General features: G+C 39.2%; 1 protein-coding gene across 6 annotated transcripts; it reads left to right on the forward strand.

The window, feature by feature from the left end:
- Positions 1-26834: 26834 nt before the first annotated feature.
- Positions 26835-99726, forward strand: TPPP (tubulin polymerization promoting protein). Of its 6 annotated transcripts, XR_014849924.1 has the most exons (6): positions 26836-26992; positions 39956-40207; positions 69470-69623; positions 81821-82011; positions 95302-95403; positions 99596-99726. XR_014849924.1 is itself a non-coding variant. In XM_085051771.1 (5 exons), the coding sequence occupies exons 2-5, from the start codon at positions 39960-39962 to the stop codon at positions 99609-99611; spliced, it is 624 nt and encodes a 207-aa protein (XP_084907897.1). In that variant the 5' UTR covers positions 26835-26992; positions 39956-39959; the 3' UTR covers positions 99612-99726. The 6 variants fall into 6 exon arrangements, 5 of the variants coding, with proteins under 5 accessions (XP_084907897.1, XP_084907896.1, XP_084907898.1 ...); XM_085051771.1 differs by lacking the exons at positions 69470-69623; positions 95302-95403 and adding an exon at positions 94468-94636 and having other exon boundaries at positions 26835-26992; XM_085051770.1 differs by lacking the exon at positions 69470-69623 and having other exon boundaries at positions 26835-26992.
- The last annotated feature ends 44453 nt before the right edge of the window (positions 99727-144179 follow it).

The raw sequence follows: 144179 nt of genomic DNA on the forward strand, positions 1-144179 counted from the left end.
TTGAGTGCTGACAGAGCTGAAGGACATCATCATCACCACATTTTAATGTTGATTTTGAGGTACAGGAGCACTGGAGGCTCTTTAAGGCTTCCTTGCAGAACTGCTAACTGTACCTGGGGCTGGTAAAGACAAATTCTCAGGAAAATATTCAGCTGCAGCATGGCAAAACACTAAAACTCACCACTCGAAATTGATAGAAGTCAAGATGTAAACTAAGAATTCCATATAAATGTGTGGTGGAAATAGCATGCAAATGTGTGTTTTAAAATAGAATTTTTTAATGAAAAGAGGTATAACTAGTAATATATTAACAATGGATTCTTTTTTAACTTATTAGTGTTTCATTAATCCATAGAAGAAGGAGAGCTTTTGAAATTTCAAACTGAAAAGGAATGAGTTTTAGGGAGTTTTTATTTTAATTTTTACTTTATTTTGGTTTTTTGTAATGGAAAGTGGAAAAACCAAGATCTTAGATTAACTGCAAATTGGCCTTGCTATGTTATTTGATATAAACAAAAAATATTTCGTTTTAATTTAGATATCATTAAGGTTTGAAGCTGATATTTAAATAGAAACCTAAATTTACAGCTATGTTCAGATTCTATTATTGATATTCTAGTATTGATCTGGTACTCTCTTTTCCATTAAACAGAATGAATGAAATTCCACTCTTGAAAGTAAATATACTCCCTTACATCCCTTTCAATTTTCAATTTTTCAAAGGTTTAACTTCAATACAACCTGAAGCCAGAGATGGGGAAAATATTGCTTTTCCTGGTAGGGCAGTAGAATTTTTTTGTATGTTGTGCTTTTTATAATTTCTAGAGTTTAGCACTCTGTTTTTGTAAATAAGGTTTACAGTAGGCCTGAGGAAGAAAACAACTATTTTCAACACTTGACAAAAGTTATGAAGCTTAGCTTTTTTTTGGTTGGTTGGTTTTGGTTTTTATTTGTTTTTGTGGGAGGGGTTTTTTTTTGTATTCTATTTTTGTTGGGGTTTTTTTGTTTGTTTTAAGTTATGAAAAAGTTACATAGCATTGAGAAATAACCAAGTTGTATTTTCGTTCCTTAAACTGATGCAGCATTTTCAAATCAAACTAGTAGGAAACATGTGCATGATCTTGTTATAACTTTGTGATCATTGCACAAAACAGTAAAGCAATGAATATTTTTAATAAGAGCATAAACCTTAATTGCTTTAAGATTTTTTTCCTGTTACTATAGTGATTCTGAGAAAACTCTAATGCAACAACTGAAGCAACTTCCTGCCATGGAAGCAATCCAAAAGCCTCCTACAGACTGGACATGACGTCCTGGATTGTTATCATTCAGCATACATGTCTTAGTAAATTAGCAACCTTCCCTAGTTGTAGTCCTAGAATGCTGCAGCTTCTTGTCTAGAGGGAAGAGCCAGGTAAGTGTATTTTGGCGGGAAAGTGTCCAGATCTTTCTTTGAAACTTCCAATTTTACAACAGATTTAGTGGGCAACTGTTTTTGACGTGTTAAAAAGGTATGAGACAATTACACTCTTCTTCAACAGTTTAATCTTGGAGAAATATACAGCATGTCTCTCTGAATATCTTCTCCTAATGAACATTACTGACCTCATTTTCATTCCTTCTCTCTTCTGGTCTGTGTGGAAGACCTTTCTCTCCTTTTGCCTGCTGCTGAGAGAACAGCTGAGATCAGAGGCACAGGAGTACAACAGGGCAAGGAAAGGATAAGGGAAAAGCAAATTGTTGCCACCTATTCTAGTTTCCTTGTCTCCCAAACAGCAGCAGAAAAACTAAGCCAAGCCTTCCAGGTCTTTGTGTCATGTCTGCCTCATATTAGGCCATCTCATTTTGCTGTTGCGGGAGCAATCGAGAGCCTTCTGCTCATCCTTAGAAGAGCTGCCCTCAATCTCCCCTGTGCCATTGAGAAATCCCTAGCCAGTTTGGAGGCAATTTAATGAGGACACAGTAATAGGACTAAGATCACAGACAGGCAGTTTCTTATGTTACTGGTTCTCTGATAAACTGAGAATTATTTTATTTTTATGAGAGACCAACCTATATTTTGGTGAAAAGAACAGATATGCTTTTCAAAGGGTTAGGTGTTGCTTGAGGAATAATTCCTAGAAGTCTGCAGCTACAAAAGAAACTGCAGACATAATGTGTAGCCATTTTCTGTGTTAAAAAATCTGCTTTGGAACTGTCAAACTATACTCATATCTTTAATTAAGGGTAAGAGAAACATGAAAAATCATCTGGGTATTAGCAGAAATGTTAGAAAGGTGTTAAATCCATCTCCAGAGAACTTGAAGCTAAACATATCAGTCACAAAATTAAGTGACACTAGTCTGCTAGGGCTTTTTTGGCCCTGTACCTACAGAACCAAAATGGTTTGACACAAACATAAATATTCTTCTTGGCTGCCTTGATGCAGAGCACTGGACTTTTGGGTGGCAGTGCTTAGAAAGATGCTTATCTGCAAGGCAGGAGGAAGAGGGCAAAATGTGAAAGCTATACAAAAGCACTCTTGTACTGTGGCAAAAGAGAGTGGGAACAAAATTCAGAAAGTGTGTTCGAAGTTTAGATTAAGTTTCATGTTATTCTTACTAGAAAAAACAGTAGCAGCACTGCAGAGAAAATCAAAGGTGTATTTTGTGGTTTTACAGGAAAGATTTAGACAATCCTTGAGTTCAGAACTTTTTCAGCCTATGCAAGAGATTTCAGTGGGCCTCTCAGCCTAAAGAAATCACTTTATACCACAGAAAATGAAAGGTGTTGATGAGCTATGGCAAGGAATTTAATTACAGAGATGTTTTCCAAAACACTGTTCTTAGCATCTGTAGTGACTGTTTCATGACAAAGGTATTCCAACAAAACAAAACCTTTCTAGTCTCAGAAAACCCATTTTGTTTGTTAGTTCTTTATTCTGCTCCTGGTTATTGGCAAGTGTCTGAAATTTCCTTTTTTAAATTGATGGAATGTTTCACTTTTTTTTTATATTTCACTTTTTTTTACTTCAAAGAGAAGTAGTGTTTCACATAAATTTTTTCCTACCTTGCCTAGTCCGAGACATACAGAATTGAACAATTGCTTTAAACAACCACAAAGAAGTTTTCCATACAAAGAGTGTCAAAACACTGGCATATGAGAACCTGAGTTCTCTACTTTCATGTTAGTATTTAAAAAATATATATTTTTAATATTCTTTCTACAAAGCAAAAAGTGTACTTTCTTCTCTCCAGATCTTTGATTCAAGATTAAAATCTTCTAGTCTTCATTTCAGAGACCCCAAGCATAAGTTTTTGTAAAGGCCCTTTCAATCCAGACCATGTTATTTTAACTTTGAAGTTGCAGTGAGTGCTTGCATAAGTATTTTCTGCAGTGCAAACAAAATTCTGAGAGGAAAAGGTTCCTTTTGTAAGCTGCATTATGTTTCAGCATTGTTTTGTTCACCTATAAATTCCATGTGGCTTGTGAGGAGTAGGGCATTGCTCCCCCAGGATATTACCAATTTCTGTGTAAAGAAGTGCCCAAACATGTTTTTTGCAACCTGGGTTGCTGTAAAAGATAAGAATTGTCTTGGCCATCTCCAGTTTTGGCTGAAGAGTGTTGAGATACACTGTGGATGTGTTTGTGCAAATTCACCTAAACTGAATGTATTTTAGCCCATGCTGAAATGAAAGTACACTTTGATCTTTGATATTGCTAATAAGTAAGAGCTTTGAGCAGGTACAAATGCCCTTTTAAATGAATGCATTTCATCAACTGACAATTTGAATAGTAGGAAGGCCTCACTGGCCAGGGAGCAACTGGTCCACTTCACTGAGCTGATTCTGGCTGCAACATCCTGTTCTGCTGATGAACAAGAACCATATACTTAATGATGTTTAGATCACAGTCTTGAGTATATATTAAGAGATAATCGGAGTAAGTGTAACTACTTTAGAAGAGTTTTTGTTAAAGTACTGAAAGTTTGCAATTACAAAATTCTTATGGAGGCATCAGGCACCTTTGAGAGTGTCCTGTAGTTCAGTCTGGCTTTTTTCCTGCTACATTTTATACTCACATATGTATGGTGATGGAACCAAGGACATCAATTTTCTATGTTATGAGCATACACACTGGGTTTCTCTGCTTGACTTTAAGTATCAGAAGAGCCATTTCAGTCTCTCCTGAGCCTGATTAAAACCTCACGTAAAACAGAGGGAGTTATCATGCAGCCACAGAATCTTCGTTGCCTTAATAAGAGTAAGAAGTGAGACATTGTTTCCATGATGAATAATTAGGGGGACCAGAAGTATACATTTTTGTTAGCTTGTTTTTAACAGGGACCCATGTGTGATTTGTTCCAGTATTTTTAACTTCGGAAGTAACTGCTGTGGGAATGAAGGAATGGATTTGTACCTCTGTCTCCCACAGTAAAGGCTGTTGTCTACAGCCAAACCACCACCAAGTGGATAGCAGAATTTGTTGTGTTAAATATCCCTAAAATATTGGGAGTTCTTAGTGGTCACTGGATTGAGGAGTACATTTAGTGCTGTGTATGGAGCACAGCTCTGGGTGCAGCTGCAGCTGGAGCTGTAGGTTGGGCTCTGGGTGTGTGAACTCAAGCCCCAGGCAAGAAGTCATGACCTGCCCAGGGACCTGTGGCCCAGCCAGGTGACTGAACACTCAGAGTCACTTCAGGAGCCTATGACTTCAGACTTTCCCCTGCTTAGACTGTGAGCGTATAAAAGCCCAGGGGTTTCTTTGTTTGGGGTCCCTCCTTGGAGGAAACCAGCTCAAGCTGGCGTTTTGATATTTCACCAAGATTAAATTATTTTAAGGATCGGGATGTCTGAGACTCTGCTAAGGAAAACCTGGGGTTGAGTCCACAAGGAAACCTGGTCTGACTTTGAGTATGGGGGGTGTAGCTGCAAAAGGGCTTGGTCCCAGCTTAGGTGATGCCAGAGTGGCTCCTGGATCGGACAGGGAAGTCCCCTTAACAATTGTCCTCCTTTGACCATCCAACGGTTGAATGAAATTATCTTGTAGCATTAAAAGTTTTAGAGTGTTCTCAAACACTTTACCTGTTATCAGTGACTTCTGTCACATACGTGGGCATCAACTGCTGGCTGAGTAGAATGCAGTGCAGCAAGTGGATATTTCAGTGACAAAGACCTGGAGGTACTGAACTAAGAAAAAGGTATTAACAGGTTACTTGAAGGGTCTTTTCTTTACATTTCATTCCTTGATGTTCAACTGCCTTTCCAAAGCTGATAAGAACTGCAGCGGGCTGTAAGTCCTGGTTAACCCCAGTTAAATGGTATTTTGAGGAACCAACAGTGCAGAAATCACTTGCACATTCTGTGTGCTGGGAAGTGCACAGAATTTGTCAGCAGTTTACAGATTGCTTTGAGTAGTCTCAGTTCAAGCTACTTTGATTGGATAAGGGCCCGGAGTTTAATTAATTTTATCACCATTTTGATGTCTATTTGGGTATTTACACCATACTACATGACTAATGTCATGTAACAGCCATAGGAGTGTAGGCAAAAAATGTACTTTCTGTGTTGCCCTACTTTGTATCTGCTTTGACAGGGCTGTCTGCCAAGCTCTAAGTGGCTGGAATATTCACTGAACTGAAAATTGCTGTCAATGTTTGTTAAAGTATGCGATTGTTTATTGTAAACACCTGTGATTATTGGTTAACTACAGCACTTCATGCAGGATCTGCTGAGATTAAGGACACAGTTTACACCGGAAAGAACTTTCTAGAAAAAAATTAACAACAACAACAAAAGAACAAAGAAGTGTAAGTTTGTTTTCTAATGTCTTTTCCCTTTGATTACTTTTATAGAAATTACCAATGTCTTTGTTTTCAATGTTGGACATAGAATGAAGTTTTATTTGATTTTTTTTTTCATACATTCATTTTTTTTGTTTGACTTTTTTCCCCCAAGTACTGTGTGAGTCAGATCTGTTACAGCAAGGTGTGGATTTCTGGCAGTATCTCAAGTAAATATATCATGTAATCATCTGTTTGTTGTTCAACTGATAGCACTCATGTTTTCCACTACCCAAGAAGTAAATGAACGCCTTTAAAATTTTTGGTGAAAAATCCTGAGACAGATACTGATTTTAAAGGCTGTTTTTGGTTTTAGCTGGTTCTCAGAATTCTTGTCATAGCATACTTACTTATGTTTCAGAAATATTGCCTGAAAAGTAGATAAAAGCAGAATGGCTTGTAAAAAAACATGGAGGCACTGAAGTGTAGATTTTATCATTCTAGACGTAGTTAGAGAAGTTTAAACGACAGCCACCCAACAAACGCCTGAATTAAGGTGTGTTCAGGTGTTTGAAGGTATGTATCATGCAGATGTCAAAAAATCTTTGTGTGGCAACTGTTAGAGGTCATTTCTTCTTGATAGGGAAAGGCACCTGGCAAGTGCAGTACTGTACAATATAATTAACAAAGCCCTTAATGAAGACAGAATTTAATTTGAAAATCGAAATGTGTTCTTTTCAGTTGTGACATTTATTGATGCTTGTTTAAATAGAGGCTCATCCAGCTGTTTGGTATGAATAGTTCTGATAGCCTTCGGATGCAGTCTGTAATGCAGAGCAATTATGAGGAGCCTTGACATTTTTCTTAGCATTGTTCTAAAAAGTAGCCTTTGCCCTGTACCCTCTGGGAACATAGGTACTCTCATTTTGCATAGAAGGAAGAATTATTTGTCAAGAGTATGAAGTAAAATTTGAGAGCCAACAAATTTTTTCACAAATTTTCCAACGGGGATCTGAAAACAAACAAATATTGCTTGCAGTTTTGTTGGATTTTTTAATGAACTGTTTATTGGTGCACTGTATTATGACCTATTTAAGTTGTGGTGTGTTTCTACATAGCTGCCCTTCTTTACTGGTGTCTTGGATTGATGATATGATAATCCTTTATCCCCTATCGTTGGCTTATATGCCCAAGAAAGAAAAAAAAATGTGTGGTCCTGTCTCTTTAACTGCACCCAGCCGCAGAGAGAAACGCGGGTTTTTTTGAAAACATTTTCCCCAAGCCTCGCTCCGGGGGAGGATTCGTCGCTCGGCAGAGACTGCGTGCTGGACGGGGGTCGGAGTGAGCTTTGTTCCCGTTTTTTCCATTCTTCTTCTTTTTTTCCTCGTTTGGACCCCTTCTCTTCGATCTGCTTTGCCACCCGGAGACCCAGGAGGGCCAGAGGACAGCAGAGCTCTCCAGGGAGCTCCACCCGGCCCCGGGTGGGGGGCGAGGAGGAGAGGGACTGCGTCTGAGAAAAGGACTTTTTATTCAGGTTGAATAACTGCCTTTCACCTTGTTTTTCCCCTTCCCCTGTGCCTTGTAGGGCACTCTGCGTGGTTTTGTTAAATAAATAGTTTTTTCTTCACTTTCATCTGAGAGGTTCTGTTGTGGGTGGGGGAGGGGGTGTCGGGGCCCTTCGCTCTCGGAGGAGAGAGTCTTATCATTAACCCGGGACAACTGGTTCTGTGGAAATGCAAATTTTCTCTTGTGTATGCACATACTGTCTCTCACAAAATGCTGCTGGGGATATTATATTTCCCAGAGACCAGTTTGACAGCCTTTTCAACTGAATGTTTGAGGTTTTCTACTGAGCAGTATCTGAAAGAGGATTGCTGTGGAATGTATGCAGAGACAATGAAGGTTTCTCTATAATAATTAATAAAAAGAGTCCAGCTGTCTGTCCCTGATTTGTGTGTTCCCAATACAAAGAAACAAGGAATTTTTTTTCAAAGACCTTGTAAAAGCACTGGCCTCTCTTCTGCACCAGCCCCTTATGGCTTACCCCTCACTTACTCAATTGTTTGGGTTATGTTTGCTAGTCATTATTGACCTCTTTGTTAACATAGCTACTGTTGACATCACTCCCTATCCAAGAGAGATAAGGCCTTGTGTTCTGTTGCATCGTTACAGGGCAGCTCTCCAAGTGCAAATTGTTCATCTATATTTGAAGTGTTTGTCTTTAGAGCTTTGTAATGAGAGTTGTTTACATGGGGGAGGGGAGGAGAAAAATCCCTCCAGATGAATGCAGTAGTCTCAGTATAAAAGCCCACGATAATTCAGCGAAATAGCAAGGAGAATGTGTTTTCCAGCTGCTGTTTGTAGATCTCTGTTGCTAGGGTGCTTGATATCAGAGTATACCCTGTCCCATGGTTACGGTCTGCCTATCTTTGCTTTTCTTGACAACGAGGTTAAAGACTATACTCTCATTACTTGTCTGATTAGAACCAGCTCAGAAAATTAATGCTAAGAGAAAAAAATCTTAGGCAGCTTATGTAATCATCAAGATGTTGGATTTCATTAACGGACTGCTAAACCCGTGAATGACTCATTGGAGGGGTGGACATGACCACCTGCCTTGCTTGTACTCATTTTATTGACTTTAATTAGAGGAAACATGTCCTTCAGTGTGATAACTTCCTGCTGTAAGAACAATGTCTTTGCAGAAAAGGGAAGTTTTGCTTCTTAGAGCAGGACTGGCTGCTTACTCCTTGTGTTAAAAGAATGAGCCATTTGACCATGCAGTCAGTGGACAACTGGATCATACCTCTCATCACCTTTATTTGTGCTAGTAGGTTGTAGAGGACTGCTTCTTCTCAGTTCATGCAAACATCTCTTATGTACTGATTAGCCAGTGTCAAAATGTGTCCCAGGAACTGCAGACAGCAAGCAAGCAAGATTTTTTTTCTGGAGAAATCCCTATGATCTGTGCTTGAATAAAACAAAACAAAACCAAAACCTCAACAAAAAGGAAGAAAGTAACACATTAACCCAGGTGTCTGGAGGAAAAGAAAGCAGAGGTCAGGGAAAATGTCACAAGTTTATTTACAAGTTACCAAAATACTCCTTTGGGCTTCTTTTTTTTCTCTACTTGGTAATTACATCTCATCTCTTCAATGGTACACCTTGTTTACCATTTATGAGCAGAATCAATCCTCCACTGACCTCATTAGTCCAGCTGTTGGCTGTATTCTAGGCTATGTGGCTGCTTAGTTGCATCTGACATGCTGTCCTTTCTTTTTCTACCAGCAGTCAGGACCAGAACAGCTCACAGGGCTTAAAACTCTCGAAGAAATCCAACTGCCATTAGTCTGGGCTGCAAATCCCTGGTTTGTTATAATCCCTCAGTGTGGTGACATGCACAGTACTTGAAACTTGGAAGTGCCAAGACTGTAGCTGTTATAAAGCAGAGAAATACACATTTTTAGTGAGTTTCTCAATTTTTCATTGCATTGATGCCTTGCCATAAAGAATTTTCATCAATAAATTTATCTTCTTTGAAAGATACTCTGTCTTAAAGGGGATTCTGAGCAACATCTTCTAGTTACCTTGCAAAGGCTCCTCTGTTCTGGGAGCATGTTGGCCCCAAATTCATGGTTCATGATAAAGCAGTCTCAGGGTTATTCTTGTGTTTTTACATGAGTAGTAAGTGTTCTAGAAACGGCTGTTAAGAATTATTTCTTTGTTATGTCTCTTTATTTGTGCTTTCTCTTTTTTCTGCTTATGTCCAAGCATGGGGACAAGAATGAAAAACTAAGATGCAGCTGGTCATCTGCTGGTTACATTCCAAGATGTGACTTTCTTCACTTGAGTTAAGGCGGTCAATCGGCTCCATATGATTGGTATAAAGGAAAGATAGTATCAAAATACTAATAAGGTTTGTAGCTGTGCATCTGCCACACTGAGCACATTTCGGTTAGAGGGCACCATTGATCCTTTTGATTTTCCATTTGTTTGGGCAACTAAAACCTATTTGAAGGGATGAATAACAGGCTACAGTCATAATGTGACCTACATATGAATGACCAAACAGCATGGTCTCAATTGCAGTGGATGGATAAGTACAGGGTCTGACTTCCACCACTACCAGTAACTTATCAATCTCCTGTTTTAGATAAACATAAAATGCCTGTAAATGAGCTTCAAACATTCTCTTAGCTATATGTGAATTGTAAACATGTTGCAATATGAAGGTAAAGGAAAAAATTAAATGGCCAGTGCTGAGGAGGCAGAGTATTAGTCCAGGAGGATAATTCTCTGGTTTGATAGGAATTACTTGAAGAGTATCAAGGAACACCAAACTGATTATTTCACCAGAGGGATGCTCTAACCACTACTAATGTTCCAGTATTCATGGCCTTTTAAAAATTCTCCTCTGAAAAAGTAGAGTTGAAAGAAACACCATCAAAAACAAAGCAGTTCTGCAAGAGGCCTACTGAAGTTTTAAGTTCCTATAATTTCCTTAAAATTCTTAGCTTTAAAATGGTCCAGTTTCTTACAACCAGTCCTATGTCAAATCATATGGTAACAGAGGGGTTAAATTACCAAATTCAATTCCAAAAGAGTTACTGTCTGTACCGATGTGGCTGAAAATAGCCGATATTACCAGTTCTTAGTCTTATCAGGAATTGTTTGCCAAACTAAATCCTAGACGTGAGAGCATTCATATATGTTCCTGTATGCTCATGGTGCCAACATGACAGTTTTGTGAAATTCCCTGGTTTGTCAGTTGAATTTTCTCTTCCCATGCCTATACCGTAATTTTCTTCCTTGTTTAACTGCTGCTTGTAACATTCTGTTTGCAAAAGGCCATAAATACACCAGATCTCTGGATGATCCAGTATATTTACCACCTTGGTCAGCTGCAGCTTTGCCTAGGTGAGTCTTGAAAATATCCAATGCTGGAGATATCAAACATCTGTGGCAATCCAGATATACAACCCCTCCTATGGCAAACTTGTTCTGATATGTTTCCTAACTTCCAGTATGAAAATGATAAAGCAGGGCCTGTGTATTTCATCTTGGAACAAGTTCACATCTCTAAAATAGCACTTCAAAAGATGTTTAAAGCTTTAGCTATCCATGTTTTAAAGGGGAAGAAGTGGGTCTTATTTCACACCAACATTTATCCAACTAAACAAGGTGAGAATTTGTACCAGATTGAAAAGTGAGCATATCACATTATTCTTGCTAATTTCTTGTGATGAAAATCCAGCAATCGTGAAAATGGTAATTTACTTTCTTTTCTCCTACCCTCCACACCTGCTGCCTTTTTTTTCAAGATTTTCCAGACACATTCATGGCCAACCCTCTAGGAATGATTGGAAAGAGCATGCAGACTTCCATAAGAACATTATTAATGTCCTCTGATAAAGGGTTGCTCTATAAAGAACTGTATAAATCATGTTCAAGAGTCCAAAGCCCTTAAGTGGGTTTAACTGAAGAGATATGGTGGTAAAGCACACTTCATTTTTTTCCGTGTGAGATACTTCCTGACTTCCCAGCTCCACTTTTAACTTAAAATTCTTGCTCACACTGCATTTGACAGAAGTATCATGATTTGTGCCACGCTACATGTTCTTTGTTCTTAGAAATGACGGAAAAACTTTGTCAAGCTCTGTCAACCCCCTTCAAACCACTGTGTGAGAGAAAAATGTTGCCTTCTATTTGCACTCAATGTTGTCTTTGTGGGTTTAGTGGGTGTTTTTTCATTAGTTCTGTGGGGAAGTAATAAACATGGTTTGTATGTTTATTTTATTACTGGACATTAGTATGCTGAGGGCATGATGAAGCAGATGATATATTGCTTTGTTGCCATTGGGAAGGACTCAGACTGTCACAGACTGGTAGCCAGTTTGTTGGAACAGCAGCTTTAGAGTATGACATAATGTGCTTTCAAATAACTTCTGAGTTGGGTCAAAAGAAAAAAAAGTCGAAGGATTGAACACAAAGAGAGGATTTGCCTGCTATCAGGTTGCTGAGGGGCTCTGGCCTAGGTGTAAGTGGGACTGTGGCTTTTTCTTTCCAGTAATACAAAAACATTGGAAGAGAGGATTCCACTTCCAATTTGAAGTGCACTTTGGTACTGGTTCTAGAACAGGCTCCATAACCCTGTCTGTTCTCACCTAAAACTTCATTTTACATTATTTGTAAGCTTAGTCTTATGATTTTAGTGTGGGTGAGCAACTGAGAAACTGTACTAGAAACTACTTAATTCCTCTGCAAATAATGCAGCAACTACTAACACAGTGTCTGTAAATTAATTCCTTGTGACCTTAAAATAGTAAAACAGTTATGGAAATAAAGCTCCTATAAGAAATGCCGAGGTGGTGTTTTGCATTTTGCTGATTCTTCCGTAAAACAGCTTTCAACTTTATTGTTAAGCTTTGACTGTATATTATAACTTTTCATTAGCATAATTATGCTAAATAATTAGCTCAATTAGGCAAATTAGCTAAATATCCCAGGAGTTGGACCCCATAATCCTTGTGTGTCCCTTCCAACTCAGCATATTCTCTGATACAGCCTCCTAGGAGAAAGTAGCATAGATTTTTCTAATGAGAGATAATATGGCGCTGGAAGGCACAGTTCTCAAAACTAGAGCTTTTAGCCATCCTGTGCTCTCACATGACGCTAAAAAGCTCTTGGAAATGTACTAATTTCCATGGCATTTTTCATTCTCATTTCAGGCCAGGATTTCTGGTACTCCATTGCCTTGGTGTGCTGATTGCAGCTTTGCTTTCCCTCTGAAGTTCAAATCAGAGCTCTGACACTCCTTTGTACCCTAATGTATTCCCACTTGATCCATAGGAGGGAACAGCTGGGAGGTGATGGCGTGATGGCGAAGCTGACCAGTATACTAGGAATGAAATTCAGTAGTAAATTAAATGAGAGAGTGAATTTGGTCATACACACCAGGCAGACTCTGGACTCTTGTAAATGCAGCTTTCCCTTCTAGCTATCAAGGTTTTTTTATGTATTTAAAATAGAAGTAAATTTGAAATGGCTCGAGTTATTTATATTCCTTGTTCAAGCAGAACTGTGAAGGCACTGTGGGAAGTATCGTGCAAGAATTGCCTGGAATTCCAATCTATTCCTGTTCACTAGAATTGCCAGACATAGTCCTGGCCAGGAGAGAATGGTGTAGCCATTATTGCTGTATTTTCATCCATGACTTGAAACCGGTTTGGCTTTTTTTGATTGTGTGACTCCCTCATATACAGCATAGTTAGACCTGTTCTCCTATCCTGTCTCTGTGGCTGGAGATATGTGCTAGTTTTTTATTATATCCTCTTGTGTCTAAATTGGCAAATTTCAGTGGAGAGCCAATTAATGTGGCATATAATGTAAGAAAACTCTGTGTGAGACAATACAGAAAGGGATTGTGATTTTTATTCTAAAGGTCATCTTACTTACGTCACTCACTTATATTTCACCCATTCTGTCAGAAGGACCAAGGTGTGTATATTCAAGTGGTGTGGCCAGGACTACTGGCAACATGTCCTGGTTTCTGCTGTAATAGAGTTAATTCTTTTCCTAGTAGCTGGTTGTGGTGGTTTTGATTGGCCCAAAACATCAGTGAAGTGTTTTTAACATCTAGGAGAAATTTGGACCCCTCAGAAGCTGTTGTAGTAGGCCTGGGGAGGTGTCTGAGGGGTGGGGTGTGGCACAAAGATGGTTCCTCTCTGTCCTGAGTGTAAATTCTGGAAGTTTTTACATCAAGTCCAGCAGAGCCAATCTCTGATGGCTCTGAAGGTGATGGACATGCTGCCGGCCAAGTTTGGGCCAATTGGAGGTGCTGGTTACGCCTCTGTGAAAACATATTTAAGAAAAATTCAAAACAAAGCAGGCACACACTTCTTTCACTTCTTTGTAGTTGGAGGAGGAGGAGGAGGAGGAGGAGTGAAAATATGTGAGGGAGAACAGCATGGAGACGCAAAGGTCAGTGAAGAAGGTGGGGGAGGAGGTGCTCCAGGCACTGGAGCTGAAAACTCTCTGCTAGCCACGGGGAAGGCCATGGTGGGGGGGGGGGGCAGGAGGTCCCCTGCAGCCCATGGAGTCCACAGGAGTGCAGAAATCCACCCACAGTCCACGCCAGAGGAGCAGGTGGATGCCTGGAAAAGACTGTGAACCAGTGAGAGTCTCATCTAAGAGTTAAAACTGCAAAGGCCTTGCAAAGGAGAGAAAGGCCTTGCTCCTGGCATGGAAGCAGCCTGGCCTTGGCTCGGGAGAGTCTGCACAGCACCCTATGGACAAAGAGACTCATGTTGCAGCAGAATTGTGTGGGATGTTGCTCGTGAGATTGGACCCACACCAAAGAAGTTCTCAAAGGACTGTCTCTCGTGGGAAGGACCCCTGGCTAAGTAGAGAACCTCTTTTCGTGATTGGACTGACCAGAGGACCCCTCTCACCCTGCCCCCTGTCTGTGTTGCTAGTTTGGAAAGAGGGAAGGGGGGGGGTGAGTGCAGAGACTGCTTCTTAAGAGGGTGGGGGTGAGAGCAGAAAATAACTTTCTGAAGAGAGAGAGAAACAAGTAGAGATAAAGAGTATTTGTAGTAGAAGAATTGTGGTGATGAGTAAATTTGAGACTCTGCTCTGTGGACTGAAAAGAGACCCCACACCCTGCCCCCCACCTGGCTTGTGGATTGTAAAGGAGGAAAGGGGGTGAATACTATAGGTTCATAAGAAGGAGGGGGGAGTGAACAAAAACTGTATGAAAAGTTTATTTTTGCCTGCATTTATCCTCCAACTCTGTTAGGTAATTAAAACTCTTTTTTTGCAACTTTCAGCTTGGAGCCTGGTTGCCCTCTTTTCGTGCATCCTCCTGGCAATGCCCTGTCTAAAACCCATGACACTGGTGCAGTGTTGTGTTTTGGATTCAGTATGAGACTGATGTTGATAACACACTGATGGCTCAATTGTTGCTCAGCAGTGCTTACCCTGGGCCAGGGGCTTTTCAGGTTCCTGTGTTCTGCCAGTGAGGAGCTGCACAAGGAGCTGGGAGGGAGCATGGCCAGGACAGCTGGCCCAAACTGACCAAAGGGACATTCCAGACCATAGAACATCATGTCCTGTGTATAAACCAGGGGGAGTTGGCTGGGAGGGGCTGATCACTGCTGGGAGATGGGCTAGGCAACAGTCAGTGGGTGGAGAACAATGGTACTGGGCATCACTTGTTTCTATTGGATTTTCTTCTCTTTTTGTTATCTTGCTTTTCATTATCATTATTATTTACTACTACATTTAAATTTTTTTGATTATTAAATTGTTCTTATCTCAGCCCATAGGTTTTACCTTTTTTTTTATTCTCCTCCCCATCATAATGTGGGGGTAAGGGGAGGGGGAGTGAGTGAGTGGCTGCTTGGTGCTCAGTTGCCAGATGGGGCTAAACCATGATGTACCAGAACAAGGGGCACTCATTACTAAGTCCTCAGCACATGTCCTAGATTATTCATGATCAGTAACTACATCCTGGTTCTTCTGAACATACTTTTTGTGCCTTTCTAAGTTCACAGGGATTGTTGTCTTTTGTTTTTTCATCATGTCCTACCTCTGAATGTTATTAGACAGCATCACTGTTTTATTAATTATCCTTTCGCCTCTTTTTCTGAAAATAGTCTGTTTGCCTAACTAGATATCTTGATAAGCTGCATGTTTTTGTGCTGAGACTGTGACGACCTGCTGTTCTGCACCAAGGTCTGGAGAGTGGCTGAGGTGAGAAGGTGCAGGGCACTTTCTGCAGCTCAGCAAGAAAAACCTGACAACAAATGGCTTAATAAAATAGCTGCTTTAAGAAGACAGAATAAATAAGACAGAATAAAAAGAGGAATTACAGCGAGTAAACCTTTCGTCCCTTCAGATGCTGAGAAGCATACAGGTATGCAGCATCAGGTGGACCCTGGCTGGACTTTGGCACAGTATGCCTTGCAGAAATTATCTGTGGAGAGAAGTTCCTCCTCTTTGGTCCTTCAAGATAATAAATAATGTTCCTTTAAGTAAGAGACTCTACTCCTGAATGTTGTTGGGGTGAGAACTTCTGGTTGCCCTGTTGGACATGGGCAGGGATGTGCAGGTGGAGCAGGAGCTGCCTGTGGGCTCCTCTGCTGCAGCCAGCTGCTGAGGTGACGCTGCAGCCACGGGACACTCACAGTACAGCCTGAGTGCCACGCTGGGTGTGCAGCACAGCACAGTGCAGATCTGTGCCTGCTTATGCAAGCTGCAATGTGGATCACCAGCTCCTCCGCCTAAAGCAAATGATCAACACACCCACTGATCTAGGTGTTACCAGCACTTGTTGTTTGGTTTTTTTCCCCCCTGCATTCACTCACGTATTCACATTCATACTTGATTCGTACCAGTCCCAGTATTTCTGTTTCTCTGCAATGCCACATTTGTATGCTCCTCCAGGATCTATAGTGGAAAATTCTGCCTCTTTCACTCAGTGCTTTTTTCCCTCTTTGACTCAAAAAAGGTAAGAGATCATGAGTTTATCCCCTGAACTCTTTTACTTGAAAAAATATCTATTTATGAAACTAGTTGTACTGTAAATTAAAACTCGCTGCAATCCAAAATACGGAGCTGCATCAATCAGCATACTCATTTTTCCTTCTTGGTATCAGAGGAATAGCAAGATAACCCATGAGACTGGGTAATCAGACTGGTGGCCATGAAACACAGTGCTCTGATTTATAATACAAAATGCTATTTTGGACATGAACTGACAGAGGTGCTCTGAGACAGTCATTATGTAACCTGAATTTTTTTTAGTTGCTTCTGGGTATAGTTGGGAAGAATGGCAGGAAAAAATTCAGTGGCTTTATTGCTGACTTACTTTGTTGGGAAAAAGGTAGACCATGTAACATACTGTAAAACATTGCCAAATAATTTTCACAGAGATTTCTCTCTAACATGTATGATGCTTTTTTTTAACCCTTATATTTAATTTTGGTTTTTTGCTTAGCACTTTTCTGTTTTACCCAACTGGTAGGCCAATAGTGGTTTTAAAAAATATTTTCCATCTGTGCTTAATAAACCAAATTAATATTATTTTAAGCCAATTACTTATGAATCATTGTCTTACAGGGGAATGTAACAATTCACAGAACCAGAGCTTTGGAAACTGAGCCATAGAGCTCAGCTGAGCTGGTAGCTGCTAAGTCACAGCTCTGAGTATGTTGCAGTCAACTGCCTTAGGGACTTGGATGTCCTTTGAAACCTGAAGAAGTTGCCCCATTGATTCCAGTAATTTTCATATCTCTCTGCCTTATGAGACAAATTAATTTTTCTGGCTCATATTAGAAGTTCTTCTGCTGTAACAAGAGTGTAGGAGCATATTAAACAATTTTCCAAAGTTGAAACTTTTTTTCTTTGTTAATTTAGTACTAATGGATGGGGTTTTGTTGATGTTTGTGGGGCTTTTTCCTCTGTGGCACATCTATTTTCCGTTTTCATCTCGGCCATGCAGAGGACTAGTTATTGTTCTTCTCCTAAATAGGATATACATCCAATATAAAAGTACAAAGCTGACAAAATATATCATGTTTGCTCTGAGTAACTCAACTGACATGATTTTAGTAATCATTTAACCATGAGCATTTAAATGTGATCTGAGACTATTGTAGGAGAAGCCTGATCCCCAGTGTAGCTTTGTTTTTTGGCTGACATGACTTGTATGGCTGCTCCATGTGCACACACACACAAAACACAAACAAAACTAAAGCAGCTCCACCCCCCACCCCCCGCCCAAAAAAAGCAAGGACACATTATACCTCAAGAATTGAGGCTTTGAATGTCCTCTAGCAATTCATGCCTGATTTAGCCACATTTTCATGCCTGAGTTCTTTTCCTCCTTATACTTCCTTGCTCCTGTTCACTGCAAGAGTTTTACATTCTTAGAGCAAAAGTAGCAGAGTATGTTTTCCTATCTCAGGTGCTCCCATCCATAGCCTGACATAAAATAATCTGCTTGTAGCAGTACTTTGACACATCTGAGTGTAAAATTCCCTGTTTGACATGTGGACAAATATTCTACTCAGACATCCTGTTACAGTGGTGATAAAAGTGGGAGAAGTCTAATCTAAACACCTGAATATCTTGATCAGCTTCAGCAAAATTTGACAGAGCGTGCACCAGTGCCTTTTAGTGTGGAAAGAACATTCTCCAACTCCATTGATTAACAGAAAATGTTGTGTTAATTTTAATTATTGACCAGAAAATACTCTGATTTTACTCTAGTTTACTCTTTACTTTGTATTTTGTAGTTCCTTGGCTTTCATTTGCAATAGATGAAGACCTAAATTAAGAGTGGAACTCAGCCCTTCAAATGCTTCTAAGGAACAAGCACTACGTGGCCAAATATAACATTAGACCCAAATCAAAACCAGCACAGAATTTGAGAACCTATTTTGTATTTGACCCTTTGCTTCATGTTGAACCACATGCCTCCTAAGCAGTAAGGAACAGATTATGTTTTGATGTTGTTTGGTTTGATTTATTCAGATTTTAATCTGAGTTTTCTATGGTTTTATTTAGTAACAGTAACTGAGAAAGTAAGGGAATTGCCAATGAACTGCTACATCCTTTTATGTTAACGATAAAGGTCTTAAATTTAGTGGAGCTAGAACTTCAAGTGTTTATTTTAGGCTGAACTGCAGTAAATCCATGTATGGTGCCCGTATATATTCACACTGACCAGATGAGCTCTGACAAAGATCTGTTTGTCTTAACACCACTAGAAAAAATAAAGTATCACAACTAAGTCTGTTGGATAGGCTCATGTTATTGTCTTTAGACAAGAAATAAGATTATGTGGTAGCTGCTTGGATAACAATCACTTAGTTTTAACACAAATCTATGTCTCTTATCAATTCATTTCCTAATCAATGAACACTTGTTAACAGCTGTCTGTCAAAAAATGTCACAGTAAAAGAATTTTTACTTTCACACAAAGAAAATAGTTGTGGAATTTAGTTCCAGGGGCAGTCACCAACATTTGAGATGAACAAATAGGTGGCTTTGAGCAATGCTTCACATATTTTGTTATTTGCTGACACACAGTAATAAAATCTAAACTGAACAAAAAAATACCCAGTGTCTCAGATTCCAGCAGCTAATTGCTGTGAGCACCTCTTCAGGTAGTTTGTATTCTATGGTCAGTCTTGCTACATTTTTCCTCTTTCATTTTGACTTTCCCAGCTCTCCTTGAAGCATATGAGAATGTAGGTCACCTAAGGCAAACAGTGCTGAAAAAGCCTAGCACTAAGGAAACAGCATGGCATGTACATTTCCATATAAATTCCATCAACCTTTTTTACTGTTTTAACTGCAATGCTGGATCTTAGGTGTTAAACTTCACTGATGCTTTCCCTCTCTGCAGTTCTGAGGTACACCTCCTGGCCATTTTCCCTCCTGTAAAAAAGAGAAATGTGATTTATATCTCCTCCTGAGAGTATTTTAGGGCTCTGAAAAAAATGCTGATCTAACAAAGATAGAGTGAAATTGGTACTATACATGATAAATTGAATAAACTACCAAAAAGGGACAACAAAATGTTTTTCAGTGATTAACTGAGGAAGAAAGAAATCAGAGAATTACTAAGGCTGCAGCAACTACTGTAGTCTTTGTCAATTATATGAAATAATGTGGAATATAGGTATTTACAAATGGCTAAGTGCTATGGGCTTTTGAATGTGCTGTCTTTAACTACAAAATCAATGACTTTAACTACAGTTACTTTACATAGAGCTAAGATATTCAGTGGATGAAGGACCTGTCTCTTGTTATAACCTTCATATGCCTGAATGGTTTCCTAATAAAGAATTTTTTCCTTTTAAGTAATGACTTTGTGCTACAATATTTCTATGTCATTCAGATTCCTTACTGCAAAATGGACAATCCCCAATTTATGTGTACAAAACAGGCATGGGGGGAAACTGAGAATTGATAGCTTCTCCATGGAAAGCCTGTACAAAATAAACTACTGGAATCCATGTTTCTTGAATCTTGGTCCATAGCATTGGATGAACTTCAAAGTTTATCCTTTTCTACAGCTGCTCTGCATTGTCCTACTTTTTATTAGTTTTCACTTTTTGGAAGTGCATTGGGGAAGAGAATATAATAGAAGTTGGAACAGCATTCCATCTGAGAAAAAGATCATATGATGAGTTACTCCCAAAAAGGGTTTGTGTGCAACAGAGAAGACTAAGTGAGAAAGGGCATTTTAACCTTTACAACTTCTGAAGCTCTGACTGAAGCTTAAATTTTCCTTATAGTTTTTGATGGAGCATTTGGCATATGAAAATTTTATCATGGTCAGTTGTTTGCAGGACTATGCTCTGTCCTGTTAGAGTGATCAAGTTACTTTACTGCTACATGTGCATATCTCCTGAAGTCTGGCTTCTCTATCTGCATGATTTTATCAATAATTTATATTTCAGCAAAATCAATGAGCAGTCCTGATTCCATAAATATAATCAGACTAGATTCTTTACAAAATTACAGTACTGCATATTGCAAAATATAGAATGTCCTAAGTCAAACTTTCTGTGCATGAGAATGGCTGTTTATGCTTGGCTACCAGTTTGAATTTCTGCCACACTGTTAATGCATTTAAATATTCCTTGCAATTTCATATATTTAGAAATACATTTGTACTGCTAGTGGGTATCTGGCAGGTAGCTAGTTTTGCCCTCCTGTAAGTGGCTGAGATTATACACATAGCTGTACATAAATTGACTGTGTATAACACAGTATGACATAGAGACAATATGTATGTTGCACCTAGATATACAAATGACAATATTTAGACTATTGGTATAACTTGGAAAGCTGTACTTAATTTTCACGAGATGACAGACTGGAGTAGGCTTGATTGATTTTTAATTTCTGTAACTATTCCAAGAAGTGGTTAAAACAAGGAAAAAACAGAACCCCCCTATTTTTCTAAATGAAGCAGCTACTAGGTATTTAAGAATTATTACATAATTTTGATGGAAGTTTCCACCAAATTAATGCTCTTTGATTCACACAAATTTCTGGTTAAAACTTATCATATTTGAAATTTACAAGTGAACTAAAATGACCTTTCATAATAATTATGTGGTCTTGGTGACACATTTCCCTACCTGGGCCTGATGGCTCAAGAAATCCTTTTATTTACTCTTTACTAGTTCTGGCTCAAGACAGGATGTGTCTTTGATTCACTGAGTAACATAAGATTTATGTAATCTACCACTTTGTCAGTGCTACATCTCATGTCTCTCAGTCTGGGAACTAATGTTGGCCACAATGTTTTCCAGCTTTGGTGGAACTGGCTTCATGTATTAGCTGTCTAAGGAGCTGTCTAAACAGGAAAGAATTCTCTCTCTTGTAGAGAACCAGGGAAGAAAGGAAGAAATAGGAAAAGAAAAAAAATTAAAATAACAAAACATTTGAACAGAATTTATATGAGGATAGACCTAGAAATAACAGAAATGGGCAGTAATTATAGAAGCTTGAAAAGAAGCTGTGCCAAATGCAGGAAAGAGATCTGCAGCCCTCCCAGAAGACTTTGTCTTGAAGCAGAAGAAGTGGCATGTTAGTTGATGGAGAGAATGAAGTAGGGAAATATGTACCATTTTATTTTGAATAGATTTGTGTACTTCTTGTAGTGTTAATTAAAATCAATAATATTTTTGAATTCAAAATTAAATTTGGTTGTGTTTGTCTTATTGTGTAGCTCTGGAAAGGGAAAATGTAGAGCAAATTTTCTACTTTCTGTAGAAAGATGTCTGTTGCCACAAGACCAGAGGCAAGAAAGTTCATCCTTAAATTGCAGCTTGTAGGAATTTTGCATTCTGGAAGTCCCAGTCCCACTCTGCTCCATTCCTGAGTTCTAAGGATATGTACTCCTGCTGCAATAGCTTGCGAGTGTTTAATAGGAGTGTGTCTTAGGCAATGACATTTGATCAATCATTTAGTCTGTTTAGAAGAGCAAAAGAGAATTAAAAATGCTAGGTCACACTGAAAAATCATCAGGTCAGGTCTCATGGGAACTCACTCAATTGGCCTGTGCCTAGAAGAAAAGATGGTATCCTTCATCCACAGCAACAGCCTACAAACACAGCTGTACTAACCTCCTGGGGAAATGCAGCTAATCTTAGGATAAGATAGTGAGATCTCAAGGTTGTGGTCAAGGGTCTTTTCTCTTGTGAGAGAATAGACTTCCAGAGGAGACTGAGATAATCAAGGGTTGGACTACTCTCTGAATTTTCTGTGAGGCCCTGTTCTGTGGCAGAGCACTACTGTCTCATCAGTGTACAACTGAATAGATTCTTTTCTGGACTGAGAAAAATAATTCTTTGTGCAAGGATGAGAGAGGGCTTCTGGGAACTCTCAGGAATTAATCATAACAGTGCAATTGTATTGTGTAACATAGGTGTACTGAGTGCTGTAGAAATCCAATCCACGGCATACATGTTGGCATTCACATTATTTCATTTTTTGAAAACAGGTCCAAGGCACACATTGGACCCAATGACAGCATTCTTGAGCTAAAAATGAAAATCAATTCAGACAAAGAGCTGCCAAATTTGCTTTAAAATATGGAAGAAGTTAATTTCCATACAGGATTAGGATGAATCCAAAGTTACATTACTTTATTAAGAGAGTGTGATAATATGGTAGGTTGACCTTGACCAGTCTGCAAGGTCAATCCCACTATCACCTCCCAGCCTCAACAGGAGATGTGACAAAATGCTCATGAGTCAAGACAAGGGCAGGGACAAGACACAGTAAAAACCACCATGGGCAAGACAGACTCAATGTGGGGAAATTGATTTATTTCCAATCAAAAGTAGGATAATATGAAATAAAAACAAATCTTAAAACACATTCCTCCCACTGGTTCTTCCTTCCAAGGCTCAGCTTCACTCTTGTCTTCTTTATCTTCTCTTCCTGAAAAGTACAGGGGGATGAGCAATAGGGGTTCAGGTCAATCCATAATGCTTTCTCTCTGCCACTCCTTCCACCTCATACTCTTCCCCCAGCATGGGTGTCTCCCATGGGAGACAGTCTTTCACAAAGTTATACAACACAGGTCCTTCCCATGGGCTGCAGTTCTTCATGAACTGCTCCAATGTGGGTTTTTCCATGGGGTGCAGTTCTTCAGGAACAGACTGCTCCAGTGTGGGTTCCCAGATGGGATCACAGGTCCAGCCAAAGAACATGATTCATCATGGGCTCCTCTCCATGGGGTCACATGTCCTGTCAGAGGCCAGCTCCTGCATGGGCTTTTTCATCTTCGGTTCACAGGTTCTGTCAGGGACCATCCACCTGCTTGGACATAGGATCCTCCACAGGCTGCAGGGTGGATGTCTGCTCCATGGGCTGCAGGGGCACAGCTGCCTCACCATGAGCTGCACCACAGGCTGCAGGAAATCCCTCCTCTGGTGCCTGGAGCACCTCCTCCCCCTCCTTCTTCCCCTCCAGACCCTGGGGTCTGAATAGTTGTCTGTACCGTTCTCTCACCCACCTGCTGCTGTTGTGCAGCATTTTTTCCTCTTGTTAAATATGCTATCACTGTGTGCTGCCACCAGGCTCAGCTTTGGCCAGCAGCGGATCCATCAGAGCCAGCTGGAGCTGACTCTTTGTGACATGAGGGCAGCTTCTGGTATCTTCTCATGGAAGCCATTCCTGTAGCCTGATTGCTACCAAAACCTTGTCATATAACACAAATACAGATAGTCCAAAAATTGGCTTTTGTGATTTTATACTAGACCTTTTTAAATTTGGTTGGGAGGTGTTAAAGACAAGCATCTTGAACAACAAACACCAGTTGGAAGAATGGAATAAGGGAACAAACATTTTATCTTATCCCTATCCTGGCCACTGGAGAGGGAGGTATCTGGTAGATTGTGAACTGAAGGGTTGAAAGGAGACCAATGTGGATTAGACTGGCAGCACATACATGCCCTGTGGTAACACTGATTTATTTTTGTGACTCATTTGCCTTTGCCAGAACTTCATGATGCCACATTTTCAATAGGATGACTTCAGGACTAGGAACTAAATTACTAAATTCAGTTAAATTAAACTGCTAAATTAAACCTCTAGAACCCTCTCCATTTGAGAACACAGGATCTTTAAAATGCATCCAGAAATTAAGTGTCAGATTATTTGATAAAAAGCTTGTTGCCATGCTCTAAATGTAGCACAGAACAACAATATCGAGCAGGGGAACCTTCATCCTTATGGAGAACTCAGCAAAAAAGATTCCCTGCCCCAGTCTCAGGACTGTCACAAAAGAGAACTGATGCTCATCATCCAGGTCTGAAACACACCAGACAAGTCTGGAAAGGCTCTCCATACAAACTTGGGGGTTGAAGTCGGGGCTACTGTCTAGAGGGTATAACACGTACTGTGGAACACAGGGGAATAGGACAGGAATAGAATAGAATAGAATAGAATAGAATAGAATGTTCATCAAGTCCAACTGCCTGATCACTACAGGGCTGATCAAAAGTTCAAGCATGTTATTAAGGGCCTTGTCCAAATGACTCACACACTGACAGGCATGGGGCATCGACAGCCTCTACAGAAGACCTGTGCCAGGGTATGACCATCCTCTTGGTAAAGAAATATTTCCAGATATCAAGTCTGAACCCCCCCTGACATTCAGGGACTCTTGGGATTGCACAAGACTTATTTTGGCAGGTGTAGGGAACAAAACCAAAGGCAAAGGAAGGGAGGGCTCAAAAGAAGGGAAAGGAAGAGAAGCTTGGAGAGGAGTAAGTGTGGGTCATAGAGGGCTAAGAGGACAAAAGCAGCTGCCCACGTGTAAACTTTGGTTGCTGGGCAGTATGCTTGTCTGGCCATGACCCGCACCCGATCACCGCCTGCTATCCTGCCTTCTTCCCAAATTCCATTTCTAACTGTTTTCCTGAAGGAGTGGACTCCGTTCTGTGTGGATGTGATTGTACGGATATCTAAGTGTCAGCAACTGAAATCAGACAAGTGATTATAGGGATTGCAAATCAGCAGAGTCATCAACTCAAGAGACTGGAGTGAGTAAAAACAAGTATCAACAACTGCAGTGCATATCAGGTGTTGTATGTGCCTGTGGTGCAAGCAATTGGACCAAGTGAGAGTGCAAATGTCAAGCTAAACTAGGTGGAAAAGAGATTAAGAGGCTTGGGAAGGAACTAAGGCAATTGAAGAAGCTGAGTTCCAAAGGGACCAAGAAATCTATGCCAACTGATGTAAAATCTGAAGATCAGTTGAGAGACAGCATATGTGTGTTGTCTAGAAGGCTTGTCTAAGATATTGGGTGTTGTGTGCCCAGGCGAGATCCACAGTGTGCATATTTATGTGCTGCTGTGTGCAAGGAAATCTGTACCAGCAGCTGGAGTGGGACTGTGGGGTCTGGGGAATAGTGTGTCCAGATGCCAGCAGCTGGGGAGACCTGGTATCCCCAGCCAGTTACTGGATGGACTGCATGCCTAAGCCCAATTACTGAGAGAATCCTGGTGCATGTGAGTGAAGAGGTCTGTACCAGCCCTTGGAGCAGGGCTCATTTGTAGTTGCTGTACAGCAATGAATGTGCTACATTCATTCTTGTACAGCAGCTGAGAAGATCTGGGATCCAGGTATCAGTGGATTCATGGTGCGTGTCTGTGGGTGAAGTCTGAAAAGCAACTACTGTGAGATTGCAAGTCTTAGGAGCTCATATGTCCAGGGTACAGCAGTGGGGCACATGATGGATCCAGGGACAGATTGAGTATCTAAGGTCAGCTACTGGAGGAATCCACTATACATATGCATATATTTCCTACTAATGGTCTTCCATACTGATCAGCCAAAGGGCAACCAGATGAGGCCATTGGTGCTGTTTGTGCTTTTGTGAGTGCTGAGTGTTTCTGGCTGTATTGATCTGTGTAGCTGTCCCCGTGTGTATATGCATGTATGCATTGCAGAAATGAGTTTGTACGTCTGCGCCTATCTAGAACATGTTTAGTTTCACTACTGGGTACCAATACAGTCTAGAAAATTAAGGGATTTTGAGCAGCCCTGTGGAGAAGGATGTGGAGGTGTTTGCAGATGACTTTGATTTGCACTCTTATGAGAGATCACAACTGCATCTGCCCTACACTACCACAAAACCTTCATTCGTGGTATGGCCAAACTCAACCCTAATGTCAAGTGTCCTTTAAAGCCCCTTTATGAAATTCTGGGTCATTTCAGTAATTGCCTTAAATTACTGGAATCAGAGTTTACAAGCCAATTTCTTAATAGTTTGTGAACTATTGTGCATCCTGAGGCAAGTATAGGTATATGACCAATTAAAAAATTAGCCATAAATATCTCCTGCACTTGAAAAACTGAGACTCCATTGCACATTAACATTTTGCTCTCCTCCCTCACATCTGCAGGCAGATTGTTTTAACTTCATTCCAGCACAGCGGCAATAAAGTTACAGCCCACCAAGCTCTGTGGGGTCATTGGACTCAGTTATAAATTCACAAATGAGGGTGCACAACTGCTCATTAGATTCCTGCTGCTTCCTGAACTGTGTCTGTGCTCCAGGATTTTGCATGGGATTGCTCCAGAATATGTTGGCGGCTGCGCCTCTCCGCTGTGCCGGCTTCAGGCTGCTCCCAGGCGAGAGGCAAGCTGAGGCTTTTACGGAATGCGCACGGCACCACGTAGCCCAGTCTTTACATGGTTTTCTTTTACGCAGACAACCCAAGCTTCAAGCGCAGACGAGCGGCCATCTGGACCCAAACCTGCCCGAGCGCGACGGGGCACAGACGACATTGGTACGCCTCGCTGTATGAGGAAGGGGAGGCACAGGATGCGCGGGCCTAGCGAGGCTCCACCTGCCGCCGCGCACCTGCCGCCGCGCGCCGGGCGGAAGGGGAAAGGGGGATAACGGGGACGGCGGAGCGCGGCCGCCCCGGCGCCCAATGTAAGGCAGCGGCGGCAGCCCCGCGGCCCCTCAGCCCGCGCGCGGGGGGCGGGCGCGGCCGGGGCCGGACGGCGCGCGCCGCCTATGGGCGCTCGCGGCGGGCGGGCGGCACCGCGCGCCCGCCAATGCCCGCGCAGGGGGGCGGCAGCGCTGCAACGGCCGCGCCGGCTGCGGACACCATCGGCTGCTCCCGAGCGCGCCGGACGGACCCGGCCAGCGCCAGCCAGACCTGCCGCCCTCCACCGTCGGCGGTGAGTGCGCGGGCACCGCTCCCGGGCCGGGCCGGGCGAGCACCGCTCCGCCGGGGGTGGGTGGGGTGCGTGTCGCGTGCCGTGCCTGCTCCCTCCTTCCCATCGAGCTGTTAATCGATCGCCGTTTGGTTATCGAAGGCGCGAGGGGAGGGGGCGCTGGCGGGGGTCTGGCGATCCCGGTACCCCGCACCACCGGAGGGGCGCCCGAGCCCAGCCCGGCGCGGCCGCCGCCGTTATGTAACGCCCGCGGGGGGCTGCGGGCGCGGCTCCTCGTCCCTCCTTGGGGTCCTCCGTGCTGCCCCCCCTATCTTCTGCGCGTCTCGTGCTCCCCTCCGCGAACCGTGGACAAGGGGCCGTCGGGGAACGCGGCTCGGCGCGAATCTGCGCGTCTTCGCCTGCCGTGGGGATGGATTCCGCAGCCGCATCCCCCGGTCGCCATCGGGGAGGGACGCGCGGCCACAGCCCGCGTGGGACCCGGGGTGGCTTCCCGGCTCCCGGCGGCAGCAGGTCCATGGCTGAGCGATGCGGCAGGGAGGCTGCCCCCGCGAGCGTTTCCGAGAGGAGCCGGGAAGGAGCCACCTTGCGCGCAGTCAGCACCAAATGCTCCGCAGTCAACAACAAAGCCTTGGCCGCCGCAGCTGCTGCTTCAAGCGCTCGTATAGAGGCAGCAGTCCCCTTTTATGGAGACCGATGGGAAGAGGCGATTTGCCTTTTCTTTTTCTTTTTCTTTTTCTTTTTCTTTTTCTTTTTCTTTAAATGCGCAAGCGGTAGCTGGAGGGGCTTCGTCTTCGAGAGCTGCTCCTGTAGAGCGTCCTCCACAAAACGAGCATCAGGTGTGGGGAGACTGTTAAGCAGCTGCGGGGTAACAACCCGTGGGTACACAGCCAAGTGCTCCGGGGCGGAAAACAAGGACGAGACAAAAATCTTGTGAATTAATCTGTAACCCCGGCTAGCTCTTTAGAAAGTAAATACGCCCCCTGCCTGCGCGCCCCCCGCCATTCCTCCGCCGGATTACCAGTGATTGCAAATATTTCTCCAGTCCTGGGTAAAAGCTTTTGTACCTTGGTCAAATTATTCCAGGGGGAAGTTGGTTGTATGCTGCAAGGTGCTGAACACACATGTGTGTGAAAAGCGTCTTAAACGCTAACAGCTTCGAGTCATGCAGGAGATGCTGCTGACAACCAGTTTCCCTGTTTATGTTTTGCAGGCTCTACATAGGCAGGTTTGAGAGGGGCCAGATTTTTTCAGATTTTACAGAGGGTTGCATAACTGCTCATGTTTATTTGAAAAGAAAAGGAGGAGCAAACCTAAGCCCCAGCCTGAAATGAAACACGTGATGGGAGACTGTCTTTTCCTGAGCCTTCCCACTGTTTTCTCAGCTAGCATCATTAAATAGCATGCTTTAGAGGGTTGGAAAGTGTTAGCATGATAATAATACATTAAGGTTTGGGTTTTTTTTTTTCTCTAGTACTGTGAAAACTTTGGGGAAAACCAAAGAGATACCTATATGCTTTCATAGTCTAAGGCTTAAAATAGCATAACTGTTTATCAAACCTATACAATGTATTTTTAAAATGGCAGTGGCCATTTTTTTAATCCTGTAGTGATGAGCCACTTTTTTATGTTTTTAGAGATCCTATCCCAACTCATCATTTCATGTCCCCAATCAAAAATAAAATGGTGTTCCGAATGCTTTTGTACATCTCTGGGTCACAGTTATATGCTTTTAAATAGTCCATCATTTGTAGCTGCTGAAGTGTATGTTCAGTATTATAGTACAGTGTAATGCTTAGACAGCATGCCATGCAAGGATTAAATTGCAGATAAAGTTCACGTAGGAATCTCATGCAGTGCTTGCACTTGACCCATGTAAATCTAAGAAAAGATACTTGTAAATGGAAATATACATCCAGCAACTAGTTGTTTCTGTGTCAAATTTAATCTGTGGCTTGACTGTGGTGAAAAATGTCGTTTTATTTAATTTTTATAGTCGATAATGTTCATTCCAGTTACTTTCTGGAGGCAGCTGTGTGATAGAAGCTATTTTTGCTTCTCATATCTTGAGCTTAATTTGAAAAAAAAAAAAAATAAGATACCTTTAAGGAGGGAGGCAGTCAGTTAAGTCAATTTATGTTAAGTGTATTCTCATTATAGGTAGGAGCAATTAATTGTACTCAGTATATCATGCTTCAGAGAATAAATCATACAATGTTTAACCTTGATAATTTGCTCTCAGATGATAAGCTGAAATACAAAATAATACCACATCTTTTTCTTGCTTTACACACTTTGATTGTGTAGGTCTCCAGTGGTGTGTGTCCCCATACTCACAAGCCTCTTTCTCTGTGTATTTATATATTATTATATATATTTCATATATCACAACAAGAACAGTCATTCTGTGGCATAGTCAGTCACTCAGTGATGTCATGTCCTTTTTATTTGCATGTGCATGCAGCTTGCAGGCTTGCATAAATGGAATGGAGTCTCTTCAGCAAGGAGCAAAGTTTGTTTTTGTCTCCGCTGGAAAGACATTTTTATGCTGCATGTAACTAAAATTAAATGCAGGTATATAATTTCCACACCTACTGTTTCTCTGCCATACTGGCATGACTACTGTGGACATAAGTGCTTCTCGAAGCTTCTTCCAGTTAGTTGAAAGGAAATATTTTGCATACTGTTTGTATTGCCATAGTGTCTGGGAGCTGTGGTCAGGGACTTTAACTAACATGTTATATCCAGTATAATGGAACAAAAACTTGGGCATGGCCCCCTAAATATTATGATTCAACATACAGAGCAAGATACTGTGAGTGGTGCAAAAGAGGAATTAAGCTGATATTAAGAAGGGTAATGCACACACATTGGTGTATGTGTGCATTATCCAGCTGTGTACTTCCTCATTCTCATGTGTAAGGGCAAAGGGAGTTGTAGAACTTAATGTAAGACTCCCACTGTTCTCTGAGGGGTATTCCTGGGACATGAGAATGGCCTGGGTTTGGGGGATTTTTGAAATGTATCTAACTTGACTAAACGCTGAAATTTAGGGTAAAAAAACCCCTCAACCCAATATGAAAAATTTCTCTTCAGACTACCTAATTTTTCCAGTTTTTTAGCTTTAAGGTAATTTAAAATTTTGAGATGGAGTTTTTGTTTCAAATTCCTGTTATACAGAAAAAAAAAAAAAAGTCACATTGTTTTTCCTCTTCCTCAGTGTTTTTATAAGGTGTTCTAGCTCTTTCTTCATCTCATCCTCCTCATGTGCCTAAACCCCCCCGAAATGCATAATAGCAAATACACCTTCAGCTGAAAGAAATTTCTGAGTGACTGCATCACTCCGCCCATCCCAAATTGTCCATCCATAGAAGTATTGCAAGAATTTTGCCTTTCACTGTAGACAGGTTATTGGGATACTTTGGAATAGTAATGAACAGAACTGTACATTGAAAGGATGTGACTGGTAAAATACTCCTACATAAATATGGTCTTTAAGTAGCCAGGGACTGTGCATGTGTTACAGGACAAGTATATGTATCCTGCTCAGATTTCAGGACACTCTTCCTGAGTGGGTGTTTATCTCAAGTGCTGACAGAGCAGAACAGACTTGATTTTGTGCTGCTCAGTTTTTTTGGCTCACAGTGGTACGTCCGTCAAAACAGATGGGAAGTTTTTCTTTATTGTTAGTTGTTACGTGTGGTGGGTGGGCAATTCACTTTGCTGCTGCTAAGAGGGATTCTTAATTCAGTCAGGACTCTGAGGCAGCTATGAAGAAGCTTAGGCTCTTACTCTTGCTATTTGTCTTAAGGTTCCCACTTTCTTTTCCTCCTTACCCTTCTTCTGCCTTATAGTGTCCTGAGTTTGTGGTATGAGTTTACCTTGTCCTGTGTAGAAACCCAAGATCTGGCAACTAAGAGTATACAGACCAAAGCTTCAACGCATTATGTGGCCGATGAAATGATAAAAATGAATCTGCAGTGTAACTGTTTTAAATAATCACATGAAGTTAATTTTTGCTCTGTTTGGCTAATCTCGGGAATATGCTTGTGTGTTAGTGTTCATATATTGGGAGCATTTGATGAAACCAGCGCAGAGAATCTTGAAATTAAAAAAATCAACCACATTACAGTTTTTGCTTGAATCTCTGAGGGTTGCAGTCCTAGTTCAGGTTCTTAAATGGTGTTTTATTGGATCAATCCTAAGAAAATTCTTGCAATAGAAGTGAAAATGCTAAGATGTCTTGCTCACAAAATTATTTTTTTCATTGTTGGTGACACTGTTTATTTTTAATTTAAAAACAAACCTGTTTTTGCCTGTCTCTTCTGATTTGAGTGTTGGAAGGAGTAGTACCCGAGTATTTCATCTTAGAGGAGCTTATAGACATGGAAGAACTTACTGATTTAGCAAAAGAAGTATTTCCCTCCTTATTTTGTACAAGGCTGTGGGTGTTTGAGAAAAATCTGTGCTTAAATGTTGGTTTATTTCCATGGATTCAGACAAAACTGAAGTAGCAGACTTTAGGAAAACAGGGGATCATTGGACAATCTAACCTGATTAATGTATTAGTTATACTGAGTTAGTTATCTGAGAGTAATAACCTACATTTGGTAAAAGTCTGTCCTTCAGAGATACTTGACTAAATGTATCTTCTGTATTAAAGGCAGTCTAATGTGCAGACATGAGGATGTGAAGTATTTGCAGTTATTCTTGGAAGTTACCTTTAGTATCTGGTATGGTTGATTGTCTCTTTGTAAGGAAGTCATATTTCTAATTTGCACTGGCATAGTCTGAATTTTCAGCTGTTGAGTTTTTTGATATTTTTGACAGTAAAGAGCCATTTAGTAGGTGATTCAGTTTCTCTACAGAGGTATTTGGATCTCTCAAGAATTCCACCAGTGTAATTTGTAAAGTGTCTATGGTAAAACATCTTGTCTCATGATTTTTCATCTCTTATGTAATTTCTTTGATCAGAGGTGGTGCTTTGTGACTACTAAATCTTACAGTGCTTTGAAGTCTCTGTTAGCTCAATTTTTCTTAGATTTAATTCTGTCCTTGTCAGCAGCATCTGTTTGATTCTCTAGATACTTTTACTTATCTAGTACTATTTAGTACTTATCTAGTACTACTACTCAAAGTACCCCATCTTACTAGAGTTTGAAGTGCTCTTTCTGTACAATGTTTGATTCCCTTTCATGGAGAGGATCTTCATTACTCAGTGCTTTTCCAGAGATATTTTGAAAGGGTTCCATGGAAGTTCTGGGTAGAGTTTGGTCTGGGTGGGGGTGGTGAGAGGATACAATGTACAGTGTATGAAGAAATGAGGCTAAGTAATCTCTACAATTGTAGTGGAACCTCTACTCAACTAATTCTAAAGTGATGACAGGCTCAGCATATTATTTGGAGCTGTAAATTAATTGTATGACTAACTACTGTGGAGAGCAGCTGTTGTCTTCCACTCTTTTTGGACTGTGAGTCCCAAGTCTTTTTTTGATACACCATGAAAAAATACCTCATTTAAACAGTTGAGTCTCCTCTCTTGTTGTGCCTAGGGCAGTGTCATATTCACTTTCTCCTGTGAAGGTGGTTCAAGACACCGGGTTGCATCCTTGCCTGTGTGTGAAACTGTAGAATGTTTGTGTCCTGACTATTCATCTACCAATGACAGCAGTCCGGCAGAGCTTAGGATGAGTACTTATAAAGTGGAATTCTCAAATGGAGTAATGAAAAACAAAAGCATAATAGGAGTTCACCAGTACATGTATGTGTTGTGGATGCCTGCATTTATGCTTTTACTTTCATAAAAAGTAAAAAACACAAGTTAAAATCTTGTGTAAGTGACGTGGTGGGTAGTACAGGATATTGTAGAGCTAGTTAAGAATTAGCAAGATAGAGAATTTTTGTGTGCTTTTAAGTGTTGTCAGGTAAACATGTTTTTTAAAAGAAATAAGTTGTATTAGAGCTATTACTGATAAAGGTTTGTGTGTCTGTGTACAAGTGCTTTGTTTGTATGAAGAGCTGATATTTATGAAGTGGTTCTTTGAAATAGAGGAATGTAATTTACTGAGAGCTAAACTTAGTCTTGTGTGTAAGTGATATTGTAGAAGTAACTAGCTGAATAGCAATAACTTTTAGAAATACAACAGTAGCAATAATTTGTCAATGGTCAAAGTAATCTCTATGCTTGGTAATGTGTTTTCTAAGTTAGATCCTTTAGTGGCATATGTGATGTCATATGTTCACAGTCTGAAATACTGTTTTGCTGAGGAGAAACATTGGACAGTTTAAGTAGGCACCTTTTCTTTTACTCTGTGTGTGTCCTGCTGAAGGTCTAAATGTATTTGCATGATCTGACCAGCCTTGCCCTTTTCCTTAGTGCTAAATTTACATATATTGTTAAGAGCAGTCGAGGTTCAGCCGTGCAGTTGCTCATAAAGCCTGTGAAAGAATTTAATTTTCTTTAGGTAAAGATGGGTTTAACTGTAGATAGAGTTGTTAGCTTTGCTTGTTTTGCAGTGGTCCCTTGTCATTTGCCTACTCTATTATATGCTAGGGAAAATGGATGGCTGGCATTTACTTCAGCATCACATGTGCAGAAATATACCCCAAGCAGATCTCTGAAGATAATTGCCTTGGCTCTGGATCCTACAGATAGCTGTGCAGGAATCTTAAGGGGAGCTTTAAGAACTGTCTAAAGCATTGCATTTTATTAGGAGGATGTTTCATTTCTCTGTCTGTTTATCTTTCCCTAAGCTTGAATATTTGTGCAAAAATGTGGGAAAGATTCCATCTGCTGTACTTTGTCTGTGCTGTTTTTTATTTTTTATTTGGCATAAATAATTACAGACAGAAAACAAATGAGAATTTCCTTTCTTTGCAATTTTGTAGAAGTTTTATAACAAGGGGAAGGTGGATCAAGTACTAAAATAAACCAAATGCAGTCAGACAAATTCAAATGCCTTGCACAGTTTCATAATTCATTATGAATTCAATTAACTCATAAAAATGATATTTCCCGTGCTAATTGAAAAGTTGCTTTCTTTTTTGCTCTAATTGGCTGGAAGGTCTTAAGAAATTTTGGAAGGCAACTATTTGTGGAGCACTGGATAAGTTTTACCAAGAGTGCATAAACAGATTCTGATAAAAATTGCATCCTAAGCACTTGCTTGCTTACCAACACTTGATGTTCAGGAAAGAGAAGCAGGAGAATGCAAAGTAAAAACAGGTAACACTTAACATATAAAACTAGTCATCTGGGGCATATGGTATAAAGGGTTAAGAAACTGGGGAGGGATCAGGGTTAAGATTGAGAACCTGAGCAGATAGTGCATTGTAGGTCATAGGAGCCTGAGGAATTTACACTGCAGAGTTTGGATGTTAGCTAGATGATGGACTTGATACTCAGTGTAAACATAACTTTGGGGTCTTGTGTCGTCGTGCCGTCCTTGTGGGTTGCACTGGAGCTAGGCATTACAGCTGGGAAATAGGGCTGGGCCCGTGCAAAGGTGAGTGTTACAGGAAAGAGTAGATGCTAGTGTAGTACCATTATTGCATTGCAACTGTGCCGTCGTGCTGTTGAATCCTCCCTGCAAACTCATCAATCGCAGTCAGAAATCTGCTTGATTCTTGAATGATTCTGCTGTGACTCAGATTCTGCTGCGTAAAATGTGTGAATTGAAAGTTTCCCTTAGTTCACACTAGACTTTTGACCTCATTTTAGCCAATTCTTGGTTGATAAATATTCTAAGGAACAGTTTTAAAATACACTGTCTTTTCCATTAACATGGATGTATCTGAGGCTATAATAATGCTGTAGTCTTCTAGTCTGTTGTTCTGTCGTAGAACATATTCATTTCCATGGCAGTTAATGTTGTGAGATGACTTCCATTAAAACTGTTTTTCTAACACTGTTTAAAACTTGTTGCAAATGAAAGCAATTAGAGGTGAGCTAGACAAAGCAGATGAGAAAGTACATGGTATAGCCCAAAAAGACAGACATTCCAATTTTTGTATCCTGATTTTATATATATGTACATATATATATATATATACACACACACCCCTTTTTCTTTTTTTTTTCTTTCTTTTTTTTTTTTTTTTTTTGAGAAAAGCATTTTTTTGGTGTGGAGATCCTAAAGTGGTTTAATAGATTTGCAGCTAGTGAGACTGTATTAATGTATTTATATTTCCTTTATCGAGTCAGAAAATGTTTGTTCTTCAGAGTATTCATTACACTCAAATGTGCCTGCTTTATGTGACCTTAATAATTAAAGTAGTGTAGAGTATGAGTCCCAGGGTCCTCATGATGTTCTGAATACTGGCAGCAGAGCAGACATGTTTCTTCATCCCTCTCCTTTGGTTTCCCTATCTGTGGCATGGCACTGATGAGGCAATAAGCCTCATCTTTCTGCTGAGGCAATAAGCCATGAATTAGTTCTCAGGGACAGGGCAGGGAAGGTGCTGTGCTGAATTGTAACCTAGTAGGGTATGCGCATATTCAGATAATTGCATAAGCTTCTGAGATTGTTGGAAAAAATACTCTGGGTTTTAGTAAGTCTTCAAATCTTCCTTGCTACTCAGAGATGGATGACATCTAAGAGCAATTCCCAGAAATCTAAATCAAAGCCATACCAGAATTCCTGCAATTTGTTGGCATCTGGGGAGGGTGTGGATGAGTGAAAGAGTAAATTAATGAAAATGCTTCAGTAGAGTTGGCAGGTGGTCAGTACTGAGATTTTGGGTATTCACACAGCTATAGAAAATTGACAACTGAAACTCACAGAAATAGTAACTTCTTGTCCCATGTCTTATGGAAGAATCCAGGCTAATAAGTGACTTTATCTGGTGGAAGTCTCCCAGCTGTCTGTCTGCAGATGAGTATATATTGTAGTCTCTGGCTGAAAGGAAGCTTGGTGGTATTACAAAACTTTTTCTAATGGGTTAGGCATGTGCTGAAAATACATCAGATCTGCACTTTCAGTCTATTTAGCATAAGATAGTCGTGATGTCAGTGACTAACATCACTTAACATGAGTTAGTTTGATCCCTGGCTTAATCCCTGTATAATGTGCTGTCTTATTTACCTACTGCAGAGTAAGGGAAGGGAAAAGAACTGTTTTTTCATGTTACTAAAGGACACAGACTGTAGCAGTTCATAACACTACACCTAACTGTCTAAGTATTTTGTGGGTTTCTGAAACTCCTTTTTAGGGGGGGGATAGTTGCTCTTTTACAAACGTCCTAAACTCTATCAGTCTGCTTATACCTCTTTCTTATCTGGCTGCTTTTGGTGATGAGGACCTGCTTGGTTGGAGCAAGCAGTATTTGGAGAGGATGGTATTGGTGGGTAGTCCTTCTTTCTGCTGGCTCTGGAAATTGGTATTATCTAATTGTGTACATATTAGACTTTTTGGATGGTGATGAAAGGCATTTCTTTGGTCAGCTGTAATTGTTGGAGTCAGCATCTACACAGCTCATGCTTTTGAAAAGTGACTTAATTTTTACTGAATTTTATATTTGGTATTCTAAAGTAATCACTTTCTTTTGTCTCTTTCACCTGTACATCTTGCTATGGCCCCGCCCCAAATTGTTGCTAATCTTTACTTCTAGCAGAATCTATTAAGCACCTTTTGATCCCTTTGTCCAGGGAAAAAGGGTAAGGAAGATTCAAAATGACATTTGATCTTGAATTTTTGTCAAACAGGGTATTCTTTATTTCTGTTTGAGAGATCTTTTCTTCAACATGACGTCATCTCCTTCCTTATCTCTAATCAATAGAAAAAGTTAAAGGAGCTGACCCCATTAAAAGTCTGCTTTCATATCCTGTGTTGTGCAGTTCTTTACCTTCTAATTATAGTATGTTAATAAATATAGTTCTGTTTGTACTGTGTTGTCTGTAGTGTTAAGAAAAATTTAAATTGAGACTAGGTAATTTTTTCATAAATCCAGGTAGCTTCTTTTTAATATATTTCATGCTATTATATAGGATTTTAACAAGTAAACTGTAATTATGATTCAGGCAGGAGTGTCCATGATAAAATTTGGCAACCACTGCAGAGCCCTAGTTTTAATCTCTCCTTAACTTTCCACTTTAGATGGCAAGGATTTATTTGAAATGAGTCTGTTTTGCATACCTGATTTCACCATTCAAAACTAAAGCCTTTTCTGTAGTGTGTCTGTTCCCCTGATCCAGAACTACTCAAAACACCCCAGTACAAAGTTTGTTTATGGAAGTGTGAGAGAAATAAGTCTGGAACTATCTTTCTAAAGGCCAAATATATTCCTTGGAGATTTTTCCTATAACAGGTTTATGAAGTTTTAATTTATTAGCCACTGAAACTAAGTAAAAAATACTTTCAATTGATACAGCTATCATATTAATTACTGTGTAAAACAGTAAAACATGATTTTGCTGTGCTGTGCAAAGTTGAGTTATGGTTATAGGCAACAAAGCATTAAGCAAAATTGGCCAGCAAGGCACTGACACTGGCTAAAGAAAGGTTTTGTTCAGGAGATACTTAAAAATTGTAGGCATGTGGTTATATTTTCCCATTTCAGGTGAGACAGAGCGGCACAGATGTTTTCTTGTTTATAGCTTGTGAACGATGCTATTGTTGTATCTTTTAAAGATATTCACACCAAGTATAGCTTCTTAAGAAAATTGGTAAGAGCAAGAAGGAGCTATCCCTGCAAATCTCTTGGAAAATTTGCCACAAGATTATAAAATGATGCAAACTGTACATACCTTACCATGGCAAATCTCTACCTTCTTCTGTCCTGTTACTTGCATATGAAGATAACTTTCGTTTTTGATATCCTACAGAGACTTTGTTTTTTGCTGATCTGTATTCTCTTTTTCTAGCCAGTTAATATTAGGCTGGAAAATTTCTGGCTTTATATTCCAGTTCCAGTTGATTTGAATAGATACAAGCTTGAAAGAGACTTCTGCTTTTGGAAGTCAAGCTTCCATGAACATGGAGGTACATCATAGACCTTCATGATCGTATTTTTAATGAAATACTCTTCTGTATACATTGTGTCAGCAGTATTTTTGTTTTCTTCATATGTTCTGTTACTATTGTTTTGGTAGCAAAAGAATGTGTCCTGATGAAACAGAAGATTTGATCTAGATACGTTTTGATAAAAATGTGTGCATTGATGATGTAGTAGCTTACAATTTACTGTGCATGTTTTTTGTTTTGGAGTTTCAGTCTTGGGGTGCTTTCAGTTAAGTTTTTTGAGGTAAAATTCCTCCTCTTTGGACGGTAGGCAGGATGCAAAGGAAATAGAAATGGGAATTGGTTACTTTTTAAACTTCTTAATGACTAGACATTTTCAACCTCTTTTTCCCTCACTGTGCTTCTCTTTTCATTTCATGTGTGCGCATGGAATTCTTTGGCTACAATTAGTAAATTTCTGTCATATAAACTTTAATTTAGCATTTTGGTTTGTTGGCCAAAACTTGTGCTGTGTAAACAAAACAGAAGGATCCCCTGGCTTAAGATATAACAAGGGGTTTAAGCATTTACTTGAGTGTTTTCAAAATAGGCAGTAGTGCTTTGGCCATGCTGTGTTTGCTCAAGTGTGAAGGACAAAGGTCCTTTTAGTACATTTTTTTAATTAAAAGATTGTTCCTAATAAAAAAGCTTAGTAATAACTGCTGCATAGCAAATAGCTGTGGTTAGTTGTGTTACAGTGTGCAGGAGCAGGTATGTTGTGGTTGTTCAAGTGACAGAGTTTAAACAATATAGAAAGAGGTAGAATTTTAAAATTCCTTCCCTTGCTGAGGCATTTGTATTGATGTACCGTATATAAGAACTTCCTATCTGATGCGGAAATAAAGCCTTAACTAGAAATACCTACCAATCTCTGCATGTGTTAATCCCATCCCATGTACAGCTGGGACTTTAGAAGAAAGGCCAGGTAAGTATGATGGGCTTTACAGCTCTTATCTGGCATTTGCCAGACTTCTGGTACCTGAAGCATCTCTTCATGGGTTAACCTTTGTAGCTGCACCACCGATGTGACTGTGGCAACAGACTGTATGCACCTGATGGGGTACACAGACAGTGTACCCTGTAGCAAGGTTTTTCAGTGCCTCTTCTGCCATGCCAGGAGTGCATGGGCAGAAGGCAAAGGCTTCTGTGACATGCTTCTGGCACTTTAGGGTATTTTTTTTTTTTATGAGGACACCTGAAAACAGTATTCTCCGTTTAAGGTTTCATTTAAAAGGCAAAACTGTCCTGTATGTACTTGGAGTAATCTGAAAGTTCTTGTCTGCAGTAATGACATCCCTTCTCAGTATTCCTGTGTCATGGATGCGTTCATTCCAAGTGAATTCCACATCTGCAGTTCTTTGGATATAAACTTGAGAAATGAATGGTCTTGATAACATGAGAGACTTGATAACAATGGTCCTGATAACAAGAGACTATGTCTTGTCATTATTAGCCCTTACATAATATAACATAAAGGTTCTAACATAAATATTTTTGCTGTGCTTCAAAAAAATTTAATTTTTCAGTAAAAAAAAATTTTAAAGCCAAAGTCCAGAAAATAAAGGGATGTTTATTTTTCTTCAGAAATACAAGTGGATAGTAGTGCCTACAATGTAAAGGGCATAATTGTATTCAGTGAGTGTGGTGATTGCCATTTAAGAAAAAAGAAGGAATCAAATATGAAGTGTTCTTTTGTCGGCTGATGTAATGATGGCGTAACTAGTTTTGTGTCTCTGGTTTCTTGCCCTGCCTTTTTTTTCTTCTAAATATACTAGAACTTTTTCCTAAATGGGCAGAGAGTTACACAGTTCTGTTTTTAGACTGGCGTTTGATGGTAGAGGGCTGTGAGTTCATATTAACTTTATAGATAATTTATTCTTTGTATGTTGTGACATGGACTGTAGCATGTAGATTGACAGAAGGTCATCTAGTGCAAATTAATATAATAAGTTTACCCTCCTTTTCTTTGTAGCACAATGGCTGACAAATCTTCCAAGCCAGCAAAACGATTATCCTCTGAATCAAACTCTGTTGAGGGAGCTACAGCAGGAGAACTAAGTGCTCTGGAAGAGGCCTTTAGAAAATTTGCAGTCCATGGTGATACAAGAGCCACAGGAAAAGAAATGCATGGGAAGAACTGGTCAAAGCTATGTAAGGACTGTCATGTGATAGATGGGAAGAATGTGACAACCACAGATGTTGACATTGTCTTCAGTAAAATCAAGTAAGTTCTTTTTAGCCATAATTTCATTGTCTTCCCCCTCCATGTTTTGTAGATACCATTTAAATTTGCCTTCTGTTGCTTACAGATGTTGTGAGACTCTGTTAGTCTTTGTCAAAATCAGTATTTTTTGTTCCTTTACAAAATTTTGGTGTTTGGTCTGAAGATACAGCTTTCAGCTTCTGGCCTGCTCTCTTAAATTCACTTCAGTTTCACAGGTGTTATACTGTACAAAGAGGTATGATGTGATCAGGACAAATGCAGGCTATTCCAATAAACTGGACTGCAGTAAGTGTTGTCAATGTTTCTTGAAAGATATATGAATGAAGTCAGGATGTCAGGATTATCTTGCCAAAGCTTGCCCTCAGAGGACTGAGGCTAAGGTAGGATATGTGCTAAAAGTCAATATTCTAACAACAATTATGTCCAGCACAATACCAGCTCAAGTTTGAAGTGTAGGGCCATACCAAACTGATAGTGAATTTGTGATGGTGACCCATGGCTGTGATGAATTAGGCTTGTCTTGGTGGTCTGATCTTATTCTTGTGACCAGAGTAGAACTTAAGTGAAACTTTCTCCCCAGGTTGAAAACTTAGGCAATCTTAGTCAGAAACCTGTCAAATCTAAGAGAAGATATTAAAGGGGAGATGTTAACAAGGGATTAATGTATTATGGCATGTTCTGTATGAAGCCTCAAATACTTTTGTTTTGCTTCGTTTTATGTGTAGAATTGGATTATTTTTACCTTTCTTCTTCCCCTAGCATCTGATATGATGGTCTTGCCTTTTCTGCTTATTATTACGACAGGAACTGTTTAAATTGTCTCACACCTCATTGTGTTGAAGGACATTCTTTTTAAAGGGATCCCTTAATTGTACTTGTGGCTTGTAGCACTTGGCTTGTGTGCTCAACTGCTGTAGTGTAATGCTCGGAGAACATGCAGACTGCATTGCTTACAAGGTAGTTGGAAAATCTTGCTACAAGCACTGACTCTTTAGAGTGCGTCAAAGTGGAGAAAGGCAGAGAAAAAAAGACCTTTAATCTTGAAAGTTGCTAATACCACATACATAGTTACAATGACCTTATTTATTTGATTGATTTCTTTCTTTGTTTCTTTTCTCCTCGTGGATTGTATCTAGATAATTGAAAATACTACATATGCACACGCCCACCCTCTTGGCCTTGTGTCAGTCCTTACTCATATTTTCTTGAAAGTTTTGTTGCTGGATTTATATATAGTCTTAGAGAACTGGCTTATTTGAAATGGATATTTAGGCTGTAGGGTTTTGTTTCTTTCCTGATCTGTGATACTTTCGAATTTTCTTTTTTATCAGCTAAAAATTTATTATTTCCTGTAGATAGATACAATTTTAGTGCTTTCTTAACTTTCTCATATGAGTTTCTGGGCTCTTTCTTTAATGATATGACAACCCCATGATATGTCATAAACAGATATGCAGAATTAGCAGATACAAAGAAGTATCAGTTTTGGTGACTGTTGGGGCAGAAGGAATCTATTCCTGTACCTCAGGAGTGAGTTGTGAGGTGGTGGGTACCTGAGGCTCCTGGGGAATGTCAGCATATCCCCTTGCTGACATTCCCAGCTCAGCTTGGGGGATCTTGTCTCTGTCAGGGAGGGCTAGCTCAGCAGTTTCTCTGACCTTGCCCCTGTGACTGCTGTTAAGTGTTGTCATTTCTCTCGGAAGAGGCCCAGCCAGCAGCCAAGCCCCGTACAGCCACTTGCTCACTCCCCCACCAGCAGGACTGGGGAGAGAATTTAAAGAGTAAAAGCTAGAAAACTCATGGGTCGAGGTAAAGACAGTTTAATAGGAAAAGCAAAAGCTGTGCACAAAAGCAAAGCAAAACAAGCAATGAATTCACTGCTTCCCATGGGCAGGCAGGTGTTCAGCAATCCCCAGGAGAACAAGGCCCCATCACATGTAACAGTGACTTGGGAGGACAAACACCATCACTCCAAATGTCCCCCCCTTCCTCCCTCTTCCCCCCACTTTATACACTGAGCGTGATGCGATGCGGTCTGGAATATCCCTCTGGTCAGCTTGGGGTCACCTCACCTGTCCTGGCTGTGTCTCCTCCCAACCTCCCAAGCACCCCCACATTCCCTGTCAGCATGGCAGTACAAAAAGCAGAAAAGGCTTTGGCTCCATGTAAGCCCTGCTTAGCAATAACAAAAACATCTCTATATTATCAACCCTGTGCTCAGCACAAATCTAAAACACAGCCCCACAATGGCCACTGTGAAGAAAATGAACTCCACCCCAGCCAAAACCAGCACACTAGTATTTTACAGCTGAGTAGATAACTAATCAAATGCAAAAGTATGTTAGTCTTAATTGTTTATTAATTATTTGTTCATTCCTCAACCTGTATATGTACATATAACATGTATTTTATATATTCTTCTCTTTTAAAATAATTTTATTTTGAAATTAAATTGCTTAAGTGGCAAATAGTAAATCTCAGCTCTTGTAGGTTTTTCCATCTTAATTAGAAGGTCTGTGTTTTCAAGTGTATGCTTTCAGTAGGTATACTTCTACATTTTCTTTAAGTGTTGGGTATTTTGTGGGATTTTTACATTTTTATTCTTGAGTGCATGTGTCAGCAATTCTTCTTGGTCTAGATCACATTTACTTTACGTATAGGATTTTAAATTTTAAAAAGCAAAGATCTAATGGCTGTAGGAGCTCAAGTGTTAGTAATATTCTGTAACTTGGGAGGGTTAAGCATAAGCTGCATATACAGGATTTCTTGAGCATGTTCAGGCAGCTGTTCCTCCTTGCTGTCTCTTTTGCTTCATGTTTAATCCTAAGCTCAAGGATAATGATAGATTTGGTGATGCATCAAAGCAGGCATACTCATACAATAAACTCATACTCATTTTTATTTTACATGCAGCTTTTCCAAGCAGAGCTCTACGTGTATTTGACAAACCAAGGTTTTCCTCACTTGTGTTAAATGTAAAACCTTAAACACTATAAAAGAATCTCGAACTACCCCCAAAATTGCAGAGTGCCACTTCCAAGCCTCAATAAGGATTTTGCTTAATGGTTGCCAGAAGGCTCTGTGCTTCACTCTTGATTTTGGGCTCTTGAGCTAAACTGTGTCTCAGAAGATTAGCCTCAGCCTGGAATTCTTATGATCAGCCAAAGTGGTAATTCAGTCAGATGGGGCAGGATTTTGGCAGTTGTAGATTAGCCAGGGAACACAATAAACATAAGAAGAAGTGTTTGTCATACCCAACTACGATTGCCATCAAACATTGTGTTAGAAGTTCCAAACATATTTTCTGTTGGTTTTGTTACTGGGAAGCCATGTATTTAGCAGGGTTGCTTTCTAGCAAGCTATACTTAGACTTTATGACAATGGTACAAGCTGTTCAGACACTGGAAAATAATTAATGTTCTTTGGATTTATGAGTTACTGTGTATAAAGCCCACGTTTGTTGTCTTGCTAACTTTCTTAGACTTCATTTATTATTCTGCTACAGATACAGGCAAAATAGATAGCAACTAAACATTGCTGATATGGTAAAGTAACAAGGAAAATTAATAAGAGATGTTTGCCTAAGAGCTACTGAAAGATAATCTTTTGTTTACCGATTAGCAACTTTCTCTTCCGCATGAGAGATTATATCTCTGAAGTAATGAACACTTTTGTGGACTTAACACCCCCTCTCCGCCTCTGCCAAACCTAGTGAGCAAAACTTCTGAAAGTTTTAAACAGCATGGGATGCTTCTTCAAAGCTGGGACATATGTGTCTGTCTTTCAGAAATTAGTTCAAGTTAAGTTTAATGTTGTTATAAAGGTTGAAGAAATTCCAGTGAGCCTTTGTTACAAATAAGAAAAAAAAGTGTAGAATGCATGAGGCTATCAGGTCAGACTGAAATGTAGTTTGTCTCTTTATCTTGGATAAAAGGTCTACTGAAGGCCCTCATGTGAGCACAACATTTATATGTACTTGAGGATAAGAAGAAGTAGCCTAAAGCAAAGAATCCACAGTAGTAGACATGAAAGAATTATTTCCAGAATTGCATTCTTCAGTAAGAAAATACGTAAATTGGGTGATCTCTCCCCTTCCCCCCCAAATATTTTTGTTCAACAGTAATTTATAGGGTTCCACAAGTCCTTCCAGTTTGGTGGATTGTAATACAAGTTTGTGTTTGTAAAAATTGTCAGCTCAGAAAACAAGAAATAAAGCAACAAAGAGTTGTGCAATGGAATTACTTGAAATGAAAAGCTAAAGCCTGCTTATGAGAATAGCCCCATGTATGAATATTTACGATTTGCATCCTTAGAGAGCAGACAAAAACCACCTACATTTATGCCAAATATTTGGATTGCGTTAATACAGTTACGATAGACTGCAGTTTCTATAATAAGTAGAAGAGTAAACTTTTTTATTTTTTAGGTTCTAAAGCATACAATAAAGCCATGCCTTATGATATTGTTAACTTTCATGCATGTAGTATGTGGAAGAGCAAAAGAAATTGTGAAGAGTGAATTAAAAAATTCTACCATATCTTACGGGATGAAATATGTTAAAAAATGCAGCAAAGCCAACTGAAGTGTACATCACTGTAAATGTAATTATGCAGTAAGCTTTCTTTTTTGTGGTCTCATGGTCAACACTTGAGATGTTGTACTCCTTTCTTTGTATGTTGCTTGGACTACATACAACAGTAACAATGGTGCAGGGTAAATTTTGATTTCAAGGCTAGCTTAAAGTTAGTTGCTTAAAGTTACATAAACATCCCTTCTGCTAACTGGTACTAGGAAAATCTTTTCTCTGGAAATGGCAAAAATGAAGCAACCTCTTCTCGGAAAAAACAGCTCATATGATTGTTAAAAAAAAAGCCTGAAAATACTTCATAGGAAGTAATTTTTTAACTGGTCCATAAGTTCACTGTCATACTTGAAGACAAGGAAAAGTCACAGTCATATTCTATGGGAATGGAAGTTTTCATAAATTACTGTATCTGAAGTTTTTGTGATGGGACCAAAACTAGTACTCCAACTTCTTTTTGTTATGATAATGTCTTCCATTTCCGTGTTACTCAGGTCTCTGCTAAAATGTGGGGATTTATTATAAATATCTCAGTAATATAAGATCATTAATTAATCTGAGCATTAATTTTTCACATACTATCTGAACCTTATATAGACAGCTTTCTTTTATATTTTTTTAATGACAAGTGATAATGCAGTCATTATGCAGTCTGAGCCTGCTGAATTTAGAGACATACAATATGCAGACATGCAATAGCATTTGAAGATGGATGTTTTTCATGAGAGTGGGAATTCCATGGGTATCTTTTCAGGAGCTGAAATATTTGCCTGCTTTCTTGGAAAACTTCATTAACTAACTGTTTCTTTTGTGGTACTCTTCCAGAGTCACAAAAGTTTGTAGGCTGTGTGTCTTGTATTGTGCTTGCAGAGTACAAATATGGATTCAGTGAATCTTGTTGCCTTGGAGAAAGCAAGGTCATTGGTGACAGAGGAGAAGGGCGCTGAAGGCTTCTGCATTTGGTATGAAAAGCAACATATTGCTGCATTCTTCTTATTCCAGCAAGACAGTGAGACACAACAGTCTAAGAACTTCAGGATTTTTGTATTAAGAAAAAGCAGAACACCCAAGAATAATAGATGCTACTGAGCTCTGACCAGCATTCTGTCATGTTGCCTTAGGAACTTAAATTTCTTTGTTTATTGGGGGTCGACAACTGCTCTGGGAAATTTGATATGTTAGCTATGCCATACAAATACCCCACTTGTTGAATGTAGTTAACATGGTAATAGTAATAGCCCTGATATAAATACCTCTGCTCTTTTTTTAGAAGTGTTACCACTGAGCATGGCAAGAATATGTTTTAAGCACTGCCATAAAACTGCTAATTCTATGGCATTATTAGATAGAAAAATAAAAATATTTCTGTTTACACTGGCATGTTACTATGGTTGCAGGCAGGCCTGGGTGATGTCAGGCCTTGGATCCATTGTGAGCATTTATTTAGGTAGTCATCTCCATGGAAACATTTGTTTGTTTTGATGTTACTATGTGTTAAATTTTAAACAAATTTTTGTGGTTCTATACTGGATTGTTATTGGAGATTAGTTAAGCTACAGAAGCTTTGTAAATATACCTTACTCCCCGCCCTCTAAAATATTCATGGTAAAATATCAGGTGAAAGCATAATTGTCTTCTGAAATTCCATTAGCAGATCCTGATGTTGCTTTTGACGTGTTTTCTTGTTGCTGAGGAAGCCATATATTCTAAAGACCAGAAAACTCTCCTCCGTCTTTTTGAGAAAGGAAAGTTTTGTTCCCATGGAGAATCTTCACAACACAGTGTATTGTGCCCTGACTTTTGAGCAGACCCACCCGTGCTCTGTCCTCACTGTCTTGCATACTTGACTGTTTAGCCTAGTTCCCACAGCCTGGATCAGGTCTCTTCAGGAGCGCTTCTACCTCAGAACAACTGGGCCTTAATGCAGCAGTTCACCATGGCTGCAAGACTCTGGAAGAATTGAAATGGATAATGTTTGCTCTGAGAATCTGGCAAGGAAACTTGGCAAGAATAGTACATGCTTTCCCCATTTGTCAACTGTAACATAATTGTTGTATTTTCTTTTATTGAATAATTATGATACTTCTTGCTTTCTTAATGTGTTTGAAGGGACTAGTACTTTGACACCTGAGCTCATTCAAAACACATATCTATCCATGAGGTTTCTCTGAAGTAAAGAGGCTTTAACAGACATTTTTACTGAAGCCTCTCTTAAATTTTTTAAGTATGTAAATAGGTATGAAGTGGTCTTCATATATAAATGAAGCACATAGTAGTTGCAAGCTGTGTTTTACATCCCTAATGGAGAGATTCTTTTGATAATGACATAGAAAAGGATTTTTGTAATCCTACTTCATGCATGAAGTAGGCATAACAGTTAACTTTTGTAAATTAATATGTCTGCATCAGGAAATAAGTTTTAAGTGGTTATAGAACAATATGCAGAACAAAATCTATTTTGATAAGTCTCAGTCAAATTGTGAAGTTGTGTGTTTTTAGGTAGAAATGTAGGTAAGTTTCAACAGAAAGTGTTCTTTGCCACATCTATATTTTAATTAAAACTGGGGTCAAATTGCCATTCTTGCCCAAGGAGCCAAATGTAATGTTGCCATTTGCACTTTATCCTTCAAAAGCTTTTTATTTAAAAAACCAAAGCAGCTCTTCTTCCCCTTCTGCCAAGAGGCATAAATTCTAAAAGTAAAACAGTGATTACATATGAGAAGGAAGATGGTTTTAAATTCACTTGCTGTTACACCTGCTTGTTTTAGGTGTGTATAATGGGTAAATTTTGTACCCATAACGATGTTTGCTAGTTGGGATTTTAGAAACACCATTTTGCATGAGCAGACATCACATGAAAACCTGTAGATGCAGTGGTGAGTGATTCATTTCCCAGCTGATATGGAATGCTGAATGATGTCATACGCTGTACTATATATAGCCGCTTGTTTGGTATTTGCCACACGTTCTGGCATATTCCACTTGTATGCTACAGGAGCTTCTACTGCTTTAGAGTAGAGGTGGGGGTTTTTTTGGGTTGTTTTTGCAGGTCAGCTTATTGCACCATCATTTAAAACCGCCTGGTTTTCACTTACAAAAGCAGCTATGTGAAATCTGCCTTAGTTTTACTAAGTAAACTAAGTAACAAGCAAATCTTTTCCAGACAGTTAAATGTCAATGTAGACTTTGATTTCATGGATTGAAGTTAAAGATGTTTGAGATGCAGAGAATGAGTCAGCCTTGTCTGCAGCAGCCAGGTGATTGTAAAGTGTAAGATCCTGAGAGGAATGATCAAGATTAACAACAGAATTACAAACCTGAACATCAGAAGGGCGGATCTTGGCCTCTTCATTTTCTCTCTGGAAACTGCCCTGGAGAGTGGAGGTGCCCAGGAGAACTGGTTGGTCTTCAAGGCAGCTTCATCAGAGCACAAGAACAGTTCATTCCCTTGTGCAGGAAGTGGGGCAAACATGGCAACAGGCTAGCTAGAGTCTACATGGAGCATCTGACTGGGCTGGACCACGAGAAGGAGGCACACAAGAAACAGAAGCAGGGAGAGCCTTTGTTGGAGGAATAAAGCCCATGCATGAAGAAACAGAGTGAGGTAAATTAAAGTTCAGGCCAATCAGCATAACCTCAGTCCGCAGGGAGGTTGTGAAGTAAATAATATTGGAAGTTCTTTCTCAATGGACAATGGGCAAGAAGGTGATTTGGTGCAACCAGCATGGATTTGCAAAGGACAAGTCATGCCTGATTGACCTCGTTGCTTTCTCTGATAAAATGACTGACACTGTGCGTAAAGGGGTGTAGTACACATTGATTATGGCAATGACTTGACCCCAGACACATCATCACCAGACTGGTGAGTAATGGGCCGGAGAGTGTGCCAGCAGTCTAGGAGGCAACTCTGCAGGTGATGGTGTCAGTGTTGAGACTTAACCCCAACTGGAAAACAAACCCCATGCAGCCACTCTGTCTCCCCCACCAGCAGGATGGGGAAGAGAATCAGGAGGGTAAAAGTGAGAAAACTCATGGGTTCAATAAAGACGGTTCAATAGGAAAAGCAAAAACTGCTCACACAAGCAAAGCAAACCAAGGAAGTCATTCACCCCTTTCCATGGGCAGGCAGATGTTTAGCCATGCCCCAAAATGCAGGGCTCCATCATGCAGAATGGTGACTTTGAAAGACCATCACTCTGAACATGCCCCACTGCCCCTTCCCAAGGCTTGTATGCTGAGCATGATGTCATATGGTATGGAATATACTATGGGTCAGTTTGGATCAGCTGTCCTGACTGTGTCTGTTCCCAACTCCTTGCACAGCTGCAGTCTCCTCGCTGGAGGAGCAGTAGGAAAAGGGAAGGCCTTGAAACTGTGTAAGTGCTGCTCAGCAATAACAAAAACATTTCTATATTATTAACACTGTTTTCCACACAAATCCAAAATACCAGTTCGTGCTAATCACTGTGAAGAAAATTAACTCTGCTTCAGCCAAAACCAACACAGATGGGGAAACTTCTGAAGGTGAGGTGACAGCAGTCCTTGCAGTGAGTGTGAGTTGTGGCAGCAAGGAAGGGTAGCTGTATCCTGGGCTGCATCAGTCAGCGTGTGTTCAGCAGGTCTGGGGAAGCGATCCTTCCCTTCAGCTTTGGCTTGTGAGACTGTATCTGGAGTGCTGTACCCAGTCAGGGGCTCCCCTGTGGAAGAAAGAGATTGATACACTGGAACGGGCCTGATGCCGGGCCACCAGCATGGTCAGGAGGCTGGTTGTGGTATGTGGTGACCTGTGGGATAAAAATAAGTTTCTTTTTGCTCCTGTAGAGACAATAGAAATGAACTTTTTGTTCTGAAGTTAGAGTGGAAATTTCATAGGGAAAAAGGTGTATGTGTGTGTATGTATGTTGTTTACTCCTAAAATGCAGACATGAGCTAGAAACCCTTCATCTCATAAAGAGGATTAATTTATTATATATGTTGTAACTAGATATATTTAATCTGCTTAGGTGGGTAAAGCTACTGAAAGAATTTAGATGTGGTCTGCTTGGGATGTGATGCTGGCAAATGGAAGTGTGCTCCATCTGATGCAGTTTTTACCATTCCTCAACTTTTTTGTTTGTATTTCCTTAAACGACAATGGATTGACTTGGGAGACCCTAATTAATGTGTTCTTCACATTATCTGGAAGTTTAGGAAGACCATCTTACAAATGAGTTGAAAGAAGTCTCATTAAAGAATGGCCATTAAATCATCATCAAGATTAGTTAAAATGGTGTTACTGTCTAGCATAATTGAAGTGGTGGTGTTTATCATTTTTGTTTGTGTGGCTGTGTCTGTGCACATGCTAAATGGAAGGAACATGAAAGAAATCCAGATAGTATTAGAAGCTTGATCTCTGTTTCTGACTTTCTGCAGAGTTCTAATGCATGTGCATGTATTCCCACAAATTTAAAAACAAAGTAAATATAATTTTTGTATGGAATTCTGGTACAATCCCCCCACCAAAAAAGGATAGACTTTCCCTTTGAATTTTTTTTCCATGTTACAATCATTTTTCAGTGCTCATTTTTACAAAGGTGGTGGATATTAGCAGCAGATGAATAATTTTCAAAACCTTGCTGAGACTGCGAATGTTGGTGCTGATTCTGCAGGCTCCCAGCACATTTTAGTTACATAAAGAAATCTCCATGGGAACTTTTTCTAGGAAGATGTGCTGTTAGATACAGAAGTTTTTATGGTTGAAGGGGCAAATGTAGGAAACCGTTGAGTTTCAGTGAGGAAAGCTGACTGCAGCTGACAGTGTAGCCAGGAGGACTGTGGCTAGGATGTTGTACCTTTCTGATGAGGGGTAACAAGAGCAGCTCACTTGCCACCATCCTTTTTGGCAGTACAGGCACTGCCAGCACTGGTTACTGAAAAGACACACTCAGTCCCTCAGGCAGGAAGGGACTGTTTCTGTGCTCTCTGGACATTTGTAATTCAGGAAAGAAAAACAACCAGAAAACCCTACTGCAAGGTTTGCATCATTAAGTTTCCGCTTAAGCTGTGGAACAGCTTTAAATCAAACCCAAATCTTTCTCAGCGATGGCAAGCAGTGGAAAATATCTTCAGGCAAAGTTGTTTAAGTGGAGCCAAGAGTTCATTGTGAAAGGGAGGGCACTTGGTGTCTTGTTTTGAGTGTGTGATATTCCTGAAGTCCAGTAGGTTTTCTTGGTGCTTTTCCTTCCCAGGAATTGGTTCTGGAGATGCTTTTGGGAATGGTGCCACACTGCGTGCAGAGCTGCCCGGCACAGCTCCCGCGAGCTTGCCGAGGGTTGTGCTGCTGCAGCAATGAGCCCCGTGCAGCTGCAAGTGTGTGGTGCTGCAGTGCCCTGCTTGTGCAGCCCTTTGCACTGTGCCAGGTGCAGAGCTTTTGTGGCATTTGCTTGCGTTTTGAACTGTGAGCTTCATAAATGGGATGGTAACATGTGCTGACAGCAAATGAGGAGCACTGGCTTGGCAGCACTGAATTGTCTTTCCTCTTCTTCTTTGCCTCTAAGTTTGTTCTGGAAGGTAAGGTTCTGAAAGTGTGGGAAATCTTTCAGTCTTACACTGTTGCCTTATTTTCCTGATTGTGGCAGTACAATGCTCAGAAAAGCAAAAAGATTTCTAGTGTGCTCCTTTTCTAGGCAGAAATATAGAAAACTCTAAAGAAAGGGATAGGCCACCGCTGTCATCTGGTGAGCAGGATGTCAGTTTATCTGTTTGTCAGTTTATCTGTTTGTCTCTGCCAATACAGGAGATCATTGTACCGCTTAGTGCCATTTGTGATCATGGGCACCAGCAGCTGCAGAGCGCTGGTGATCTTTGGCACCAGGCTGTGACTCTCATGACACATGACAGCACTTGCTTCATTGCCCAGATGTCTTGGATCTTTATTATATGCCCTTCAGTTGCAAGTACTGCTTAAAAATGAAAATAAGCTAACAAGTATTTTTTGTATTGTCAATATGATATTTTTAATGGTATGTAAAAGACGCATCTGATAGCTTTTATATCCTTATAATTGTATATAAGATGTTTTTCTTGCAGTTAAGAACAGTTGATACAATGATACTGTAACTCTATAGTAGTTCATTACAGCACAACTGAAAAATTTGTATAAGAAAACAAAATGTGTCTGTGCTTATTGGCTGGAATCTATCTCAGTTTTACAGGATCTCCAGATATACTCATTGCAGTTCCCAGTGCAGTACCAATTAACCCTGTAGTTAGCTGCTTTGTGATATTCGAGGTGTTTGTTACTCAGTGTGGGGTGTTTGTTAAACTTCTGAATGGAACCAACAGTGCTGAGAAGGGAGAGTTTATCTGACCCAGACCAGTGTGAGAGTAATATAAGAGGCTACTGATAAGAGGGTCATAGATTAGAGGGTGGGCAGCTCTTATTCATCATCATATGCAGTCTGTATTTCACAAAAAGGTGATGTGTGTTTGCGTCTGCTGGAACAAGCCTCTGTGGTATGGGCTGCCTTAACAGTGGTGGCTGCACTATTTACCATTGCTCTCCCATCATTTCCCATGCATAGCAGCCACTGCTGCTGCAGAGTAAGATAGTTTGTGTCACCCATCCCTATTTTGATGCTTGTTATGGACTGTCTTCCTGTGTTGCAATTTGAAACAAGTAGTAAAGTTTCTTCCAAATTTAAGCTGTTTCTTTTTCTTCCTGTCATGGTTGCTGTATGGAACTAGATGCCTGGGGCATTTGTAATCCAAGCAGAGAGCAGCATGTGTCATTCTGTTGTCATTTGGTGTGGTGCCAACAGAAGGTTTTGTAGGTTTCTAAGCAGTATGCATTGATGAGTGTTTTCAGCTCTACAAGAAGGTTTCTAGGGAGGATGTTTTATTTGATTTTTTTGGTGCCTTTTTATTTTCAGAAAAAAATTAACAGGTGAGCTGGTATTCTTAAAAGAGCCTATAGGTAGGAAAAATAAGAAGAATGGAGTTTTTTGGCATTTATTGGTTCTGTCTTTATTGTTATTATTATTATTATTATTATTGTCTAAAAAGCTTTGTAGGTTGGGGGATAGGTTTCAAGTCTAATAGAACAACATGAGAAGGCATTGAAAGGCAGTATATTCAGAAATAAAGAATTTTGATTCTAGATGTCAAATGGTAGTGAACTGTCTGAGCTTTGAGTTCAGGACATTTTTCATGATAATAATTAAAGATAATGAGCGGTGTCAATGCAAATCTAAAATTAATGACTATGATCTGATTAAATGTTTTTTGTTCCCAGTAAGTCTTGGTACTAGTTTAAAAGGAACAATGGAGATCATTCAATTTAGGTGATCCTTGAGAGGACCAATGCATTTGCCATGTGTTTCAGCAGTTCATCCTTTATTATCTAAAACAAAAATAGCATTACTTTTTTTCTAAGTCTTTATAGTAAAACCAAATGCAAGTTATTTCTTTATCTTTGCAGAAAAGCTGGGACTGTGCTGTCCTCTTCCAGATAGGTTGCTTTTCTTTCATCACTTCACCTCAGCTGAGAGTAATGGGAGAGTTTTACATTATGCTGAAGTGGATGTTGTAGGTGGGAAAACTGTTGAACTAAAATGCACAGAACTTGCTTGATTTTTTTTTTTTTTTTTTTCCAAGACAACAGGCTATGGCCTACTGGGACTCCCCTAACCAGATGAAGAATGTTATGGCAAGCATACTAGACAGTTAAACAAGCTGCTTGGTTTTCCTATTTCTGTACTGAATAGGATGAACTCTGTGTGCTGATTTAACATTCTGGTTTTGAGGCTGACCTTAAAATCCAGCTGGCTGCATCTTCAGTCAACATTGGCCATTTTAAACCCTTTTAAATTTTTAAATTCCTTTCCTGATGTAGGTTTGTGTTCTGTGTCCAACAATACAGCATGCTTGGAAGATTGTTCCTTTTATTTCCCTTTTAGATGCTACACTCTGTTACCCAGTCATTGGCTTCCTTATGTCTTTGAATACTAATCTGTGAAAGCCATAGTCCAGGTGGATAGTGAAGTGATGGTAACCTGAAGTAAACAGCAGAGATATATAAGAGCTATCAGACTTAAGAACTACCCATAGAGAACTGGATTTCTTTAATGTTAGGGAGCATTGGCTTGATATTATCTAACATGACGTTTGCTCTTTTTGGAGGGTTTTCAACTCAATTTATCAAAGCTTTGAGATAAAGAAGATGACAAGATATACTTTCTGGAGACAGTTGCCTAAATAACTTAGGCCAAGTGTTGATTAGATTTCTATATATGCTTGCCCCAGGTGTGATCTCTTAGTCTTGGGAGCAGTCATTTGCTAAAGAGCACAGCTTCTGCAACACACATAGTGATTTTTAAAGGAGTTACAGTACTGACTAACCTCTCAATGGCATTGTTATATGCTGTTGTTTAAGAAAAGGAAGCATACAGAGTGTGCCTGATTTGCATGTACTCAGAAGATTTCTGGCCAGAATTTCTGCTTGTCATCTTTGTTGAGCTCCATTTGAAAATCTGGGAGTTTTTTTGAGCTTTGAAGTGTGAGAGGATTTGACTACTGATGCCTCTGAAGGAGTGGACGCCCTATAACTGCTGCAGGTTAGAAAGGCATAAAGACGTAGTTTTTGTAGATGTGATCTCAGAGCCTTGTTGACCAGTAGGTATAGGGTACTCTGTAGTTGTAGGATAAGATGTTCAGGAGTGCATAAAGCTTGCTTTGCTTGTGTTCTATTCTGTCAAACTTCGTTAAGTAATTGAAGGAGAGCATTAGCCTGAAACATTTGCTGTTGAATTCCTACTGGTTTTGCCATCCTTACTATGAGACATTAACCATAAATATATTCATCAATTACTTAAGCTAGTTTAAATTGACTGCTTGTATGAACATTCTTAATGTAGAGCTTCTGTAATAAAAATGACCAACATGTAACCCTGTAAATATGGTTGTCAGTTTTGTGGTTTGGGAGATTTCAGAGTAGACCTGTGCAGGCTGGTATATGCAACACAAAGCATAAAAACAAACTGTGTAATATATACATGGCATTGTGGTAAACTATTGGTTTTGTACCATTGTGTTTTCTTGCAAGAGCCAGTTTTCAGCTGTTTATTATAGGTTGTGAAGATATACTTGACTTGCTGACGAACAGCGTCTACGCTATTGACAGTGCTGATGGAGGGTGAGAGACCATACATTGAATTAGATACCATGAAAATTCAGCAGTTCTCCTTATTCAGAAGATTTTGTGCCACAACTAAGTTAGCATGTACTTGGAAGGTAAGAGAGTTTTCTCACATGCACTGGAATAAGAGCACAGAAGTCTAATACTAATTGCACCATTAACTGTCCACTATTTAGCAAACTCGCCCTTCTATACAAAACTTTATGGGACTAGATACATTGAATATTCTTGAACCAAGATAGCAGTGGATGATAGTTTGGAGCAATACTTCGTAGCTTCTGCTGGTGAAATCAGAGGCTTTGAAGAAAACGTTAGTTTTTGAATTGAGATAGTAATTCAAGAAAAAAAGGATGTGAAGCCTCATTTTCTGAATGTAAGTAACTGAGAGCTGCTGGAGATTGCCAGTGTAAGAATGTACTAACTCGTGTTTGGAAATGAGTCAGAAACTGCCCTTTCTATAAAGCAAAAGTCAAGAGGGCAGCGCATCTTACCCAGCACTGGCTTGATACCATCCTTCAATAGCTGCTGGTCTAAATAAGTTAGAGATTTCCAAAAGAGTGTATACTTTCACAATTCATTCCGACATCTTGGAGTCTTCCTAATTGTTCCTTGTCATTTTTTTTTGTGATGATGGTGTCTGCAACTATGTGGGTAAACCTCCATTTATTGTAAATTTTTGTGTGTTTTGTATGGAGAAGTGTGATGTAAATGAGGGAATATCTGTACTAGTATCAACTGTCATAATTTTCTGCCTTTCTTCTGGATTGGTTTCAGATGCACGAGTCAGCACTGTAAAGACCGATACACAGATCTTTAATCCAGGGGAGGTGATAGATCCCCACAGAGAATTTGGTCACTCTCTGTTTATAGCTTTCACATTGTGCCAAGACATTATTGGCATGGTCTGTTCTGCAGATTCTGTGGCACAACAGAGAATTCCGTTTGGAAAATGTGTTCCCTGCTTTGGACACAGAGAGAGGATCAATCGTTCTCACCCAAGGAGTCAAAATGGCTTCTTTCTGAGGCTGGATGTAGCTTTATTGTAACTACCTGATTTCTAGAGGCTTTCTCTAGAGTTGAGATTTTTTTTGTCTGGAGATGGGTAAAACTCTGTGCTTTGCAAACCCTGTATTTTTTCTCTTCAAATTGATGCTTTGCCTATGTTGAATTATTTAGATCTCTGAGCTCATCGCATGCCCTTACTACTTGCGAGGTATACTGGGGCTTCCTGCAGGTGTTCTTGGTTATGATTAGTAGGGAGATCTTCATTCAGATTCAGGGTTACATTGCCAATTGCAGCAACCTTGTGTTGACGTGGAAAGTGCCTAGAGATGGCTCTTGAGGTATACAAAATAAGTAAGTTATCAAATGCATTAGCTATTTTTTCCCTAAGCTGTGCAAAGGTAGATGTCTATCTCCACAAGATGTGGTAAGGAGAAATGATAAAGGCATAGCAGAGAAGCTTATTAAAGAATATTCTCTGCATTGGCAATAACAGACACATGGAATTAGATTTAGACTTGTGGGTCTGTAGAAGAAATGAGGTCTCCTTTCTTATGTGCAAGTGTTACGTGGCTTTTGCTGCTCTGTAATTTGGCCTTAAGATTTCCCATCTGCACTTTTTAAAATAGTATTGTTCTCGACAGGGTAATGCCTCTTCAAATACTCTCCTACTCTCATTGTAAAGACTGTTTTGGCCATGGTCTACCTATTCTTCTGTCTCGCTTTTTGTTTTGTAAATGAGAATGCTGGCAATGCAGACAATTGCAGCTCTAATTGCTGTTTCACAAGACATGAAGATCAAAAGGACATGGGGATCAGGACATGATTGTCAGTTTTGTAGTTTTAACAGAGGTTGAAATCTGCGTTGCAAGGAGCAGACAGAATTCAACAAGATTGGAGACTGCATATTTAGAGCTTTACTGTGACCATCTGATTTTCCTTTTCATATGGGAAGGCAGTCTTCCAGTAGGGGAGAAATACAGAGTTTCTTCATTATTTCTATTCTATTTCTTGTTTTGTTTGAAAGAGAAAATGTGTTTCACAAACACACTTCCTTGAAGACCTGCAGTCTGGATTCTCCTTTCTTGAAGGTTGTGATTTGGTCCTTGGCTGTTGGTTATGACAAAGTTTTGTGTCTTTCTCTGCATGTGACCTATGGATATGGACTTAACACTGTAGTTAGTTTCTCTTTTTTCACTTGGTTTGTCATTCTTGATTTCACACCTTTCTATCTGCAACCATGGTCAATGATTCCTACCGACTGAGACTGTGCTGGTGTCAGTTAACACCAGCTGTCTATTTTTAATGCTGCCACCTTCTCATATTGCCAGCAAAAAGTGTTAGCAGATATACATACATCCGTGTTTTCTCCATGTCACCAGGATCACTGAAACAACTTCTCCCACAAACACACACCTCTGTTACTTGGGAGAGTTCACTATCATTGAGCTGTCACTGGGTTCAGAAATTGCTTTTGTGGTTAGAAGTGATCTGACATTGAAAACAATCCAACTCTGTGAAATCCTTTGGAAAAACAGGAAAGTTTTTGTTATAAAACCACCTGACAATGATATTTTCTTATTGGGACAATCTGATAAAACTCTTGGGTTTAAATTCTGTGTTATTAAACTCTAAAGGAAAATTACATCTTGGATTAGAGGACTGCTGCTCTGGCTTTCATAGTAGCATTTTTATAAGCAATGAGTTGCTTACTGCTGAGCTTGGCTGCTGAGCTGAAGTCCCTAAATACATCAAGCTGTGTTGCTTAATGTTTAGATCATGTTTCAGAAAAGCTATGCAAAGCTATTTTTGAAAAATACATATAATATTTCCTATCTATAGTATTAAATGGTATTGTACCTTTCTCACAAAAAACACACCCAAAACCAGTCTGTAACTGGAAATATTTACTTGGAGGGTAGGGAGGAATGTCCTGGATACCTCAGCTATCAGACAGAGCTTTCTGAATTTCTTGGCCAAGGAATATGAGTAAACTTGCTGTGTCCTGGCAGTATGGTCATTAACAAATAGCTGCCATGCCTGAATAGTAGAGTGGTTATGCTCTATATGAATTCAAGGTTGTGTTATTTATCCCTTTCCCTTCATTTTTCTTGTCGTCAGCCAGGGACTTCTTTACTTTATATTGACCAATGTAATTTCTGAATTAGGACGGAAGTTTTGTCAGAGGCCTTGCTGAAATAGTGTTCCAGACATCTTTCTCCACAGGAACAAGCAATAAAATGTTTGAATTGTACTTGTGGTTTTACTTGAGCTTCATAGTGATATAAAAACGTCCCTACAATACTCACCCTTTGCCTTGCAACCATTTTGCATTGTATTTTGCATGCTGCTCTGATGTGGATTGGTTCAATGTAGGAAAAATGGCTAAAAATTTCAGAATTTATAAAATTCCTGTCTGGAAATTTAAAATCCCTCAGGGTATAGACATTGTAAGGATACAGAGCTAGGCTTTTTGCTGGAACATCACAAAATCCGAGGATGAAGACAAGAAAGAAATTCCAGGGGAGTTAGTAGCACATAAAGTAGGGTTTGTTTTTTTCATGTAATTTTAAGGAAAAACTGAGAGGAGAAAAAATTTTGGATAATATGTTTCTATAAAGAAGCTTGGACCCTTACTGTTGTTCTGTAATAAAGAGTTGGATTCAGTTATTATTCTGTCCCTTGTGCAGTGGTTTACTTTCAATGTCCAATTCAGTTCTTAATGAAAGCATAATTTAAACTCTAATATCTTGAGACTTAAGGAGTTAAGATCTTACTGTGTCCAGTCCTATTTAATAATGCCATTGTTCTTTGTCCCCTTAAGTTTGAATTTTCTCTAAATCAGGTAGGATGTCATATCATATAACCATTCAGTATCTAGTTCTTAGATACAGAGCTTTTCTGTTCTGAGTCTCATTAATAAAAAAAACCACTCTTTTATGTAACTCTTTGTTTTCTGTTGTGAAAATTTCTCTTTTTATTCCCCAGTAAATGTCATGTCCTGTTCTTGGTTAACTGGTCTCTTTAAAAGAGGTAATGTCTTCCCTGAACGTCAACACAGTCAAAACGTCAATACTGTGTGTAGAGTGAAAGCAGTAAGGAAGGTTAGTGTTCACCAAATGCCTGAGGGGACTGGGTGCTAACATGAAAGTTCATTAGGTTGTGTCTCTCTTCTGTCTCTGAGTGTAAATATAAATTCAGGTTAGTAATATAAATGAAGTGCTGAAAAATAGCTAGTAATCTGAAAGCTGTCCTTTGAGGATCTTTTTCTGCTCATACTTATGAAGAGTTTTATATAGTTTCTATGGATTAAGTACTTGGGATCGAATGCATTCGCTTCTGCTTAGAGGATGTTTGGCCACGCAGCATTTGCCTTACCCATGGTCATGGCTTGTCGCAGTATTCTAGTTTTCTTTCAACAGTGTTCATGTTGGATGTTTCTCGCTGTTGAACCGTTAGCAGAGTGCAAGAACCAGGCCGTGTCGAATGTGGCAAATTTCTGATTTTATTAATTAATTCTAAAACTTACATAGATGTTCAAAGATCGTCAGGATTGGGTCAGTTCAAAACCTCCCCCTAGGCTGATTGGCCAGGCTTGAACTGCCTATCTTTCCAGAGACCGTTTCAATAACATCCAAACTTTATCTTTGTTTATAGAACACAGGAAGAGGAAGAGAATTCCCATGGGAAAGAGTCTGTGCTTGCCACAGATGTTGTTTCATTGTACTTTGATTGGTCTCATTTTTAACTAAATATTTTCACACTAAGTGTGAAATCAGGAGACTGAGTCAAAATAAACTTGACTGCTGGTTTTTTTGGTTTTTGTTTTTTTTGTTCTGGGGCATGAATGAGACATGTCAGCTCACATGGGATTGCTGGTGAGCTCTAGAAGGATGCCTTATCTGGGTATCCTACTTTTCTTCCCCTCAGTTATCAGGCCATGTGTTCGTGTGCACTGCTTTAACTGGTGGAGAAAGTACAGGTGGTGTTGGTGCTTTGGCCTGTCCTCTCAGCTGTAATGCCTTTGCCCTAAGCCCCTGCACTGCAACAGCAGAAAGAGCTTTTGAAACTGTAGTTGTTGTATCAGCTTTTTCAACTCTCTGAAGGTAAAATGGTAAGTAATATTATATGAAAATAGCTTCTTACCACTAGCTTGTGTGGTAAGCTCAGCCTGGGGAAGACTGACAAAGTGATTAGATATTGAGAGTGCTTAGTAAATCTTCAACTATTCTAAACTGCTTTAATTTATTTGTCTGAGGCTGACTTACTGAGCACTATGACATCATCCTCTTGGATTTTTTTATTTTGGATATGCTTGGTGGTGTCTCTGGGAGTTGTGCACTCTATTGGATTATTACACTGTGGTTAGTTTCTGCTCCCTTCCCCTATGATGTGTGTATGCCTAGCCTAGTGCATATCCTTGAGATGACAAGAACCAAAGAGAACAGTAAATAAAGTGAGCCTTCCGTAGAAGAAACCAGCATATAAGCCAGAAGCCTGATTTTGAGACATTTTCTTTCAGTTTCAGCACTAGTTTGTCCCCTACCATTTGTGTCTAAGACCTGTCTGCAGCCTCTTCTTTGAATTGCTCCTAATTTCCTACATAATTTTGTACTTTGGCTAATGTTCCTGCTAGTATCACTCACCCCTTCCATGTCCTTTAATATTCTAACTTCCACCCAAATAGTGCTGTCAAATGGTGTCAGTCCTTCAGGCACCCAAGAGATGGATTTCTGTGTTACTGAACATTGTCTGCAGTGTTGGATCTTTGATCCAAACTCATTAGATTCTTTTACAGGAGTAGACAGCATTGTAAAGGAGTGATAAAATTGTCTTCTATCTGCTGTGTGTGTACAGTTTTTACATTCTTTGTATAGGGTCCACAGGATTGACAACCAGAAGGTGATCTCTCTTCTGTAGCAAGGAAAACCTGAAGTATTCCCAGACTACTTGATAGCATGTTTCTGTTTCTTTCAAAACTGGGGTATATGCCTGTCATGCCACTTGCAAACTCCTTGGATGTAAGTTGGGGCATGTGTTTTCTTCAGGCTTCACAGAGTTTTCCTAATGCTTCTTTTTATCAGTAGCTAACCATTACATGGATCTTCATTATTAAATATTCAAGTGTAACTTTATTTTTGTTCTCTTAAACTGAAAAAAATCCCAAACAAATAGGAAATAAGTGGATTCTGTTACTCTCTTTAAGCTAATTTAATCTTTTCCTCTAAGCAATATATAACGATCAGATCTGCTGTCTGCTTGGACTTTGTCTTTTCCTCATCCTCTCTAAATCCCATTGATCTTTTTAACTTCTTTAACTCATTCTAGGATTGGCTTTCCTATGGAAGCTTTTACTTATTAATGTTTTTGCCCAGTCATATTCTTTCTTCAGTCCCCTTCTGTTCCCTTCCCAATACTATTTTATCTGATAAGCTCATAGCTGTTGGGTTTGTCATTTTTTGAATTTCAGATTTTATTTTAATGGAAATGAATTTTCACTGTGAGTGAAGCATGTAGGAAGGAAATGCTAGAAAAAAACAGGCAAGGGGAGAGAAGTGTTAACCTCAACTGTCAGAAAATAGAGGTTTTGTAAGAGAAGCCTAAAATATTTTAAGTTGCAATGAAGTCTGATAAAGGTACCAGCTGCTAGTTTAGTGAGCTGCTAATGTGCTCTTGCTTCAGATTTTCACAACATAGCAGCTGTCTGAGCTTCAGATACTTAAAATAAACTGGGCATACTCTGCTTTACACTTGTGCTGTAGTGAGACAGAAAGCACCTGGAGGGAAAACTGGCTGTTCCAGGTTCAGTTCCTGAGGTGTTCTGCCCTTGTGACCCACTCCCAGAGAGGTTTCTGTAAGTCATGACTATTTGCAGTGATACAGTGAGAGAATTTTGTACTGCGTTTCGCGTTGTGCTTGTCTTGTTTTGCTTTCTTGGAAAACTAATAATGGCATTCCCTTGTGGTCATGGGATGTATGAAGCAATCTAGTCCAACTCCTGTGGCATGATTTGGCCAAGATGCCATCTATCTGAGACAGAGTCTAATTGTGTAGGTCATCTAGATGTCTTCATTGTCAGTTGTACTCTTCCTCTCAAAAGAATCCACTTGTGGTAAATAGCCATGTAAAGGTGCCTGTGTTCCAGAAGTGACCACTACTTCAGCTGAAGATCTCTATTGTAGCTTCTTCCGAGGATCATTTTTTTTAAGGTATCTTCTTTCCTAAAAATTTGCCAAATTACTCCTGCTTGCATCAACATACAGATATTTAATTTCAATATCCCAGTTTTACCCATTAATTGGGCCGAAGTCTGATGCAAGGTGATACCTGAAGTTTTGTTATCCTAATTTTGTTTTTTTAACCATGTCTCTTTAGAGCTGTTAGTGTTCTGCAAATAACCTGATATTATTAAAGTAGTTTTCTCTGCCTTGCCCATCTATCTTCAGCTGTATTTGTAAAATTTATACACAAGCCTGTGCTTTGGGTTAATCATACATTGTTCAGTTTTATCCAAAAAACTGTTCTCCTCTTCATTTTTAAGGGGTTTTTTGTACTATATATCTAAGGTTTTTTATTTTGTTTTTGACTGTTACACAGCAAAAACCAGACTGTCACAGGATATCATAAATACTCCATTACATTGGAAGGTTCTACCAGCTACCTAGGGACCTACCTTTAGTTTGGAGCTTTTTGGCTGTGAATTATCGTGTTGATAGCCAGCAGTAATTCTCAGCTGTATAAGACAAGAGAAAGTGAAAATTGTAAACCACAAAAAGAGAAAAATAAACCACCAACCCTGCAGCATAATCTGCTTCCCAGTTAAACAGCCTTGGACTTTGTGGTGATAACATTACAGCAGGCGTTCTTGGAAAAAAAAAATACATCTGTTAGATGAGTGTTGTATTTTGCGGAGACCAGTACAAACCTATTTTGCTTCAAGGAATTTGTCTGTGGTACCTTATGATTGTCAACGTGTACAGTAAAAATAGCACTAGCAATTGTTATCAACATACATGATGTTTATAGACCACATCATGATGACCTGGTTTGCTTTTACAAATAGCAAGGAAGAGAAAGTATCTCTTCTACTAAACAAAGAAAGAGGAGTGAATGATCTGGGCCATAATACAGTAATAATAATAAAGTTGCTGCTGTAAAGTGGTAAATAAGAAAAATCTTTGTATGAAAATTGGGGAGTTTCAGCTATAGGGAGTTTGTAGTATGGCTTTTTAAGATAAAAGAGAAACAGCTCAAGTTTGAAGTCTGGGCTGAATATCATTAGGAAATATGGCTTTAGTTAACCCTTAGGATAAAACGCCTGACTGATGGTCTTGTTCTCGGTGATGATGCCTTTATATGATTAATTTGAATAGTTTTCCATGATTAATTCTGATAATTTAGAAATGTTTCTTAGTATTAGTTAGCATTTGCCTGCACAGATGCGGGAGCAATAGTGGCAAATCAGAAATAGCCTGATCAGGCTTATTGTGCCAGTAAGTGAGAAACTATGACAAATAAGCTGCCCGTGCATTCTCTTGCCAGTGTGATCCTTCATTCTGTTTTCTGAATGCATGAGACTGCCTCGGGAAGGGAATAAATATAGGAAGTACCCTAGTCCTGTTAGTTCTAATTTGCACAAAAAGATGCTGTTGATTTTTACTTGACTGCTCAGTTGACTGAGACACTCAAGTTCCTGGTGAATTTAGAATAAATAAAACTTATCAACAAAACTGCTTCTGTTAGAGTTTATGCAAAAACATTTGATGGGCTTTCACCTCTAGTTATGGTGTCTTCAGACCCTTTTCAGACCTGTTATACTCCTTAAACCTTTGTGGATGGATGACAATTTCCACAGCAGAACAGTCCTGCTCTAATCCTCTCTGGCATGCTAACAAAAACAGAAGCTTCTCTCAGTAATTCTACATCCTCTTCCTTCCTCTTACATCTTCAATGTAAGAAAATAGAAAAGCATCGTACTGTGAGGGAATTTGGGATGACTTTTTGTAGCTCGGAGATTACAGCAGGATCTATTAAATTGTAGACTTCGTTGTATTAACACTGAACTGTTTTAGTGCTGTGGAGATAAAGATATCTAATACTGGTCAAGGGTTTTGTGTATTGGGTGTGTGGAGTGTATTTGTGTAGCTGTTCAGCTGAAATTGTGGACAACTGTTACTCCAAATAGTATTCGAGTCCACAATATCCATTTGCAGCAGTCACTTTCACGCTTATGAGCTCAAGGCAGTGTTAATAGTAATATTTGCTAATGAAAACTGCATCACTTGCTATTCCAATCTACTTTGGGGCAATGTTTGATGTTTTGCACGTTGTTTACTGTGCTAATGTCCAGACACAGAACTGATGCTTTTATATAGTTGAGCTTGGGCTCCCAAGAGCAAACTGACGGTTTCAAACTTTAGTTCAGAATCTCCCAGTCTGTAGTGGCCATATGTGGAGAGACTTAACAAGGTAGTGGAAGTGATGGGAAGCTTCCTAAAATTCTTCTGAGTATTTTCATTATGTTCCCAAATGTAGGCATAGATACAGGAGGATGTCATTAGTGTACCATGAATGCAGTTTCCGTCCCTGGATGATGCATTAGAGTAATTCTGTTAGTTGTAAGAAGCAGAGCTTAAAATAGAATGGTATGTAAGAATGTATCCTTTCTAAACATAAAGGTTTCTTTGTGTCATAATAAAGTACAGGGCTTTAAAAAAATTTAGTATTATTGTCCCTCATATATATATTGTTCTTTTCATTGAAGTGGCCAACTTTATGACACGTAGTTTTGTGAAAACCTTTTTTCTCCCCTACCTTCCCTTGTTTGGTGCTATTTTCCATTTTGTCTTATTTTCTGGTCAGTTTTAATAATAATTTCCAATGTCTGATTTTAATTTTTTTTTTTAATATACAGTTCTTTGTGTTTTCTATACTAACTCTCAGGAATGCTAAACCTAAGGGGATGAGTGTTAAGAGCTAAGCGATCACCCCGGCATACTTATTTGTTGAGAAGCTGTTTGAACTTGTAACACTTGGAAAATGGAAGTCAATATATTTGTTTCATTATTCCCATGGAAATGAGATATTTATAATGAACTTCTAAAAACAAGTTACAAATATACACAAAGAAGCTGATTCTTGGTAGCAGTTGCCTAATAGGAAGAAATTAGTTTTTTGGGGGGGTTATGGGTTGGGGTTTTTTTCTTTAGTTCACGACTTCTGTAAAATTGGTATTAGTAAGGGGTTTCCTGAATGTGAACAGGGCATTAGAAATGGTGAAAATAAACTGGGGGTATGACAGCCTTATGTGTTATGCAGTGTTTGTAGTATTATAATTTTTCATACAATAGTTTGAGTTGGAGGGAGCCTTTTACAGATCATCAAGGTGAACACCACCACCTCCCCCCTTCCCCCAGTGAGCAGGGACATGTTGGATGAGATCAGGTTTCTCATAGTCCCATCCAACCTGACCAGGGATGGGCCATCTACCAGTTCTCTGGGCAACCTCTTCCAGTGTTTCACCACCATCCTAAGAAACTGTCTTCCTTATATCCAGTCTGAATCTACCCTGCTTTAGTTTACAAGCATTACCTTGTCCTATCACAACAGCCCTGCTAAAGAGCCTGCCCCTATCTTTCTTGTAAGCACCCTTTCAGTACTGAAAAGCTGCAGTAAGGTCTCCTGGACCCATGTGTCCACCAGATTAAACAACCCCAACTCTCTCAACTTTTCTTCAGGGCAGTGGTGTTCCTTCCCTCTGATCAACTCTGTGGCCCTCCTCTGGACTTGCTCCAACAGGTTGATGTCCTTCCTGTGCTGGTGACTCCAGAGCTGGATGCAGTGTTCCTAGTGGGCTCTCCCCAGAGAAGACCAGGGGGGCAGAATCCTCTCCCTTGCCCTGCTGCCCACGCTGCTTTTGGTGCAGCCCAGGATACAATTGGCATTCTGGGGTGGGAGTGCACATTTTTGGCTCATGTCCAATTTTCCATCCAGTAGTGCTCCCAAGTCATTATCCCTGGGGTGTTTTTGTGGACCTGGATGGGAGAGAGTGTAAATAAAGGTTCGTTGAAAGACTTTCCCTCTGTCATTTCTACCTACTCAGTCAGTTTTCTCCTGGGCATTCAACCCATGACTGTACAGACAGAAGAGAGGGGAGTATGCTGTTCTAGTTAGTAATCACGATAACAACTGCTCAGAGCTCTTTGAGACCTGTTTCTAGAGACAGGAGGGGTGTAGGATTGCTGCTTTATAATTTAGATGCTGGTACCTGGCATACATGTACCATACCTCACATACCAAAAGTGCCAGAACACATTGTGTTCCTAGGGTTTTCCACAAGACTTGACATACGTTGCAACAATAGGGTTTTGAAGGTAATGCTTTACAAGTGGATCTGATAATATTGTAATAGATGATGGAGCAAGAGGGGGGATATATTTGGAGTGTAGAAAAAGATAAATTTCAAAATTAAAGTAGTTTCATTTAAGAAACTTGGGATATGGTTGCAAAAATTCCTTTACTCCCAGTCCTGTTTTTGGCATCACTCCAATTAATGTTGTTTGCTGGTAAAGGATATCAGCTACAATGAACATTTGTTTCTTTTGGGGTCCAGCTGCAATACTACATTGGTCATATATGTGTCCAGTTTTTGGTTATACCTTAAGCTGGAGGGGAAAAATCCACTCATTTCCTTACCCCATGTAAGTGACAGGGAAAAGACCGAATGTCAGAGGTAGGTATACCTGTGTCTTAGACCAGATGTTCTTTGTTCCTCTTGGCAGCCTTATTTATCTATTTTTCCTTTCAATACACACACACACACAAAGGTTACGCTCTTCTATTTTATAAGTGTCCAACCAAAAATTCTTCATGTGTTAATAGAACCCTGAGATCAGTTCAGTTAGTTAGAGCATGGTGCTAATAGCAACAAGGTTGTCAGTGTGATCATTTAAGAGATGATCCTTGTGGGTCCCTTCCAGCTCAGAATATTCTGTGAAAAATAAATGGGTCAACATGAATTTCTGCTGGTTTTGCTGAAAGTGATCATTCTCTTTCCCATTGTGATGATCCTGACTGATGATCTGAGCTAAACCTATGTGCTACAGAAAACTGCGTTTGAAAGGCCTGTATGGTAGACTTGGCTGTGAGTCTGTAGAGAGCGAGGGCCTGAGGGTGTTGTAATACTGAAGCTTCACTATGATTGCCAATGCTTTCTTTTTCTAAATAAGAGGCAAAACAAAATGAAGTTTTGACCTCTTGAGCTACTTAAAAGTTCTTGGACAAGTTTCATCAGAAGAGGGATGTTAATCCTGTTAATGAGAATCCTGGAGAAATTCCAGGTAGTTAACTGTGGTTTATTCCATGTGTCTTTCTGATTAATGAAATGCTTGATTATATTCTTTATTTCTACTGTCATGATGTTCTTTTACTAGCTATTCCCATGAGATACTCCAGCACATGCTTCACCTAAAGCAGACAAGTAGTTGCAAACAGCAATGTTTGGTCAAAAAACACAGGAGGTTTGTTTTGTAGGGGTTGCTGAGGTTTGCTGCATATGTTGGGTTTCATTGAAAATAAAGAATACTAGTAATGAATAATTATGTAAAGGGCTCCCTTAGTGTTGAATTTTATTGTGGATAGCCAATTTGTCCTGGTTTTAACAGCCTGGGGTAAAATTTCATTTTTTGTTCAATTAAGTGAAATAGGAATAATTTTCTAACTGTTGGTCACTAAACCAGAAATCTCACTTCCCCTTTTCATTAGTGGAGGCATCCTCCAGCTGGGAGGTATTTGACCACTGAAGGTATCTAAGAGAAGATCAAAGATAAATCTGTGACAGCTGAATTGCTCCTCGCAATGGTCTTTTTGCCACTTGAATTAAAATTAGATTTCTGTGTACTGCTTTTCTAGCCCAAAATTTCTGTTGGCAGTGTACACTTTCTCTATCCTAGCATCTATTGTTTATTCCTATATAAACAGCTGTCTCTGTTGAAAGGACTGGTCTGGTTTGTGTGGTGGTGGCTGGTTATTTTTTCCCCTGATTTATTCCCTCGAAATGTTCTCCAAATTGACATAAAAAGAAATGCTCAAGCAGCAAATAAAACTTGTGTAGTTGTATGTTTCCCAGCAACATGGACTTTCAAATATTACTTCGAGAGTTTTGTAATATTTTAAACGTTTTCTGCTTTTGAAGATGGTACTCTTTAAGATTATATCAGCATAAGTATCTATTTGAAAATGTTTCTATTTGATCTGTTAAATTTTAGTTCAAAGTATATGGCAAAATTTTGGGGTGTAAATTCTTATTCAAAAGATCAGAGCATCTGTAATTTACTAATACAGGAAAAGGTGTAGTTTATGTCTGCTATAACTCATAAAAGCTAAAAATCACTGAGTTTTTTTAACGGTGAGTAAACTCTCTAATGCTGTCGCTTCATATCTGAATTTTAAAATGAGGAACACTAAAAATAGTTTAATATTATGGAATTGAATGGAACAGTATATACTCCACATCATTACCTCCTGCCTAAACAGAATATTTTAAAATGCTAGAAAGCAGACATTCATGAACCTCCTTTTGGGTAAACACATCTCTGTAGTGGATGCTGAATTTCTTTGTAAGAGTTCTGGCAATTGCATTCTTTGGTCTGATGGACCAAAAAAGATCTGCAGGAATGACAGTATAAACTGGTGTTTGTAAAGTGTGAATTTCCCGCTTGTCAGATTTTGCACCACACACTTGTATACCAAAACTCTCTCCATTAAAAGTAAATATAAGTAATTTACTAATGTAAAAATATGGTCTTCCTATTAGTGAAAACTACAGCAAGTAACCAGCTCTGAATTTCTAGGAGGTTTATGAGTTTACCAGACTACTATATTGAGTTTTCTGTGGACCTGTGAATGTTTTTTGAAGATGATGGTCTATGAAGGAAAACAGGTATTGAATTTAAATGTGTCATTTAGAAATTTGTCAGTCTTCAATTAAGGAAGAATTTCAAGTTTTTAAACGCTTTTCAGTAGTTTGCTTTACACAATAGCATTATTCTTAATTTGCTGTGAATACATGAATAGTGACCTGTAAATAATTTGATAACCAGGTATTCAAAGAGGATTAAAAAATGGTAAATAAAAAGAAGCACCTGAGATGCTTCAATAATTGTCTCGTACATGCAGGCTTTACAAGTGATCAACCAAATGAGGCTATATTTAATTTGATGAGCTGCAGGCATCTTGACAGCAGATCAGGTCCCTCTATTTCCTCTTTATTTCTGAACATTCATGAAGGGAGGTTTGTAAAGTGCTATCCTACTGATGTACATATAAAAATACAGCGAGATTCCTGGGATATGTTTTATTTGATGCCATAAATGGGCTGCATGGGTCTTCCTGTTCTGTTGGAGTTTTCTGTTGTTTACTGCAGTAAACTGAAACCATTCTGCTATTTTTGGAATGCTTTTTGTGCTCTCTTGTAATTTCTTTCAATTGCTGTGTGTTTCAACAGGGGAAAGTCTGTAAGAACTATTAATTTTGAGCAGTTTAAGGAAGCTCTTCAAGAACTCTCCAAGAAGCGATTTAAAGGCAAAAGTGATGAGGAAGCACTTCAAGAAATATATAAACTAATTGAAGGAAAAGGCCCAGGTCTAACTGGAGTAACGGTATGTTACTGATCTAATGGACAGATTGTTTCTACCTGTCCTTTGTTCTACTGCAGTGATGTTATGTTCACCTGCTTCCCTTTACAATCCACAAATCCAATTTCTCTGTGAGACTGAAGGCCACAGCTGCTAAGCAGAATGGGAGCAAAGACTTTGCAACAGCTGAGTATTTCACTACTGTCTTTTTGTGTGGCACTGTTGTTGCTCCTTCTAGGAGTTGTAGTACTACCTAGCAGCACCGTCAGGAAAATTCGGAGCTCTTGTGTATGCATAAAACAAAGAAACGTTCATGAAGACTGGTGTATCCAAATCAAAAAGAGTAGAACGACATTAAATTTAGAGCCTCAATAAACAGTTCTAAGGTGATTTGTGAAATAAAAAAAAGACTAAAGCAAAGGCATCTTAAAATACATTTAATTACATCATGTGTATCCCAGAACACTGGAAATCTGGGAATAATTATCATGCGGTCCAGTCTTTGTTTCCTGTTTGTTCCAAGTCTGTCAGAGCTATAATGTTCTTTCTTTTTAATTTTAAAATATTGGTATTAAGCCTTGTCTGTGAAAAGGAGGCTATGAAGCCTCGGTGCATAAGTTTGGTTGTCCTTCTATCAGGCAAGGCAAGCTTTCATCCTGTAGTTTAGGAGATACTGGAGTGTTTACCATCAGCTTGAATACTTCTTTCAGTTTAGTTCATCTGCTTAAAATTTGTGAATCTCCAGAATTTTGGCTGTAAAGCTGTGAATGAAAATATAATATCTTCAGGAAATGGTTCTCTACAAATGATCAGTGTAAAAATCAAGTGAAAAGATCTCTTTTGAGTTGTAAAATAAGTCAAATTTTTACAAGATTTTATTTTATTACTCTCATTTAAAATGTGGTAATTTTGATACAGACTTAAAATATTGAATCTTCCTTTTTGTTCTTCACTTACCTTAGTATATTTGAATAAATTTTTCATCTGTTCTGGGATTCTTACTTCAAATTGTGTACATTCTTCTAGGCCTCACTCCTGATTCCATTTTTGGTATTTCAGCAGGCGGACATTGAAATGATCAGTGTCCACTACTAAGGGAACAGCTTCTTTCTGTGTGGGGGACGTGGATAAGAGAGCTTTGCAGATGCAGAGTAGTATCATATAGGTTCTGCAGAGGTATGCAAGTGTGCCAGCAGCAGGGAGAGAAGAATGGAGGGGGAATATGAGCCAACAATGTGAGGCTTGACTGTACTCCTGTAGTATGTGCAGTTCTGGGGAGAGTTGAAGAAGTGAAGAAAGGGGGATCAGAATATCTTCTCCTCTTACCTGGAAAAGTAAGGGGCAGGAGGCAGAGGTTAAAAAGTAAGGACATTGCAGACTGGGAGTATGTGTGTATGTAAAACCAAATTTCATGTTTGTTTTTTCATGCTGATTTAATTCCTGGATGGTAAAAATGACCCACGAACTTGGCTATTAAAGGCATTAAAATGAATAAATGAATACATGGCCACCCTCCCCCTGCAACCCAGGAGTGCAGATATGAAATCTCTGTACAAGGTTTCTAATGCCTTGTTTACTTTGGGAAGTCAATATTGTGAAAAATTTAAGTTGTTCTGCTTTCTGTATGGTTACACAAAGTTACATTAAGTTTTCCTTAAATGTTCTAGGGTAAGTCAGTCATGCCATGTCGTATGTGCCCTGCTCTGTAAAACTCTGCTATGTGTCATGTAGATTTGGTTCAAGTTTCAGACAGAAAACTTTATTTGACTACAGACACATTACCCTAAACATATTAGGGGAGGAGTTAAAAGCATGATTAAGTGATGCTTAAGAATAAGAACTTCAGCACCATGTGGGGATTTTTGCGTCTTAGCTTCTTATGTTCTGTACTGGGTATTTTGGGTATGCAGGCAGTAGGGGCAGTATGTCTGTACTAAATGACAGCCTGGGGAAACCCCTCCTTCAGCAGGACAGTTGGAAAGCTTACCTTCACATCAGTCAATGAGTATTTTAGTGCATGTTGTGATAGAAGTAGAAGATTTTTATATTTTTCAGGTTATTTTTTCTTCTTCAGAATGTTGTAGAATTATAAAAATCCCTGCTTGTGGTTGATGTGATTGAGAAGGCTCAGCACCTAGCACTTGAAACCAAGTGAATTTTAGGCTGCTTTCTAATCTTTCAACAGAAAGTGTTGTGATTGACTTGGTCACATAGAAAGAAAAACAATAGGAAAGTGATAGGGGTTAATCAAGCCAGTGGCTTTATTAGCTCAGTTGGTAGAGATCTGTCAATAGAATATACAGTGCAGGTCATGTAATTTGGACAGCTAATAAACAGACACGTAAATGAGGTTTAGGGCCTTTTAATTATCACTCTTACACAAGGGTTGCAGAGAGCAAGACTGAGAATCTTTATTTTCCTGTACCAAAATCTGTGTTCTGTAACAATGCTGAATGCATTTCTATACCTCTTGGGGAGCAGATACTTGCTTTGGTCATTTCTTGCTCTTAAAATAAAACTGCTTGAACTTCAGTGTGTATTCAATCAGAGTCCTTGACATAGAAATGCAGAACAATTTCAAGTGCAACAGCACTTTAAAAGCTGGGTGACGGGTGCTCAGAGAGATGTTGATGTGGGCAAGATCTCACCAAAATGTACCTGTTACGACAAGAGCAAGGAAGCCAGAGTGCAGGCTACAGAGTGCAGTAAATGAGACATGTTGCAGCAGAAGTGCAAAGAGAAATTCCACTTAAGACTATGTGGATCTGCTTGAAAACTATACAGTGGTAGGCTGGAAAAAACTGCAGGACATACTGTCTAGCACATGAACATGCTTTAAGATGTAGAAGAAGTCTGCAGGACTGCCATTAGCACATCAGAGTCCTTGCTCTATTAGGAAGAACTCCTATATCCACATTGCTCAGAGAAATCCTGTATTTTTCTGGAGGTCAGGGCAGTGGTGGCCACTTTTGTGGGAGATGTGCTGTGGTCAAGGTCCTGAGATTCTGGATGGAGGGAGAAGATGAAGAGAACACTGATGTTGTTTGTGGAAAACCCAAGCTACACAAGGTTAGGAAGGAGCAACTGCTGGAGACACGTGGACAGTGACTATTGAGATAGAGAAGGCTGAAAGCTTGTGGCTTCTGTCAACACTATGTCACAGGTCTGCTCCATCTGCAGTTCTCTAGTTTCAGAATACATATAGTATCCTGAGCACTGGTGAGGATCAACAAGACCCATCAGAGTCAGCTGAGCCTGAATTTAGTGTTCACACAAATGGGGGAAAATGAGTGATAGTGTTGACCAGCGCTATCTCACACTGTGGGGACAGAAAGGTTCTTTTAAGGATCCTTGGTCTAATGAGAGCTGGCCATGGATTTGTAGTTATATGCAGAGCTTTATTGTTATAGAAAGATTTTTTCATTACATGTAATTTTTAGCAATTAGGATAGATTTCCTATTACCTAAAATTGCAGTTACCTGTAATTTTCCACTACGTGAATGCTCCTCAGATCAGGTCAAATTCTTAATGATCAGCATGCAGTATAATAATCATAATCTGGACTCTTGACATTAGAAAGAAGCTAAGTCACTCAATCCTTGGAAGAAAAATAATGACAGAGTGGGTGTCATGATTCTCTAGCAGTGAGCGTGATAGTCTAAGAGTGAGGTTCCCCCCAGCCCTGTTTCCTCTTCTGTTGAGATATGAGTGTCCCCTCTATCACACCAGGAAGGACAAAATTCTTAGCAGTTTGTGTGCTGTTGGATCTATTTCAAAAACCTTTTACGTAAGCTGATGTAGCTGTACCTCAGAGTTTGGGGGTTTGGTCTTTCAGTGAGTGGATTCTGAAGGGGCTGCCAGACAATCAGTAGGCAAGAATTTTGGCTGCAGGTTACATCAGGCTGCAGTTGATAATGACTGCATAATGGTGTCGCCTTGCTTTGAGCTAAAGGTGCTGCTGCCAGCGTGCATCATGCCTTAGCATGAGCTGTTAGTGAAAATCTGCAAAGGACTTGAGTGAACAGTCACAAGAGATTTTTGCCATCCCAAATATCTCATGCTATTATATTTCCCTGTTCTGTAATGGGCAACACCATACCCTGGCAACAGTGCTGTAGCAGGAGTCAGGAGCAATGGGTACCAGTCACAGAAAGTTACTGAAGATTCTTCTTGTGGATGATCAAGGCATGCGTTTTCTGATCTCACCTGATGTCTCAGGAGTTTTATTGCTTGGCAGGTGCCAGGATCTGGGATTGTTGCAAATGCATGGCTGGGATATGTCCAGCCTCCTAACATGGACCTCTCTCTCCTCTTCCTTGTGGTTACCCAAGAGCACTGCTCTGGAGGTAACCTGGAGCATATAGAGACTAAAGAGATCTAGGGGTGAGCCTGATGGGCATGGAGCTCAGATCTTGTCTTCCCAATCCAGGGAAGAAGAAAGATTGGGTAGAAGTTGACTGTATGGCTTTTGTCAAAGATGGGGCTTTGGATCCTGTGGCCAGAGAAATGAGGGCTACTGAACAGGGGTGGAATAAATCTAACAAAGTGGAACAAGGGTATTTTGGCAAACTAGGCTTACCAATCTGCTGAGGAGACTGTTAGACTGTGTGTGGAAGGTTACCATAACCGGAAGATGAAAGATGGTAAGGGGCAGAGCAGATATGTCTAGGTGACAAGCCTGCAAGGGAGGCTCTTGCCCTTCTGTAAATGCAGCAGGACATGGGGCCCGTCTCAAATGCCTGCACACAAAAGCATATAGCATGGGGAAAGCAGGGCAAATTAGTTGCAGAAATATGATTCACTGGGATTGTGCAGGTGTGTTAATACAGCTCTCCTGACTGGAGTGCTGCACTGGATGAATAGAGACTCTTCAGAAAATACAGTAAAAAAATGAGGAAGAGGAGTAGTAATCTATGTAAAGGCTTATCTTGACAGCATCTAGCTTTGGAACAAGTCTCTTTAAAGACTGGTTGCAACATTAAACTGAAGAAGGATTCAACAACACCCTCAGTTTGAAAAGAAAATTAACTCTGTAATAGATTCCCCTTTCTGTTTTGTCTTCACTACCGATAAAAATGTAAAACTCCTCCTCAGGGACGTGTTGGCACACTGTTTTTAACTTTGTGGAAGGTCATGTTGATCAGGCCACTAGATCCTATGAGTTATAGTGACTTGGACTGTTGAAATGCTGGAGAGCTGGAGTTGAGGGACTAATCTCAGAGAGGAAAGGAAAGGCTCCCTTGTAAATGCCAAATTGGCAACACCTGATCTGCTCATAAGGCTGGACACTACATGGTCTTATCTTGAGGGAGCTAGACCTGGGTCAGGCAGATTTGACAGAGTAATTTGAGTTTGTTGCTGGAAGTGATGTCACATATCAGACACCTTCTTGATGTCTTTCGCCTGAGCTCTCGCTGGACTCCCAATTTGTTGAGAATGTTTAGGTGCTGTATATAGAGTTTGGAGTTGCAGTGTTTACATCACCTGAGTGAGCTCACTGGGAACAACTCCATTGAAAGTCCTCACCACGTTTAGTTAAAATGTTATTACTTTGAAGCATAATTGAAGTGGTGTTGTTTATCATTTTTGTTTGTGTGGCTGTGTCTGTGCACATGCTAAATGGAAGGAACATGAAAGAAATCCAGATAGTATTAGAAGCTCGATCTCTGTTTCTGACTTTCTGCAGAGTTCTAATGCATGTGCATGTATTCCCACAAATTTAAAAACAAAGTAAATATAATTTTTGTATGGAATTCTAGTACAATCCCCCCACCAAAAAAGGATAGACTTTCCCTTTGAATTTTTTTTCCATGTTACAATCATTTTTCAGTGCTCATTTTTACAAAGGTGGTGGATATTAGCAGCAGATGAATAATTTTCAAAATCTTGCTGAGACTGCGAATGTTGGTGCTGATTCTGCAGGCTCCCAGCACATTTTAGTTACATAAAGAAATCTCCATGGGAACTTTTTCTAGGAAGATGTGCTGTTAGATACAGAAGTTTTTATGGTTGAAGGGGCAAATGTAGGAAACCGTTGAGTTTCAGTGAGGAAAGCTGACTGCAGCTGACAGTGTAGCCAGGAGGACTGTGGCTAGGATGTTGTACCTTTCTGATGAGGGGTAACAAGAGCAGCTCACTTGCCACCATCCTTTTTGGCAGTACAGGCACTGCCAGCACTGGTTACTGAAAAGACACACTCAGTCCCTCAGGCAGGAAGGGACTGTTTCTGTGCTCTCTGGACATTTGTAATTCAGGAAAGAAAAACAACCAGAAAACCCTACTGCAAGGTTTGCATCATTAAGTTTCCGCTTAAGCTGTGGAACAGCTTTAAATCAAACCCAAATCTTTCTCAGCGATGGCAAGCAGTGGAAAATATCTTCAGGCAAAGTTGTTTAAGTGGAGCCAAGAGTTCATTGTGAAAGGGAGGGCACTTGGTGTCTTGTTTTGAGTGTGTGATATTCCTGAAGTCCAGTAGGTTTTCTTGGTGCTTTTCCTTCCCAGGAATTGGTTCTGGAGATGCTTTTGGGAATGGTGCCACACTGCGTGCAGAGCTGCCCGGCACAGCTCCCGCGAGCTTGCCGAGGGTTGTGCTGCTGCAGCAATGAGCCCCGTGCAGCTGCAAGTGTGTGGTGCTGCAGTGCCCTGCTTGTGCAGCCCTTTGCACTGTGCCAGGTGCAGAGCTTTTGTGGCATTTGCTTGCGTTTTGAACTGTGAGCTTCATAAATGGGATGGTAACATGTGCTGACAGCAAATGAGGAGCACTGGCTTGGCAGCACTGAATTGTCTTTCCTCTTCTTCTTTGCCTCTAAGTTTGTTCTGGAAGGTAAGGTTCTGAAAGTGTGGGAAATCTTTCAGTCTTACGCTGCCTTATTTTCCTGATTGTGGCACTAGCTTTATACAATGCTTCTAGCCTTTTGACACAAAAGCTGTTTTTACAGAGCCAAAGCTCTATAAAATTCATGCAGTTTTCCTGCTGCAAACAAACCAAGCTTGTGCAGCTGCAGAGGTTTCAGTGGATATATTTTTCTTCAGCAAACTACTATATATATGTATATACTCTTCTACTGTAGACAAAATGCATGTTATTGATTTCTGTGCTCTCATTTCCTTTTCACTGTTGTTCATTTCAGTTTCCTAAGGACTGCTACTACATTTCTGAAACCAGTTCAAATTTTTAAACTGATGAAATGGATTGTGTTGCTTGCTCTGTAAACTGCTCCTTGATTCCTTAGTTATCTTGAGGTAGAAGGCAAAATCTGCCAAAGTTTGCAGAGTTGTCTTTCTCAAGAAAGGGAAAGGGAGGAGTGTGCATTTGTTAAGGTTTTCAGGCTTTAAAGACTACAGCGTTCAGTTCCTGTCTTTGGTATGAGGGCGGTTTTGAACAGACAGAAGTTGGAATATTGGTAATATGTAATTTGGATGAGATGTTGGATATTTTTGTTTTGTTTTATTTACTTCCCTGCAGTGTGGTCGAACACTGGAATAAATTGCCCATAGAGGCTTTGGAATTTTGGAGGTGTTCAGGACTTGACTGGAGAAGTTTCTGAGAAAGCCTGTTTGAGCCTTGCTGTGAGCAGGGCTTTATGCTAGATAAAGACTCATATTCAAAGGTTTTTTCCAACCTAAATTATTCTGTGGCTCTGTAAATTTAAGGTTTGATAATCATCAGGGACACAGAATCCCCCACTCTTTCCAGGCTTGACCAACCACAGTGGTGAAAAATTTTTTCTCCTGTGTCTAGTTGGAATTTCATATCTTTCAAATCATGCCCAGTATTGTTTACTTCTGAACTGTCTCTATTTCTAATATAACCATTCTGCTTAGGGCAGGAATAAGATTTGTCTGTTCCTTTTTTCTTCTCAGTCTTGATAAACACATTCCTGGCATCTTTTCCATGTATGTCACTTGCTCCAAGCCCCTTGCTGTCTTAGCGGCGCTTCTCTGTAGACACTGTCACAAAGCAAGGAAAAATACTGAATTGCTAACAAAAAACACACACAAAAAAAGAATAAACTTGGTTTGGAACACCAAATGATTATGTTTGATTCTGCTGTGCTAAGGTAAACTTTCTTCCTAGGAGTAAGTTTTTTAAAAATAAAAAATAAAATATTAAAGTTCCTGTGCACCTTCTGTGTTTTGCAAACTTTTTGGTATGTGCAAATTAGAGGTGGAAAATGATGTGGTATCACAGAAAGAAAAGGGAGGAGGCTGGCTCCAAGGAATTTATTGCCTTTAGAATAATGTAACTAGAGAGATTATATAACTTACTCTAGATAGTAAGCCGTTGAAGCAGAATTGCTATATGACAAGACAGAATAATTTGTGTGTGATTCATTGTGAAAAAGGGAGATTAGTTACTTACTAGTGTGGAAACTGTCCTCATCCAGCCCTTTGCGCTCTTCACTATATTTCTTCCCACATTTTTCTTCATTTATGAAGGATTGTCAGCTCTCCCCCCTCCCTTTTTTTATTTGCCTCCCTGCAATTAATAATGAGCAGATGGGTTGTGGAGAAGAATGAGCTCACAGCCACCCTTTCAATTGTTTTTGCCTTTTACTCAACTTCTGGTTTTGTTTCCACAGTTGGTTTTGTTGTTCAGAAAAAAAAGCATTTTGATAAAAACAGTTGGTTGCACATTCAGTTTATAAAGGCAGTTCACTGAAAAGAGGTTATCAGCTCATAGAGGAATTTTTATGGATAAACTTTTCACCTTAGGACACTGAAAGTAATGGTACAGCTAATCCCAGAAATCATGTCCAGGCACATGAAGGACAAGAAAGTCATCAGGAGTAATCAGCATGGCTGATCACCAAGGGAGACTCATGCTTGATCGACCTGTAAATTTCTACAAATAAATGATTGCCCCAGTAGGTATAGGAGGAAGAGACTAGTGAGTAATGTAGTGTCTACCTGGACTTCAGTAAGGCCTTTGGTGTGGTCTTCATAAGACTCTCACATCCCCTCAAGCTGTGGCTGTAGGGTCTGGATGAGCAGACTGGGACGTGGATTGAAAACTGGCTGAATGGTTGGGCCCTGAGGGTGGTGGTGAATGGTGCAAAGTCTAGTTGGAGGCTGGAAAATAGTGGTGTACCCCAGTGGTCCCTAATGAGTCCAGTCCTGTTTATCCCGTCTTCATTAATCATCTTCATGATAGGCTCTGGTTTACTCTCAGCAGTTGTGGTTGTGACGCAGAGCTGAAAGGAGTGGCTGATAGGTCATCCAGATGGGATGGTTGCCATCCAGAGGGATCTGACAGGCTGGACAAATGGGCTGACAGGAACCTCAGCAAGCAGTTCAAAGTCCAGCAACTGGTGAGGAAGAGCCCCACACACCAGTGCATGCCGGGGGCCACCCAAATGGAAAGGATGTTGGTTGAAATGGACCTGGGAGTGCTGGTGGACAGCAAGTTGAACATGAACCAGAGAGTGTTCTTGCTGTATGGAAGGCTACTGGTACCCTGGCTGCATTAGAAGTATTGCCAAGCAAATAGGATGTTCTGTCCCCTCTACTCGGCACTGGTGAGGTCTCTCCTGGAGCGCTGCATTCAGCTTTAGGCTCCCCAGGAGAAGACTGATATGGAGCTACTGGAGAGAGTCTAGCAAAGGACCATAAAAATAATGGAGGGACTGGAGCATCTTTCCTCTGAGGAAAGTCTGAGGAAGCTGGAACTGTTTAACCTGGAGAAGAGAAGGCTCAGTGGTATATAAATACCTGAAGGGAGGGTGCAAAGATGATGGAGCAAGGCTTTTTTGAGTAGTGCTCAGTCACAGGCCTTTTCTATGATTCTGTGATACAGAGTTCCACTAGCTGCTTCTGGTTGAGGAGCCCAAGACGTATATGAAGTTGTTGTATATTCTACTCTTTATTTACAAAGGTTTTTTTGAATGAAAGCATCTTAGCACAACCTTAAAAATGTTCACACAACATTAAAAAGAAAGTATTTTATTTTTAATGTATACACATTAATCATAAGAATGATGGAAAAGAAGAGGAAAGAGGAGAAATTAGGTATTCTGCATAGCCTTGTAGTGGCATCTCATCTCTGATCTTTTATATAAATATATCAGTTCAGGCAATGAGAGCATAATGTACAAGGATTAACATTGCTTGGATTTTTTATTGTTGGAAACAAAATGAGTGTCCCATTTCATAGAAATTTTGCCAACAGTAAAGCAACAGGATTTCAATTGTAATATTCTGTCACATGTGGGAAGGGGCACACCAGTGACTTTACATGCAACTTAGGAAAAGGCTGCAGTTATTACTCAGTAAAAAACAATTCGGAAAAAAAAATGTTTGCCTTGCAGCTATTGCCTTAATGTTCATTTTGCATATTGTGACTCCTGTGATGCAGGAAGCCTTCTGATCCATCCTCAGCTAAAAGGCCACAGGATGTGGGATCACTGTTGTTCTTGCTCTGGATTTGTACTTTTCCTTGTGCTTGGGTCTTAGGTTTTGTTTAACTACAAAAAGATCATATTTTTCGATCTGCCAAACTGTTGCACATCCTCAGTTTTCTTTGCTGGTTTGAAACATGTTGCTGTTTTCCTTACAGACTAATAGGAAAAGGAAAGGCTTGCATGGCATGCTGCAAGCTTGTTGCTATCATCTTGTTGTAAAGATGCTCCTTGACTTTCTGATAAGTCATCTGTGTCTTATCAGAATGCAGATATCTTGATATAAACACTACATTTCTCAAGTTTACCACTGGGAATAGTTTTCTGGGAACATCCTTCATTATTGACATGAGCCATTCACTGTTTTACTGTTCCTTCTTGCATGCTGATATGGGTGCATTTCCTTTCATACTGCACTCACTCAAGTCTTAGTATGTATGTTACTAAATATGTTACTGTACAAAAATTCTTATATATTTTTATTGTAGTTTGTGTATTGAGAAAAATTTCATACATTTTGTGCCATGCCTTTGAAACAGAGGAACAGAAGCTGTAGTCTTTCAAATAGTGATTAAGTTTACAAGTTCTCAGAATAGCAGTCTATCCTGAGAATGAATTTGGTAAAGGAAAAGGCAGTCAACTAGAGTTTCTGAGACTTCTCTCTGGATGTGACAGTACGTAGTGTATACACATCTAGATAAAACTGATTTTCTGTAATGTAGTGGTATTTAAAAAGAAGGAAAGTAAATATATGTTAAATTTATTTAACTTCATATTGAATATTGCCTTTGTCTTGCATTTGGAGTTTTCCTGGTTATAAGGTGCTACCAGGTCAATGTGAACAAGAAAACTGTATATATTAAGAGCAATACTTCTTCCTAAGCATTGTCTTGATAGCTATTTTTTCAATATAGAAAAATAATCACTTCTGCAAATAGTACTCTAAGGCTGCAATGCAGAAGTGCCTAAAGGTCATTTTGCAATGCTGTTTTGAGAAAAGAATGCTCCAGTGGTCATTTTCTGGACATAAAAAAGATGCCCAGATTTTAGCAGTCTTTGTTCATTTTAGCTCAAAAATCTCATGTGTTTTTTCTTCCTCTGATGTGAAAATATAAATTTAAGGATCAAAGAGGCTGCTCCCAGTCCCAGCACATGGGTTAGCAGGCTTTTGTATTTTTACATGAAATACTTTTTTTTTCCAGTTTATGTAGTCAAATTTTCTTTGTTTTGATGAAAGCAAAACTGATTTTTGAGGAGCCTGATATGACTCAGTGGAAGAAAAGTCTTTGCTCAATTCCATTTCATAGACTGCTAATTTGCTAACATTAGAAATAACTTCCAGTCCTTCCAGTTTGTTACTTCTCTCATGAATCCTATAGTTTAGAAAAGAAGTGTCTTTTGAAACTATGAATTCTAGCTGTATTGTGGAATACTTTTTCTGTATTGGTGGAGCCGGGCTTTTATGCTTTGATGTTGACAGTAATTGATTTTCAACATGGTTTTAAGCACTAAAGATACAAATTCTTTGTATATTTTGTGCTTAGAACTTGATTATTAATCAAAGGTATCTCATACTGAAAGTCTCCTCCAAAAGGTTTTGACATAATTTGTGTTATTTTTGTATGCTGTATTATAATTGTCATTGTATGTCATGACAAGAAACAAACATCTTTTGTATCCTGTTGCTGGAAATGAGTAGGTATTTGCATAGTTTTTGTCATTAGGAAATATTTAAATCTTGGTAGCTTGTAAAAGTATCTGTATTAAGAATAACTGATTTCTGATGTGTGTTTTTGATTTGTTTCTTTTCTTTCTTTGAACAGAAAACCGTTGCATCTCCAACTGTTTCACGCCTTACAGATACTTCAAAATTCACGGGTTCTCACAAAGAGAGGTTTGATGCCAGTGGGAAAGGAAAAGGCAGAGCTGGCCGAGAAGATCTGGTGGATAACTCAGGATATGTATCTGGTTATAAGCATGCAGGCACATATGATCATAAAGTACAAGGAAACAAGTAAGGCTGAGGGTTTACAACACAGAGGGGGATAAAGTATATATTTTTAAGGATGATGTTATGAATCCCACATGTTTTGGTTATTGTGAATGTTGAGACTATATTGTCAAGAAGTTGTCTTCAGGAACTGGAACTGATTTCAACATCTGCTGAGCTACTTGCAGCACAATGCCACTTCATTACATTCCTCATGCATATATTGGCAAAAATAAATAAGTATACAGATATAAAAAATACACCATTTCGTTGAGCTTTAGACTAAAAAAAAAACAAACCAAAAACCCAAACCAACAAGCAACAAAGCCAAAGTCAAGAGCAGGTATACCACACTTTGTCAATTCAATCAAAATATCTCAAACATTCCTGGATGTCCAGTTGCTCTGATGATATCAAAGAGAACCTCTTGAAAAGAGGATCTTTTGTGGAAGCCTTTCTGAAGACTATCCCATTACTTATGCAGTTTCATTTGACTACTGTTTTGGGGGGTTTTTTTAATGTCTTATATGAGATCAGGCACTTTTCTTAAAACATTCAACAATATATTATTGGGAAGTAAGTGGTAGTAATATACTAGGTGCTAGCCTGTAATTGTCATATACCACTCATGAAAAAACTGAAGAAAAAGCTAATTCTAGGACAATATAGGCTCTAAAGTATTTTATGTCAACAGAAAGAGTTGGAAAATACCAGCCCTTACTTTCCTCCTGTCTGTACGTTGTGCTTGTTACTGTGTGTACTGTAGCATGGTTCTGACTGGCTGGATTTGGATGGAGCTATTCTACTAACCTGGGAGGTGAGGAACAAGACATTACTAAGAAAGTTTGTTAAGGATTTTCACAGTCTTCAAGTTTGCACTGCCTCACATTGGAAATGAAGGGGCATTAAGCTAATAATTTCTTAAAATATTGGTTATGACTAAATACTGCCAATCAGATTGCTATTAAATGAATGTTATTATGCATGTATGTTGGCACATAGCCCCTTTAAGCTCTAACATATGTAAGGAAAGCTTGTGGCCCCTTGGAGTAAGGCCATTTACAGTTAATATCTATGTAATTAGGTGCAATTTGCCCACAAAAAAGTGTATCATTATAACTGGGCTGCATTTTATGTTAGATTTGTTTGAAGCCAAGGGCTTTGATTCTCTGTTCACTCTTGCTGCCAAACTTGGGAGTAATAGTATTTCTGGGAACGGCTTTCTGCTGTTACCAGGAGAACCAGTCCCACAGGGTTAAGGTACAGACAGCTGAGTGTGACCTAGCTGGGGTTCAAAATGCCAAAAGAAATTAATTAGAATAAAAATAACTTTTTTTTTTAATATTGGTTGAAAGGGAGAGAAAAGGCCATTCCAATTTTCTGCAAGAGCTAAACAAGTATCCATATGTATTACTCTGATACTCTAAAGTTATGAAAAGTAGGATGTTCAGTATTCAAAACCAGCTCTTTGCAGTTCTGCCTTGCTTTCTTTCTAAAAGGGCTTGTGCACTGATCTTCATGTTCAACTCTGAATAAAGGTTAATAGATGTATTGCTCTCCCCCACCCATATCAGCATCCCACTCAGGGTACAGGAGTGTAGGTGAGCAGTGTGTGCTGTCATGTGCCATGCAGGTGAACAGTCTGTATGTAGCCAATGTATGGAAAGGGAGCACTGGTTTTCAGCTCTTAAACTGTTCATGTTTTTTTCTGCCGACATTGTGTGGTAGCCTGTCTTGTAACTTTGCCCTCAGTGACCCTTTGAGCCCATACCTTTGAGCCTCAAACCAAAACAAAAACAGCAAACAAAAGGCAAGAACTTCCTTGTGGACTTGGACATCCTTTTGTTTATTTATAATTTATTTTGGTGTTTGTTTTTAAGAGGGAAGTTTGCCAAAACTCAGCACATACTCATGTAAAGATTTAAAAGGCTTTTCCCATGGATGGCTTTGGTTACCTGGGAAGATTTTAGACGTATGTAAAGATGCTCAGGATGCAAAGTGTTCAGCTTTGTGATCCCTTTTCAAGAGTTACCCAGTGTTCTTGAAGAATGAAGGGTTATCCACTCCTGTGTTGCACTGGTGACCTGTTACACTCCAAAGCAGAAAACAGCATACTTGATACCAACAGTGGCTAAATTATTCTGGCATGGTAGTAAACTGTCTAAATGTAAAGAACCTTCTTCTCTGTTCCTGGTGCCTGTGCACCTGAAGACGGCTCCAGGATAATCCTGGGGTTTTTTTATTAATAAAAAGGCTGACACTCTAACCTTTGATGAATCTTTCAGCTAACTTACAGACTAACTTATCAGTGTCTCTCTTTCAGCTAACTTATCAGTGTCTCTCTTTTTCCTTTTGACTTCAAGACCCGACTAATAACTCACTGGTAATTGAAAAGTTCTGGACCCAGCCTCACTAAAGGGTGAAGTCCAACCTACTGCAGAGTCCTGCCAGCACACTGTTGACCTGGCTGTTTGTTGCTGTCTGCCTTGTCTGGCACATTGGATGACACTTTGCTTTTAGGTGTGCAAAGGACAGGCTTTCTCAGGTACCCAAATACAGTGTCAGTAATGCCAGAATGTTGCCATACAGGAGAGTGATTGGTTAGGAAGGTTTTAAGGTATAATCAGGTTTTAAGTAGTTAGTTCAAAGTGAGAGAGACCAGCCCACTTATAAGATGAAGGCATGTGAGGGAACTGAGAGTGCAGACAGATCCAAGCTGACACTGTCTAGAAAAGCTACTCTTTTCAGTTATAAGAGGCTGATGGAACGAGCTGAGGTTCTGCCAGAGTTTACTGTGCATTGCCTTGTGCAGTATAAAATCCCTGCCATGAATCAAAGCACTTTATATGGACCTGATGCAAACTTTGAAACTCTTTCAATGGCATAGTAAGCTTGGGATCAGAACCTGAGCAGATGGTTCAGATAGCAATATTTTATTTTGAGGAACACACGTCTTTGTTTCTTCTTTGTTTCTAGGGTCTGCTGGTTTTAAACCTCAAAGTGTTGCATGAAAAGAAGTCATTTTGATGTGACAGTTACACAGGAAAGTTTTTGCTGAGAAGCTAGTACTTAGTAAAGAGTTTTCTCTTTTAGTGTACTTGGTGTGAAAGATAAAAGCATCTTACGCAGCTGTGTATCAGGGGTTCACTACCTACTTAAGCTCTTACCTTTCCACTAATATTGGTAGAAAATTAAAAGCCTAAATACTTGCTTGATTATGAGCTCTTAAGTTCCAGGGCTGCTTGGGAATGAGGCAAAGTGCATTTTCTTATTAATCTGCTATTCCCTCAGGACAGTATGTACAGCTTGTACCTCAAAGATGACAGGAAGAGATAGCTGAGGAGGTGCAGGAGGTGCCCCATTTTCAGCCCTTAGAGTGTTGTAGAGCATACTCTCTTCTGTTGCACCATGCTGCAGACTGTAACTAAATGTCACATCTGAAGTAAGGACATGGAAAACTAGTAAGGTTTACTGTCCTCTCTTTTTTGGGGGGGGGGCATCTCAACTCATTCCATCTAAATTTCCAGCCTGATTTTCAGCATCAATACACTACCTAACACTGCCTTATGTGACATCTTCTATAAAACCCTGTTGTTCCTAATCTTTGCTTTCATTACTACAGAAGATGCTACCAGAAGAAATGTGATCAGAAAGTTCAGATAGCTTTTAGAAATAACTGCCTTAAAGAACAAACTCAAATTTTATTTAAATACTTTGGCAGTACACAATCCTTACCTGTATGTCTACTGAAGCTTAACCTGACATCAAAACTTTTACAAGATTGAGGACAAGAAATAAAAATCCTTACTGAGGCAAATGTATAGTCCTTACAAATATTTTCTAAAAATAATATAGGTTTTAAATAAAATATGGAGAAGTCAAAAGGGGTTTTCCTATTAGTGCTTGCTTACTGTTTCCCTTTAGTCACTCCAAGAGCTTTAGTTGAAAATTTTGCTGAGATCTTCGCAACCATCAGTATGGAAATATCAAAACCAGAAATGATTGTCTTTCTCTTTGTGGTTATCAAAGCTATCACAATAGTGTTACTGAGAAGCAGACATTAAAAAACACACATAGTTTCATGAGTCCTATATGAACAGTTGTCATAAATTGTAATAAAATATTTGGAATCCCAAGGGAAATGTTGAATATTAGACAGTAGCCAAAATTTAGCCTCTTTTTTTAAAAACCTATAATACTTCTTACCTCCTTTTCATTTAGGGAAGTGAAAGGGAGATTTCAAAACTACTCACATGTCACAGCTTGTGTTTTTCATCAGCATAGAGATGGTCTTTTGAAGATATTTTGGATTGAAGTATAGGGTCAGTAAAATACTGACCCTACCTAAGTTAAAAATACATCTGACAATTTTTTAGCATTATACAAAGTTTTGTTCACTGAAATTACCATTTCAGTCATCTGTATTTTCCCTCTGTTGGCTCAACTAGTATTTTTTATGGTAACTGGAATTAGGCAGAACAAAAGGGCAAATGACTACAAGGGGTTTGGCTTGCAAGTGATAGGTATCCCAGCCATCTGTAACCATCTGTAGAGAAAATCCTCATGTATATTCCTCCAAAACCAAAACTTAGAAGTTGTAATTGATAGGTTTTTTCCTTAAGACTTTTCATAGCTATAAAATGAATTTTAATTCTTTGTGCCTGCATGTATGATAGTCAAAACATAACCCTGCCTTCAGTGATGCATGTATTCTGGGGGCACATGCTTGTAATCCGTGAACAAAAATTCTGTTTGCACTGGCCAAGAGCAAACCTTTTACCTTTATGATAGAGTAAATGTAACATGTTGCACTGGTATGTGTTCTCTTAACTGACTGTCAGCCTTGCGTGTGTGCCAAAATAACTACACCTTTGTGTATGTTGTTTGTAGTGTGAATATTATGTTCTTGGCTCATCATGTAGTTGGTATTAAGTAATGTAATGCACAAGACTTGTGTAGGTTTGTGTAGGTGTACACATACTCTTTTGATCCAACTTAGTTAAACTATGTATGTCGATGCAAACCTTAAATCTTACTAGGACAAAGCTCTAGTCCTGCAGCCAGTGCTGTTCAGCTTGGCCAGTTGGGGACATTGTCATTCTCCATAGCATGAAGGTAAAGATCTAAGGAGGTTTTTATGGTTTTACCTGTCTACCCTGTTTTGAGGGAAATCACTCTTCAGCAATTCTGACATAGACTTGGTGTGACAAGTGGAGTTTCTCCATGGTAAGGAAGTAGGAGAGAGAGAGGGAGAGTTAGGGTAAAAGCAAGATTTCCACTAACTGCTCTCAAGAAACCATTTAAAATTATGCTCTGTGTGGGCCCTATATTCTCCTTTGCCCCAGCTTTGTGAAGGGAGTTGACACTCGCTGTGTAAAACACAGTTGTTTGTCACCTGTTAGTAAGTATGAAGTTGTGGTAAATGGGATGGGAACAGGAAACAGGAGTGTCATACATTACCTATGGACTCAAGTCTTGCTTGGACCTTTATAAAATTAAATGCCTGAAGCATAATGAGAGCTCTCAAACTTGTATGAAATTCTTAGAGTCTGGAGTACCTCCAATTGATACAAGTGTACCTCCTGTATTTGGAGTGTTTGCCTATAAAATAGCATTCAAACATTCAGTTGCATACTTTGTGCAACCCCCAAGTGCCCATTTGGATTAATTAATATAATCTGGAAATGATGGTCAGGGTTGTTCCTTTTAAGTCTTCAGAGTCCTAGAACTGGTAAGAAACCTGTAGTTGCATTCGTGCTTGCTCATTAAACTCAAAACCAATACTTTGAATGATGTCCCAGCTAAGAATGATGCTTCTGGAAGTAAAAGAATATTACAGATAGAACCTCCATGTCTTAATTGTCCAAGTAATTGATTTTTGTAGGGAGAAATATCTGTTAATATATTTGGTATTTTTTCATGTTTTTCAGTATATTAACCTTGGTATATTGCTTCAAAAACACTAGGGAGAAGGTGTATTTCAAAACAAGTTTAAGATAGTGCTCTTGGCTTTGTTGTCAGAAAACATTTGAATTGGCTTGTTTCATACAAACTAATTGATCATCCACTCAAGGTAGACTTTGGCAAGAGCAAGCCTGATCATAAATAAAAGGGAGAAAAATCCTGCCTCTTTGGGCATTCTTGACAGACATTTGCAATTCTGGTAGTCTGAAACTATTTTTTAAAAAAGTTACCTTTTGTATTCATGCACATGTGCACATGCATGCAGATAGGCACTACTTGGGGGCATGGATATACATGAGGGCAAAACTATAGGAGCGGCTTTTTTTCCTTCTCTTTAAACCTTGCATTTAGAAATTTGCATTGAAATGCCCAACTGGCTAACCTGATTTCGAAAAATGCTGAGCTATTACCATATTCCATTGCAGCTAAACAGCCAATGAATTAATTTTCAAATACAGTTATACAGCATCTCTTTTTTGTGAGTTACTGTAACGCTTATGGCGCTGTACAAAGTGGGTTTTGATGTAAACATTTGTAAAGATCTTAAAGATAACGCTCATGATAATTTGCCCTTACCTCCAGTTACATTTATGCAAGATTTTTCTATTACTTTGCACATTTTTCAGAAAATATCAGAAACATGAATAAAGTTGCACTCAAGTAAATTAAAAATGTGGCCCTAAAAATACACTCAGTTCATCCATCTTTGCATTTTGATTAGGACCTACATTATAGATGAACAACAAAATAAGAGAAAAAGATGGCAGCCTGTGTCCCCACAGTGCTGAATTATTTTAAGTTCCAGTTTACATCAGATAAGTTCCTGTATGCTTGCATTTGCTCAAATGCTATTTTTAAACAAAGTAATTAAATAATGTGAAATAATGCGGCCTGGGCTCTGTTAAATAGGGTTATATTAATGCAACTGAAATGCTGTGTATGTCTGTAATATTAATGCTCAATATGTACTAGATCTTTACAAAGGCTTTGTGTAAAGTCAGTTAACCTACAAACTGATGTCCTGTATAAAACTGTGTTGGCGAACTACTTTTGTTAGCACTGTAGTGTATGAAAAGATAAGATCATAGAGGAAAAACAAGTTACAGGGTGCAAAAAAAGTGTATTTGTTTTTAATGTTTGTTCTGGGTTCAGAATATATCAGCTGTGGCAAATTCTTTCAGCAGGGAAATTTTTTTTGTATAATGCTTATAATACAAAGTAATTCATCTTTACTTTCTGTAAAGCAGAGAAATGGTCAATGTTGGATAAGTATATTGAAGTTTATTCTTAGCAAGGTGTTTCGTTTCACAGATTTAAATATTAGAGGAGAAATATATATTTATACAGAAGTATAATTTTTGAATGAGATTGATTTTCTTCAGTCATGAACCATTTATTTATCCACATTATGCTTTATTCATTTGCTAGCTTGTTCGTCAGTCCATGCTGTTCCAACATCCATTTCTAATTAGATTTAGATGTTTTGATTCTTCATTTGCACAAATCTGGATGTGCTGTCAGGACCTGATCATAAATTGTGGAAGCAAAACTGTTTAGTCTTTGATTACCTAGAGCACTAATTAAAATTTAATCATTAAGCAGTTGGGATATGGAGATAGGTCTTGACATAGTCTTCCGTGGAGCACTGTATGATAAAAACCTTTAGTGAAGCTTACTAGTTGTTGTTCTTATTTTCATTTGTCTTTCATCAACCAGGAAGCTGCCATGTGCTAATAATTACCTGCAATATTTATAATTGCAGACATTGCAAACATTAACATGCAACTGTACTAGCCTACTGTGTTCACTGTGAAATTTTCAACATGGTAAAAATTTTACATGATAATTTAACCTTACAAGTTTACTTTTTTGTCACTAATTTAGCACTGAATCTTGTTTTCATTATTGCAAATGAACAACTTGAGCATAACATTTCTAAATCTTCACTGTAGTAGATAAAAATGTCCTAAGCTAAGATCTTTAACCACTTGATGAAGCGGGCCAGGCACCATCCAGTGCAAAGCACACTAGGCAAAATCTTATCCCCACTGCAGCCAGTGCCAAAATTCTAGCTGGTGCTAGCAAAAATAGAACCACCGTTACCAAGAGGTTAATACGCTTAGTAACCATGACAAGAGGTTATGGGGGAGCCCAACAGTGATTCTCTATTTCCATGTTTTTGTTTCTGTTAATTTAAAACTACTACTCTTCAATCTTTAAAATAAGTAAAAGAAACTTGAAGGGGGAATCATATACTACTAGTTTGTACTAAGTTTTTTCAGGAAAAGGAAACAAATTTATATATATATATATGCAATATATTTTTACACTGTTTATTAATGCTAGAAAGTATTAAATGTATCACTTTATCTGTGTGAATGTTAAAGTAATGACAATGTTATGGATGTTTTAAGTGTTTTGAAGTTGTCTTGTTAAATTCTATACCCACATTAACAATGGAAAAGCTACTTTGTCTGCAACATTATTGTTGATGTTTTAGAAGAAAAGTACACGTGCAGCAGTTGTTTTGATTAGCACTGTAAAAGCTTGGCTTGAAAAGTTATAGTGAAATCCATGTTTTTAACACCATTTCTTTAAAGCATAGTTTCTCACAAAGTACGTTACTGCTGATTACTGACTGTATAAAATTGTATTTTTAGTTGGTAAAGTGATCAATAAATGTGTTACTATGTCCGTTCTGGGCTTTATTGAAGTAAATGGTATTTGCTGATAAACTTTGTAAGCAACAGTTGTTTTACAGTTTAGATGTTAATTTAATTGCTGATGAATTTATAAATTACATAAAAATGCTCTCTGAACATCCAGCTGTCTGGTTCTGAGCAGAATCTATTTCTTCTTTATTGTTTATTTTCCTAGTTTGAATAATGACTAAAGCTGACCATTAATATTTTGAGAATTCTAATGTGATGCTTGAATAGCCCTGATAATGGTGATCCACCAAATAAGATCTGTCAGGGATGAAACAATTTGTTCTTAACTAGTTCTTAAGGTAGATCGATCCTCAGTGCAAAAAGCTGAGTTCCTTCTCTCACCTTCTCTAAGTGGTGTTGAAAATATTTTTTACTTGTAAAGAAAGTAATTTGCTTCACAGAACATTGTTTTAACGATGGTGCATTCAAAAGCAAATGTGGATGTTTTGTTTATAAATAACAATATTGCTCAGCTTTCCAGTAGCAAAAATACCATGATTTTTTTCAAGAAACAGAAGACTGAAGTATTTAATTTAACTTAGAATGTCATAATAGCATAATTAATGTGACAATAAAAAAACAAGTCACAGTGCTGCTCAAGAATTGTAGCAGTCAATTGACAATTTGTGAATCCAGTGATTAGCAACTTCAAGGAAACAAAACTAGACAGCTTACAGTTACCCAGTCTCTTTTCCAGTTGTTCTCAAACTGGAAATGGTATTCCTTGTTCTCACACAGTAGACAACCTTCTTTAGAACTGCCTTTTAAGTGAAATCTAATACAGCTGTGTTCTGAGATAGCTTTTATTCCTGCATAGAGACTGTGTACTGTCCCCTCCTATACTCCTTTTAGCTCTTAGCATGTGTGGTTATTGAAAGTGTAAAAAACATAGTGAAGCGGAACCTGTAAGAAAAATTAGTATTTTTCTTTGCCATTCAAAAAGCCTTTAAGATAGGGGAAGATAGTACTCTTCTGCTCTATGAGAATACAAGACATTGAGATCTGTATTTTTAAAAGAGTTAAGGACTTTTTAATTATTTTCCTGTAGGACCACTAGAAATGCCCACTCACTGGTACCTACCACTTACACATCATGACTTTAAAATGAAAAATAAACCTCTTCTGCTATCATGTGTTCTCTTTATTCCAGGAATACAATTATTTGGGCTAGTTTTCAGTCTTTGTAGCTACTCTTGCAATAACTACGTACTCCTGCTCTCGTGTCCATATGTCATGTGTAAGCTGATCTTTCCTGGTTCTGTCAGCTGTTCTACCACAGCCAGGACTGCACAGAGGAAAGGTGTGGAGGCAAATAAAGGCTACCTCTGCCACATCTAAGTCTTCAGGGGACTTAACCTGGTCTTCTAGTTCGCCTTTTTTTCATTTACTCGGCTTTCCATTTAACTCACTGCACCGATTTATTAATAATGTAGACTAGCCACTGAAAGTTCACGTACCTATTCATAAGTGTTTATTAGATCCACTCTCAGTCATCTCTTTTCCACAGCAATAGTGAACATGTATGGAAAGAACCAAAGGCAGGGATGTAGGTGGTCTGGGGAGGAGCAAGCACAAGAAAAGACAGGAATAAGTGGCTCGTCCCTGTTCTGTGTAGTTATTTGGTGATGCCCTGGACCTCCTAAGTTCCAGCTGCGCTAAGTTTAATTTCTAACTATTTTCTTGACTGAGGCGATTCTCTGTTCTGTGTACATATGGGCTTATGGAGGTCTAATTGCTACCAGCTGGAGTCAGACCATGGTCACAATAGCCAGTGTTTCCTGTGGTGCCAGCAACTAGAGTGGAGATAGTGGGTGACAGGAACCTGTGGTACCAGCAACTGGGCCAAGTGAGGCCATGTCTAGCGCCATTTGGCTGCCAGCAAGTACCAAGCTGAACCTAAACAGCAAGCAGGGGCTTTAGCATCAGTTACCAAAGCATTCGTAAGACTGGGCCAGATATATCTGTGTCTCTGAGACAGCTGGAAGCACATACCAAAGGGACCAGGCAGCCTGGAACAGCTGCTGGGGAAGCTACAAGATCTGATGGTGTGTGTCCCTACACAGGACATGGTAGAATCCACGGGATAGTTACTCAGCTGGCTGCACATCTAATCCCAGTTACTCAAGGGATCCAGTGTGTGCCGGTCTGCTTTAGGTGGGAAGGGAATGACAATGCGGGACAGTACCAGCAGATGGAAGTATAGCTGTGATCTTCATAGACTTGCATGTCCAGATTCCAGCAGCAGGGGAAAATAGGGATCCAGGCACTAGGGGTTGGATAGGCTGCCTGGAGGGAATCACATTAAATATATGCATGTTTCCTACTAGCAGCTCTTCATCCTGGTCAGCCATAGACAGGTCATTGGAACCGGTTTTGGTTTTGTTGGTGGTGCTGACTTTGGTTTTTTAAGTGTAGAGGGCTTCTGGCTGTGTCCATCACAAAACAACTTTGCCTTCTTTCCAATACTATTAACATCTGTCATTGCCTGTAGTGTTACAAAAACATTGATTTGTTGTGTTTCTTAACTGATAATAGTTCCTGTTAAAATGCCTTAAATTGAGTCTCAACTCATGTGCATGTCTGCTAATTTTTGATAGAAATTAAAGTTCTTTACCTTAAAATAATTCAGGCAACAAATTTTGTTGATTTCCCTAGCTAAATTAAATTATTTATTAAAGTGTTTCCTTTCAGTAGTATTTTGGTGGGTTTATTCTATTTTAGTGCTACTAATTTGAACTTTTACTACAAAGCAAACTCTTTAAAGGAACATTTCTTACAAGTTTCTTAGTGGAAAAAATTCTTGTAGTTACACATTGACATTTATTCAGAGAGTGTAGGTTTCATATGTTGATGTCACTGGATCAGATGGAGTATAAAACATGAAAAGTGTAAATATAATTTTTAATAAAAGATTAAAATTTATTATATCTTTATATGTATAACATATCAATAGATAGACATGTCTGCATATTAAAAAATAGGTATAAAACATTTCCCATTATTTGAAATTCCATCTCTGTTCTTAGGCACTGTCACCAGTATGAAGTGATGTTGTATGTTAATTTTGGGATCCTGCTGTAGCTAATTGCCATGACACAGGCATCCTTTAAGGATGTAATCTTCTTTTATTTAAGTAAATCTTGTCTGCCTTAAAGCAGCATTGTAGCATTTTGTCTTGTGTGCAGTCTTTGCTTGTCATTCTCATTCTCATCATCCACATAAACAGCACTTGACAATGGCTTTTATGCTGAGCTGTGTCTCATTCTGCTCTTCTCAGTTTCTTTTCTTTCTGCTCTGTGATGTCAGAGGGGAAGGAAGCACCCAAGATTTGTAAATGCTCATGGTTGAAAGGAGTAACAAAAGTCAGACGGCCCACAATTTTATTAGTAAATTACACACTTGGCATGGAAATTGGTATGTTTGTCCCTGACATACTCTGTTAGCTAGCAGTGAGTTTTGGATAACGGGGAAGGGTCAGAGGGAAGAGAACAAGGAAGAGATGAATTAAAGAGGGGCAGAGAAAGAGAGAGATCATCTGCCCAGCCAATGGGATGTGCAGAGTCCTGGGGGGATGTGCCTGGGCTACCTTTTTACAAATCAGTTTTGCCTGCCCTGAGGACAGGTTTCTTACTTTCTGTGGAAATTAGTTATCATTTGCAGTCTGTTCTTTCAGACCTGTCTGGAAATGGGTTGGAGGGCTACAGGGGACTTGGGTAGTCTCGTATCCTCCTTCTGGATTGGCCCTCGGTTGACAGTTCATGCATGTTTCTTCACTGATGCTGTCTTTTGTTTGTTGTGCCTCCAGGGTCTAGAACAAGGATGTTTGTCCCTGCCCTACCTCCACATGGTACTCTTCTCCAATCAAATCTTGTTCTTGGAACAAACCACGTTGTCTGGCTCCATGGCTGTGCAGTTGTTGGTGTTTCAGACAAACACATTAGTGCCTTATCATCTGAGCTTCTACATACTCTCGGGTCATAGCTTGATCTCATTTAAACATTACCTGAGATAATTTTGGACCAAATGGTGTTTCTAATTCTTTTTAGAAGTAATATGAGATTGTCTTTAAAATTTCATTTTAACCCAAATTTTTACTTCTCTGCAGGAAACAGACCATATAACAACTCCTATTTTTAATTATTGATTAAATATCTGTTTTCCTCAGATATTTTGCACCAACTAGAATGCCATTAATTGATTATTGATGCCATATGTTAGAGTGAGGTCACTTTATGATGTTATTAAACACAACTGGATGTTGAACAGAAAGGCATGAGTTAAACCATATTTGTGATGAATTAAGACATATTATTTCACCAGATAAAGTAATGGGGTTTTGAGTTTTCTTTTTGGAAACAAGCAAATCCTGTATTTCATGGACCTGAGAAAGCATAAATCTTTGCCAGGATATTAAAAAGAATCCAGTAGGTGGTGCACAAGGAATAGGGGAGCCAGCGATGCTCTGGAGACCTAACTGCCACCTATAAACTGTTTTCAATTAAAGAAAGAAATCGTCACAAAGAATTAAAAGTAACCCCAAAATTAAGTTTAAAATTGTTAATGAAAAACCTCGATGAGAAGTCCAGGGTACAAGCAACTTTAACTTCTCCATTGAAAGTCTTCTTGCACTTCTATGCAGATTCAATGACTACATCTGGAAGAAGACCAAATCTTACTGCTAAAAAGACAAAACCTTTTGTCCCAAAGCCTGCACAATATGATATTGCTAGAGTAGAGCAGGGTGAGTCTGAACTACCAAATACCTAATGCATGCCATTAAGCTAAATCCCAAAGGTCACATCCGTTTCTCCTATCACACAGGAGGAAGGAAGCACAAGGGCTTGTGGATCAGTTCCCTGTCATTTCCACCACAGGATATGTGTCCATTATGTCCAGTATTAGCTCAAGACACTCTTCAGTACAGCCCATGAGCGTGTCTTCCTCCACAACACTACCTTCACTTATTAGCTAAATACCCCAAGCCATTACCTTCCTGTGCCCCTGAAGCACTCTCACACACACTGCCTGTTAAGCAAGAGGCAATTTTTGGCCAGCATGTGCAAAACTCAGCCAGCCACCCACCACAGGTATACACAAATGACTAAATGACAAAAGACCTGCAGCATTTTCTTCAGTAAAGACACTTTCAGAAATTTCTGTGACTGTTCTTGTGTTGGTCATCTCCTCTGTGTTCCAACTTCCATTTTATAAAATTGAGACATCAATAATTGTTTTTTCTGACTTACTGACTGTCATTTTTCACCACAGTTCTGCATGTGGCTCTACTAATCCACTTTACAGCTTCAGAATAGTGTTTAAAAGAAAGACAATTATGTATTTGCAAATTTTTCAACATTCTCTTGAGAGAAGAAACCAAGTTTAAAATACATACGTTGTATGTAACTTGCTTGTATATTAATTAGAATCATTAAATAACTCAGGCTGTAAGGGACTGCTGCATGTCCTCAGTTGTCCAACTTTTGCTTAAATTATCTCTCTAACTTCAATGTCTACAAAGCTGCTGCACAGTGTTCTGTTCTGTTGTATTTCAAAAGTCAACCCTAAGTGCTTGACCAGCGGAAAAGATCCTTCCCTTATATGCAGCTGGAATTGTCTTTGTTGCCATGGAAATATTAGCAGCCTCTTGTAATTTTACTCTGTGTATTTGTGAAAATCTGGCTTCATCTTATCCATATGCCCCCATGTGGAAGACAGCAATTAGATTCTCCTCCTGCTCCCTTTTCCCCAACTCTTCTCCAGCGTAAAAAACCCCATGTCTCTCAGCCTATTCCTAGTATATGTTGCAGCCTATACCATCTTAGGGGGTCTTCTCTGGACTCATATGTTTTATGACCTCTCTTTTACTGGGAAATGCCAAAGTGGAATACAATACTGACTCCTAAGTGTTGAGTAGAGAGAAATAATTTCTTCTCTCAATCTGCTCTCGTTAATAAAGCCCAACTTGTATTGCAGTAATGTTCAGCTCATTACCCAGGAAAAGCCCAAATTTTCTGCAGGGCTGGTACACAACCTGTCAGATCCTGTACCTACTGCAGGGGTTTATTCTATCCAAGGTACCAAACTTATAGTTTGTCTTTGCTGCACTCAATTATGTCTGCCAACTACTCAAGCTTGGTAAAGTTCCTTCCTAGCAGCAAGCCAAGTGCAGTTCTTTGCTATACATGTGTAAGCACCAAACTCCTTTTAATTTAGAAATTATCTTGTTTTGGGATGGGAATGTGAAAAGTAATGTAAGTTTACCCAGAATACATTTATTCAGAATAACTTGCTCTATTGACTCACCTTTTTAAAAACAGGATCGCATGATCGTATAAAAAAACCAGTTACAACTGAAGGTGATGGCCCTGAATATAAGTTAATGGGTCCACTTTAGAAACCTAAGTTTCAGCATGCTGAGGAAGTTATGTAAGCTTAGTAAATGACTGTTATTTTCTTGTTCCACAATTTTCTGGGTGCATGTCCAGAAAAAACAAGTTCTTAAGAAGAGCAAGAATAGAGATATTAGAGTCTATGGATTCACCATGTGAGCAAGTTCCACGTACAACACATGCTGGAGAGTCATTTCAGCTGAACAGAAACTAGACAACACAACTCTTTATTGGAAGGTTTACATTGCTGAACTTTCTGTATGCTCCCCATAGCTTTACAGAAGGGACGCTGATAAAAGTATTTCAGACAGTGACAGGTCTGGTGGAAAGGATGTAAAGCCTTTATTTTATTTGCAAGTAAATAACTGTGAGAAAGCTTTAAAAATGTAGGACTAAAAGCCTGATGAGGTAACCAGCTCCACAATTAAAATCAGATGGCTAAAATAAGTTTACTAATTTAGACCAGGTAATGGCAGGATGGTCTGCCTGAGAACAGCTCAGAAAGCTGCAGCAATCTGCTAGGTAAGAAGGAGACAGTGGAACACTGCTGAGCTGGAAAACAGTGGGCAAGCTAAAAATTATATTGTGCCTATATTTATGTGAGCATACATATTAAAAAATAATAAGTTATAAAAAAATTTCACAGATGTATGTAAAAAAAACCAAACTAATATGACTCATTGTAATTTACTATATTCTAATACTGTATCTTGACATAACAAAATGATAGTACCAAAGCTAACGTTCAAAATATAAAATAAATTTGGTTTTTATTGCCAGAGGGGTGCTTAAAGGCACAATATGTAGTTACATAAACACAAAGAACCAACAGAATGGAAATTTAAATGCAACCAAACAACACTCAAACCACTTATTTCAAAACGCAAACCCATTCTGAATACATCAGAAAGCTTTTCTCCCCTGTGCTAACTAGTGATACTCAGTTCCCAAAATGCTTGCAAACTCATTCCAGGTTTAGAAACAAGCTAGCAGGAACATAGTGTTGAAAATTAATGTCTTAATGAGTCCACAAATGATGGATGAATGTCAAGATTGATGACATGGGATGCCATCTGAAAAGGTGACTCCAAAAGTGAACTAATGCACAAGGAACTGACAAAACTTAGATGTCTGTGCTGTATCTGTGCTGCTGAGCATGCTGCAAGACAGCTATTTTAAAATGAGATGTGATGTACCAGAAACATTCCAGCCACTGAAGCATGAAGCTGTATGTAACCAGTTCACCACACTGTGAAGTTGCAGTACTATATGTGTAATTATCATTCCAAAATACTTAAGAAAAATTCAAATGGTGAGTGAGGCCTTGTGGATTTTCTAAATGTTCTTTCCTGAACTCACTTAACTGTACTATTCACTTTTGAATGAAACTCGAACTTCTGTGACAACATTACGATATCATTGTTTCAATTAATGCATTTGTACCTTTTAATTTCATCTGTTGGATTCTGTTGCTGAGGAAGACTTAATGCATGATCTGTACTAAATTGCACCAAAGATGCATTTCATTCACTTCTCTCTCACTGGACAATCATCTGAAAAAAGAATTGATTAAATTAGGATTTTTACAAGTGTTTAAGTCAGGATGTTGAGCAATGCCACAACATCTTTTAGAGTTGATTGATAAGCTGTCTTTTAATTCAGTAATGTCATGAATGAATACTGAAGTGGGTAATAAACATTAACAAAAAAATAAGTGCACTCGATAGCATTGTAGGACATGAAATTGATACTGACATACCAACTGTACACAAAACCTTGCCTACTCATGTAAATTACCCATTTTCCAGAGGAAAGAGATTTAATTTTTTTTAACTCACATGTCAGGAAAATGTTACTTTGTGGTGGTCCTTTTGAAAGAATCCATTATATTACATAAGTTGCTGAAATTCATTTCCCGTTGACAGCACATGTTAGAGCTATAAAAGAAGCATTAGGAGCAAACTTGCTGACTTTATGTTAATGATACTTTTAGATTATCTAGGAATAAAAAGCAAGCATGACAAATATAAAGCAGCAACATGCAACAGCAAGGCATGTAGAAAATATAGGTTGAACAATGAGAATTTTTGGCAATAGGCTCTGTGGCCAAAATTTGTGATTAATGTCAGTAGCCTTAGGACTTCATGCGGAACAAGGAAGGATTCTGAATACTTTCTTTGAATATTATGACTATTCTTTAATTTATTCTTACACATGAAACAATGTGATTTCATTCATACAAACTGTCTGCTTTGAAATTGGTAGCAGGGAAAATGGAACAAATAACTTTACTTGCAAAAAATAGTACAGAAAAAACTCCACAAAAGTCACAGAAAACATAGGAAAGTTTCACAGTTAACTTCCACTCCAAATATACCTCCTGCTTTATTGTTTAGTCACTTAATAGTGTTAGTTATACTAGTAACTGTTAATAGAAGTAGCTATCTTCACTGTGACCTTTGATATCAGTGATAAAGTAATAAACTACAATATGGATGACAGATGGAAGTTTACAAAGCAATAATACGACAATTTGTTTTGCAGCTCCAAAGACGATTAAAAACAGCACAGCGTCCTGGGGGAAACAGAATCTAGTTTTCTTCCCTGATGTTACTGTGAGCACAAGATAAGACAGTATTTCCAAGGAAAAGGAAATAAAGCCATCTTCTCAAAAACATTTGTGTATACTGTCAGTTTGTAAGTGGGGTTTGTGAATACCTGCGAATAGCTGTGAATTAATCAAGTCATATCCTCTAGGACAGTAATATAAAAGCTTAAGTGAAGAATATGGTACTGTTTTGTATTCCCTGAGTTTTACTTTGATCCCTACTTCAAAACAACTGAAGTCTGAACTAATTTTGTATTTCCAAAATACTGTCCAGACTGATAGAAGTTTGCTATTGTACAGAAGCCAGAGTAGTCCAAAACAAGAGCCTTTTAATTTAGATGAGCATAAAGTTAGAAGAGAAATGAGACTGAATTACAAATTCTCTCAAGATGACCTGATCTAAAAGCTCATATACCTAGAAGAGAGGGAGATGACAATCCTTTTTGCCTGTTTTTTCATTCTCCATGCTTCCAATCAGAAGTTGTCAGCACATCCTGTTTACCTTGCACAAACTCCTGTGTTCTCTGGATTCCTCTGTGAGCTTATATCGTATGTCAACTTGCCAGAGAACAAGTCTATCAGGAAAAAAGACTCTCTTCTCTGCTAGATTAATGAACTGAACTGACTTGAAGAATTTTCTGATGAGTGCCAGAGGGAAAGCAAAGCAATGTGGCCAGGAGCCATGGATCAGGGAGTGAGGTAAGATCTCTGCCATGACAAGGAGGATACCGGAATAAAAGCTATCCCTTACTGCATCAGCAAGGCATTCATTTCACTCACTCTTTTTTTTTCATTAAAATATTGTTACAAACATGGAAAAAATAGTGATTTTATTTTTGTATTACCATTGCAAAAAGCTACAAAAAAGCTATAAAAAGTAGAAGTAAAATCAGCAAATTTCACTTTAATTACAAAAAAAAAATTCTTAGTGTAATGCATGACAACCAGGTTTTGAAGCAGCATGTGAAACTTAAGTGCTTGTTATTTCTCCTTTGCCACTTCCAGTCACTTGTTCAAGTTCTCATAGCATTTTCTACATTATATCTTTTGAATATGTCAGATGTTACATCACTACAGTTAACCAAACTGGAAAGCTGATCTGGTTGAATGATAACCAACTGGTTATTTTTTGGTATTTAAATATGTATATTTTTTAGATTTATTTCAGCATTCAGCCATACAAACATCTTAGTGTTTGTGATAGGAAAGCGGCAGATACATTTATTTTGGCAACACTACTGCTCAACATCAGTTCACATGTAGACTTAATTGTTCTCCCACCTAAGTCAGAAAAACTTCAAAAATAATCATATACTGATGCCATTTTTAAATGAAAAGACTAAAGCAGCTAAAATAACTCTAGAAGAGAAACAACTATTCAGGATCCCCATGTGAAGCACCTGAGATTCCCATGATGCTGCCAAGAGTTCTGTGATTTGCTGTGTTTGAGTTCTTGTGAAATCACAGTTGCGATTAAAGAGAAGTTCCCTTCAACATGCAGAGGCAATGTGTTCTTCTGCATACTCACCCACTGGTGCAATATAATCTTTGTAAAAGACAAGAAGCTGAAAATACTTGGGTACAAGCTCTAAATCTACTTCACTCAGACTACTGCCAAAGGTTGGTTTGTTCTGGGTTCTCGCTTTGAAATAGTCTGGATCCATGCTTTCTAAAGCATACTCTGAATAGCTACAGGAAAATGTGTTTTAGATGCTGATAATCAAGTCCAGAAGTAAATCAAGTCCAGAAGTAAATCAAGTCCAGAAGTAAAGTTACCACCTGAGCATGAAACCTACTAACCTCTTAGGATACATGTCTCAGGAATTACAACCTTATTTAGAACTTCAGTGATATGTTGTAACTGGAATTAGGCAGAAACTGCCTCATTTCACAAATGCAGCTATTGCAGTGTTGCTGTGCACAGCTGATGCTGTCCTAACCTTGTCTTCCGTGTGCTTTCAAGACTTGCTGTGTATGGTTACATCTTTCTAACAATAATTGTTAAGAAAACTCCAGCCAACCACACATACAAAGTCCTTACCTCCAAACTAACCAATGCAATATGAGAGAGATATAGGGATTTCAGGTGACTACATTTTTTCAGAGAATTTCAAAAAGGAGTAATTTTCTCTTGCCAGAAAGGATCAAGGATAGCACATCACCTGCTTCAGAGCAAAAGGGCAGGCAGGGTGGGGGCATGACTGGGAACATCCATAACCTCAGCATATTTATAAGAAAGTCAGGCAGTATCTCTGACACATTGTAATACTTAATAGGGTTAATATAAAATGCATGATGAAGCTCTTCTGCAGTATGTCAAGAATTTGGACAACATTTTCAGTATTAAAAATAGGAAACATTAATTTCTTGTTTCTGCTTGAGGTGCTTTTTTGCTATTTTTTTAATGGTAGAACTAGTAATATTAATTATGTAGTAATCATTGCAAAAGGATGCTAGAAAGAGCTAATGTCTTTCAAATGCCACTTAATATAAAGCCAGCACTTGCTCAATACCCTGCATATCCACTCTCCAGGATAAAATAACCTCTACCAACTTTTCCTTGAAAACAGGTATTTACAGCAGGTGCATACTATGCAAATTAAATCACTTGTATACAGGGGGAATACACATCAGCTACACAGATCTGTGTTTGATCTTCCTTAGTAAAGAAGCTATGGAACAATAAAAACTCAGCTTCTAAATATATGAGAGTTTTGCCCACGAAGTTTTTAGATGGTTTGTTTCTTCTTTTTTTTTTTTTTTACTGTAGAGGTAATTGATGCGAGAGAAAGTGAATTATGCGTTCCCTGTGTTCTGTGGTAGTCTTGGGCCTATCTCTGCTGAACTCTATGACAGTATTTTTGTAGGAACAACTATAAAGCAAAGATATTAATACAGTGCAGGAGGCAGCCAGAGTAAAATCTAGCCAGGATACAAGAAAAAAAACATGTATTTCTAAAATGGGAACTTCTGCACTCAGTCTCTGTATCAGACATTGCCTATACTTCCCCCCATGATTTAACTCAACAAGTAATATTTTCTTTTGTGAAGAATTTATTAGCCTTAGTGAGCTTAGTTTCCATATTTAGGAATGCTGTTTCCTAGTACCCTGGGATGTTAGAGTATTACATAATTTTTGAAGACTTCTCAAGCATTGAATTATGAAAAACACTTTGCATTTCACATTACTCAAAGTTCAAGAAACAGTTAAAAATTGAAGTATGTCAATGGCACATCTAAATTAAGTTAGCTCTTAAAGCCAACTGCATCCTGGGCTGCATCAAAAGCAGCATGGCCAGCAGGTCAAGGGAGGTGATTCACACCCTCTGCTCTGGTGGGATCACACCTGGAGTGCTGCATCTGCTCTGGGATCCCCAGAACAGGAAAGATGTGGACATGTTGGAGTGAGTCCAGAGAAGAACTGCAAAAATTATTAGAGGGGTGGAATATCTCTCCTCTGAAGAAAGACTGAGAGAGTTGGATTGTTCAGCTGGAGAAGAGAAGGCTCCAGGGAAACTTTGTGGCCTTTCTGTACTTGAAAGGGGCTTTAAGAAAAATAGGGACAGGATTTTTAGCAGGGCTTTCTGTGATAGGAAAGGGGGAGCAGTTTTAAACTAAAAGAGGGTAGATTCAGACGACATATAAGCAAGAATTTTTTTTTTTTAATGAGGCTGGTGAAACTGGAACAGGTTGCCCAGAAATGTGATTGGTGTCCCATCCCTGGGAACATTCTCAGGGCTCTGAACAACCTGGTCAAGTGGAAGATGTCCATGTTCTTTGCAGGGGGATTGGACTGGATGAGCTTTAAAAATCCTTTAAGGGCCCAACCCAAACCATTCTATGGTTCTATGATTCTATGGTCCAATGATCCATAATCTACTACTAAAGGTAAAGGATTATTAATGTCAGTTCAGCCAAAACAAATAATAACAGCTGCTGGCACTACCTGGAAACAGATGAAAAGGGCATGGGAAACAATGGAAATTCTTATGCAGGAATCCCAATCCTTGTGGCATATTTAAAGGAGAAAGATAAGGCAACCTGAGGGGTTTTTTTCCACAGCCTGAAGTTGGGAAACTTCTAAGTCCTGCTTCTCCCATGTCGTTCTTCCTTCCAGGTATGTTCTCCTGTTGCTTTATTCTGCATTGGCACTGTTAGTAATTTAATCATCTTTCATGGAATGAAATAGAATGAAATGGAAAGACAGTGAAACCAGAATTATGCAACAACATCTTGCTGGATTACCAAGTTGAATCATTATACTGCACAAGCTAATAAACAGCAGAAATGGTGCAAAGTAGAAAGGTATAGCACAGAAAATGAGGAAAAGAGAAAGAATAGCAGTGAGGATAGACAACAAAAAAACCCCACCCCCCTACATCACCAACCCATTAATTAATGTAACCATATTAAGAAATCACCTATTTAAGAGGCTGTTTTTATCTTGCAGTACTTTTATGTGATATACATACATCTAAATAACAAGTTGCACGTTCTGATTTTGCAGAGATTTATATCCCTTGAGCACACAAAACAAGCTACCACCTAAAATGCAAGATGGCAAGACACATATCCTCTGATTCTTTCAGTACCTTTCCTACCTTCATTTCTTAATTTTTTTTCCAGAGCACTTCAACTGCTTTCCCAGATTAAAGTACTTCTTACAGCAATTGTCTCTGATTCCTGCGGAGTATCCAACTGAAAAGAGACAGGAGTGGTATGAGCTGTCTCATACCTCTTTGACAGCTGCAGTTCAGCCTCCCACATCTCCATCCCATCTTTGCCAGCCTGCTCCAACAGCCCCAGGGTGTTCTCCATCCCCTTGGTTGCACCTCTGGGATGTGTAATTTGTCTCTTCTAGAAAGTTTAGCATGGGCTGCAAAGCTGGAAGAGAGGTAGTTAAAGGCTTTTTAACAGAAACCAGCAACAGGTAGCAATCCTGATCACCAGCCACAGGTTCCATTATTTTACACAGGAAAAAAAGCAATAAACCAACATCAACAGAATTATGTGGTGTGTGCCCCTCAGTCCTGTAGGAATATCTTTCACTTTTGGCCTTCATCTACTGCTGTCTTCACGGATCAGTGAAACTAGTTGGAGCCTTGCTATAGCATGGAAAGCCAATGAGGAAAACACAGATTTTCAGTGGTGTTTGGAACATCTTTTCATCACCTGACAAAGACAGAAGGTGCTTGCAAGCTCCCTCAAAAGAAAATGAAATAATTTTAATGTTTAAGAAATATGTTAAATCACTTTTTCAGGTGACTGCTCTGGTGGTGAAATAATGAAGTTGACACTTAGGTGTGCTGATGGCAATTGCTGTGCTCAGTTACTGAAACTGAGAAGGTACTTGCTTTTTTGACAGAGGACTAACAGCTTTATTAATATTCATTCCATGTCAGAGGCAAGTATCCTGTTGGTAAGTAGCTCAATAGTACCCATCACAATTTATAATAAGAAACTGTTGATCATACATTACACTCCCTGATGTAGAACTGAGGATTTACAGCGCAGAGAATATATGAGGATGTTAAAGTCTTCAACAGTGAGCTGAGGAGGAAGCAGACAGAGGATACTTACTCAAATGTTAATTAAGAATTTTCCACATCAACACACCTTTTCCACTTCTTGCCACTACATATTGAAATACCATAGGATACTTCAAATCATTATTTTCATTTTGTGTATTTAGCACAATTCTGTATATTTTTAATGTCTTCTTTAGATAAAAAGTCATAAACCTTCCAGCTGAAAATGCTTTCAAATGGAACACCAAAGTATTTTGATTATTTTGACACCACTGGGCTAATGCTTTTGAATAATCCACTTTTTTCAAATTCTGATATGTGATTCACACAGAAGATGAGGGAAAGAGAGGGTGTTTTCTTCTTAGAAACACAAGAAGCTGGGTTGGTAAAGGCTTGTGGGAAGAGGGGAGAGGGCCTTTCATGATAAGGATGAAAGTGACCACCCTCCAGTTAGTGAGAATGGCGTACCAAAGTGAGGGGTACATATCATGACAGGAAAAGGTTACCCTCAATCAAAAAGCTGTCAGGAGTGTAGTTAATAAGGAGATTCATGTGCTTGCACTATTTCTACTGGAAGATGAATCCTGTCAGAAATAATGAGAGAGACATTTAAGCAGTCATTTCACTTATGTATTGAATTTTGTACAGCTGGAACCTGCATTTCTGTGACTTTCACAGGGTGCCAACAAAGTCACTGCATTACCCTGAAAAGTAAAATAACATCCTCTAAAATGCAGGTCAGCAGAAGGACTTCTGAGAAGCTACCTAGGGGAAAAATTCTGGAGCAATTAACTATTGTAAAGCCAGAAAGTAAAAGTTGTTCTGAAAGCCCAGTGCTAATGGGAAGTGGCTTCTGAGTTGGCTGATGTATTAAAAAAAAAAAAAAAGTGTTTTCCTTAGTAACGGCATCTGGACAAATCTCTCTCTTAAGTGGATTTTCCAGTGTCTAGTAATGTAGGAGCTCCCACTTCAGCCTCCCCCTGAGTGGTCTGTGCAGCCAGCTGTTCTCATAGACTTTACAAGAGCCTAATTTCTCTGTTTGCTAGATCTTTGTCAAATCTAAATGAGAACAAGCAGCAAACTTCACCTTCCCATTTCTGTTGATCTGAAAGCTCTTTAGCTGTGTATTTAGAAAAGCCTTAATTTGAACATTTATTTTAGTGGAACCCAGTAATGATGTTTTCTGGTAATAAAATTTCTTCATCTCACTAGTGAGTTTGCTCGTTATTTCATTTATCATTGGCATTTTGATAGCCTGTATTTTGTCTAACTTGTGACATTTTGATGCAGCCTGAGAATCACAAAATTTTAGCCATGCATACTTGGAGAATCAGAGCCTTGGAGAGGTGGCAAATCAAACGCTAAGAACCAGTCAACAGCTTTTAAGTCTTGGCTTATGTTCATATTAAAATTAAATTTAAAAAAAAAAAAAAAAAGGAAAATTGTGAAGCCTGTGAGGTAGGAAAAATACGTATGAGTAAGGTTGGTAGGATTTAGATTGCAGTAGCTGCCACCAGGCATGACACCTATGTAGACTTTTTGGGAGGCTCTATATCACAGTCTAAGCTCTAGCTGAGTGGGGGTTTTTTGAGACAATATTTGCCTACAGCATCTCCAAGACAAAGGTTTGTTTCTGGGTGCTTGAGTGTCCAGACCAGTGTCTACTACACACTTCCAATATTAGGCTATATTGAGTGGTAGGGACTGAGAAGAGTTGTGTTTCCAGCTCAGTTGTTTAAAAAAAAGTACAGGACAGTTTGCAATTCCTCATCTCTCACCCCCACAGAGTATGGGTAAATATAACTCATGAAAAAGATAAGAGTACAGTTAAATATTAACAACCATCTGTACTCTATTGCTTTTAGGTCAAAACAACAAAAGCACAGTTTTATTCCTTGGCTTCAAGGATGAAAGACAGTGATTGTTGAAACTCTTTATATATGGTTAATGTGGGGAAGAATTAGGTTAAAAAATGTGAAACCTTATGCAAAGCTCTTCTGAATGGTCAAGGCAGAGCAAGTGGACAGTATAATATTCAGTATAATGTGGAGAAGAATTAGGTTAAAAAAATGTGAAACCTTATGCAAAGCTCTTCTGAATGGTCAAGGCAGAGCAAGTGGACAGTATAATGTTCAGCAGCATAAACCCATGGCTGTATCTTTGGTGCCCCAGACCCTGCAGGCTTGTGATGGCATGAGTGCCTCAGACAGACAGACAGGGCAGAGTTTACAGTGCATTGCTCAGCACAGGGGAAATAATGTGTGCTACCAATGCTTCTGTGAGATTCTTAGCAATATTTCACCAAGTTACTTTTGGAGAAGGTTGCAGGCTGGTGTGTCAGGTTGAGCAATTCTGCAATGCCATGTTAAGGTGGTGATTTACTCCTGAACAGGGAGCTGCAAGAGGGAGGGGCAGGGCTTGTGTTGTGCCTTGTCCCTCACCCGTGCCATGCTCCTGCTCACACTGCACTCATGCTGATGGTGAGAGACTCACAAGGTTTTACAGTGAGGGTCCAGGGGAAAGAACCACAGCAGCTTGGCTGATAGACACATTTCTTTAACTAAGCAGCTCAAAAACCAGCCTCAGTTGAGTCTCTAGTGACTACTATCACCAAATTATGTAGACTGAAAGGACTTGATGTTCTTTTTGTCCCAGTGAACTATTAACCTTATTCATGTAACTGGTCATCACTAAATGCTGGGAATACTTAAGGATTACCTTGGGAAAAAAAGTTCAAGTGTACAATAACTTTTTGCTTTGAGCTGATGTCATTTGGAATCTGAGAGAACAAAATGAAAAGGGTAGGGTTATTTTTTATAGCCAGAAATACAGCGGGATTTTTATTTAAATTTGGTGAAGAAATTGAGGTAATACTTAAAGAGATGGAGGAATAAAGGGTAAGAAAAGACAGAAACAAAGGAGCTATCAGGCCCAATGTTCAGAGAAATAGTTATGCCTGTAATACTGTGTAATTGTTAAAAATGCATTGCCCCATAATGCTGCCAGTAGGACTTGGCATTATCTGCTCCTTAGCAGTTGTGACAAAATAGTGACAGCTGCTCATATTTTTCTCAAAGTATTATATGACTGAAAATGGTCCAGTAAAAATTAATTTCATTAACCCTTTGAGGAATAATGTGGCACCAGGCACTGCTGGCTGCCTCCAGAGAAGAGAGGCAGGCTTTGGGGGATTATGTCAGAGAAATTTCAGTGAAATCTTAGGCAGAACTGCAAAAGAATTCTTTGATTTGGTTTATTGTAGTAATGAAATTGCTGTTCTTCCACAGAACAACACAATGGCAGCTTTCCTTTGTTTTCCCAGAGGGAGGTTGCTGTGCCCCTGAGAAGGAGAAAAGAACATCTCTCTAAGTAACTTCAGTCAAATCCAGCAACGAATAAATTTGCAAGCAGTGATGTGTGACATGAGGTTTTCACACAGTATTTAATTGGAAACTGAATTGATGGTCTAGCTGTTACGCAAAAATAACATCCTAATTCATTTAAAAACCTAATTGAAAGCCACTTCAAAGGATTCTGTCATTCCTTTCTCAAAATATTTCAAAAGACTGTGTCATTAGGCATTTAAAAATGTTTTAAATTTTTTTTCATAATCCCATGTGTCCCAAGTCTTACTATAATTTTACTACTAAATCATTAAGGACAGAAATGAGTCTCTGGGATAAAAGTGCCCCTTAAGGTTTTATGGGTTACTGATTATATACATACCAAGACCGTTCTACTATGTGTTTAAAAGAAATGATAAATTTTTGCTGATCTATCTGTAGAAGCTAGTGAGCACATTTAACTTTCCTTAAGGAGATATATATTGTGTAAGCAAGGCTGGCGCTGGTTATTTAGTGCTTCATAAATATATAAAACTGAGTCGATTCCCTTTCCTTTGAAACTCAGTTTTGGTGTTTGGACCTTTTTGCTTTGCTTGCCCTATCCTATTGAGGTGAGAGAGTGGCCTACACAGTGAGTCTCTTTGGGCTGGAACAGACACCTCAGCTGTCCTCTGCAGGCATTTTTGGTCAGCCCAGCTCAGAAGGGTCATTGCTGTGGCTGTTTGATGGCTCCTGAACACACTGATGTTTTTAACACCATTTCTGGGAAATAACTCTCCAACACTTGCTTAGCTGTAGGGTTTTTGGACTCAGTTTGGGAAAGGGCAGCACTTTATGATTCAGGTCCCATAAACTTTAACAGGCATGGAGAATGAGTGACACCACCCTGAAGCTGCAGAACAGAGCAACGGGAAGGGGACAGCCAGTAAAGAATAGTTTAGTTGGAAGGGACCCTCTGGAAATCATCTAGTATTTGTATGAACAAGAGGTTGCAGGATGACACTTCTTCTGTGGCTGCTCTGGCATGGAAATCCTCAATCCCCTGATGAAAAATTATTTCCACCATGACCCTGAGAAGTATTTCAGTAATTTTTCTGTTCAGAGAAAGAGTTGTGGCCAAGTGGCTTTAAGCAATCACATTTCATAAAGCTGTTGAAAAAATATACTGAACTTACACAGGAAACAACTTGACAGAGAATCTGTCAAAATATATCAACAGCTTTTATCAACATTTTAATTCCCGATCATTTTTTTCTTTTTTTTTTTTTCATTTCTCTTGAGTGCATCTTAAAGTGTGGGAAGGCCAGATGAAATTCACAGAGCAGAAGCCCACTGAGCTCTGTGCACCTGGGTCTGCCCATGTTTACTATCACCCAGCACTGCTGACAGAAGTATCCCACCAAAATATTTTGTAATCTGGTGGATTTTCCCCTAATCCAGAAACAGATATTTTATAGCCACTTCGGAGACTGCACTAGAAAAGCAAGAACAACTTGCTTTCAGGGAGAAAGTAGTCATTTTGCACACTTCATTGATATTCACAGATAGAGGTGCTGGAGCATGTCCAGAAGAAAGCAGTGGAGCTGGTGAAGGGTCTGGAGCACAAGTGTTACAAGTGCAGCTGAGGGAGCTGGGGTGTTTAGCCTGGAGAAAAAGATGCTCGGGGGGGAACCCTATCACTCTCTACAACTCTCTGAAAGGAGGATTTAGTGAGCGGGATATGTGTCAGTCTCTTCTCAGGTAACAAGTGTCAGGGTGAGAGGAAATGGCCTCCAGTTGCACCAAGAGATGTTTAGACTGGCTATTAGGAAAAAAAATCTTCACAGAAAGCATTCTCGACCACTGGAATAGGCTGCCCAAGAAAGTGATAGAGTCAACGTCCCTGGAGGTATTTAAAAGACTTGTAGGTGTGGCACTTGGAAATATGATTTAATGGTGGACTTGGCAGTGCTGAGTTGAACGTTTGGAATTGATGATCTTAAAGGGCTTTTCTAATCAAAATAATTCCATGATTTATGGGATGCACTGAGATAAAAGTCACATGAAGCACCACAGACCAATGAATTGCTTTAAAAACAGAGTGATGAACTGGGTTTGAACTTTCCAAAACAAAGCTTTTGTGTCATGTTCCCCACCTATACTCCTGGAAGAAGAAAACTTTGACTTTACTTGAAAACCTGCCTACCCAGCATAAGCCCAGAACCAGTCCCCAGACAAGTATTTCTCCGCAGAAATGAAATTGTGCTGCATCCCTCTGGTGATAAATATGAGAGACCCAGCCCAAGGGGGAAGCAGAGAAGACAAACAGCCTAATAAAGTACTCATCCTTAATAATTCAATGGATTAAAAATTGAAAGCAATGTATGCATTTAATAAATTGCGTTTGTATTAATTATGCTTAGGGAAATGAATACGTCCTGCAGAGTCTTCCGGAAGCTGTTGGTCGGTGCTGGAGCAATGCAGGAGCGATGCCAGGGCAATGCTGTGCAGTACTGGGGTCTTGCAAGGCCACTGCTGGGTGATGCCAGGGCAGTACAGGCTTGGAACCAGGCGATGCTGGGCAATGCTGCAGTGATGCAGGATGGTGCCACAGTGGTGTCAGGGCAGTGCCAGGGGCTGCCAAGTCAGTGCCAGGGCAACGACCAGCAGTGCCAGGTGCTGACGAGGTCATGCCAGTGTTGATGCCCACTGGTGCCGGGTGGTGCTAGGCACTGCTGGGCATTGCAGTGGTGGTGGGCTATGCCAGGGCAAATGCGGGTGGGGCCAGAGTGATGCCAGGGCAGTGTCAGAGCAATGCCAGCTCGGTGCCACGGCGATGCTGGGGATGCCAGGGCGATGCCCGGGATCCTGTTCCCATGCGCTGGAGAGGTGCAGGCGGCCGGCGGTGCGATAGCGCCACCTGGCGCCGCGCTGCCGCCACCGCAGGAGCGGTGTCTCCGCGCCCTCCCGAGGGGCCAGCGCGGCACCCCGCCCTGGCCGCGGCTGAGCAAAGGGCGAGCAGTGTACTGCCAGCAGCACCTCTGACCAACGACGGTAAAGCGTGAAGGGAGCCAAAGCAAGCCCGCCAGCTCTTGTGCTGTCAATGAAATTAGAAATATTTATTTATTGGTGGTAAAACAACAGTCCAATAAAAACGTGCAGCTCAGCAGCAAAATTTACTGTGTTTTCAAGCTTTGCTATTCTGTTACTTTGAAAACTTAATCTTCACTGTCCCAAATACTCAGGTTTTTTCCCCCTTCCAAACTGCTATCCTCACAAGTGCTGTGGTTGTTTTGGTGTAAGCAGCTCAGCTACCCCATGGGAAAAACATTTTGATTTTGTATAGCTCTATGGTTTTTTTTCATTTGGACTTTGTTTTTTAGTTACTTTTTTCCTTTTTTTTTTTTATCTTGGTTTGGTTTTGGTTTTTGATTTATTGATTTTTAGCTCTATGAATTTAATTTCTGTCCAGAAATTAGACATGCAATGGTTGAGACACCATGCTGCTGTGGTGGGGCTGCATTCCCTCCAGAGAAGCATCCCTCCAGATGCTTCAGAGCTCCTGGCCTCTGGGTGTCCTCTCATTTTGGGAAGATGCTTGAACAAAGTGACTCACAGTCCTGTGGATGCCCACTGCAGCATCTGCACTTTTTATAAGAGCCAATGCAGTTCATGGCATACCCTTCATTTTTCCTCCTATCACCTTTGTCCACTTGGAATTTATACTCATTATATGCTCAGGGCAGAGCCAAGGCTGTTAAAATTACTGTCCCAATTTTCAATTTTCTAAATTTTTAAAGCATTTTACTCCCCAGCCTGTTGAGCCTTATTTCTCAAGGCAGCCTATTGTGAGGCATCTTTATTCAGACCGTGCAACCTACAGATGTGGGGGCTTCTCCTCCATGCACTGTGCCCTTTATCCACCTGTCATGTTTCTCCTGCCTTGGCTGACCTTGCCCTCTGGATTTGAGGACCACGGCGTCCACATTGTCACCTTTGCTGATGTCCTCCACATTCCTAGAGGAAAAGTGGACTTTGAGACACTAATGTATTATGTAGAGCAAGGATAAAGCCTCCTGAACTACTGCAGATGCCAGTAAGGAAAACTGCAAACTCACAAATTCATCTCACCCTGTGGTGGATCTGGTTACTGTAATTGTTGGGGGCTTTGTGAAGCTCTCAGGAGGAGAACATGGATCACAGCTGCTGTCACTCCTGTCTATCTGGAAGATGAATCAGCCTGCTGAAATGTGCAGCTGTGGGCAGTATATGGAGCTGGGTGGTCCCATTCTCTAAGATCAGATGGAGATTTAAATTCTGCTATACCTCATTTGGGGTATTACTTTGTTGATTTTTCCCCCCTTTTTTCCCCTTTAAAATTTATGTTATTTTAAAAAAATTATTTTACTTTATTTTATTATTATTTTATTTTAAAATTAATTTTATTTAATTTCATTATATTTTATTATATTTTATTTTGTTTACTATATTTTATTTTATTTTATTTTAGAGTTTTTATTTTATATTTATTTCGTTTCTGTACTTTATTTTATTTTATTTTCAATAAAAAATTTAATATTATTTTATTGATTTATTTTATTTATAGAACTTAATTATTCAATTATTTGTTTATTTAAATAAATATTTATATATAATAAATAAATAATCCATTAATATCAATGTATAAATTATTATTTAACAGATAAATATTACTGAACTAAAATATTATTGAACTAAAAATATTATTTAATATGTAATTCAATTTTTAAAATTAATTTGTTCTAATATTAATTTTTTAACTTTTTCATTTATTTCTTTTTAATTTTTTTTATTTTATTTTATATTTTATATTCTAATTTTTAAAATATTTTAAATTATTTAGTCTATTTTTTATTTACTTTATTTTTAAATTTATTTTTTAAATGTGTCAAATTTATTTTATTTTTATTTTTTAAAAATTAAATAAATTAATATTATTTATTTCTTTAAAAAATGAAATTTAATTATTCAATAATTTATTGTATCTATTTAGAGAAATAATTATTTAAAGGTAATAATTACTCTATTAATGTCAATGTAATCAATTACTTAATATTAAACAAATGAATATTATTTAAAAGATTTAATTTAATTTTTAAAAAAACTAATAATTTTTAAATTTTTCATTTATTTTTTGTTATTTATTAATTTTTTAGATTATATCTAACATTTTCTATTTTGTTTCTGTTTTATTTTCTTTTTTTTTTTTTAATTTTATTTTGGTTTTAAATTTTATTTTATATTTTATACCATTTAATTTATTTTTACTATTTGATTTGATTTTTTTATTTATTTTATTTTTATTTTATTTTTATTTTTTGTTTTATATTATTTATTTTATATATTTTTTATTTTGTTTCACAAATAAAAATTAAAATTAAAATTAATTAAAAAACTAATAAGGAAAGAATAAAATTAAAAAATAAAAAAATTATAAATTGAAAAAAATAAAATAAATAAAATAAGAAATAAAATGACTATTTTTTTAAAAATTAAAAAATAATTAAATAGAAAATAAAAGAAAATGAAATAATAATATAATATAAAATAAAATAATAAAATAACACATTTTAGAGGATAAAAGGCAGGAAAATCCGCAAAGTAATACCCCCAAATGAGGTAAACAGATTTGAAATCTCCATCTCATCCTAGAGAACAGGACCACCCAGCTTCATATGATGAATTAAGTGAGATGTCTGCTCATGCTGTTACATAATAATATTGATATGGGGAATTGTGATGACATGCAGTCTTTATACTTTTACACTTAGTGTGGTTTAACTGGCAGGAGGACATGAAGTTATTGGAATGGAACTATTAGTTGGGCTTGGGGGGAAGCAAGTCTGTAGGTAGTTACAGGCTGATGCTGTATGACAAATTTTCTTTGCTTACTGGTGTGTCTGGGACCAATTTGTGTCCAGGTCTTTGGGAGGGTCCTGCAGGTCAGTGCTCTGATCCATAAGTGGCCTCAGAGAGCCACAGTTGGAATCTGTGATGTTTCTGGGAGATTTGTACCAGCTCCCATCAGCAGGGGATCACTTTCAGAGCTAAATCTAGCCTGCAGGTAAGAGTTCTTAGACAATCTTGTGTTGCCAAAAGCTATGGCACTGCATCTCCTTCCATTTATCCTTAGATTTCCCCCACACACACACCAAAATTGGTTTGACATTTCCTTGTAATAGAGGAGGTTGTAAGTCATTAAGGAACACTTTCAGCTCACTCCTTTACAGTCTCCCAGCCTTGCTGCCATTCAGGATTTGAAGTACTGGCTTCCCATTCTAGAGCTGTTTCATCAAGTCTCCTAACAAGGAAATTTCTTTGCCCTTCAACCTCGAGGATTTTGTGTTTACTGTGGGCTAAGAAAATGTGTGCCAGAGGGCAGAGCTGTGCAGCATGTTGGTGTCAGGAACTGGAAGAGGCTTGTCCATGTGTATGTTCATGGATCTGGGTGTGAGGATCTAAAAATCAAGAAGTAGGTGCACATTACCTTGAGGAAAGAATGGAGGACTCTTTGAAAAACAAGCCAGGCGTGTCCCCCTCTGAGCTAATTTCTAACAACTACAGGTGAGAGATGGAAGAGCAGCAGGGGAAAGAAAAAGACCGTTCTATCCAAAAGAAGTCAGAGGTGGGGCAGAATTGCAACCATGGGATGGCAGCATGGGCAGACCCCCAGCAACGTGTAATAGGGGCTAAAGGAGAGGATGACAAGTTAGGCAAGGTTCATAGTGAAGATCGTCTGTTGTTTGATGAAGACAATGCCACTGTGGAAGATAATTGTGAAAAACACGCTTCACTCTCCTGTTGAAATTTAAAGGGTTGAATAAAAGACAATAGGGGACACCAATAAAGCAAAGAAACAGCGCTGGGTGCTTGGCTCCAAGCCAAGAAGCACACCTGCCAGTGAGGGAGTCGTCTTAAATACTCTTTGTATTGCATCAGCCTTATGCATATTCAAACTTTTCTCAAAACTGCTTTGCATGTTCCAAGAACTATTTTACATGGCTCCTCCTTGGTCCCGCCTTTTTAGAGCATGCGCTTTTTCATCTGTGGTTTCTTCCAGTCTTGGTTATCGCCTCCCAGTTTGGGCTTGGTTCAGTAGTTCTTGCATCTGGTTACAGGCTGATAATCAGGTATCAGTGGCAGGTCTTCTTTTTGGGTGTTATCCAGTCAAGCAGGTGGTGTGGTTAGTAAAGAAAAGTTCTTTAAACTACTTTTATTAGTTTTCATTATAATATTGAAATCTAGTTCATAACAGAAATTAAAACATTGGTTATATACCTCTATCTTTATGACAAGACTACTTCTGTAAAAATAATAAAACCATACACACAATGGATATCTCCGAAAAGCCAACACTATATTAGGATATATTTATAACAGTAATGATCTCCTGTTCACATAGATCCAATCAGAAATTACATTGTTCTCAGAAACCTGCCTGTTCTGTAAAACTCAACTCATGGGGAAGCCTGGAGAGCAAAAGTCCACCGGGGAAGTGCTCAACATTGCCACGTGTTCACAGGACTGCTGTGAATTTACTCAGCATCCTGAAGGTGTGTGCTAGTTTGGAAGTAAAACAGCAGAGGAATTGACACCACACAAGTATATTGTCAGAGATTCCCAGTCAGAATTACAATTGAAGAGGAAAAATTAAAGTAAAAACAATAGTACAGAAAACACCAGCTTAAACTGATAGAGTCAGAATACAATCTGCCACCCTGTCGGGCAAGGTGGTGATAGCAGTCCAGTTAAACGGTGGCTGCAATCTCCTTGGAGTGACGGATGTGGTCTGGTTGGAGTAACGATCCTGAAGAACGATCTGGTCAGTCTCAGGAGGTCCAGTGGTGACTCTCAAGCTCTTCTTCTCTGGGAATCCAGTGGAAGTGGTAGTCTAGTGTTCCAAAGACTCAGTTTAGATGCAGGTAAGAAATGTTCAGTTCCTCCCCTCTGGGCAGGGCATCTCAAAATGGGTTGATGTAATCTTATGAGTCACTCCCGGAGACCTTGATGGCCCATTAACAGAGATAGGCCCCCAAATGGTGTTATCAGGGGCTGAGTCATGCTGAAGATAAAGAACACTGCCCCACCTGTTCCTAACAATTTATGAAGATGGTAATAGAATACATACTTTTTGGTTACACCTTCCATGTAACCTAAGACAAGGTGTCAGACCAGCTGATTTCTAGCAACAATTTACAGTTTGGGACAGGAGCGCAGTAGTAATGTTCAGCCAGAGGTCATGGGACAAGGTCACTAGGGGCTGTGTCCATCACCTCCTCCTCCCAGGCACTGAGTGATACCTGACACACCCTTTCCCCTGAGACTGAGGAATGCCACTGTCCACGAAGACTTGTCCCTGGGTGCCCTCTAATGTGCCCACTGACCCCTGTCACTATCTCTGAGCCCATCCCCAGCTAATCTCTCCTAACACCTTTTCAAATCTAATCTAAACAGCTGCTTTTAAACCCAATGATTCTGATTGTTAATTCTCCAGCCTCTCTTGTCAATCTGGCGGCTCACACAAGGCTGTCCCCTTTCTACTGGCAAAAGAGCCTTACTGCCAGGGCAGAAGTCACATGTCCCTGGACATGGTGAGAATTAGTGGCTTTCCAGATGACAGAGGTAGGACTTAGAGGGCACAGCATTCACGGAAGTAGTGAATCATCATTGTATCTGGACAAAAGATACATGTTCTGCTGTTGAGATAAAGCCTGTACACTTGTGATAGAAGATCACAGGCATCCAAAACAAAATTTGCAGCATGTTCAAACATGTGCCCCTGCAAACCTTGAGAGGCTGGATAGGGAGCAACACTTTGCCACCAAAGACTCATCTATATTAGGAGACTATATTAGGGAAATTAAACACAGCACAATTCCTTCCTTCCTTCCTTCCTTCCTTCCTTCCTTCCTTCCTTCCTTCCTTCCTTCCTTCCTTCCTTCCTTCCTTCCTTCCTTCCTTCCTTCCTTCCTTCCTTCCTTCTTCCATTTTTTTCCCATTTAGACATGTTTCAGTATTTCTTCCATGATTGTTTTCTATACCATTAATATTCCTGGGTTCCACAAAGAAAGTAGAGTGGCTCAGCTCTGAAGTACAGAGCCCAGCAGGGCACAGCACCTTCTGCTGTATGTAGAAGTGATGAAATCTGATTTTCTGCACTTTTTTCCTGTATGTTTTTTTCTTTTTCATGGGCTCTTTCAGTGAGTACATTAATAAGATTTCTGTCAGGCTGTGGAGGTGTGGCAGCCCAGATCGGCTGACCCTGAGTCCCCAGCCCTGGCGGTCAATGCCGTCCACGCAGCGACGATGAGGCCGCTGAAGACGCCATCTCCTGGGGCTCGGCTGAGGCCGAGGTTTGAGCCACCCTCTCCCCTCCCCTGGAAAGTTTCTCCTTAGTTTATAGGTTGAAAGTTCTGCTTCCCCGCCTTGTTCCCTCCCCTGTTGCCTCCCCTTGCTGGAAGTTTCGGTTGTTGCGGTTCCCTCATTGGTTCAATGTAATCCCTCCCCCAGTTTGTATGGTTTGCTCCCCTGCCTGTCCCTCATGACTGTTCCGGAGCCCTGTTGGCTCCGCCCCTGCTATCCCACCCCCGGAGACCCCATTTGTCCCTATAAAATCTTTGTTCCCCAGCCCTCGTGGCCAGAGTGGTTCCACGACACGAGACCCTTCACGCTCAGTGCCAGGCTTCTCCGTGGTCCACCCCGCCCGAGAGCCCCTCGACGCGCTCCCCCGTTGCTTCTCCCTTTCAATAAAGGCACCTTGAGGACTCTCGACCTGACTGGACTCTCTTTACCTCGGGGGTGGCCGGCGATACCACTGCCTTCCCGCTCAGGGGACATCGTCCTCTGCCGCTAGGCCATTTGGTGGCCCTGGGGCCGACTGAAGCTGCCCGAGAGCAGAGCAGAAGAGCAGGGTAGGCCAAAAGCCAGGACCTCTGGCCCAGTCCCGGTGACCTACCAGGAGCCCAGAGAGCTCAAGCGAGGCAAGAGCAAAAACACCATACAACTACATCAGGCATCTTGTCCTATGTCTTGGAGCAGCAGCCATGCACCTCTGCTAGCTGCTTCCTTGAAGCTGTCCAGCAGCATCCAAAGGCTGTGGAAGACATACAGCAGATACACACATTGCTTGATAGCTCAAATATCACTTCATTTAATAAAGAAATACTTCTCTTTACTATTATTCCTCATGAAATTTATAAAAAGGTGTTAGAGTATTGATTTAGAATCCAACTGGGAAATTTTTACTGTTCACCTATTTTAAAAAAATTACCAATTAGTTATTGGAGTAAAAATACCAGAATGTTAAATTTGTTTGTTTCATTGTGAAAATCGCTTTTATATTTTCATATAAACATATGAACATATTTTAATACATTCATATTCCTCATTCTAGAAAATTTAGTATTGTTTTGGTGTAGATTTTTTTAGATATTTTAGATACAGTTGAGAAGTGGGTTCATTTTTCCACATCAAAACTCCCAAAGAAGAAAACCTTTCCTTATTGAACCTTTGCACGTCTGGTATAGGTTTTAAGTCAATTTAATATAAAATTGCTTCAGATATGTGAGTGGCAAAAATAGCAATAGCAACAACAAATCTCAAATATTTCCTTTGCATGACTGGGTCAATTAGTTGAAAAACACCTAATTAACACACAGTGTCTTCCCTCTCACTCTGACTCCTGCCTTAGGTTCTGTAATTGCCTGTGAAAAAGTATCAAAGCTGAGCAGCTGTGATGTGGAGGGGAGAAATCAGAAATGACACAAATTCCATACTCCACTACGGCAGGTAAACACGAGGTCAACTCACCATGTGATGCTGATGAGTCCAATAATTGATTCAAACACAACCACCTCACGATGCTCCTTTTTGCAGTTTGTAGGACACTGAGGAAATATAACCCAGCTCAATCAAACAGGGACAAACCTTCCCCTGCTCCCAGCCCAATGCATCTAATGCTCCCCACGAGGCTGCATTTATTACCAATTAGGATGACACCTGACAAAGCAAACCCTTCCAGCAATGATCTGTTTTCCATTTACCATGCTACAGCAGTTCGTAACAAAACTTACCCAAAGAGGTGAACATTGATGTTAGGCTGCCAAGGAAAACTTGTTGAATCATAATTAACAGTTAATACAGATTGCCCGAATGATTTCTTGTAACAAACAATCCTATCCTTTGAAATTTTTGAATGAGGCTCTTTAAGCTCACCAAAATTGGGGTCAATTTCCTTCCCAAGGACTTCTTTCCCTTTGCACTTACCCCCTGCCATGGAAGGACTATAGCCCCAGTCCCACAGGCAACCTGGTCTGTATTTGGTTTTAAAGATTTGCCAAATATCCACAAACATTTAAGCTTTCAAGTTCTCATTTTGACTGTCAATATAAGCTTGAATTGGTCCATCCAACCACTAGAATTAATTTTGTACATTCAAAGAGCTTGTCTTTCACAGGTGTAAACGCCTTAAAACATCTGTTGCATAATCTGTCAATGGGGAGAAAACAGATGCAATAAATATTTCACAGAATATGCTAAGGACGTTTACCCACCCTCCTGCAATCACTTCCAGTTAATTTCAGAGGATCTTGAACATGGGACTGAATTACCGTACTGGCAGTGCTCTTCAGGGGAACTGTTCCCCAGGAATAATTTCCAGACTTAGTTTTCTGGACAAAAAATGCACCACAATGTACAAATATGCAGCTACAACGATACACACAGCCCAGAGTGAATAATTTTTCACATCAAGAAACTATTGAAATTTGAGGAGATTATGGATCACAGGAAAAGGGCATTTCTAGAGATAATTAGATTAAAACCAACAAATATGAAACTTATATTGAAAAATGTGACTGTTTATGAGATGCGAACTGTGGTTGCTGCTAAAAGAAATGTTCCAAGACAGATTTCAAAAGCAATGTGCATTTTTCAACCTCCTTCTGCCAAGAGAAAAAGCTGAGGTTGTGGGTCAGAGCAGGAGCCACTATTAATTATGTAAATAGGCATTGTAGGGGACACAGCCCCAAGTGGGCTTTATGCAGAGGACCCTGAGACTAAAATAGCCAGGGAAACTGCAATTTTTTTGGCAACATCTAATGCTTCTCTTATACTTACTAACGGCCAGACCCCGAGGCACATCTTGTGGAGTGCTGCAGAGCAACCCTGTGATCTCTTTGGCTTCCTTTGTAGCACTGGTGCAACTTGGGCTGGACAGGCATGCTCCTCTGGCTGGCAAGAACAGGGTCACAGAGGGAACCAGGGAGCCCCAACACTGAGGATGGGCTTCAGATGAATCCTAGTGGGGCATCAGGATGCAGCATCCCTGCCTCCCTGCATGACACATGGGCAAGCAGGGCACTCTGGTCTGAGCTAAGCACACCAGCTCTACAGCACAGGCATGGCCCAGCTGGCTCCAGGCTCAAAACATCAGGACTACACAAACAGGTGAATTGTAAGAAGGAGCTCATCCATGGTAACACAGCATGTCCATAAATCCAGCAGGCACAGGATACCTCTTTGGTCAGCATTCAGGGCCAGGTACTTAGCTGGTTTAAATCTGCACAACTGTTCTGGCATTTGCAGAGTCATGCAGCCTGTATGAGAAGTAGAATTATACTGGAGTCTGTCGGTTTAAAAAAACCTGAACCAACATACCCTTCAGTTAGAGATTACAGTGCCCAATCCGGCCTTCAGGCAGCTGGTTTTCTTGGCAGAGGAAGGTGACACATGCAAGTTTTGGTGTGTGTCCACCCAGTGACACAGACTGGGTGAGCCTTTTCTGCTCCCTGTGCATGGGTGCCTGAAGCAAGCATAGAGCTCTCTGCAGGGTTATGGAGACTGCAAGCTTTCATCTGACAGCACAACCCAAAGCTCAGGAGAAAGGAAAGATTCTTTTTTCTGCTGCCCCCGAAGTGTCCGAAACTGTGTGCTGCATGGTTACTAGAGGAGGAAATATACAGTATTATTTATATGTTCACAGTTTTTATGGTCATAAGCGAATGGTGTTTGGTTCTGGTCATCTAGTGTTTGGGGCTTTCTTTGCGTTATGGACTTCAAGGGGTTATTTCCTACATTGGATTGAGTTATCTCTTTAAATATTTAAAGACTACAACCTCTGCTGAGTCTACCACCTGCCAGAGAAACTCTTTCAATGTCTAATTATCCTCACAGCTAAGAAAAGGCACCTTGTTTCAAGGTTGAATTTGTAGAGTTGTGGTTTTTTTGTTTTTTCCATGATTTACCTCTTCATTCAGATTATACTTTTTCTATAAATCCTTTCTGCTAGATTAAAATGAGAAAATCTGAAATATATAGGTAGACTTATAACCTTTGTGTTTAATTTTCAAAACTATGTTGCTCATTAGAATAATTTTCTGTTTAAAAAAAACCAAACCCACACAACTGGGAGGAAAAGAATACTAAAGTGTAATTAGTAAAGCCAGTCTCACTGATTGAATCCCAAATTTTTGGATTAAGAAGTCTTCACAACTTGCTTACAGCCTCTTTCTGTTGCATTTAGTTGCTCCGTGTACATGTCTGTCCACAATGTTTTTAGGGTCTTTTTCTATCACAGGGTTTTTTCATAGTTGTACAAATAATGCAGATTTTTAAAGAGATTAATGCTTGTTCTTCCGTGAAGGAGGCATGGGAGAAAGTATTTTCATGTTCTACCAGCGTGCAAAAGTTTCTCTTTAAATATAGTTTTAAGATGATAATGTCTTGGACTGTTTATAGTATCTCTAGTAGGATTTCTCCAACACATACCAGCCAAGTATAACTCATTATGTTAACACTGACATGGTAATGTATTTCTGTGCATTGGGAAGATTTTCTTTTCATCTCTCATAGTGGAGATATGTTTTTTGCAAGCATACGCAGTTCTGAACCATGTGCTAAATGCTAGATTTTTCAGAGCAGTACAGACAGTTTCTCTCAGAAATTTTTACAGCAGTCAACATATTTTCTACTCTGAATAAATTAATGCAAAAAAAGGAACAGATTCATTATATTGCCAGTATAGAGATTCGAGCACTGTACTAGGTACTAGAGTTTTCACTATCTGAACATCTGATTCCAGTGTCAGTTAACTTAGCCCCAAAACAACTGGCTATCCCTCTGCTCAGGACAACTGCTGTTCACGAAGTACTGATTTCCTACGTGCTTAATTTTTCATTCAGCTGTCAAGAATTGTGAGAGGTTGGGGAATGTTCCCCATTCTGTTGCTAAGAAACTAATGACCAGATACTTAAGAGACAGCAGATGTAGCCAGGGTGTGGCGAGGGGAGCACCTAGCCGCGGGGGGAGGGGGTGACTTCACTTGCTCACTGGGTACCGGAGGGGGAGCAGTGAAGTTCCTATCTTCCTTTTGCCGCAACTGCGGAAAACCTGGCTCTGCACTGCCTTCTCTTCCTTGCTGCGTGACCTCTCGTTTGGGAAAGGGAACGGGATTCCGACCCTCTCCCCCTCCCAGAGCGTGCATCTCCCCGGCTGTGCTCGCAGCTGCTGCAGAGGAGCCCAGCTGTTGCTGCCCTCGCCCCCGCCTGCCGAAATGCTCTGCTGCTTCTGCCACAACTGCAGAGTTTCTGCCACCTTTGCTGGTTAGCGTGGGTGAGCCAGTTCTGCCGTTCCAGCTCTCTGCTGTGAGCTCTGTGCTGCATCCCATCCTGCTGCCCAACCCACCCGCCATTACCAACCCCGTGAGACTGACCAGACCTTGCACCACAGCGCCCCCTGCAGCTGCTCGGGAGTCATCGCACCTGCCCGGCCCGGCTGGGTGCCCCACAGCGCCCCTGCTGGTTGTGACCATAACTGCACCAAAGGGAAGGGTGCCTGGCAGCCCAGAGCAAGCTGCCACCGGGTTTCTGTTTTTTGTTTGTTGTTGCTACTGTTGTTGTTGCTTGTTTGCCTCATTATAGATACTAGTAAAGAAGTGTTATTCCTTTTCCCATATCTTTGCCTGAAAGCCCTTGATTTCAAAGTTGTAATAATTCAGAGGGAAGGGGAGTCATATTCTCTACTGTAAGGGAGGTTCCCACCTTCCTTAACAGAGACCTGTCTTTCAAGCCAAGACAAGAAGGCATAGCCATTAAAAATTAATCTCTCTCTGTTATTCTAACATTCATTTGCAGCTCTCATGCAAGTGTATGCAAGGAAATTTCCAAAGGCATTGCTGTAAAGTTGGACCCAATGGGCAATGCTTTTTCATGATGATTGATACCTTACGTGCTGGTTTTGCCTTTGAAAAGTGCGCCCTAAAGAATTTCTTTCTGTGGAAGGCCTACAGGAAGACAATTTCTGAGTGGAGTGACAGTAAAGCTAGAAGATACAATGTATTCAAGATAAAAGACTACATTTTTCTCTTAGGAGTCTAATTTAGGGGAAATAATGCCATTCAGAGGGATCCTGACAGGCTTGAGCAGTGGGCCTGTGTGAATGCTGTGAAGTTCAACAAGGCCAAGTCTTACAACTTGGTTTGGTCATTCCCCAATATCAATACAGACTGGAGAATGAAGGGATGGAGAGCAGGTCTGTTGAGAAGGATTTGAAGATGGGTACTGGTAGATGAAGAATTGGACATGACTCAGCAATGTGCACTTGCAGGCCAGAAAGGCAACCATATCCTTACATCAAGAGTAGCATGGCCAGCAGGTTGAGGTGGTTATTCTGCCCTTCTACTCTGGTCTCATGAGAGCCCACTTGAGTACTTTACCCTCTTCTGGAGTCCTCAATACAAGAAAGACATGGATCTGTTGAAACAGGTCCAGAAGAGGGCATGAAAATCATCAGAGGGAGGATGGAACACCTCTCCTGTTGATTTAAAAAAAAAGGGCTGAAAGAAGCTGTTCAGGCTGGAGAAGAAAAAGCTACAGGGAGACCTTACTGTACTGTAGCCTTTCAATATATAAGGGGGGCTAATAATAAAGATAGAGAAAGACAAGTCTTTTAGCAACCAGATCTGGTAAAAGAGACCCTTCTGTTGGCAGGGTGGTGTTGGATCTTAGAAGGTTCCATTCAACCCAAATCATTCTATGGTTCTATGATTCTATGGTTCCATACAGGAAGGCAGTAACAGGACAAGGGGAAATGGCTTTAGACTGAAAGAGGACAGGTTTAGATAAGATGTTAGGAAGAAATTATTTACTCAAAGGGTGGTAAAGCACTAGAGTAGGTTGCTCACAGAAGTTGTGAATGCCCTGTTGCTGAAAGTGTTTGAGGCTAGGTTGGATGGGGCCCTGAGAAACCTGATGTAGTGGGTGTCAACCCTGCCCATGGCAGGGGGGTTGGAACCAGGTGATCTTTAAGGTCCCAGCCAACCCAGACCATTCTGTGATTTTACTGTTTTGTACATCATTCAGATATACATAAACACTTGATAAGATCTTCCTTGAGCTTTCTCTGGTAAACTAAACTCCATCTCTCTTGGTTTTTCCTCATTCAAGTATCAATATATTTCCTTGACTCAACTGATACAAGCCTTCATTTCAGTAAAAAGTTTCAGTTTTTGCAGGTCAATGATACAATGCCAAAAACAATTTAGAGACTTGAGAAGTCATTTCAGAGTTCTAAATTATTCTTCCAGTTGCAAAGCCAAATGTATAGATACTGTGCTGTGTTTGGTGTCTAGAGAGAAAATAAATCTGGAATGTTGGGGACTAATTCTCAGTTCTGATCTGTATTTTCCATTGTAGTGGAGAATTAGTCAAAAATCAAGGCGGGGTTTTTGTCCGTTTCTTTCTCTCTTTATTTTAGAGATGATAGAAAATTGGAAGTCGCTGCAGGCTTGAAGTTCTGATTGAGCCCTGTGTGACAGTGGTCAGGAGTGATGTTTGGACTGCTCTAGCAGGTTTAGGTCACTGAAAAGTCTCAGATATAGGGATTAGTTTCCAGTGATTCTGTACATTAGGTACTCAGTTGATTTCTTATACCAGTTAAACAGACATTATGTAGCTTTTAAAAATTCAATTTTCTCCTTAGAATATGACTGTCCTGAAAATGCGATCTGGCCAAGGCCATTTCTCCACATTTCACAGGTGGCATTTACCAGCAGTGAATTGGTGTACCCTGGGGTCTGGGTCAGAGCACTGAAAGGTGTAAAAGATTTACGTCTTCCCTGTCATATTATAGTATGCACTCACATTGATCTGGGGACAGGGTTTTCTAAAGAATTTAGGGAAGCTAAGTGCTAGATTTTTTTCTTTTTTAATTTCCATGAGTTTCATGTGCCTAATTGCTCTAAAAATCTCTTTAAAACCTGAATTTCATGATGAATCATGTAGTAAATTAAAATTCACCAATTCCCATTAAATTCTGACTTCAGTTCTAGTGTGTACCTATATAGATATACTTTATATAAATATGTCTGTGTATGTATATGTATATGTATATGTATATGTATATGTATATGTATATGTATAAAAATAGATAAAGCTGTTATTTTCATTGTTATTTTTTCTCTTGAGTTCTTTGGCAATTTCAAATTCCCTGCCAGAGATAATACTTTGCTTTGATAACCACTATTAAAATTCTACATACGTTTGTGAATATGAAGTCAGAATTGATTAAATTGAGTAAAGGAGTGAATACATTTTAAAGAGTGAAGTGTAAATAACCAGAAAGCAGTGTTATAACTGGAGTATTTTAACTGGAGTATTTTAAAACATTTTTTTCTAAATATTTCTACTAGATAAAAGCCCAGAGGAGTTGGTTATCCAAAACAGCAGCATACCATCGTTTTCACTCTCTTTTTCAAGTGATTTGACAGAAGCTGTAGGCTGATTAAGGCTATTAGTAAGAAACTAAAGAAGGTCATAAGACATTTTGTGCCATGTTGCTTCAAGATAGGATGGGAAGGAAAAATACTTCTTACCGAAATTGTGAAATAGGTGGATAGAAACAAGTGCCACCCTAGAACCAGTTACCATAAAAATGCTTGGATCATGTGGTCCTTGTGGTAAGGACTTTCTGTTGCAAACTGAGGAATCTGGACTTGATGACCACTGTTCTTCTTTTGAAAAATTATGAAATTTGAAAAATAAAGTCACATCTATTCTTTTATTTTTGAATTCTCAGTAATTAGGCTTTACAGGTATCCTGCTGTGTGCAGCAATCAAGAAATCCAAATGTAGGTCCAAATCATTGTTTGTCATTTCTGTTTTTTCACACAAGTTTTGCTGTTCTACTCTGCAGAACTGCCGCACCTACCAACCAGGAAACACAGATACAATAATTTGTGAGTAGAGACAGTCTCATCTTCCATGTGAGAGAGGTGTTTTTCTAAAGTCTGCTTGAGTCATGTGCTCACATCCAAGCCAATGGGACACCATGTTTAGCTCGGCGTTGACATCATTGCCAGGAGTGTTAATACACTTAGCCTGTCAGCACTGCCTTAGCTGAAGCTGTGCAGCATTAAATCTGTAATCTGAGCTCTGAGTGGCATTGAATGTCTGTTGTTTTGCAAATCATTTCATACCACTGCATTTAACCTTACGGTGTTTCAGGTGTTTTTTAGGATATTGAATAAAGATCAAGCAGGATTGCACCTTTGTGAGGAAGTCTCCAAATATCCTTAAATGTTGGAGCAAGGGGTCATGGTTACTCAACAGATGTTTCTCCTTTGTTCCAGTTATTTATCAGAGAATGCCATGTCAGAACACTCAGGTTTTTTTTCTCAAGCAAAACTAAGGCCCTGGTTAAACCTGATCAGAAAATGGAAAGCGTATATTGAAAAATAATTTTAAAAATAATTTTAAAAATCAGATTCTTATATATAAGACTGATAACTGGAAAATTTCCACTTATAGCCAAAAAGAAACAATTTTTGAATGTCATGCAATTAGTAAATTAGGAATTTGGTTTCCTTGGGACTACTGTAACATGGGATACTTGAGATACTGCAGCATTTCAGTGTGTAAATTTAGATTCTGAGTCTCACAGGTCAAGTGGAAACACGGGGATGATAGGCGACACAGTAGCAGTCTGCGCAACTGTGTGGTGCAGAGTATGGGCATGAAAGCAGCTACAGTCACTCAGTATTTTAGAAGAAAACTTTAACAACAGTTCTGAATAGGAGCTGAGCTAAATTTCTTTCATTGATATTTTCATACCTGTAATGCATCTGTATCTAAGCTAACAGCCCCTGATAATAGTATTGTAGCAGCTTTTATATGCAATAATGTGTTGCAAATTTATTCCAGAAAAGGTATTATACTCCAGATCCCTTGCTGGCAGTATAATGTAGTTTCTGTGTTTTAATAATTTTTCCAGTAGATGGCAGTAGCCACTTATTGGCTGATAAATTAGCACCATCACAGTGCACTATATGAACATGAAGCAGTAAAACCCAAATATGTTCCTCTGTAGGTATGTAACACACAACTGAGCCGTAACTGTGTCTGTTACAAGTGTGTCACCTGTTTTCTGTATCTGAGCATGAATTCTTTTCTGAATATTTTCCTTTTGAGTTTGCTGGTTTGGTTAGAAATACATGAGAGTATAAAACTAATAAAGCTGTTACAGGGCTGCTAAGGGTTAAGAACAAATATATTTCAAAGCATGCTTAGCTCTGAGGTCACTGGAGTTTGCCCATATTTGAAAACTGTTGTGGGTTACTTAGAGTTGATGAATTTTACGAAGCCTTACATTCAGATTAAAATGTTTTATTGTAAATTTTCTGACATTAAATTGTGCTTTTATGATTGGAATTTTATTCATATAATATTACAGGTTTTATTGTGCCAAAATCAATGTGGATGATTCTGCATTGAGAAACATGTCATGTTGCAAGACTGTCAAAATCTACCACTGTTTTTTGATTTTGTTTTGCATCTTCTAGGCTTTGTATCCATCTATGTCACCTTTCCCGTCCTGGAGGCATAGTACAGAAATTGTTATTGTGCTGTTTAAACACTGATCTGAAGACTTTTATGTGGTTGTGCCTAATTCATAAGAACTTCACAAACCAGAGCTCTCGGTGCTTCATCTGCCATTTATGATGTTGGATGGAGTCATATTCTGAGAAGCTTGGAGGGGAGACTTATTCACCAGAATGATCTGCATTATTTTAGCTGATCTGCAGTTATGAAAACAGTCACCATTATGCAGATGAAGGATTACATGGGATTAAATCTGGTTTTACCAAATATCTCATAAGTAGATTTTTGATAAGAATTTCAATTCTTGTTTTCTTCTTTCGTGTTTTTACGAAAAGTTTGATGATATCTTGCTAAGTGGGCTTTGGCAGTCTCAGTAATACAAATACGAGAATGTCAGACACATTGGATCTCAGAAACCCCTAAAGAGACATGGGGAACTAGAAGAACCTGGAAAACACTGAAGAATCAACCTCAACAGCAAGCAGAGAACAAAATGAATGCATTACAGTAAATAGAAATTGTTACAGTGGAGTTCAACTTTAGCATAGGATGGTTGGGAGGTTTAAATAACTTAATGGTACTAACATATTTTTCCAGCCTTTTTTTGTTTCATGCATTAAGTGCCATTCCTACTACCTTGCCTGCATCCTGGCTTCCGTTCAGCTGTCCTGCGCACCACCTGTTGCACTTCTCTATTTCTGTAAGTACACGCAAGCAGAAACAATGTCCCACTCCAGCCTGGATCATGGTGCTTCATGTCTTCCTTTCTGTCTAGCTGACTTCTGATTCTCTGAGAAGGGTGTTTATTCAGGTGACAGTTTTAAAGACAGACGTACAGAGAAGGGTGAGGGATATTTTTAAATCCAAGAGCACACGTAGCTGTCAGCTTTTCACTAATACACTGTCAGTATGTGTCTTTACAATATTCACAGGAACATCCAGCTTATCAGTGGCTATTCATTTCTCCAGGTTGGCAGGGCAACCAGTTTTTACTGTGATATCCCACCTGGAGAGTATCTGTGCATGTGAGGAAGGTAACTTCTTCTCTTTTTTGCCTTATAGCTCTAATGTCATGAAAAAGAAAGGGTGGGAGAGGGAAGGGGTAATGAATGATGATGCAAAGACAACAACTTCTTGACATATATACCGAAGTATTCACTTGAATGTACATAGTACTATGAAAGCCTAGGACAAGATTTTTGTAAGATCAGTTTTAATTTTTTTGTATTGCTATCTGATGAATAAAAGACTTGACATTTTCTTTTTACTGTTTGGGGTCATTGACCCTTCTTTTATTTCATCATCATAACATATTCAGAGAATCTGGAAAAACGTGGAGACTTCAACCTTGTTACAAACTATGCATGAATGTGCAGAAAAAAACATTAAATGTGATAACACTTATCATTAAACTATGATAAACAGTACACTAAGCCAAGAAGACATCTAGCATTCCTGAGACATGTCTTCTATGAAAAAAATGTATACTGATGTAAAACTGAAATTAGTATCACGGTGTGAGTACAATTCATTCCTCATTTTTTGATTTTGTCTCATTTTACTCAGTTCTCCTTTCTGACTTACCAGGCTTGCTTTTCTCCTACTTCCTTGTGCAAGGTTCTTTCTTATTTGCTCTCCTGAACTTTTGCAAAACACATCAAGCAGCAGTCAAAGGGAACATGTTGATTTTTTTTCTGGAATCTTGGTCTTTAAGTGTTGTAGATGTGGCACTGTGTTATCTCGTCATCTGTATTATCTGTGGCACTATATATCTCATTATTGTAGGTGTACTTTCCATATGCAGACCAAACACTGGTATGCCACAGATGAAGATTTTTCTCTGTTTATGACCCTTGGGGTATAGAGTTAAAAAAAAAAAAAGAAGGAAACATTTTGACAATCAATATATTTCTTTGATTTAGAGAATGCCAGCTCTGTAAAATGATTTGGTTTTGGCTAAGCCCAAAGCCACTGCCTTCCCTTGCAGGTCATCCTCATTCACAAGTTACTCTCCACTTTGTATATGTTGGCAACAAATATGTGTGCTCATCATAATTTGCTCCTGACTGCCTGACTATGAAAAACAAATAGGGTAATAGAACCAAGATGGCAATAAGACCAATAGAAGGGGAACGTTGCTAAAGACAGAGGAGCTTCAAGGTTGAATGAATTTGTAACATAAATACAGTTGGTTGGGCCCACTGGGCAGTGGGAATGTGCACAACATGCATTGTACAAACCAAGTCAGACAACCAAAAATGAGTGGAGTCCAGCACAATGGTCACAGACATATCACATGGAGTTCTGTTCCATCTGCTGTGATAAGCATGAAAGAGGCAAGGTGGGTTACTGGTGAGCAGCATTCTGCGTAATAGGTCATTTCCATTTCCAGATTTTGCCTTTACAATTGCAGTAAATAGGGACACTGCAATTGTAAAGGCAAAGTCTGGGTTTGAACCAGCTAGATACCTTTGGCTCCTGAACAGTGACCAGCTGCCCCACTCTCACAGGTATCTTCCACATCCCCAGCAAACATGGATCACTCCTACTATTTCAGGCACGGTGCTGAAGATTTGCTTCTCTGAGCAGAGAGAGGTAGAAAAATTGTACTGGCCTCGCCTTGAACTCTCCTCACACCTGCTCAAAACAGGCCTGTAGAAAGAAAAAGTTCTCCTAGGCAGGACCTGGCAAGCTGCCAAAGATGTCAAAATTATTTTCTGTGACCCTGCTCCATGACAGCTCAATCAGTTCTAGGTCCTGTGCAACTTGCCAGTCTGGATGAATATTGCAGCGTCAATGACATATTTCTGGTAAACCCTGTGTCTTTCAAGTTGTTGTTGGACTAAAAATATGACAGGTCATTGGCTTCTAGACTAGTCCCTTCACACAAATTCTACACAGTTGGCTGTCTGACCTTCCTGACACTGGTAGTGTCGAGTTCCCGAAACACAAAGAGAGCTTTAACTTTGGCAGACATCAATAAATTATCCACTGCCACAGCTGAAAGTGGCCTTTCCCACTCTAGGTAGGTGTTTATCTCATGTGCATACACATCTTGATTTCCTGGAAGGAATATTTAAAATACATGTAAACTTGGAATGCACTACTTGTTCTGGACATGATAGGTGCATAAACCCATGCTTAAGGTGTAAATCACTTAGCTGCTGAGATAAGCAAGTAGGTTACTACTCCCAAGCAGGAGTAGTTGTCTACCAGTGGTCAGCTAGTTCCTCTTGCTATTCACAGTCTCTAAAACCTGTTTACAGAGCTGTTTGTATGAACACTTCCTATCCTTTTCATTCATACCTTTTATCCTGATCTCATCTGAGCTTGTTTTACTGTGAGCTCTACACTTAATGTGGAGTATGTGAACAAACATACTGTTCCATGGAAGACCGAGTAGCTTATTTTCCAAAGACTGGCTGTGTGATAAACATTACTTACTTTGAATCAGAACTAAAAATCCTGCCTTAGTGCAGGAGTGGTTTAAGTGCAAAATGCCACAGAAGTCTTACATTATACAGTAATTTGAAGAATTAATTCGGTTTTTTTTTTCTTTGCTCACAAAAAAAAAAAAAAAAAGCAGCTCTGAGTAGTTTTATGCTATAAAAAGATAGGTTATTCCTGAATGTCACAAGTCAAGCAGACAAGGAAGAAGAACAGCTTGGCTGAACAGGGACCTTCTCTTGGAAACAAGACATAAAAGGATGGTAATGTCCAGTGGAAGCAAGGTCAGGTGACATGGGAAGAATACAGAGATGCTACTTGCCAGTGTAGGGAGAAAATTTGTGCGGCCAAGGCTCAGTTAGAGAAGAAGCTGTCTAGAATTGTGGAGTGGCAATAAAAAGAGGGTTTTTTCAAACAAGTTAATGGCAAAAGACAGTTAGAGTCCATTACAGGATGAGGATGGTCATCTCTCAAACAGGGGCAGAGACAAACAGAAGTGTTTAATGAATTCTTTGCCTCTGTCTTCCACATGGACCTGGAGTTTGAATCGATGACCCTGACCCTTCCAACTCAGCATATTCTATGATTCTATGATTCCAAGTTATTTCTGTCATTCTGTGCATCCACCTAGCCCCAAGGTGTGGAAACATAATGAACAGCCCTAGCAGCAAAAGTCTTTACAGTGTTTTTCAGTTTTTCTTGGATATATTTTAAGATGAGGAAAGGGCATGGACATACCAGAGTGCTATGGGGCATAACTAACAAATAATTATGATCTGTGAGTGATTGTGAGGCAGACAAGGGTCCTGTGATGAAGTTAGATTCTCAATATAGTCTGCTGCTCCTTGCTATAACATTTTCCAGTAGGTGGAAGCAATCAGTATTGAACACCATGTATGTGTAAATTGTGCTGTTTACTGTCACATTGCTCTTTAAACACTCAGTCAGACACATTGGGACCAGCTGGAAGAGTGATTAAGATGGTATTGTTCCTCCCTCATTGTCATGAACTCTGGAGGTGCTTCTGGTTGGGCTGGGAAATGGAGAATTCCTAAGCCAGAGCAGCTGTTTTGTTCCTATAGTCCTTGCAAATGGATCTGGATCCTACCTAAACCAAGTTTTTTTTTGACCACCGAGGATTCACTGGGGATAGTTCAGAGATCAGCATTGTCTCTCAGGACTGTGCCACTCAGTTTGAATGCAGATTCAGCAGGTGCTAAATAAGTGAAAATGGCTTGGATGACAGCAGTTGCAAATTGTGTGAAATGACAGGTGGGAAAAGAGAGCATTTGCCTCAGTAAAAAAATCATTTCGCTAATCAGCTAATATAACTGTGAGGGCATGGTCTTTTATCAGCAAAGAAGCAACTGAGACAGGTTTCAGGTAAATGCTGTCTCCTGAAAAAAACAAGATTTGACAGGCATGTAGACAAGTCACTGACTTCTATCCTATTAGGACTTAAGGAAAATTCCTGCCTTTGTTTCTTCACCAATAGAGCAAAAGGTTATTTTATTTTAAAGGGAAAAAAATGTTGAACTAGTGTTCAACTCAACAATTGAGTAATTCGCTTTGTGAAATCCAAAAGTAGCCAAGGAATTCCGCTTGAGCAATAAACTAGGGCTTTTCTTTAATTGTAAGGCTGATGTGTTCACAATGGTGCAACACTGATTGGAACCACATTAGAGTTTAGAGACTTAGTTTCTCTCCATCTCTATGTGGATGTGAAATGTAAGATTTTTAGTATTGTTTCACAAAAGATCTTTGTTTAACAAGATCATAATTACAAAAATGCTGAACAAACCTGGTGTCAGAGTTTTTCATGAGAACTTGAGATTTTGACCTTTATTTTTCCATCCTTCGACAAGAGGCACAGCCTTAAGAGCATTTCTCAGTGTCAAATGTCTGGTTTTGAATCAGAACTTCTTGATTTAGTACTCTAAGCAGAAGGGATCCAGCAGTCCAGACATCTCTTCTAGTAGAAACTTGGGATCCTAATGGAAACATTTCACCCACAATGGGATTTGATGAATCACAGTGCTGGAAATGTGTTGGTCATCTGCAGCTGGAAGGCATGAGATTTGGGAAAGAGGGGACTGGTAAGTCATTTTAGCTAAATAAGATTCTTTCCTACTATGCTATAGGGATTTCTCATAAAATCATGTATTTCAGGAAATTCTCATTTCCATTTACTAAAATGCCTCCTAAAGTATACATTTCAGTCCCATTTAGTATGTGTTTAGCTAGCTTAAAAATAATGTATTTTTAAACTTTCACATGAACTGCATTTAATCATTGCCAAGTCTGCAGAGACCAGCTCCTGCTGATCTCAGGGCTTCATTGCAAGCTGTATGAATTGTTACAGGGTATTCTCTTGAGACCACAGTGTATGTTGATTAAAATATCAAAATGAATATGTTCTTACATTCTAGTATCAGGAATATAATTTACTGATGTCTAGTATGACAATTGATAGCACATTCAGTGATTCGGACAGTAAAACCACAATTGTCCCTGCTCCAGTATTTAATACTTTCAAAAGGAGTATACGTAAATATTAGTAACAGGAAACTGCTGTTGTGCTGCAAACACTGTTATGATCTCCACAACACTTAGGAGGTAGGAAGCACTTAGGATTTTACTCACATGTGCACATACAGACACAGGCACATCCCCTTGTACAAGAGTCTAAACGTCCTAAGAATTCTTGAATTTTTGGCTCAATTTGTTTCAGATACAAGCTTTAATTACCCCACCTAATTTGCGGGAAATCCTTTCTCTGTGTTTATAGATGGGGTTTTTTGTGTTTACATCATGCAAACTGAGAACAATGGTGGCCTTTTTTGAAACTCTTTTTATCTCTTGGAATTGTTAGAGGTCCCACAGCTCTGCTGTCACTAGGGCACTTAGATAGTTTAGCTTTTCCCTGTTGTGTGTACTGTAACAGAGGACCTCTGCTTCCATACTTAAGGTCAGACTTCAAAGGATAAATCCAGTTTTAAAGCTGGCTGAAGCATTGCATTTTTATATAAAAAGTAAAAAACAATTTCCTGTTCTAGACACAGTTTTTCAGCTGATACAACTTTACCAACATACCCTGGCTTGCTTTCCTAAGGTGCATAGTAATAGCAGAGGGATGTGGTTTCACTTCTTGTATCTGGTGACATGGTATCCTGTCATGTGTCCTGCATTAAATTAAATGAGAGGGACATGCTTCTACATCAGCAGCACATAGCTAAAGACCACAGGCAGCCTGATTATAGCCTTTAGGACCTATAGTTTCATAAGCAATGACTGGGATAGGGAGCAGTTGGTCAGTTCAGTTTTTGAGGTAGCCAGTGAATTTAGGCTATTTACTTTATGTCATTGTATCTGGATTTGCAAGAGATAATGATTTCTACCTCTTTCCACAGCCTATTAAAATTTTCCTATGGCATCTAAGTAAGAATATTGTTCAGCTTTTCTTTTTGTAAAAACCCAGGGTCTAAGTATCCTCATCTGACCTGGCAAGCTCAGACATTTTTTACCCCAGGGACTTTAGGTGAAACGAAATATAGACATAGGTAGAAACAGAAACATATCACTCAGACACCTAGATTCTTTATTGATAACTTTTTAAAATTTTTATTTTTAATTGGGATGTAATGTGAGCTTGGCTAAAAGATGGTGATGTGATGTGTGCAGATGATGAATGGGAAAATGCTCCTATTCAGAAGAGCTTAACGTTTATACAAGAACATTTACAAATCATGGCATACATATAACCTTGGAAGAAATAATTTGTTCAAGTTTTATTGCCTGTAGTTATATGTATAGTACTAGACCCTAGATCATTAGACAGAACTTCAAATTCTCGTTCATTCATGTGTTGATGAGCAGTATTGTGAAATTCATCTAGGAAAATGGAAAGTGATCTTAAAAATTTTTTAAACTATTAGTTCTTACTTGAAGGTGACGCATGTACTTTCTAAAAATGTCCAAAGAAATAGTTGGGCAGCAAATGTGTAAGGATGACTCATGTCTTTTGCTTGTAGTACTGTTTAGTTATGAGACAAAAGCATCCTTCTGAAAGATGGTATTTAAAAACTATTGAACGTAATATACATTATTTCTACTACATAAAACAATACCTTAGTAAATGCTGCTACTGAGTTTCTTAAACCTGATGTGCCACCTGAGTTATCTCTTTGCTTGTGTGTTAGTGCCTGGCAAACATTTTTCCTTTGTTGGTGCATTTCCTTTTAGACATGATATTGTGGGGGTTTGAGTATGTCTTAAATGGTTTTGAATCTGGTCTGTTCTTTCTGACACATTATTTTTCCTTTTGTGTAGCATCTCCTAAGTGTGCTTGATAGGTCCAGAATCTCAGTCTGGTGTGGTTTTGCTGGTATTTCTGTTGTCTTTTCATTTCTCCATCATGAAGTTTGCAACAATGCAATACAGTAGTGGAGAGATGTAAATCTGTATTAACCTGGTGATTTCACATGGAAATATTCCATTATCAGGTTAAAACCCTACAAGTCACTTTACACATCTGATTATGACTATATTGGCGGACTGGAATTCCATAGACCTGAAAGTCGACACTGTAGGACTTCACAGAATAATGCCTTCTGAAAAGCAACAAAATAAGTTTTGAGGTTAGCTGCCTGTTCTGTGCATACATCTTTGAATGTTCTTAGTGTGAATACCTGCTAATGTGCAGCATGTTTAATATGAAGTAAAAAAAAAAAACAACATTATCTCTGTTTTCAATTTCTTGTGAGTTTTGTATCCTGTACATTATGCTTTCATGCAACAGGGATTATCAAGATTTCTCTCCAGCTGGACTCAATGAAATATCCTTTGCTATATATTCTGTTACTTCCGAGGTTTCAATGAAGAGTGGGCCCCTTTTTTCAGATTTTACTCAACAGTTCTGTCAGCTTTAATGGTAGGGTGGCTGCTTTAAAATCACTGTTCTGACTTGAGTTTTGCCTTTTGCTTCTCTGTTTATCAGTTTCTTGATTATAGTCTGTAGCTCTCATATTTCCGTTGGACAGATGGTTCATGTATTTTACCAAAACCAAGTAACGTGCTGAGCTAGTGGACTGTTAGAACTCCTTTGAAATGCTGTGCCCATCCACTTATCTGCTTTATCTCAATTATGGGTTAGTTAATGCTGACTGAATAATGGGGTATTACCAGTAAATACGTGCAATATGACCTCTCTCACATCTAATGACTCCTTTAGGGCTCTTTTAAGTACTTGGGTTATACTGCTTCAAACAGCAAACAGAGATGAACTTGCAACATGGAGCTTTCCATGGTGTGCTGGTGTGCTCAATTAATAGCTCATTACGTGAGCAATAGACTCACCCAGATAATGGAGCAGTACAATGGAACCTTACTTGGGCTGTAAAGCATATCCTTCTGTCCAAAGCCTGAAACTTTGGATATGTGTCCATTGCAGAGAACAGCTTTACACAACAAAGCTGGAACTAGTTCTGAGTAAGCTGCTGTGTCTACAGAGGGCAGCTCAGTGCCATACAAAAATACAAGCCTTGGCTGACATCAGCTCAGGCTCCACTCTCAATAACATACCCTGCTTCCCAGTGAGAATAATTGCACAGCAACAAAGCTCTACACTGAGGCAGCCACAATGCTGACCCCTTGGCTAACTAGTTTTCAGTTACAATAAATATCTTGGAAAGTCTGTTCCCTGAGCTGCAGAGAAGTATTCTATACTACAATGCTTATATATTTTTGAGCATCTCTATCAGAAGGATATGGGATGAAAGGGTAAAACTTCCCTAACTAATTCAAATCTTCTTGTAATTTGAGACTTCATATATTTCCTGGAATGCATCTGGTAAGGAACGTGCTCCTTCATTTCAGTGCAAGGAAATAAGTAATTATTCTTCTTCCCCAGGAACAGCATTGAGTCAGCTATTACAATCCTGTAATTGCAGAGCCTACCTTAATTTTATTAAGGTTGCAACCTTCTATCTCCTTAGTGCTCAGAATAAGTCTGTTCTTTGCTCTTTGCCCTGAAAATAGTACTGTAGTTGTGCTATACTCTGGTATATATGGCACTTAAAAGATATAAAGGATTGACCTTGACCTCAAGCCCTTAGAGAGAACTGAGCTTTAAGGAGTCACCTAAGGGAAGGTAAAAGAAGAATTTTAGCCCATTATCTTATTTTTTAAAATCTTGTTATCAATATTTCAGGAGACACCCTTACTGAATATCTCTGTAACTGCTGTATTTTATGTGTGTTTATTTAATAAGCCAAGGGAGCCGATGGGTGCTTTGATGGTTTTGTGTAACTCTGCTTTCTATATTGAATACTTATTTTGACAGTGTCCCCCATTAACAATAAGACCTATTTCTCTCTGCTTTCCCCCACCCAAGCTTGTTATAATCAGCACAAATGAATGCAAGTTGTTTCCCATTTTTTAGGAAAAAATTATCAATACAGTACTGGGTTACATAAGTGTATTACGAAATAAACTGGTAAGGATTGACTTGTGTGCTGTTGGCACTTGTTATACAGGAAAACTAAAAAAATTTTATTCAAATATAGACAAGATTTTTTTTATACAAAAACCATGTAGCCATGATATGTGATAGTAAAATCAAAAGCAACACAGTGCTTTGCTCCAGTAATAACTTTGCTTACAATAATAAGATCAATAATAAGAAGTTTTCATGGAGTGTGTGTGTGTGTGTGTGTGTGTGTCTGTGTCTGTGTCTCTGTCTCTGTCTCTGTGTGTGTGTGTGTGTGTGTGTGTGTAAATTGGTGTCACCTTGCAGCTGAGATCTCTGTGCTCTCAATTGTGTAGTTGCTTCTTCCCAGCTTTTAGCATTAGTCCTTTGATCATGTGCTAAAATGACTCAATTCACTAAGCCAGAATATGTGTGTGTTTAGCTTAAATAAGTCCACAATGCAAGCAGACAAGTGCCAGAGTTAACAGAAGGTGAAAACAGTGTTTGATTAGAAAAGGAAGATGGAGGAAAGAAGAAGTGGGATCTCTCTTTTTAAGTACTGAAAAAATATTAATTTGGCTCCCTGTAATAAAACCCCATATTTAGCTATACAAGTAGACTTCAAGTACAGTGATTATTCTGCAGAGACAATACAGAGCATGTTCTAATGAACATTTCTCATATCTTTAAAAACAAATTTGCATAATGGCACTGTCATTATTAAGAACAGGCCTAGTTTGAATGCAGCTCTTCTTCTGTAGAAAATTTACACATAACTGTTCAGTTATTATGGTTAAAATACTGTATTTTCATCAACATCTAATATATATAGCAATGCAAGTATTGCACTCACCAACCCGATTTGGTAATGAAAAAAGGCATGAATTAAATGCCATTAGGCTGCATATTGCAAAACTCTGTTTCTAAAGAGTAAATAGAGTTTGCCAGAAAAAAGGAAGAATGTCTGCTGAAGTCAGATTTCTAAAACTGATCTCAGAATATTTGTTTTTAATTTTGTTTCACAAATCATATCACGTCTCAAGCAGAGAAATATGTAGACCTTTCTTTTGAGTATCCCTACCACTGACAGCAGAATAATGATCAGAAAATTCTGTCTACATTGAGTGTGACTATTCACTCCAATCTTGCTTAAATTTTGGCTGTCACGCAGTTAATGCTAAGGCCTGTGCTGGGAACAGTGCCATTAGCTCAAAACAAGGGCAACACATAGGCAGTGTATGATTTGGCAGAAATGGCTAAAGGTCGTTGTGCTGCCACTATCACCACCACTTGTGATCTCCTGCAGAATCCTTGCATTAGCACTTGTCTGGCAGTTTCCTTAGAATCCACTAAAAATGGATGGAAATAGACTAGACTTCCAAACTGGAAGGTGTAAATACATCAGCTTACCCCCAAAAAATTTGAGGTGGATCCAGCAGCAACTGGACTCCCAAAGCTTTCATGCTTCTTGGTGGAATACAGGGGGTGCCTGCATCCTGGGGGAGAGGGAATGATGAGCATTCTCACCATCAGCTAGGTAACTACTTTGTTCAAAGGTGCATGAGTTACAACTTACGATTTAGAGAACTTCTGAGTTAGAAACCTCATGAATTAAGTAATGAATGAGTGAATTTCTGTGTTAGACTATTGTATACAAATGGGCTTGAGCCCTTGTTTGTCATGTTTATTACTTTTCTTTCACGATGAGCTCATAAAATAAGGATTATTTTACATAGTACATTTTCCCGTACATGTGAGAGATCCAGACAGTGACAGATGAGCTAAGAAGGACTCTGTGACATTTGGTCTTACTTTAAAAAAATCACTAGCAAGTGAGGAAGAGGAGGGAGATGTTACAGAGTGATGTAAATTTATGTTGAGATGTGCTGGAAAGATCTGTTTGAGCCTGACCAAGTCCCACTGTGTACTGGTGTGATATGGTGCCCCATGGGGCAGATAGCCAGGTAAGATTATATGGGACATTTTGTTTCCATCAGTGGAATTACAGGTCAAATTCCAATACTTCTAGGTAAATCACTTTAGGGCCAACATGTCTGGAAATTCAGAAATACAAATTTAGAAAAGAATTTTTTAAAGTCATCTTATCATTAAAACACTAAGATGCACCTCATCCTAGTCTGATTTCACTTTCCTTGTGAGCCCAGATTCTCAATATCTTAGATCAGACAAAGATCTCTTGCCAGTAAGACTTTACTTTCTTCATCACCACTTTAATTTGCCATCCCGTTGCTTCTCAACCATAGTCCTTCATGGAGGCATCAAGCTTCCCTGCAGTGTGACAATTGTCAGCAATATAGCATGTTAATTGTTGCAGACAGCCTAATACATACATTCAGCATAAAATACAAACTGGTATTTATAATTTTATTCAGTCTTTTTCTCCCTCTGGCCTAACCTCTTCTACTCCAAACCATTTTTTGTAGTGTAAGTGTAGCTATAGGTACTTCCCCAAAGCACTATATTCTGTCAATTCAAAACACTCAGTGTTGAATTTTACTTATTATTATTATCCAAAAGTATGTACTTCAGGTATTTAAACTTAAAAAAACCAATACAAAAACCAGTAGAGTGATTATAGCCTGACAATATGTTTTCCCTTATACACCTGTATAAGAGAGAAGCTTTAAAGCAGAACAATAATGGTTGGAGTTTGACACCTTCTCATCTCAAGATGGTAAATGAATAAAGAAAATTCTGTCTCACTGGAATTTGAGCAAGGATGTGATGATTTACCTAATGGAAGAATCTTGGTTTCAAGGTTGGCAGTCCATTGTGTGCTATCAGATCAGGCAAAGTTTAGTACACTACTTCCTGTCATGCACCAGGTCTTGTATGGGGAAAGAATTCAGGTGCTTGTAGAAAGAGAAGTCAATGGAAGAACATCCCACTCACCAACTGTACTTTTGGTATCTAGATTTATACCTGGAGTGAATTAGACACCAAAATAATGACTGTTTTGTACTTTTTTTCTGGTCACTGATATGAGAGTAATAAAAATAGTGTGAGTGAGTCCAGATAAGGGCCATGAAAATGATCACAGGACTTTTTCCTCATATTAGGAAGAAATTATTTCCTCTGATGGTGGTGAGGCACTGGCACAGGTTGCCCAGAGAAGCTGTGGATGCCCTACCTCTGGAAGTGTTGAAGACCAGGTTGGATGGGGCTCTGAGTGACCTGGTCTAGTGAAAGGTGCTCCTGCCCTTGGCACAGGGGTTGGAACAAGGTGATCTTTAAAGTACATTCCGTTCCAATCCAAACCATTCTATAATTCTATACTGCACATGAATTACAGTAGTTTAGTTTATATATATGAATATATATATATATATAAAAGCTGGTAAAGTCTTGAAAATAAATGACAAAAGGCATCCTTCCTCAATTGATGTTAATGGAAATGAGCAGTCTACAGAAAAAACGAAATAAAAATAAAAAGGTTTTAAATTACCTTATTATAAAGCCTGTCCTCGCTGGTTACAAAACACTTTCATAACTATTGCATTTCCATAATTGTACTGGTTATCAAATTGCCATGGAGTCTGTGTGACAGATAACACAGTTTCAATCAGTCTAAAGTATATTTTGTATTGGTACAAATAAATACATATATATGACAAAACTATGCCAGTTTTTTCATATCAATTAGTTCTATTCCTTTTACAGATTTAGAAGGAAATAAATTGTAATATCAGACCACATATTTTTTCATGTATTGTTAGGTCAAATCTTTAACACGTCCTGCCATATTGTACTTGAGATTTCATGCCCCCTCTTCATGATTTGGCTCATCAGCTCTTTTCAAGTTTCAAAGGGTAAGAACAAGATAAAGAAGAGAATGAAAAGGATCAATAGAAAGAACAAGAAAGGCCTAAATCTTTATGTATAGTTGTAAGAGTAAGTGAATATAGTGCATCTTGAAAGGAGACACACCTAGATGGGACAAGATCAGTATTCCAAAATTTCAGGAACTAACTGAGTTTTAAATAGAATCATAGAATGGTTTCGGTTGGAAGTCACTTTGAGAATCATCTAGTTCCAAACTCCCTGTCATGGATGGGGACACCTTCCCTTGAACACTTCCAGGGATAAGGCATCCACAGTTTCCCTGGGCAACTTATTCCAGTGCTTTACCACCCTTCACAGCAAGAAATTTCTTCCTAATATCCAATCCAAATCTGGCTTCCTTCAGTTCAAAGCCATCACCCCAGGTCCAATCATTATCCCTGTGTAAAAGTCCCTTTCCAGATTCCTTCCAGGCCTCCTTTAGGCACTGGAAGGCTGCCACAAGGTCACCCCAAAGCCTTCTCTTCTCCAGGCTGAACAGCTCAAATTCTCTCCACCTTTCCTCCTTGGAGAGGTGTTCTGTCCCTGTGATCATCTTCATGGCCCTCCTCTGGACCCACTCCAATATATCCATGTCTTTTCTCTTCTGAAGGCCCCAGAGCTGAAGGCAGTACTCCAAGTGGGCTACCACAAGAACCTATAAGCAATGATAGTTTTGAATCGCGTTGTACTGGGGACAAATTTTGCCCAGGAATACATTCTGTGAGTCTGTAAAGAAATTGCAGTTCAGGAGAATCAGAAACTCAAAAACTAGTGGCAAATGTTGAGCTCCAACAAAACTTACTGTAATAAGAACAAGCCAGAGAAGTCAGTTTTTTAACTTAGTTTGACCCTGTCCATCAGTAAAACATGATAGAAAGGGCCTCTAAAGTCAGCTTTTTCTAAAGGAAAGGGGAAATTGTTGAATACCTGTATTTTTTGCCCTAAAATTTTATTGAGTAGTTTTTCTTTTGCTTCTTCAAATTAGTTTAATCATGTACATTAAAGATAATAATGCATGTGGACTACTGCAAAATAAAAAAAAAAAGACAAAGTAATTCAGGTTTAATAGAAAAAGAATGTGAGACACCTACATTGTCTTTTTGGTAAAATAGAAGCAAGTTTTTCCTCATGGCAGAATTTTTATGGTGAGTTTCAAAGTGAAAACCAAGCAAGGAACCAACCAAAAAAAAAAAAAAACTAAGGCAAATTTCTAGATGGTAAGGTATTTGGCTACGGTTGGAAAAAATCTTAGTTAAACCAAGACTTTTAGGATTCTGACTATTTAATGAGTTCCAGTGCAGTCTGCAATATTTTATAAACTTTCTCTTTTATTTTTTAATAATGATCTCTTTCTAAGATTTTACAAAGTATTTTTGACTATTTTTACTCATAATAAAATTAAGTCCAGCATATAAATTCTTTATTTTGAAGCTATTTGTATGAAATAAAAGGAGCAGAGCAAATAGACTTTTCTTCCCTCTGGTTCTTATTTGATCACTCTTTTCCAGCAGTAAATACTGCCTTCTATTGCTTTGCCTACAACTAGGTAAAATAAGGATTTACAAAGAAGCAGTAAATCTAAATTATATTGAAAATATGAATAAGCACCTTAAGGAAAGTGCCAGGTCCTGTGGAGAATGTCTACATAGATTCAGTTTGAGATTCGGTTCTCTGGTGACTTATCTGGACTAGGCACTTTGAAAAGTAATTGTGGAAGAAAGACTGTGTCATACACTTTTCATTCCCTTCTGCACCCTTTAATGGAAGGTGTGCAGGCAACCTTCCATGGCAACATTCACAACCCTCGCAGAGCATGGAGGCATTGAGAAAACATGCAAGAGAAGCCACCGAAGCCTCACATCAGACACGCGACAAGATGATGGGCAATGCTACTGATTGAGTAGTAAATTATTACCAGCTGGAAGCAATGAGGAAACAATGCATTTAAGTTTGGCCCCTGAGGTGTGGCTCTGGGACACATTGCCTCCTGTGACTCCTGC

The sequence above is a fragment of the Lichenostomus cassidix genome, chromosome 2, assembly GCF_008360975.1.
Source record: "Lichenostomus cassidix isolate B80296 chromosome 2, HeHo_3.0, whole genome shotgun sequence".
Taxonomy (NCBI): Eukaryota; Metazoa; Chordata; class Aves; order Passeriformes; family Meliphagidae; genus Lichenostomus; species Lichenostomus cassidix.

Bases quoted from the DNA above. Each gene is read 5' to 3' on its own strand.
- TPPP (XM_085051770.1), top strand. From the start codon at position 39,960: ATGGCTGACAAATCTTCCAAGCCAGCAAAACGATTATCCTCTGAATCA. The intron at 40,208-81,820 runs GTAAGTTCTTTT...TTCTTTGAACAG, and splicing joins ATTGTCTTCAGTAAAATCAA to AAAACCGTTGCATCTCCAAC. The intron at 82,012-95,301 runs GTAAGGCTGAGG...ACTTCTATGCAG, and splicing joins CATAAAGTACAAGGAAACAA to ATTCAATGACTACATCTGGA.